General features: G+C 45.0%; 3 protein-coding genes across 4 annotated transcripts in view; 1 reads left to right on the top strand and 2 right to left on the bottom strand.

Annotated features, from left to right (window-relative positions):
* Positions 1-57800, top strand: part of TNK1 (tyrosine kinase non receptor 1) — a 59978-nt gene extending 2178 nt beyond the window's left edge. The window contains exons 2-14 of the mRNA XM_060779901.2: positions 22545-22717; positions 24224-24297; positions 25995-26201; positions 27781-27933; positions 31375-31643; positions 35024-35150; positions 39716-39862; positions 44018-44112; positions 46095-46301; positions 48057-48133; positions 49575-49936; positions 53460-53555; positions 55476-57800. Of these exons, the coding sequence (XP_060635884.2) occupies positions 22555-22717; positions 24224-24297; positions 25995-26201; positions 27781-27933; positions 31375-31643; positions 35024-35150; positions 39716-39862; positions 44018-44112; positions 46095-46301; positions 48057-48133; positions 49575-49936; positions 53460-53555; positions 55476-55598 (2100 nt within the window). The 5' untranslated portion in view covers positions 22545-22554 and the 3' untranslated portion in view covers positions 55599-57800. The remainder of the gene's footprint in view (positions 1-22544; positions 22718-24223; positions 24298-25994; positions 26202-27780; positions 27934-31374; positions 31644-35023; positions 35151-39715; positions 39863-44017; positions 44113-46094; positions 46302-48056; positions 48134-49574; positions 49937-53459; positions 53556-55475) is intronic.
* Positions 57801-65180: 7380 nt separating this feature from the next.
* Positions 65181-107775, bottom strand: PLSCR3 (phospholipid scramblase 3). Of its 2 annotated transcripts, XM_060779902.2 has the most exons (9): positions 107473-107775; positions 95440-95582; positions 94143-94246; positions 84903-85174; positions 79064-79106; positions 75560-75780; positions 73545-73706; positions 69022-69183; positions 65181-67377 (listed from the first exon to the last, which is right to left on the bottom strand). In XM_060779902.2, exons 3-9 carry the CDS (start codon positions 94153-94155, stop codon positions 67315-67317), a joined length of 936 nt encoding a protein of 311 aa, XP_060635885.2. In that variant the 5' UTR covers positions 94156-94246; positions 95440-95582; positions 107473-107775; the 3' UTR covers positions 65181-67314. The 2 variants fall into 2 exon arrangements, with proteins under 2 accessions (XP_060635885.2, XP_060635886.2); XM_060779903.2 differs by lacking the exon at positions 95440-95582.
* Positions 107776-115236: 7461 nt separating this feature from the next.
* On the bottom strand, positions 115237-126822 carry TMEM256 (transmembrane protein 256). The gene is made up of 4 exons (XM_067469683.1): positions 126569-126822; positions 124789-124826; positions 123119-123199; positions 115237-118456 (listed from the first exon to the last, which is right to left on the bottom strand). The coding sequence occupies exons 1-4, from the start codon at positions 126657-126659 to the stop codon at positions 118313-118315; spliced, it is 354 nt and encodes a 117-aa protein (XP_067325784.1). The 5' UTR covers positions 126660-126822; the 3' UTR covers positions 115237-118312.
* Between the last annotated feature and the right edge of the window lie 17357 nt (positions 126823-144179).

The raw sequence follows: 144179 nt of genomic DNA, 5'->3' as shown, positions 1-144179 counted from the left end.
CCACAGATATATCATAGAATCCTAGAATCAAAGAGTTGGAAGAGACCTCCTGGGCCATCCAGTCCAACCCCATTCTGCCAAGAAGCAGGAATATTGCATTCAAATCACCCCTGACAGATGGCCATCCAGCCTCTGCTTAAAAGCCTCCAAAGAATTGTAGTTTTGCAAGGTCTTGATCCTACCTCTGAGGATGCTTGCCATAGATGCAGGCGAAACGTCAGGAGAGAATGCCTCTAGACCATGGCCATATAGCCCAAAAAAACCTACAACAACCCAAGGTCTTGATCCTTTTTCCCCCAAATAGGGCTGGTGAATGGCCCTAACCAAACTACAAATCCCATGATTCCATAGCATTGAGCCATAGCAGTCAAAGTGGGATCAAACTGCATTAATTAATCTACAGTATAGATGCATTCTTAGCAAAACTACAAATCCCAGGACTCCTTTAATTAATCTACAGTATGAATACATCCTTAGCAAAACTACAAATCCCAGGATTCCTTTAATTACTCTACAGTATAGATGCATCCTTAGCAAAACTACAAATCCCAGGATTCCTTTAATTACTCTACAGTAGAGATACATCCTTAGCAAAACTACAAATCCCAGGATTTCTTTAATTAATCTACAGTATAGATGCGTCCTTAGCAAAACTACAAATCCCAGGATTCCTTTAATTAATCTACAGTAGGGATACATCCTTAGCAAAACTTCAAATCCCAGGATTCCTTTAATTAATCTACAGTAGAGATGCATCCTTAGCAAAACTACAAATCCCAGGATTCCTTTAATTACTCTACAGTATAGATGCATCCTTAGCAAAACTACAAATCCCAGGATTCCTTTAATTAATCTACAGTAGGGATACATCCTTAGCAAAACTTCAAATCCCAGGATTCCTTTAATTAATCTACAGTATAGATGCATCCTTAGCAAAACTACAAATCCCAGGATTCCTTTAATTAATCTACAGTATAGATGCATCCTTAGCAAAACTACAAATCTCAGGATTCCTTTAATTAATCTACAGTATAGATGCATCCTCGGCAAAACTACAAATCTCAGGATTCCTTTAATGAATCTACAGTATAGATGCATCCTTAGCAAAACTACAAATCCCAGGATTCCTTTAATTAAACTACAGTATAGATGCATCCTTAGCAAAACTACAAATCCCAGGATTCCTTTAATGAATCTACAGTATAGATGCATCCTTAGCAAAACTACAAATCCCAGGATTCCTTTAATTAATCTACAGTATGGATGCATCCTTAGCAAAACTACAAATCCCAGGATTCCTTTAATTAATCTACAGTATAGATGCATCCTTAGCAAAACTACAAATCCCAGGATTCCTTTAATGAATCTACAGTATAGATGCATCCTTAGCAAAACTACAAATCCCAGGATTCCTTTAATTAATCTACAGTATGGATGCATCCTTAGCAAAACTACAAATCCCAGGATTCCTTTAATGAATCTACAGTATAGATGCATCCTTAGCAAAACTACAAATCCCAGGATTCCTTTAATGAATCTACAGTATAGATGCATCCTTAGCAAAACTACAAATCCCAGGATTCCTTTAATGAATCTACAGTATGGATGCATCCTTAGCAAAACTACAAATCCCAGGATTCCTTTAATTAATCTACAGTATAGATGCATCCTTAGCAAAACTACAACTCCCAGGATTCCTTTAATTAATCTACAGTATAGATACATTCTTAGCAAAACTATAAATCCCAGGATTCCTTTAATGAATCTACAGTATAGATGCATCCTTAGCAGAACTAAAAATCCCAGGATTCCTTTAATTAATATACAGTATAGATACATCCTTAGTAAAACTACAAATACCAGGATTCCTTTAATTAATCTACTGTATAGATGCATCCTTAGCAAAACTACAAATCCCAGGATTGCTTTAATTAATCTACAGTATAGATACATCCTTAGCAAAACTACAAATCCCAGGATTCCTTTAATTAATCTACTGTATAGATGCATCCTTAGCAAAACTACAAATCCCAGGATTCCTTTAATTAATCTACTGTATAGATGCATCCTTAGCAAAACTACAAATCCCAGGATTCCTTTAATGAATCTACAGTATAGATGCATCCATAGCAAAACTACAAATCCCAGGATTCCTTTAATGAATCTACAGTATAGCTGCATCCTTAGCAAAACTACAAATCCCAGGATTCCTTTAATTAATCTACAGTATAGATGCATCCTTAGCAAAACTACAAATCCCAGGATTCCTTTAATTAATCTACAGTATAGATGCATCCTTAGCAAAACTACAAATCCCAGGATTCCTTTAATTAATCTACAGTATAGATGCATCCTTAGCAAAACTACAAATCCCAGGATTCCTTTAATTAATCTACAGTATAGATGCATCCTTAGCAAAACTACAAATCCCAGGATTCCTTTAATTAATCTACAGTATAGATGCATCCTTAGCAAAACTACAAATCCCAGGATTCCTTTAATTAATCTACAGTATAGATGCATCCTTAGCAAAACTACAAATCCCAGGATTCCTTTAATTAATCTACAGTATAGATGCATCCTTAGCAAAACTACAAATCCCAGGATTCCTTTAATTAATCTACAGTATAGATGCATCCTTAGCAAAACTACAAATCCCAGGAGTCCTTTAATTAATCTACTGTATAGATGCATCCTTAGCAAAACTACAAATCCCAGGATTGCGTTGCATGTACCTGTGGGATTAATTCTACCGTCTAGACGCATTCCTATGCATTTATTACATGTATTCCCTCCCTCTTATTGGCTTTGTTGTTTGATGGGTTTGTAAATATTTCCTTACAGAAGCCTTCCCTCCCTCCTTTCCCCACTTCTCCATTCCCTCCATCTTTCCCCTTTTCCTCTTCCAATTCCAAGGGCAGCTTTCTTCGTGCAGGATTCCTCTTGTTTTTCAAATGAGATTTACTCACCTCCTAACTCACTTCCTTCAGGGGGGTTAATTAATGCAGAAAATTAATGTCTTAGGTGCTTTGACGAAAGAGAGAGAGAGAGAGAGAGAGAAGGAAATGCCTGGGTTTTGCCCTTGACTTGCACGATTCCTCCCCTTTGACTCAGGAGGTGATGGTCAAGGTCACTCTTGGCTTCCTTAGGAATTGACCCATTCCATCCTTCCCTGTTGTTTTGATGCATGAGATGCCTTTCTTCATTCAGCGGAGGTGGTGAACAGGCCCATTTCGCAGGCGAGGAAAACTGAGGCAGAGAAACAGGTCAAACAGGGAGAATAATATTCATAATGCAAACCTGATTCCCAGGCTGGCCTTTGCAGCATGTTGGCTCTTGCAAAAAGCAAAACCTTGGGTATGCAAATGCAAAGGGATATGTGCATCTTGTGTATTTATTTGGCCTTGCCAATCATTTTAATGTATTTTAACTTTATATAGATATTATATACTAGCTGTACCTGCCAAGCATTGCTGTGGTCAACCTTCCCTCCCTCTTTCTCTCCTTCTTTTCTTCCCTCCCTCTTTCTCTCCTTCTTTTCTTCCCTCCCTCTTTCCTTCCTTCCTTTTTCTTCTTTCCTTCTCTCTTTCCTTCTCTACCTCTTTCCTTCCTTCCCCCCATTTCTTTTCCTCCCTCTTTCTCTCATTTCTTCTTTATCTACCTCTTTCCTTCCTTCACTTTTTGCTTCCATCCTTCCTTCTCTCTTTCCTTCTTTCCTTCTCTCCTTTCACTCCTTCCTTCGCTCCCTCTTTCCTTCCCTTTTTTCTTTCTTTCTCTCCTTTCTTTCTTCTCTACCTCTTTTCTTCCTTCCTTTGCTCTTTGCTTCCATGCTTCCTTCTCTCTTTCCTTCTTTCTTGCGCTATTTTTCTTTCTCTTCTTTCTTCCTTCTCTACGTCTTTCTTCCTTCTCTCTTTCCTGCTTTCTTGCGCTCTTTTTTCTTTTTCTCCTTTCTTCCTTCTCTATGTCTTTCTTCTTTCTCTCTTTCCTTGTTTCTTGCCCTCCCTCTTTCTCTCCTTCTTCCTTCCTTCCTCTCCTTTCTTCCTTCTCTACGTCTTTCCTTCCTTCTCTCTTTCCTTCTCTCTTTCTTTCTTTCTTTCTTCCTTCTCTACCTCTTTTCTTCCTTCTTTGCTCTTTACTTCCATGCTTCCTTCTCTGTTTCCTTCTTTCTTGTCCTCCCTCTTTCTCTCCTTCCTTCCTTCCTTCCTTCCTCTCCTTTCTTCCTTCTCTACGTCTTTCCTTCCTTCTCTCTTTCCTTCTTTCACTCCTTCCTTTGCTCCCTCTTTCCTTCCTTTCCTTTTTTCTTTCTTTCTCTCCTTCTTTCTCTACCTCTTTTCTTCCTTCCTTTGCTCTTTGCTTCCATGCTTCCTTTTCTTTCCTTCTTTCTTGCCCTCCCTCTCTCTCTCTCTCTCTCTCTCTTTCTTTCTCTCCTTTCTTCCTTCTCTATGTCTTTCTTCCTTTTCTCTTTCCATGTTTCTTGCCCTCCCTCTTTCTCTCCCCTTCCTTCCTTCCTTCCTTCCTTCCTTCCTTCCTTCCTTCCCTCCCTCCCTTTCTTCCTTCTCTACATCTTTCCTTCCTTCTCTCTTTCCTTTTCTTCCACTTCCTTTCTCTTTCTTTCTTTAATTCTTTCTTTCTTTCTTTCATTTTTCCTTTCTCTCCTTTCTTCCTTCTCTACGTCTTCCTTCCTTCTCTCTTTCCTTGTTTCTTGCCATCCCTCTTTCTCTCCTTCTTCCTTCCTTTCTTTCTCTCCTTTCTTCCTTCTCTACATCTATCTTCCTTCTCTCTTTCCTTCTTTCTTTCCCTTCCCCTTCCTTCCTTCCTTTCTTTCTCTCCTTTCTTCCTTCTCTACCTCTGGGCCCAAGTTTGCCCATGCCTGCTCTAGATGCCTCATTGGTGAGGTACAGTGTGATCTCTGGCTGCAGGATAAACTACAGCTCCCACCATGCTAGGTCAGTCCCCTCAAATCCCTACAGTAGGTTCAGTTGGTCATGGGAATTCTGTGTGCCAAGTCTGGTCCAGATCCATCATTGGTGGTGGTCACAGTGTCTCTGGATGTAAGTGAACTACAACTTCCAGAAATGAAGGTCAGTTCTCCCCAGACCCCTCCAGTATTTTCAGTTGGTTATGGTGGTTCTGTATGACAAGTTAGGTCCAGGGTCATTGGTGGTGGTGTCCAGAGTGCTCTTTGATTGAAGGTGAACTATAAATCCCTATACCTGTAATGGCCATAAATCAAGATGAATTCCCCCCAAACCCCTCCAGTATTTTCAGTTGGTCATGGGGATTCTGTGTGGCAAGTTAGGTCCAGGGCCATTGTTGGTGGGGTCAAGGGTGCTCTTTGATTGCAGCTGAACTATAAATCCCAGTACCTATAATGGTTATAAATCAAGGTGAATTCCCCCAAATCCCTCCAGTATTTTTTAGTTGATCATGGGGGTTCTGTGTGGCAAGTTACATCCAGGGCTATCGTAGGTGGGGTCCAGAGTGCTCTTTGATTGCAGGTGAACTATAAATCCCAGTACCTATAAAGGTAAATCCCCCCCCCCCAACCCCTCCAGTATTTTCAGTTGGTCATGGTGGTTCTGTGTGGCAAGTTAGGTCCAGGGCCATTGTTGGTGCGGTCCAGAGTGCTCTTTGATTGCAGGTGAACTATAAATCCCAGTATCTACAACGACTATAAATTAAGGTGAATCCCCAACCTCTCCAGTATTTTTCTTTGGTCGTGGGGGTTCTGTGTGCCAAATGTGGTCCAGGTCCATAGTCAGTGGGGGTCATAGTGCTCTGACTTGATGCAGGGTGAACTACAACTTCCAACATGTGGAATGAATCCCCCAAACTACTCCAATATGTTTAGTTGCTGCTCAGTTCTGCTCTGTTTGTTGTGCAGACAGAGATGAAAAAAGTAGGAAGCGTTAAGGGAGAGGCAGTGTGCGGGACCATGCAAATTCCACACCAATGGAGAGTCAGAAACACTGGGATGCCTGTGGTGGAGGAAACACGTAAAATCTAGGATGAATTGTTCACAAATGAAAGCATTCCTTGGGTTGTGGGCAGTATGGTGTTTGGGGAGGACATTGGCAGGGGTTGGGCTATATGTTCATGGCGCTCGCTTGTTATGACCTGAAATGTCATTGGAAGGAGGGCTTTTGGTGTCTCCTCAGCACCGTGGGTTACAGCTGTTTGTGGACGTGGGCACCCCAGCCACACACACACACACACACACACATATTTTCACTTTTATTATTATGGATATAGAAGATATAGATGGATATAAATCAGGCATGGGAAAACTTTCTAACTTGTGGGCCCTGTGATAGCACTCCATGCTAGGAGGAATGGCTTCCCGGTGACAGAAGGAAGGAAGGGAAAGAGAAAGGAAAGAGAGAAGGAAGGAAGGATGGAAGGAAAGGATGGAAGGAGAAAGAGAGAGAGAAGGAAGGGGGGATAAAGAGGGGATGAAGGAAAGACAAAAGGGAAGGACAGAAGGATGGAAGGGAGGAAGGAAAAAGAGAAAGAAGGATGGAAGGGAGGAAGAGAAGGATGGAAGGAAGGAGAAGGATAAAAGAGGGAAGGAGGGACGAAAGGGTGGAACGGAGGGATGGAAGGAGAAAGAGAGAGAGAAGGAAGGAGGGGATAAAGAGGGGATGAAGGAAAGACAAAAGGGAGGGACAGAAGGATGAAAGGGTGGAAGAGAAGGATGGAAGGGAGGAAGGAAGGAAAAAGAGAAGGAAGGATGGAAGGGAGGAAGAGAAGGATAAAAGAGGGAAGGAGGGATGAAAGGGTGGAAGGGAGGGATGGAAGGAGAAAGAGGGAGGGAAGGGAGAGAGGGAAGGAGAAGGAAGGAAAGACAAAAGGGAGGGAAGGATGAAGGGGTGGAAGGGATGGATAGAAGGGAGGGAGGAGAGAAGGAAGGATGGAAGGGAGGAAGAGAAGGATGAAAGGAAGGAGGATAAAAGAGGGAAGGAGGGACGAAAGGGTGGAAGGGAGGGATGAAAGGAGAAAGAGAGAGAGAAGGAAGGAGGGGATGAAGGAAAGACAAAAGGGAAGGATGAAAGGGTGGAAGGGAAGGATGGAAGGGAGGAAGGAAGGAAAAAGAGAAGGAAGGATGGAAGGGAAGAAGAGAAGGATGGAAGGGAGGAGAAGGATAAAAGAGGGAAGGAGGGATTGAAGGGTGGAAGGGAGGGATGGAAGGAAGGAGAAAGAGGGAGGGAAGGGAGGGAGGGAAGGAGGAGGGAAAGAGAAGGAAGGAAAGACAAAAGGGAGGGAAGGAGGGAAGGACGAACGGGTGAAAGTGAAAGGAGGGAGGGAGGGAGGAAGGGAGAGAGGAAAGAGAAGGAAGGAAGGGACTAGGAAGAAAGAGGGGAGGGAGGGAGGGAGGAGAGAAGGGAGGAAAGACAAAAGGGAAGGAAGGAAGGAAGGAAGGAAGGAAGGAAGGAAGGAAGGAAGGAAGGAGGGAGGGAGGGAGGGAGGGAGGGAGGGGAGGGAGGGAGGGAGGGAGGGAGGAAAGAAAGAGAAGGAAGGAAGGACGAAAGGGAATGAAGGGAGGGAGAAAGAGGAAAGGAAAGACAAAAGGAAAAGAAGGAAGGATAAAGATTGAGAGAGGGAAGAAAGGAAGGGTGGAAGTGAAGGAGAAAGAGGGAGGGAAGAAGGAAGGAAAGAGAGATGGAAGGAATGATAGGATGGTGAGAGAGAGGAAGGCCTGAGAAAAGGTGATGCATCTGACCCCTGGGCCTGGGTTTGCCCATACCTGATACAGATAGATATAGATATATAGATTATATACGGGTGTATTTTAATAATTCAAAATTGATAATTAATGCATTTCTATAATCAGGACCTTTTTATATTTTGCTTTTTGAAATGGCTTTCCATTCTATCGCATATTTATTTACATATTCAGTTTTTCTGTATACTTCTAGCATAGTTTTGTTTTATTTTAAAATTCACTTGCATTGGCCATTTATGACATCATGTGGCAGTGAGTTCCATAGGTGAACTATATGATCATGTCAAGATATGAATTCTGGCACAAGGGAAATAGACATGTTTATAAAAATTAGAATGGATTTCAAAACATGGAATGCTCACTTTTGTAATTTTGCATCGGGTTCTTGCATTACAGGTCAGACTAGATGACCTTAGGTGTCCCTCTTGGTCCTATTATATTTATAGTCTTTGGGAACAATAATAATAAATGTTATGTCGTCATAAAGCAATTGAAAACAGCGACCAAAGACAGAGACGTGGGGCTTATTGATGTCCTGCAGATGTTCAATTGTGCTCAAAAATTAAATCCGAACCACACCCCATCCATCCTTTTGTGCTCTCTGTTTGCAGAGAACTTGAATCAAGAGGAAAAACCTGAAAAATATTAATTAAGGAATAGATCCGGGGCCCTTTCGCAGTTTCTCCAAGGGAGAAATATACTCTTTGCAAAGCTTGGCAGGGCTGTTGTTGTTGTTGTTGTGGACTACAACTACCATCATGCCCAGACAGCATAGCCTGCATAAGAAACCATAACTGTATGATGTTGCTTGTTTCAATATGGGAAATAGGCAAATGATTCCCTTTTGCAAAAGCAGAGCTTGGCAGGATTAATTCTTTGGACAACAACGCCCATCATCCCCATGCAACCAAGCCCAGAGATGAGACCATAACTCTTGTCAGAAGGGAAAAATAACATATGCAATTATTTTTTTTTTGCAGTTTTGTATACCAGCTCCCAGCATTCCCCAAATGTAATTGTTGTTGTCGTTGTTGTTGTCGTTGTTGTTGTTTTTCCCACTTTCATCTCCTAAAGGACAACCAGAGTATGTTCCTCTTCACTTCCATTATAATGACTGAATTGCACTGCATTGTATGGTTTAGATGAGGCCTGGGCAAACTTTCCAACTTGGGGGCTCACATGCTAGCACTCCCTGCTAAGAGGACGGACTTCCCGGTGACAGAAGGAAGGAAGAGAAGGAGGAAGAAAAGAGAGAAGAGAGAGACAGAGATTGGGGGGAAAGGGGGAGAAAGGGAAGGAGGGAGGAAAGAGGGAAGGAAGGAAGGAGAAGGAGGGAGAGAAGAAGAAAAGAGGCAAGGAAGGGAGGATGAAAGGGTGGAAGGGAAGGGAAGGAAAGAGAGAAGGAAGGAAGGAAGGAAGGAAGGAAGGAAGGAAGGAAGGAGCAAGGAAGAGAAGAGTGGAAGGAAAGGCAAAAAGGGAAGAAGGAAGAAGAAAGAGGGAGAGAGTGAGGCAAGAGGGAAAGAAGGATGAAACGGAAGGAAGGATAAAAGGGTGGAAGGAAATGATGGAAGGAAGGAAGGGAAGGATAAAGAGAGAAGGAAAGAAAGACAAAGGGGAAGGAAGGAAGGAGAAAGAGAGAGAAAGGGAGTTAAAGAGGCAAGGAAGGAAGGATTAAAGGGTAGGAAGGAAGGGAAGGAGGAAGGATGAAAGGAAAAAGAGAAGGAAAGACAAAAGGGAAGGAAGAAAGAAGAAAGAGGGAGGGAGGAAAGAGGGAAGGAAGGAAGGACGAAGGAGAGGGAAGGAAGTACAAAAAGGGAGGAAGAGAATGATGGATGGATGGATGGATGGATGGATGGATGGATGGAAGGAAGGACGGAAGGAAGGGAAGGGAAGGGAAGGATAAAGAGAGAAGGAAGGAAAGACAAAAAGGAAGAAAGGAAGAAGAAAGAGGGAGAGAGGGAGGAAAGAGGGAAGGAAGGAAGGAAGGGAAGAAAGGAAGGATAAAAGGATGGAAGGAAAGGATGGAAGGAAGGGAAGGATAAGGAGAGAAGGAAGGAAAGACAAAAAGGAAGGAAGGAGAAAGAGGGAGAAAGAGAAGGAAGAATGTACGAAAAGGTGGACAGGAAAGAGAAACAGGAAGGGAAGCAGGAAGGCAAGAGAGATAGTGAGAGTTTGCCCATACCTGGTGTACATTCATATAATACAGTATAAAGCCCCATCTACACTGCCATATAATCTAGTTTTGGAAATCTTTAAACCGAATTATATGGCAGTGTAGACTCACATAACCCCATTTGAAGCAAATAGTTGGAATGATGCATTTGGAAACTGGATTGCATGGTCAGTGTAGATGGGACCTAACTTCATTGAACTGGATTAGATGCATGTACACACTGACCATGTAATGCAATTCAATCGGCATGATAAAGGCAGTGTAGACGGGGCCTCAGATGCAACCTGTGTAGTATTCTGGCCTCTCCCTAACATGCGTATTGACTTCTGTCTTGAGTATCTTGTCAATATTTGCTCTAGGTTTGGACTTTCCCCTCTGTGCCAAAGGGCCAGGTCACGGGCAGCATGTTTTGCATTCAGGGGATAACCGCTTGGTGCATCTCCACTGTTGAATACAATGCAGTTTAATACCACTTTCATTCTGAATGGGGTTGTAGTTTCACAAAGTCTTCCAGTGCGGGTGCCTTGCCAAACTGGCTCCATAACATTCAGCCATTCATGGCAGTGAAAGTGGAGTTAAACTGCATTCATTGGGAGTTGGAAGGGATCCCCAAAGGTCATCTAGACCACCCCCATTTTGATATTGAACCCAAGCAACATGGAGCTTGCCTTCTTTAAACAAGAAGGAATTGATTTGCCATTAATTGGAGTCGGAATGGATGACCCCAGAGGTCATCTAGACCATCCCCATTCTGCCACTGAACCCCAGCCGAGATGATCTTGACTTCTGTAAACAAAGAGAAGGCATTAAGCTTTCTCAATTAAGTAAGAAGGAATTAATTGTTCATTAATTGGAAGGGACCCTGAAGGTCATCTAGACCATTCCCATTCTGCCACTGAAGGCAAAGCAAGAGGATTTCCTTTCTCAAAAACAGGAAGGCGTTAATTCAAAATTAAGTTGAAAGGGTCATCAAATGTCATGCCCCGTTCTTTCATTGAAGCCATGCCAAGAGGATTCTGCCTTCTCTAAAGAAAACATGAACTGAACATTAACTAGTCAGAAGGGACTCTCAAAGGTCATCTAGACCAACCTGTTCTGCCACTAAATGCAAACCAAGAGGATTTTGCCTTCTGCAAATAGAGAAATGGCATTAATTGGAGTGGGAAGGGATTCAAAAGGTCATCTAGATCCACCCTGTTCAGCCATTGAACCCAAATCTCAAATCAGGATTTTGCCTTCTCAAATCAGGAAGAACCTCTCATAGGCCTTCAATACCGTCAATCACGGTATTCTTCTGGGACACCTCACAGTAACTGGCCTTGGAGGTACTGCCTTGCAGTGGCTCCAGTCCTTCCTTGAAGGTCTCTCCCAGAAGGTGTCGTTAGGGGACTCCTGCTTGGCCCCACAGCCATTGTACTGTGGGGTCCCACAGGGTTCAGTACTGTCCCCTTATTCAACATATACATGAAGCTGTTGGGGGAGATCATCTCAAGTTTTGGGGTACGGTGTCATCTGAACGCAGATGATGTCCAACTCTGTCACTCTTTTCCACCTGCTACTAAGGAGGCTGTCCAGGTCCTGAACCGGTGCTTGGCCGCTGTAATGGACTGGATGAGGGCAAACAAATTGAAACTTAATCCAGACAAGACAGAGGTCCTCCTGGTCAGTCGCAAGGCTAAACAGGGCATAGGGTTACAGCCTGGTTGGATGGGGTTACACTCCCCCTGAAGACACAGGTTCGCAGCTTGGGAGTGATCCTGGACGCATTGTTGAGCCTGGAACCCCAGGTCTCAGCGGTGACCGGGAGAGCTAAAACTTGTGCGCCAGCTGCGCCCGTACCTTGGGAAGTCTGACTTGGCCACAGTGGTCCACGCTCTGGTTACATCCCGTTTAGACTACTGCAACGCTCTCTACGTGGGGTTGCCTCTGAAGACTGCCCGGAAGCTGCAATTAGTCCAGCGCTCGGCAGCCAGGCTACTGACGGGAGCTGGGTACAGGGAGCGCACAACTCCCTTGCTGCACCAGCTCCACTGGCTGCCAATTAGCTTCTGAGCACAATTGAAAATGCTGGTTTTAACCTATAAATCCCTATATGGTTCCAGCCCAGTTTACCTGTCCAAACGTATTCTCCCCTATGAACCATCAAGGATGTTAAGATCTTCTGGAGAGGCCCTGCTCTTGGTCCCACCACCATCGCAAGCATGTTTGGTGGGAATGAGAGACAGGGCCTTCTCTGTGGTGGCCCCTCGGCTATGGAACTCTCTCCCGAGCGAGATTGGATCTGCCCCCTCCCACTTGTCCTTCAGGAGGCAAGTGAAATCCTGATTATGAAACGAAGCATTCCCAGAATAATGGCTGAGACTGGTTACAGACCAAAGTGAGCGGCCACATATGCGGACTGAGTTGAACATGATTTTACCTCAGCAATTTGGTATATATGTATTCTTTTAATCTTGTATTGTTCTATGATGTTTTAACTTGTATTAGTAGCATTGAATCCTTGCTGTAAGCCGGTCTGAGTCCCCCCTACGGAGGTGAGAAGATCGGGATATAAAAGTTTTAAATAAATAAATAAATAAATAAATAAATGGAGTTGGAAGTGACCCCTAAAGGTCACCTAGACCAACCCCATTAAACCCAAGCCAAGAAAATTCTGACCTCTCAATAAAAAAGCAAGGCATTAATTCAACATCAATTGAAATTGGAGGGGACCTTCAAAGATCATCTAGACAACCCCATTGTGGTAATGAACCCAAGCTGAGAGGATTTTGCCTTCTGTGAACAGAAAGGAGAGACTTCTAGGTAGAGAAGGAAATAATCCATGTATGTATTGCGTAAGGATGGGAAGAAAGGATGCTTTTCCAGTGGAATGACAATCCGCCTGCTCTGAAAGCCAAGGGCCAAAGCGTGGCAAAACCTCTTGCATTCCAAGCTGCCAAATGTACGATAATGTGGTCGGCGCCTCCTTGTCCCCAAGCCCTGCCAGGCTCGAGGGGCTTCTCCAGGGCTGGCCTTGCGGTGGAGGCGCATGGCAGGTATCGGTCTGGGTGAGGTCCAACCAGGAGGTTCATTAAACCCAGCTCCGGGCCCTTTCTCATCATGTGCCGGCCAGGTTTGCGCCACCCCTGCGAGGCCTGCTTGCCTTGACTGGGGAGCTGGGCAGAAATGAGTCACACAACAACAGTGGCGGCAGCATTGCAGAGTTGTCTTTTCTACGTTGTCCACCCAATTCTGTTCCTGTGTTGGACCCAAATTTTGGGGGTGTTTACATTGTAGAGTTGATGCAGTTTCGATCCCACTTGAACTGTTGTGGCTCAGTGCTGTGGAATCCTGGAAGTTGTAGTTGGGTGAAGCCCATCTACAACTGTATTCAGGGCTCTTTTCAAGATTGAAAAGGGTCCTCCAGCGGTCATGTAGTCCACCCTGCATTGGTGAAGGGTGGACTAGATGACCGCAGGAGGGCCTTTCTGAATCTTGCATTGTATTTCAATGGTCTATGAGTTCAGTTCCCTATCTGTTCTATTCAGGAGTATTTCCATGATGGATGTCCTGCATTGACGAAGGGTGGACTAGATGACCTCAGGAGAGCCCTTCTGAAACTTGCATTGTATTTCAATGACCTATGGTTTCAATCCCCTATCTGAACTTTCCAAGGCTTTTTTCATGATGGATTCCCTGCATTGGTGAAGGGTGGACTAGATGACCTCAGGAGAGCCCTTCTGAAATTTGCATTGTATTTCAATGGTCTATGGGTTCAATTCCCTATCTGTTCTATCCAGGACTATTTCCATGATGGATTCTCTGCATTGGTGAAGGGTGGACTTTATGACCTCAGGAGGAGGTTCAATCCCCTATGTGTACTATCCAAGGCTTTTTTCATGATGGATTCCCTGCATTGGTGAAGGGTGGACTATATGACCTCAAGAGGACCCTTCTGAATCTTGCATTGTATTTCAACGATCTATGTGTTCAATCCCCTATCTGTACGATCCAAGGCTTTTTTTTCATGACGGATTGACAAAGGGTGGACTATATGACCACAGGAGGACCCTTCTGAATGTTGCATTATATCCTAATGGTCTAAACCAGTGGTTCCCAACCTTTGGGCCTCCAGGTGTTTTGGACTTCAGCTCCCACAGTTCCTAACAGCTGGTAAATCGGCTGGGATTTCTGGGAGTTGAAGTCCAAAACCTGGAGGCCCAAAGGTTGGGAATCACTGGTTTAATCTCGAAAGGTTCAATCCCCTGTCTGTTCTATTCAGGACTATTTCAATGATGGATTTCTTGTCATTAGTGAAGGGTGGACTATATGACCTCAGGAGGGCCCTTCTAAATCTTGCTTTGTACTCCGAGGGTCTGTGGGTTCAATCCTATACAGTTGGATTAATGCCGTTTAATGTCACTTGAACTCCCATGGCTTTGAGTCTCCTTGTGGAGAGAAAAAGCAGGGTATAAATAAACACAATTGTTACTACTACTACTACTACTACTAGAAGTTAATGCTATGTCATTCTGGGGGTTGTATTTTGATGAGGCCCCTATCTGTTCTATCCAGGAGTCTTTTCACAATGCATTCCCTGCATTGGTGAAGGGTGGACTGTATGACCTCAGGAGGGCCCTTCTGAATCTTGCTTTGTACTCCAAGGGTCTGTGGATTCAATCCTATACAGTTGGATTAACACAGCTTAATGCCTCTTGAACTGCCATGGCTTTGAGACTCCTTGTGGGAAGAAAAAGCAAGATATAAATAAACATATAATTTTTTGAAACACAACAAGATGAGTCCACAGCAGACACTCCACTGGCTGTTGAATTGGATCACACGTCGGACATTTCCCAGGTGTCTAGGACTGTGTGGTGTATCGGCGAATAATGTGTGCAGATCCCAGTAAGGTGGCCGTCTGCAGTTCACAGATGGTAATCTTGTCAGCGCCAATTGTGTTTAAGTGCAGGCCAAGGTCTTTAGGCACTGCACCCAGTGTGCCGATAACTACTGGGACCCCCTTGACTGGCTTGTGCCAGAATCTTTGTAGTTCGATCTTTAAATCCTCATATTGTGTTAGCTTTTCCAGTTGTTTCTCATCAATCCTGCTGTCGCCTGGGATTGCAACATCGACAATCCATACTTTGTCGAAGGCTTTCATGGCTGGAATCACTCAGTTCTTGTGGGTTTTTTCAGGCTATATGGCCATGTTCTAGAGGCATTTCTCCTGACGTTTCGCCTCACAACCATGTCAGACTGCACAGAGAAGCCATTGAAATCCACAAACATGTGGACAATTTCAACAGAAAGGAAGAAACCATGAAAATGAACAAAATATGGCTACCAGTACTAAAAAATTCTAAAATTGCAACAGCAAAAACAGCAGAGAGAAAAACAGGCAGGGACATCTAATCACCTTTCAAGAAGAGTTTGCTCCAGGCACAGTCAGCCCATTGTATGCTAATCAAGGTGGTCAGTTGAAAGATTCACACCTAGCCCAACTTACAAAAGCCCTTTGTTTCACCCTGGTCATTCCACAGATATATAAACCCCTTTTTTCCCAGTTCTAGCAGACCTCACCTCTGAGGATGCTTGCCATAGATGCAGGCGAAACGTCAGGAGAAATGCCTCTAGAACATGGCTATATAGCCCGAAAAAACCCACAAGAACTGAATCCATACTTTGTTTTTTAATTGTGAGATCAGGAGTCTTGTGCTCCAAAACCCTGTCTGTCTGAATCTGGGTCCCAGAGAAGTTTGACATATTCATTCTCTAACTTTTTCCGGCTTGTGATCCCACCAGTTCTTTGTCTCCGGCAAATGGTATTTGTGGTACAAGTTCCAATGAATCATCTGAGCAACAGTGTTGTGCCTCTGCTTGTAGTCTGTCTGCGCAATCTTCTTGCAGCAGCTGAGGATGGGATCTATTGCTTTGTCTGCTTCCTTGCAGAGTCTACACTTGGGATCTGTTGTCGACTTTTCAATTCTGGCTTTGATGGCGTTATATTATTATTATTATTATTATTATTATTATTATTATTTTATCATAATATTATTAAAATTAATATAATTTATTATTATTATTATTTTATCATAATATTATTAAAATTAATATAATTTATTATTATTATTATTATTATTATTATTATTATTAGTAGTAGTAATAATAGTAACGGCTTGAATATATGGGATCCTGGGAGATGTAGTTTGGTGAAGCCCTCTATCTGTTCTGTCCAGGGATGTTTTCATGCTGGATTCCCTGCCATTGATGAAGGGTGGACTATATGACCTCAGGAGGGCCCTTCTGACAATTCCCAGAGGTCTATGGATCCATCTGTGCACATTACATTTGATGGTCAATTCATTAGACTCAAGTCATTATAGTAATGACCTCCAGGCTCTGTATTAATTAGGTCTATATGAAATATAAATGAATTATGAGCACATAAATGTATCTCTATACAGACGCCGGCTTTCTGAAATCAGATTTCCAAAACGCTTCTGGTCCCAAGCATTTTGGAAAAAACGGAGACACGACCTCTATCAGATTGAAATGCACCATTCCCTTATGACTCGAGGCCTGGAAACCCCTGGCCGTGTCTCTCCGAAATCCGCGTTGCTTTCTCATCTCTTGCTCACCCAAAGAAACTGGTTGATCTGGAATATTTTCTTTGGGCAGGAAAGTTAACTTCTCCCTCCTTCTGCCCTCCCTTTTTATTGGGTTTCTTAGCTTTGGATGCACATTAATCTGACTTTAGTGAAAGGTCAAGCAGAAGAGAGGCAGGTGCACTCATTATATATGTGGGACTACAGCTCCCATCATCCCCGTGTCACTAGCAACTGTGACACTAGCAACTAATGGAAAGCTTTTCTTCTTGCATTGGACCAGAATTTGACCTGACTGTAGTGATTAACATGCTTTTTGCAACATAAACAATTACTAAGTAAAACTAAAATTTCCCCTTATGTTAATTGTAATTGAGTCCAACTCTGGGAGGTGGTGCTCATCTCCATTTCTAAGCCAAAGAGCCAGCGTTATCCATAGACACCTCCAAGGTCACGTGGCCAGCATGACTGCGTGGAGCGCTTTTACCCTCCCACAGAAGCAGTACCTATTGATCTACTCACATCTGCATGTTTGCGAACTGCTAGGTTGGCAGGAGCTAGGGCTAACAGCTATTTAGAATACTATTAATGTCTGCATAACAAAATATGTTGCAATAGTTGCTACTTTTAAAGCTTTTCATATATTTTTTAAATTACTAGTTCAGGTAAACAGCGTTATTTGAAAAATTCAATTTTTTAATTGTACAAAATGCATAACGTTGTGGGAGGACTACAACTCACATCATGACAGGCTAAGTTGCAACTTTTGAAGCTTTAACAACAACAACAACAACAACAACAACAACAACAACAACAACAACAACAACATTATTATTATTATTAAACAAAGCTGCTACTTCTAATACTTATCAATAGCTTAGAACAGTGGTTCTCAACCTTCCTAATGCCGCGACCCCTTAATACAGTTCCTCATGTTGTGGTGACCCCCAACCATAACCCTAACATTATGAATCACCATGTAAATAATGATTTGCAGGATGTATTTTCATCCACTGGAGCAAATTTGGCACAAATACCCAGTATGCCCAAATTTGAATACTGGTGGGGTTGTCGGGGGGGGGGGGGGAGGAGGGGTTGATTTCGTCATTTGGGAGTTGTAGTTGCTGGGATTTATAGTTAATATGTAAACAAAGAGCATTCTGAACCCCACCAACAATGGAATTGAACCAAAGTTGGCACAGAGGACTCCCATGATCAACAGAAAATACTGGAAGGGTTTGGCGGGCATTGACCTTGAGTTTGGGAGTTGTAGTTCAACTACATCCAGAGAGCACTGTGGGCTCAAACAATGATGGATCTGGACCAAACTTGGTACGTATATTCAGTATGCCCAAATGTGAACACTGATGGGATTTGGGAACATAGACTTTGACATTTGGGAGTTGTAGATACTGGGATTGATAGTTCACCTACAATCAAGGAGCGTTCTGAACCCCACCAATGATAGAATTGGGACAAACTTCCCACACAGAACCCCCATGACCAACAGAAAATACTGTGTTTTCTGATGGTCTTTGGCGACCCCTCTGACACCCCTTCGCGACCCCCTCAGGGGTCCCGACCCCCAGGTTGAGAAACACTGGCTTAGAAGTTTACTTTCAAGAGTTATATTAGGATGTTATTAATTATCCCAGCCAGGCAACTTTGTTCCTTTTTCTGATGTTGCTTCCAAAATGCAACTTTAAAAATAATAGTTAAATGTATCTAGAAGATACTATGTGTTGCATCAGCAAAGCAAATGCATTCCGATTTTTTGTGTTTTTGGAAATGAGCGCTAATTAGAAGTCATTTGTTACACTACATTCCTCTGTTACTTTGGAAGCAGAATTCTTAAAATAGCATTGACATGTATCTAGATGGTATTAATTGTGCCAACAGGGAAGTAACATTCCAATTTATTACATTGCTTTCAGATTATTATTATTATTATTATTATTATTATTACTATTATTATTACCGTATTAAACTTATATTTGCACCTTGCTTTTTAAACCAAACTTAAAGCGGCTCACAGTCTTAAATAATCTAGAAAATATAAATATTTAAATAGGATTAAGTATTAAAATTGTAATGGATTATAATTATTGAAACAAGTAAAAACAAGTTTTGTTCCTGATGGCAAGGAAATAAACAATAGTGAGTGATGGATATATCGCATTATATACAGCTAGCTGTACCCGCCATGCGTTGCTGTGACCAACCTTCCCTCCCTCTTTCTGTCCTTCTTTCCTTCCCTCCTTCCCTTCCTTCCTTTCTTTTTCTTCTTTCCTTCTCTCCTTCCTTCTCTACCTCTTTCCTTCCTTCCCCTCCTTTTCTTTTCCTCCCTCTTTCGGTCATTTCTTCTTTCTCTACCTCTTTCCTTCCATCACTTTTTGCTTCCATCCTACCTTCTCTTCTTTCCTTCTCTCATTCTTTCACTCCTTCCTTCACTCCCTCTTTCCTTCCTTCCCGTTTTTCTTTCTTTCTCTCCATCCTCTACGTCTTTTCTTCCTTCCTTTGTTCTTTGCTTCCATGCTTCCTTCTCTCTTTCCTTCTTTCTTGCGCTCCCTCTTTCTCTCCTTTCTTTCTTTCTTTCTTTCTCTCCTTTGTTCCTTCTCTACATCTTTCTTACTTCTCTCTTTCCTTGTTTCTTGCCCCCCCTTTCCCTCCTCCTTCCTTCCTTCCTTCCTTCCTTCCTTCCTTCCCTTTCCTTTCCTTTCCTTTCCTTTCTTCCTTCTATATGTCTTTCTTTCTTTCTTTCTTTCTTTCTTTCTTTCTTCTCTACCTCTATTCTTCCTTCCTTTGTTCTTTGCTTCCATGCTTCCTTCTCTCTTTCCTTCTTGCGCTCCCTCTTTCTCTCCTTTCTTTCTTTCTTTCTTTCTTTCTTTCTTCTCTCCTTTGTTCCTTCTCTACATCTTTCTTACTTCTCTCTTTCCTTGTTTCTTGTCCTCCCTTTCTCTCCTTCTTCCCTCCTTCTTTCCTTCCTTCCTCTCCTTCCTTCTCTATGTCTTTCTTTCTTTCTTTCTTTCCTTTCTTTCTTCCTTCTCTACCTCTTTTCTTCCTTCCTTTGTTCTTTGCTTCCATGCTTCCTTCTCTCTTTCCTTCTTTCTTGTGCTCCATCTTTCTCTCCTTTCTTTCTTTCTTTGAAAGAAATGGGATTGTTCCTTCTCTACATCTTTCTTACTTCTCTTTCCTTGTTTCTTGTCCTCCCTTTCTCTCCTTCTTCCCTCCTTCCTTCCTTCCTTCCTTCCTCTCCTTCCTTCCTTCTCTATGTCTTTCTTTCTTTCTTTCTTTCTTTCCTTCCTTCCTTCTCTACCTCTTTTCTTCCTTCCTTTGTTCTTTGCTTCCATGCTTCCTTCTCTCTTTCCTTCTTTCTTGTGCTCCATCTTTCTCTCCTTTCTTTCTTTCTTTGAAAGAAATGGGATTGTTCCTTCTCTACATCTTTCTTACTTCTCTCTTTCCTTGTTTCTTGCCCTCCCTTTCTCTCCTTCTTCCTTCCTTCTTTCCTTCCTTCCTCTCTTTTCTTCCTTCTCTATGTCTTTCCTTCCTTCTTTCTTTCTTTCTTTCTTTCTCTCCTTCCTTCCTTCTCTACCTCTTTCCTTCCTTCCTTTGCTCTTTGCTTCCATACTTCCTTCTCTCTTTCCTTTTTTCTTGTCCTCCTCTTTCTCTCCTTCTTTCTTTCTTCCCTTCAAGCTGCATCAATCCTACAGTGTAGAAGCATGTTATATCAGTTGGGAGAAAGTGGAGTGTATTTCTGTTTACACAGAGAAGAGGGTGATGAGTGTATAGGAGGTTTCCAATAATGATGATGATGATTAATGCCATTTCTGATTTATGGATAGGAGGTTTCTAATAATAATACTGTAATAATAACAATAGGGGACATTTCATTTTTATGGATAGGAGATTTGGAATAGTAGTAGTATTAGTAATAGTAGTGGGTTATTGTAGGATTTTTCGGGCTACATGGCCATGGTCTAGACTACAGGCATTCTCTCCTGACATTTTTCCTGCATCTATGGCAAGCATCCTCAGAGGTAATGAGGTCTATTGGAACTAGGAAAAAGGGTTTATATATCTATGGAATGACCAGGGTGGGACAAAGGACTCTTGTCTGCTGGAGCCAGGTGTGAATGTTTCAACTGACCACCTTGATTAGCATATAATGGCCTGACAGTGCCTAGAGGAAACTTTTGTTGAGAGGTGATTAGATGTCCTTGTTTGTTTCCTCTCTGTTGTTTTGCTGGTGTAATTTTAGAGTTTTTTTAAATACTGGTAGCCAGATTTTGTTCATTTTCATGGTTTCCTCCTTTCTGTTGAAATTGTCCACATGCGTGTGTATTTCAATGGCTTCTCTGTGTGGTCTGACATGGTGGTTGCGAGAGTGGTCCAGCATTTCTGTGTTCTCAAACAAAATGCTGTGTCCAGGTTGTAGTAATAGTAGTAATCAACAACCAACATAGTGATCTTGTTTGCTGTGTACTAATCTTGTGTTCCACCTGAACATTAGTAAGAAGTTCCTGACTGTAAAAGCTGTTCAGCAGTGGAACTCTCTGCCCTAGAGTGTGGTTCCTTCTTTGGAAGCTTTTAAACAGAGGCTGGATGGCCATCTGTCGAGTGTGCTTTGAATGCAGTTTTCCTGCTTCTTGGGAGGGGGTTAGGCTGGATGACGCATGAGGTCTCTTCCAATTCTAGGATAATAATAATAATAATAATAATAATAATAATAATAATAATGTGGTGTTGAAGGCTTTCATGACCAGAGTCACTGGGTTGCTGTGAGTTTTCCAGGCTGTATGGCCATGTTCCAGAAGCATTCTCTCCTAATATTTCACCCACATCTATGGCAGGCATCCTCAGAAGTTGTGAGGTCTCTTGGAAACTAGGCAAGCGAGGTTTATATATCTTCCACCCTGGACATTCCACAGATACGAGTATGTAAATAACACTTGCCTACTTTCCAACAAACCTCACAACCTCTGAGGGTGCCTGCCATAAATGCAGGTGAAACGTCAGAAAAGAATGCTTCTAATAATAAACAACAACAACAGTATGTAACAACATTTGAAAAAAATCTGTTCCTGTATTGTCGAAGGCTTTCATGGCCGGAATCACTGGGTTTTTGTAGGTTTTTTCAGGCTATATGGACATGTTCTAGAGGCATTCTCTCCTGACGTTTCACCTGCATCTATGGCAAGCATCCTCACTACCTCTGAGGATGCTTGCCATAGATGCAGGTGAAATGTCAGGGGAGAATGCCTCTAGAACATGGCCATATAGCCTGAAAAAACCTACAACCCAATCTGTTCCTGGTTTGAAAATGTTATTTCCTGTTTAATTGTGTCTTCTTTCTTTTGAAAGTAGTTGTTCTACTCCAGAAACCTTGCTTTTGTAGTTGCCACAATAAGATATTCATTGCAAAACGATTGCAAAATCATAGAATCATAGAATCAAAGAGTTGGAAGAGACCTCCTGGGCCATCCAGTCCAACCCCATTCTGCCAAGAAGCAGGAATATTGCATTCAAATCACCCCTGACAGATGGCCACCCAGCCCCTGTTTAAAAGCTTCCAAAGTAGGAGCCTCCACCACACTCCGGGGCAGAGAGTTCCACTGCTGAACGGCTTTCACAGTCAGGAAGATCTTCCTCATGTTCAGATGGAATCTCCTCTCTTGTAGTTTGAAGCCATTGTTCCGCGTCCTAGTCTCCAAGGAAGCAGAAAACAAGCTTGCTCCCTCCTCCTCCCTCTGGCTTCCTCTCACATATTTATACATGGCTATCATATCTCTTCTCAGCCTTCTCTTCTTCAGGCTAAAAATGCCCAGCTCCTTAAGCCGCTCCTCATAGGGCTTGTTCTCTAGACCCTTGATCATTTTAGTCGCCCTCCTCTGGACACATTCTGCAGGGTGATGTCCCTCCTGCAAAGACAAGGTTTTGGCAGTTTAATAAACTTTCCCCATGTTTTTTTTATGATAGAACCAATTAGGAAATGACATTTATAACCCAGGAACAAAAATAGTGTTGCATAGTGTAATTTGCTTTGTTTTTTTCCTCCCTCCAGGAGTGCCAGGATGGCACCCGACGATGGCACCGAATGGCTTCTTCAGCTCTTAACCGAGATCCAACTGGAGCAGTTCTATAGCAGGATCCGAGATGAACTACATGTCACTCGTCCGGGACACTTTGACTACGTCAAGCCGTCCGACCTGGAACGTATTGGCATGGGGCGACCAGGTAAGGCACCTTCGGAAATGTCCCAATGGAGAAGGGCTTTCCGAAGCACTGGAGTTCCAAGGATATTATGTGCTAAAGTAGGCATGACCCAACTTCGACCCTCCAGGTGTTTTGGACTCCAACTCCCACAATTCCTAACAGCCTATCGGCTGTTAGGAATTGTGGGAGTTGAAGTCCAAAACACCTGGAGGGTCAAAGTTGGCCCATGCCTGCTTTAAACTATGTTGAATTGGTTGTGGGTTGTCGATGTTGCAATACCAGGCAACAGCAGGATTGACGAGAAGCAACTGGAAAAGCTTTCACAATATGAGGATTTAAAGATCAAACTGCAAAGACTCTGGCATGGGGATTCAGTGGTGATCGGCACACTGGGTGCAGTGCCTCTAGACCTTGGCCTGCACTTAAAAACAATCAAAATTGGTTCAGTGGTGATCGGCACACTGGGTGCAGTGCCTCTAGACCTTGGCCTGCACTTAAAAACAATCAAAATTGGTTCAGTGGTGATCGGCACACTGGGTGCAGTGCCTCTAGACCTTGGCCTGCACTTAAAAACAATCAGCGTTGACAAAATTGCCACGTTAGCTGCAAAAGGCCACCCTACTGGGATCTGCACACATTATTTGCTGATACGTCACACAGTCCTAGACACTTGGGAAGTTATTTATTTATTTATCTATCGTGTCAGGGGCAACCAGACCATTGTATTACATTTCTAACAGAACAAAACAAACAAACAGATAAAAAAACACGTTTGCAAGCTTGGTAGCTGATTAAATGTCCTTTGACCAGTATCTGGCCACTTGGAGTGCTTCTGGAGTTGCTGCAAGAAGGTCCTCCATGGTGCATGTAGCAGGGCTCAAGTTGCATTGCAGCAGGTGTTCTGTGGTTTGCTCTTCTCCATACTCGCATGTCGTGGACTCCACTTGGTAGCCCCATTTCTTGAGGTTGGCACTGCATCTCGTGGTGCCAGAGCGCAGTCTGTTCAGCGCCTTCCAAGTCGCCCAGTCTTCTGTGTGCCCAGGGGGGAGTCTCTCATTTGGGATCAGCCATAGATTGAAGTTCTGGGTTTGAGCCTGCCACTTTTGGACTCTCACTTGCTGAGGTGTTCCAGCGAGTGTCTCTGTAGATCTTAGAAAACTATTTCTTGACGTGCTGGCTGATACCCAAACAGGGGATGAGCTGGAGATGTCTCTGCCTTGGTCTTTTCACTATTGGCGGATGTCAGGTGGTGCAATACCAGCTAAACAGTATAATTTCTCCAGTGGTGTAGGGCGCAGACACCCCGTGATAATGTGACATGTCTCATTAAGAGCCACATCCACTGTTTTAGCATGGTGAGATGTGTTCCACACTGGGCATGCATACTCAGCGGCAGAGTAGCACAGCGCAAGGGCAGATGTCTTCACTGTGTGATGTGTGATTCAATACGAAAGTAAGCATAACAATCTTGTTTGCTGTGTGTGAATCTTGTTGTGTATCTAATAATAATAATATATTTTCTTGCAGGACAGAGACGGTTGGAGGATGCCTTAAAACGTAGGCGGCCCCAAGGCCAGCGCCCCATGTCCTGGGTCTATAAGGTATTTTTTCCTATCTCTTTTTGCAAAAGTATGTCCATCATAAAACTTATTTAGCTTTCCAGAACCCATTGCCATCTGGGGCCTTTTGGAAAATATAGCTTGAAAGAAGCTCACTTTTCTCTAACTTCTTTGATTTCTCATTCTATGTCCTCTGTTATAATAATAATAATAATAATAATAATAATAATAATAATAATAATCCTTTATTTATACTCCGCTACCGCCTCCCACAGGACTCAGTGTGGCTTACAAGAGACCGAGCCCAAAATACATCAGAACAAAAAACACAACCACAACAATACAATACAATAATAAATAACTCATGGCAAAGCAAAAACAAGAACAAAATATCACAATGCAATTTAAAAACCTGGCAGGGCCAAATGTAAAGATTTAAAAAATAAAAATAAATGCTGGATATGACCAAGTGAAAATGGATGGGGCCAATAGTCCAGAGGACAGGAGCAGAATTCAAAACGATCTTGACAGATTAAAGAGATGGGCCAAAACTAACAAAATGAAGTTCAACAGTGACAAATGCAAGATACTCCACTTTGGCAGAAAAAATGAAATGCAAAGATACAGAATGGGGGATGCCTGGCTCGAGAGCAGTACGTGAGAAAAAGATCTTGGAGTCCTCGTGGACAACAAGTTAAACATGAGCCAACAATGTGATGTGGTGGCAAAAAAAGCCAATGGGATGTTGGCCTGCATCAATAGGAGCATAGTGTCTAGATCTAAGGAAGTCATGCTACCCCTCTATTCTGCTTTGGTTAGACCACATCTGGGATATTGTGTCCAATTCTGGGCACCACAATTCAAGAGAGATATTGACAAGCTGGAATGTGTCCAGAGGAGGGCGACTAAAATGATCAAGGGTCTGGAGAACAAGCCCTATGAGGAGCGGCTTAGGGAACTGGGCATGTTTAGCCTGAAGAAGAGAAGGCTGAGAGGAGATATGATAGCCATGTATAAATATGTGAGAGGAAGCCACAGGGAGGAGGAGGGAGCAAGCTTGTTTTCTGCTTCCTTGGAGACTAGGACGCGGAACAATGGCTTCAAACTACAAGAGAGGAGATTCCATCTGAACATGAGGAAGAACTTCCTGACTGTGAGAGCCGTTCAGCAGTGGAACTCTCTGCCCCGGAGTGTGGTGGAGGCTCCTTCTTTGGAAGCTTTTAAGCAGAGGCTGGATGGCCATTTGTCAGGGGTGATTTGAATGCAATATTCCTGCTTCTTGGCAGAATGGGGTTGGACTGGATGGCCCACGAGGTCTCTTCCAACTCTTTGATTCTATGATTCTATGATTCTAAGTGGGTGTGCAGACAATTCTAACTCTCTCGTAAAGTGCATTTGGGACATATTGCTTGGGATTCCTTAATCTGGGAAGGCACACTGGAACATCCATGTTTTCAAGCTCCTTCTGAAGACTGCCAATATTGGGGCATGCCTGATGTCCTTGGAGAGGGAGTTCCAGAGTTGTGGGGCCACCACTGAGAAGGCCCTGTCCCTCGTCCCCACCAATCGCGCTTGCGATGCAGGTGGGATCGTGAGCAGGGCCTCTCCAGATGAACGAAGAGATCTAATGGAGCAAGGTGCTTTCTCCTCTTGCTGCCTGGCAGAATAGGGTTGGACTACATGTCCTCTAAGGGTCCCTTCCAACTCTGTGAATGCTTTCTTGTTCTCGTTTCCTGCAGATGTTCACCGGGGGACGGAGCCCAGAGCAGGAAGATGCCCCACATCCTGCCCCACCAGCAGCGGCTCCTTCGGTGCCCAGAGTGGATGCCGAGGCCTCCTTGAAATGCCTGATCAGCGAGTGGGACTTGCGGCTGCGCGAACGGCTGGGCGATGGATGTTTTGGGGTCGTGCACCGGGCCGAATGGACCGCCCCAGGAGGAGGCATTGTAAGTACTCCAGAGACTGTGATTCCCATTGTAGGGGTAAAAAGAAGAACAGCAAATGGTCCTCTCCATTTAGGATTCAATGGTTCCAACTTCCAGTCTTGTATTAATACTTGATCTAGTGGGGCTTCCACAACCTCCTCATCCCATACAGACATTGTTTTGGGGGCTCATCCGGGATATAGAGTCACGGTGGTCCACGCTCTGGTTACATCCCGAATAGATTACTGCAACGCACTCTACGTGGGGTTGCCTTTGAAGACTGTTCGGAGACTTCAACTAGTCCAACGGGCAGCAGCCAGATTACTCACCGGAGCACCATACAGGGAGCATACCCCCTCCCCCCTGCTGCGTCAGCTCCACTGGCTGCCTCCAAGCACAAGTCAAAGTGCTGGTCTTGGCCTATAAAACCCTATACGGCTCCGGCGCAGCTTACTTATCTGAACGTATCTCTCTCTACATTCCACCTCATAATTTAAGATCTACTGGGGAGGCCCTGCTCTCGGTCCCACCAGCGTCTCAAATGCGTCTGGTGGGTACGAGGGACAGGGCCTTCTCGGTGGTGACCCCCCCACAGCAAGATTAGATTGGTGTCCTCCCTCCTTGATTATCCTGAGTTGAATGATTATTGGGATGCATCTACCCTGTAGAACAGACATGGGCAAACTTTGGCCCTGCAAGCGTTTTGGACTTCAACTCCCACAATTCCTAACAGACTAAGGCCCTTTCCTTTTCCCCTTCAGCTGTGGGCAAAAGGAAAGGGCCTAAGGCTATTAGGAATTGTGGAAGTCCAAAACTTTGCCCAAGTTTGCCCATGCCTGCTGTAGAATGAATGCTTTCTGACAAAACTTGAACTGTCATGGCTCAATGCTATGGAATGCTGGGAGTTGTAGTTTCACTTTCCCTGCCAAAGAGTCCTTAAGCCTCACCAAACTGCATCTTCCACGATTTGATAGTATTGAGCCATGGGTGATGGAATAGAATAGAATAGGATTTTGATGTCATTGTACATCCTACAACAAGAGATTGGCTGCAGTTTGGCACCACCACAATGCAAGAAAATCTTTGGAGTTTTGCAAGGTCCTTTTGCAAGGTCTTCTCTGCCAAATAAGGCTGGTGCCTCACAAACTACAGATCCTAGGATTCCATTCAGTGGAGTGAACCATAGCTGTTGAAATGGGGTTAAACGGCATTCATTCGACAGTGCTGATGCACACTCGGCCATTGGAAGCATGCACACATATAGGATCTGTGCTTGAGCCCTTTCCTTCCCAAAATGCTGAACCTCCAGAACATGGGGGAAGGTGCCTTTTTTTTACTACAACTCCCACAATCCCCCAAACCAGTTATGCTGGGAGTGGGTATCCAAAAAAGAAGATCCATCCCCATGTCCAGAAGGATCACTAAAAATATCAGGCTCTGTTTCAGCTGCCCAAACTACCTATTCCTTGCCTAATGAAATACACTGGAGTGCATGTCCCCATAAGTTTGCCTCAAAGGCACGTAGATGTATGGTCGAGGTTTACTGCTGCAACCTTGCAATGGCACAAGAAGGCCCTGCCTGACATCTTTCCTTCCCCAGATCCCAGTCGCTGTGAAAACGCTCCGCTCTGACGTCTCCGCCGATCCAGGGGCCTTGATTGACTTCCTCAATGAAGTCAACGCCATGTGCTGCCTGCACCACCCCAACCTCATCCGCCTCCATGGGGTGGTCCTCACCCAGCCCCTCAAAATGGTAAGCCTTGAGTTCCTGGCAGAAGAGGGTGGACTGGATGACCTTTGGGGGACTCTTCTAACTCTAGAATTCTATGATATTCTATGAATTCTATGTATCTACCTGTCACATCTATGTCTAGATAGTCATCTGTTGCAAAGGATCAGATGGTGGCCTTTAGGAGTCCTTTCTATTTCTAGGATTCTATGATAGGTATATCATAGAATATAGTGTATATATCTATCTTATCTATGGCTGGACGATGTCTTCCTCCCTGGCAGAAGGGGATGGACTGAATGACCTTTGGGAATCTCTAGGATAGATATATCATAGAATATAGTGTATCTATCATTGTATCCATGACTGGATGGTCATCTGTTAGGAGGAATGAGATGATATCTTCCTCCCTGGCAGAAGGGGGTGGACTGCATGGCCTTTGGGAGTCCCACCTGACTCTAGGATTCTATGATAGATATATCATAGAATATAGTGTATCTATCTATTATATCTATGGCCAGATGATGTCTTCCTGTCTGGCAGAAGGGTGTGGACTGGATAGCTTTTGGGGGTCCCTTCTATCTGTAGAATGCTATCATAGATATATTATAGGCTATAGTGCATAATATCTATCATATCTATGACTGGATGGCATTCTGTTAGGAGAGATTAGACAGTGCCTTCCTGTCTGGCAGAAAGAGGTTGGACTGGATGACCTTTGGGGGTCCCATCCAACTCTGATTCTATGGACCAAGGGGTCAAAATTCAGATCATAGGGGTGCAAAGGCAGCCTCTCACAGGGGTAGCAGGTCTTTGAATCCCAGCAAGGTTGCTGGAGCAGTTGAAGATGGAGATGAATGCCTCTGCAAAAGGCAAGTGGGGACAGGTGAGGATGGGCAAACTTGGGCCTTCCAGGTGTGTTGGACTTCAACTCCCACAATTCCTAATAACTTGCAGTAATAGTGGGAGTCCAAAACACCTGAAAGGATTGCCAAAGCTTCACCATGCCTGAAGTAGACCCCCAAGTCAAACTGGAGGACATAAAGACTCCTAGAAATTGCACTTATCTAGGCAGTCATAGGTCTAGGGTGCATTTATACATCCTCCAGTGTAAAAATATCCTGATGGTAAGTTGTTTGACAGAGGAATACGCTTCCTGGGAGCTTGACCACTTGTGGGAGGAGGGCTTTGGTGGTGTCTTCCCTGCCGCACTTACAGCCACACAAGAAGCACTCAAAGTGGCCAGTGTCTGGTCAAAGGAATGTCAAGCTTTTAACTTAGTTTGTGGTTTTTGTATGCATTATAAATGTATTCTCAATTCACTTCTGACACAATAAATCTATATCTATATAAATAAAAATGTAATGTTCGTTTGTGGGATTAACAGAACTCAAAAACCACTGGACGAATTGACACCAAATTTGGACACAGGACACCTAACAACCCAATGTATGTCCTTCACTCAAAAAATGATTTTGTCATTTGGGAGTTGTAGTTGCTGGGATTTATAGTTCACCTACAATCAAAGAGCATTCTGAACCCCACCAACGATGGAATTGAACCAAACTTGGCACACAGTTCTCCCATGACCAACAGAAGATACTGGAAGGGTTTGGTGGGCAGTGTCCTTTGGTTTTGGAGTTGTAGTTCACCTACATCCAGATATCACTGTGGACTCGAACAATGATGGATCTGGACCAAACTCTACATGAATACTCAATATGCCCAGATGTGAACACTGGTGGAATTTGGAGAAAATAGGATCTTGACATTTGGAAGTTGTAGTTGCTGGGATTTGTAGTTCACTTACAATCACAGAGCATTCTGAACCCCACCAACGATAGAACTGGGCCAAACCTCCCACACAGAACCCCCATGACCACCAGAGTGGACCACAGCAACATGTGGCAGGGGACAGCTAATCTATCTATCTATCTATCTATCTATATAAGAGGAATGTTTGTTTGTGGGATTAACATAACTCCAAAACCACTGGACGAATTGACACCAAATTTGGACACAAGACACCTCTCAGGCCAGGGAGTGACCATCATTCATAAAAACACTGAAAAACACAGCAGATGGGACTTTAAAAGCCAAAAACAAACAAAAATTACATTACAACACATGCACAAAACTATATATATATATATATATATATATATATACACACACACACACACACACACACACACCCAAACACACATATATACACATATACACAAATATATAAACACACAAAACACATATACATAGACTGGGCCACAGCAATGTGTGGCAGGGGACAGCTTGTAAAATATAGATCTGTAAGGAGGTTGGACTAGATGGCCTTTAGGGATCCCTTGCAACTACAAGCAGCCCCCTCCCAAGTTGCAAGCAAGAGAGGTTCTGTAGGTTTGTTCTTAAGCTGAATTTGTTTGCAAAGGGAAGGATTAACATCCCTTGGCTTGATGTGGAAACAGGGATTAAATATAAAGCTTCAGTGGAGACTCCTCCCCTCCCACAATAACTCTTACAGGAGTGGATTTCCCTTCCAAGGGGAAGATTCCTCTCACTTCTTATTGTCTCAGCCCTGTTCTTAACTATAGATTAACTAAATCAGATGTTTGTAACTTGGGGACTGCCTGTATAGGATTCTAGGATTCCATGTTTGTAGTTTTTTTTAAGAGGGGCTGGATGTCCATCTGTTGGGAGGGCTTTGCTGGTGTCTTCCTGCCAGGCAGAATGGGGTTGGACTGGTTGACCTTTAGGGGTTCCTTCCAACTATAGGTTTCTAGCATTCAATCGTTGGAATTTTTAAAACAGAAGCCATCCATTTGGGGGGGGGGGGGCTTTGATGCTGCCCAGCAGAATAGGGTTTGACTAGATGGCCTTTAGGGGTCCCTTCCAACTGTAGGTTTCTAGGATTCAATATTTTGAGTTTTTCAAATTGACTGTATGGCCATCTGTCAGGAGGACTTCAATTGTGCCTTCCTGCCTAGCATAATGGTCTATTTGGGTGCCCCTTCCACCTCTAGGATAGCCTTTAAGGTTCCCTTCCAACTATAGGTTTCTACCATTCCATCTTTTTTATATAGGAGCGGATGGCCATCCATTGGGAAGGCTTTGATGGTGTTTTCCTGCCTGACAGAATAGGACTTGACTAGATGGCCTTTAGGGGTCTCTTCGAACTGTAGATTTCTAGGATTCAATGTTTGGAGTCTTTGTAAATGGGCTGGATGGCCATCTGTCAGAAGGACTTTGATTATGCCTTCCTGCCTAGCATAATGGGGTTGGACTGGATGGCCTTTGGGTACCCGTTCCAACTATAGGTTTCTAGCATTCCATCTTTTTTTTATACCGGAGCTGAATGACCATCCATTAGGAGGACTTGAATGGTGTCTGCTGAATGGGGTTGGACTGGATGGCCTTTGGGTGCCCCTTCCACCTCTAGGATTCTCTCATTCCACCCTTTTCCTCCCATAGGTAACAGAGCTGGCCCCGCTGGGCTCCCTCTACGACCGTCTCCGCCCGCCCTTCCCGCTCCACCGGCTCTGGAGCTACGCCTCTCAGGTGGCCAACGGCATGGCCTATTTGGAAGCCAAGCTCTTTGTCCACCGGGACTTGGCCGCCCGGAACATCCTCCTGGCCTCTGAAGAGCAGGCCAAGATCGGGGACTTTGGCCTGATGCGACCGCTGTCCAGCAAGAGTGACCGCTACATCATGTCGGCCCACCGGCGCATCCCCTTCGCCTGGTAGGAAGACATTATTGATCCCTTTGGGTGGTCTGAAACATCCCTTCCCAACAGTGTATTGCGTGTTGAACTCTTTCCAGGGGTGCATCTACACTGCAGTTTGAAACCGCTTTAACATCTGCGGCTCAATGCTGTGAAATCCTGGAAATTGTAGTATTATAAGATCCTCTTGAATAAAGTGTGCCAGTGCCTCACCAAAGTACAACTCCTAGGATGGAGCCAGGGCAGTTAAAGCGGTGTCAAACTGCATTAATTCAACAGTGTAGATGCACCGGATCTCAACATTAGATTTTTCAGTCTATTTGGAAAGTAATAGATTATCCTTCCTTGGAGGCCTTTAAACAGAGGTTGGAGTGGGATACTTCAGCACTGCTTTAGTTGAGTATTCTTGCATGGCAGAATGGGGTTGGACTAGATGACCCTTGGGCTGTCCTATGTATGTATGTATGTATGTATGTATGTATTATATATGTATAACATCTATTAATTATCTGTCTAGCTATTTCTCTCTCTATCTATCTATGTATTCTATCTATGTAATCTATCTATTATTTATCTATCTATATTTTGTCTGTCTGTCTATCTATCTATCTATTATGTATGTCTATCTATTATATCTATCTATTTATCTATTATATATGCATATTTACCTATCTATCTATTATATATGTATAGCTATCTATCTATTATATATGTCTGTCTATCTATTATATCTATCTATTATATATGTATAACATCTCTATTAACTATCTGTCTAGCTATTCTATCTATCTATCTATCTATCTATCTGTCTGTCTGTCTATCTATTATATATGTCTATCTATCTGTTATATATGTAAAACATCTCTATTAACTATCTGTCTAGCTATTCTATCTATCTATCTACCTATCTATTATATATGTCTGTCTATCTATCTATTATATATGTATAACATCTATTAACTATCTATCTATTATCTATCTGTCTGTCTGTCTGTCTATCTATCTATCTATCTATTATGTATGTCTATCTATTATATATGTATGTATATCTATCTATTATATATGCATATCTGTCTATCTATTATATTTATCTATTATATATGTATAACATCTCTATCTATTAACTCTGTCTAGCTATTCCATCTATCTATTTATCTATTATATATGTATGTATATCTATCTATTATACAGTATATGTCTATCTGTCTATCTATCTATCTATCTATTTATTATATCTATCTATATATCTATTATATATGTCTATCTATCTATATATCTATTATATATGTCTATCTATCTATTATGTATGTCTGTCATATCTATCTATCTATCTTTTATATCTATCTATATATCTATCTATTATATCTATCTATCTATTATATCTATCTATCTATTATATATGTCTGTCATATCTATCTATCTTTTATATCTATCTATCTATCTATCTATCTATATATATATATCTGTCTATTATATATGTCTATCTATCTATCTATTTATCTATTTATGGAGGTTGGACTGGATGACCCTTGGAGGTCCCCTTCCATGCCTTCACCTCTTACTTTTGCAAATAAATTATACGAAACCAGTTTATAACAAACCTGGGACTCTGCAAGATTCCTCCCACCAAGTTAATCCCTAAACAGATTATCCATAAGGTACCTGTCTATATCATTTAAGACCCTGGGGGAGAAAAGGGAAGACCAAGGCTTCCAAGGATAATCGTGGCTCTTTCTCCGGGTGGCTGATTGGGAAAGCGTTGTGGTCGCCTAGGATCAAGGCCCGCTTATCAAGAGATCCCAGTGATAAAGCTCTAGACTCCCTCTTGGCTCCTAAACCTGAGCCAGGCAGCAGCATTGAAGTCTATTTATGTCCCTAGTATACACAGGAGGTTTAGTTCACATTTGTTTCCAAGGTGACCGCATGGAGACTGTCACAAACTGGGGGAGGAAATGGGGACTCTCGCATTGCGGTTGTGTAACAAACGGTGATGCAAGAAGAAAATACACACACACACAGTGTGTGTGTGTGTGTAGCATTCCTTTGTACTCCTTCCAACCCTGTGTGTCTTATGCAAGAAGGCTCTCTGCACATGCTCAGAGGTGAAATACATACCACCCAACTGTCCCATCTTCCTGCTTGGCAGAAGGAGGGTTGGTCTGGATTACCTTTGGGAGTCCCTTCTATCTTTAGTGTTCTATGACAGATATATCATAGATAAAGTGTACCTATCTATCATATCTATGGCTGGATGACCACCTGTTGGGAGGGATTGGATGATGTCTTCCTGTCTGGCTGAAGGAGGGTGGACTGGATGACTTTTGGGGGTCCCTTCTGACGCTAGAATTATATAATAGATACATATCATAGAAATAGTGTATTTATCATCTCTATGGCTGGATGGCCATCTGTTGAGAGAGATCAGATGATATCTTCCTATCTGGCACAAGGGGATTGGACTGGATGTCCTTTGGTGGACTCTAGGATTCTATTTTTATATATATATATATATATATATATATATATATATATATAATAGAATAGAATATAGTGTCTCTATCTATCATATATCTATGGCTGGATGGCCATCTGTTGGGAGGGATCAGATGATATCTTCCTGTCTGGCAGAAAGAGGGTGGACTGGATGACCTTTGGGGGGTCCCTTCTGACTCTAGGATTCTATGATAGATTTATCATAGAATATAGTGCATCTGTCTATCATCTCTATGGCTGGATGGCCATCTGTTGGGAGGGATCAGATGATATCTTCCTATCTGGCACAAGGGGAATGGACTTGATGGCCTTTGGGGGTCCCTTCTGACTCTAGGATTCTATGATAGATATATCATAGAATATAGTGTATCTATCTATCACATCTATGGCTGGATGGCCATCTATTGGGAGGGATCAGATGATGTCTTCCTGCCTGGCAGATGAGGGTTGGACTGGATGACCTTTGGGGGTCCCTTCTGACTCTAGGACCCCTGAAGGTCATTCAGTCCAACCTTAATCTGCCAGGCAGGAAGACATCATCTGATCCCTCCCAACAGATGGCCGTCCAGTCATAGATGGGGGTCCCTTCTGACTCTATATGATAGATATATTATAGAATATAATGTATCTGTCATCTCTATGGATGGCCTTCTGTCAGGAGGACTTCGATTATGCCTTCCTGCCAAGCATAATGGGGTTGGACTGGATGGCCTTTGGGTGCCCCTTCCAACTATGGGTTTCTGGCATTCCATTGGGAGGAATGCTATTCTAGGGGGGTTGGGCTGGATGCCCTTTGGGGTGCCCTCCAATTATTTTATTTATTTATTTATTATCCTTGTATACTTATCGGCAACTCTTACGATTCTGTATGTTTTGTCTTCTCTTTTCTCCTCTTCCTCTGGAAGGTGTGCTCCGGAGAGCCTGCGCATGGGCGTCTTCACCAGCGCCTCGGACGTCTGGATGTTCGGCATCACTCTTTGGGAGATGTTTTCGTACTGCGAAGAGCCCTGGATGGGACTCTCGGGGAGACAGGTACGATTGCCATGCACCTGGTGGGAAATTTGCACGAGAGCATTGATTGCAGTGGCATTCTATGCACCAATTGTAGGCACATCACCATTCAGTGCTTTCATGCTGGCAACCTTGAATAACGCCTTTTGTCTGCACACAGGAAGTGCTTACCTAGGAGTCATTTCCCATGATCAAACCTGAGTCCTCTGCCCTACCTTTGGGGACAATTGGGCCTCATTTCCTCTCCCCAGGGACTCTTTTGACCCATTTTGGAAACAGGAAATGGCTTCTTCGCTGGAAAGAGAAGCCTAGAGTTGGTCTACACTGCAGATTTAATGCAGTTTGACCCCACTTGAACTGCCACAGATGCAATTTTCAGAGTTGTAGTTCGGTCAGGTGCCATGTAAAAGCAGAACTCCATAGCCTTCATCCAGGGCAGTTCAAGTAGGGTGAAACTGCATTCATTCCTCAGTGCAGATATACCTCAAATTGTCCCACAAGTAGCAAATGTGGGATGAAACCCTCTAAACTTTCACATTTTGAACCCTAAATAATTGCAACTTTGAGGAGGAGTCTCCAAAAACAGGAATTATTTGGAGTCTGGTGTAGAGGTGGATGGCCATCTGCTGGGAGGGATTGAATGATGTCTACACCAAAAGGGGGTTTGACTAGATAGCCCTTAAGGGGTCCCTTCCAACTATAGGGTTCTGTGATTTAATCTTTGGAGTTTTTTAAACACAAGGTCTAGATGGCCATCTGTCGGGAGGGCTTTGATGGCATCTTCCTACATGGAAGAAGAGGGCCAGACTGGATGTTCTTTGGGGTCCTTTTCAACTCCAATACAACCTAATGGAGGTTTTGAAGCAGAGGTTGGATGGCCATCTGCCGGGAGGGCTTTGATGATGCCTTCCCCAATTATAGGAGGTTGGTCTGGATGGCCTCTGGGGTCCTTTCCAACTCCAATACAACCTGAGTGAGGTTTGGAAGCAGAGGCAGGATGGCCATCTGTCGGGAGGGCTTTGATGGTGCCTTCCCGAATTATAGGACGTTGGTCTGGATGGCCTCTGGGGTGCTTTCCAACTTCAGTACAACCTGATGGAGGTTTTGAAGCAGAGGTTGGATGGCCATCTGCCGGGAGAGCTCTGATGGCACCTTCCCGAATTAGAGGAGATTGGTCTGAATGGCCCCTGGGGTGTTTTCCAATTCCAGTACAACCTGATGGAGGTTTGGAAGCAGAGGCTGGATGGCCATCTGTCAGGAGGGCTTTGATGGTGACTTCTCCAGTTATAGGAGGTTGGTCTGGATGGCCTCTGGGGTGCTTTCCATGTCCAATACAACCTGAGGGAGGTTTGGAAGCAGGGGCTGGATGGCCGTCTGTTGGGGAGGCTTTAATGGTGCCTTCCCCAATTATAGGAGGTTGGTCTGGATGGCCTCTGGGGTACTTTCCAACAATACAACATGATGGAGGTTTTGAAGCAGAGGCTGGATGGCCGTCTGTCGGGAAGGCTTTAATGGTACCTTCCCCAATTATAGGAGGTTGGTCTGGATGGCCTCTGGGGTCTCCTCCAACTCTATAATTCTATTTTTACATCTTCCTGGTCTGTTGTTAAATCCGCCGCTTCCAATGACTCAGAGCTCTAATGCCCCAGAAATGCGGTCCCTCCCCACCAAAAAATCCCTTCTGTGACCTGGATGGCCTGTTCCTCACGTTCCTGGGTACCTTGACCTAGATAATCCGGGTTCTAGACTCGCTCAGCTGTGAATTGGCACCATTGCTTTCCTTGTTCCACCTAGTGTGTCACTATTGTAAACAAAGGGACAGTCACGCTGGCCTGTGAGAGGGATTCAAGACCAGGCATGGTCCAACTTGGGCCCTCCCTCCAGGTGTTTTGGACTTCAACTCCCACCATTCCTAACAGCCGGTAGGCTGTTAGGAATGATGGGAGTTGGAGTCCAAAACACCTGGAGGGAGGGCCCAAGTTGGACCATGCCTGGTATAGATGCAGAGACTAAAGGGCGGCATTTGGAGGAGAATTTCCTTCCTTTTGCTCCTCAGCCTCTAGCTACGCCCCTGGCACGATCGCGCAGCACTATAATTTCCACTCTTATTCAAAATATTCTATACTACGTGACACTATATTTTGATCCACGTCCCTTGAAGGCGGCGGAAACCCGAGACGTACTCCTACAGCAGTTTAATCACTTTTTTTGTGAGTCACTCCACCAAATGTATGGTTCAAAGTACTTAATTGCAGCCTTCTTGAACCTGGTTGACGCATCTGAGGTTTCAAAACTGTGTCTCCTTGTACGGTATATATAGGAGTTATAGTTTCCCAAGGCCTCTGCCCATAAAGGCTGAAAACTTGCCAAACTGCAACTCTCGGGAATCCGCAGCACTGAACTATGGTGCCTTGCCAAACTACAGCCCCCACGATTCCATAGCATTGACTTTCATACCAAACTACACCTCCCAGGATTTCATACCATGGAGTTTCTTGCCAAACTACAACTCTCAGAATTCCATAGCATTGAACTATGGTGCCTTGCCAAACTACAGCTCCTAGGATTCCATAGCATTGACTTTCTTGCCAAACTACACCTCCCAGGATTCCATAGCATTGAACTCCCAGAATTTCATAGCATGGAGCTATGGTTTCTTGCCAAACTACACCTCCCAGGATTTCATACCATGGAGTTTCTCACCAAACTACAACTCTCAAAATGCCATAGCATTGAACTATGCTGCCTTGCCAAACTACAGCTCCCAGGATTCCAAAGCATTGACTTTCATACCAAACTACAACTCCCAGAATTCCATAGCATTGAACTATCGTGCCTTGCCAAACTACAGCTCCCAGGATTCCATAGCATTGACTTTCTTGCCAAACTACACCTCCCATGATTCCATAGCATTGAATTCCCAGAATTCCATAACATGGAGCTATGGTTTCTCGCCAAACTACAACTCCCAGGACTCCATAGCATGTAACTATAGTGCCTTACCACACCACAGAATTCCATAGCATGGAGTTTCTCACCAAACTTGAACTCCTAGGATCCATAGCATTGAGCAATGGTTCCTTGCCAAACTACAACTCCGAGGAATCTGTAGCATTGAGCAATGGTTCCTTGCCAAACTAAACTCCCAGGATTCCTTAGCATGGAGTTTCTCGCCAAACTACAATTTGCAGAATACTGTAGCATGGAGCCGGGGTTTCTTGCCAAACTACAATCTGTAGCACTGAACTGTGATGCCTTGCCAAACTACAACTCCCAGGATTCCATAGCATCGAATCAGGGCAGTTCATTCTGCAGCATAAGATGCTCTCCTAGAGAATTGAACTGTCTTCTGGTTTGCTCAGTCCATGTATTAAACTTCCTAATAAATAATAATAATAATAATAATAATAATAATAATAATAATCTACAATTCCCAGGAATCTGTAGCATTGAACTAAAGTGGCTTGCTGAAGTACAGCTCCCAGAATTCCATAGCATGAAGTCACCACTCCCAGGAATCTGTAGCATTGAACTATGGTGGCTTGTGAAACTACAACTCCCAGGAATCTGTAGCATTCAACTATGGTGCCTTGCTAAAATACAGCTCCCAGAATTCCATGGCATGATGTTACCACTCCCAGGAATCTGTAGCATTGAACTATGGTGCCCTGCCAAACTACAACTCCCAGGAATCTGTAGCATTGAACTATGGTGGCTTGTGAAACTACAACTCCCAGGAATCTGTAGCATTGAACTATGGTGTCTTGCTGAAGTACAGCTCCCAGAATTCCATGGCATGATGTTACCACTCCCGGGAATCTGTAGCATTGAACTATGGTGGCTTGTGAAACTACAACTCCCAGGAATCTGTAGCATTGAACTATGGTGCCCTGCCAAACTACAACTCCCAGGAATCTGTAGTATTGAACTATAGTGCCTTGCCGAAGTACCTCCTAGGATTCCTTACTGTGAAATTTCTCGTCAAATTACAACTCTCAGGAATCCATAGCATTGAGTCATGGCAGTTCATTTTGCAGCATAAGATGCTCTCTCCTCGTAAACTGGACTGTCTTCTGGTTTGCTCTGTCCATATATTGGGCATTCTAATAAATAATAATAGTGACGATAATAATAATAATAATAATAATAATAATAATAATAATAATAATACATGGTTCTGGCCCAACTTACCTTTCCGAACATATCTCCCCTTACAAACCACTGAGGACTTTAAGATCATCTAGGGAGGCCCTGATCTCGGTCCCGCCTTCGTCACAAGCACATTCGGTGGGGACGGGAGACAGAGCCTTCTCAGTGGTGGCCCCTTGGCTATGGAATGCCCTTCCTAGGGAGATCAGATCTGCTCCCTCCCTCTTGACGTTTCGGAGGCAAGTTAAAACGTGGCTATTCGAGCAAGCGTTTACAAATACAGAGTAGCTAATATAGGAAATCGAATGAGTCACCAATTGGCTGAGAAAGGCGGTATACATATACAGTAAATTAATTAATTAATTAATAAACATTGTTATAATTATTTATACATAATTTATTCGTTGCCCTCATCTTTCCCTTTCCTCTCCTCCCAGATTATGCTGAAGATCGACAGAGAAGGCGGGCGCCTGGAACGTCCGGCCGATTGTCCGAGGGCGATTTACGCTTTGGCCCTAAAATGCTGGGCCCACAATCCGGAGGAGAGACCCCACTTTCGGGAAATTGTCAACCTTTTGCAGGAGGTAAGAGAGAGAAGAATACTACTAACAATCAGTATTCCCCTTTGGACTACAACTCCCATCATGTAGGGGTGATGGGAGTTGTAGGGGCCCTCCCTCCAGGTGTTTTGGACTGCAACTCCCACCATTCCTAACAGCCTCAGGCCCCTTTCCTTTTCCCCCTCAGCCGCTTAAGCGTTATATCTATTTGTTGGGATATGAAGGTAGGCATCTTTTAGGTCTATCACTCTATCACAGTGTTTCTCAACCTGGGGGTCGGGACCCCTGAGGGGGTCGTTTGGGGGTGTCAAAGGGGTTGCCAAAGACTATCAGAAAACAGTATTTTCTGTTGATCATTGGGATTCTGTGGGGGAAGTTTGACCCAATTCTATTGTTGGTCGAGTTCAGAATGCTCTTTGATTGTAGGTGAACTATAAATCCCAACAACTGCAACTCCCAAATGTCAAGGTCTATTTTCCCCAGACTCCACCAGTGTTCACATTTGGGCATATTGAATATTCATGCCAAGTTTGGTCCAGATCCATCATTGCCTGAATCCACTGCACTCCTCTGGGTATAGGTGAACTACAACTCCCAAACTCAAGATCAATGTTCACAAAACCCTTCCAGTAGTTTTCTGTTGGTCATGGGAGTTCTGTGTGCCAAGTTCAGTTTAAATCCATCGCTGGTGGAGTTCAGAATGCTCTTTGTTTATAAGTGAACTATAAATCCCAGTACCTACAACTCCCAAATGACAAAATCAATCCTCCCCAACCCCACTAACATTCACATTTGGGCATATTGGGTATTTGTGCTCAATTTAGCCCAGTGAATGAAAATACATCCTGCATATCGGATATTTACATTACGATTTATAACAGTAGTAAAATGACAGGTGTCAAGTAGCAATATTATGGGTTGTTGTAGGTTTTTTCGGCCTATATGGCCATGGTCTAGAGGCATTCTCTCCTGACGTTTCGCCTGCATCTATGGCAAGCATCCTCAGAGGTAGTGAGGATGCTTGCCATAGATGCAGGCGAAACATCTGGAGAGAATGCCTCTAGACCATGGCCATATAGGCCGAAAAAACCTACAACAACCCAGTGATTCCGGCCATGAAAGCCTTCGACAATACAACAATATTATGGTTGGGGGTCACCACAACATATGGAACTGCATTAAGGGGTCACGGCATTGGCAAGGTTGAGAACCACTGCTATCATCTAGCTTAAGGGCTAAGGGGGAAAAGGAAGGGGCCTGAGGCTGTTAGGAATGGTGGGAGTTGGAGTCCAAAACACCCGGAGGACCTAAGTTGTCCCATTCCTAGTGTAGATGCAAAAGAGTGCTAATAATCTTCCTCATCATCTCAAACGATCCAATGTAAACAAGGTCTGGGTGCAAAAAAATGGAAGCAATTGAGTAGGCAGATCCGGCTTCTCCACTTCCCACCCCAAAGCCATGTTCCCCCCTATTTAATAAAGGGGGGGTGGGGGTGTTATAAAATATTCTCTTTTGAAACGAACAATAAAATATTTAAGACGAAGCGTTCCCTCCGATGCCTACGCTCCTCCTACATTATTTCTCAAAGTTATGTAATGGGTAAACTTTTTTTTTTTTTATGTAAGACTATACATAACCATTTCTGGTTATTGTTTCTCCATCCTTTTTTGAATGGGAAATGATTGCTTGGGACGACAATGGTTGGGGATTGTGGGAGCTGAAGTCCAAAGTCTCTGGAAGCCCTAATGCAGTGTTTCTCAACCTGGGGGATGTGAGGGGGTGTTAGAGAGGTCAACAAAGATAATAATAATAATAGGCAGAAAAAACGAAATGCAAAGATACACAATGGAAAGAAGTGACAAGTGGAGTGCCGCAGGGTTCCGTCCTGGGCCGAGTCCTGTTCAACATCTTTATTAATGACTTAGATGAAGGGTTAGAAGGCAGGATCATCAAGTTTGCAGACGACACCAAATTGGAAGGGAGAGCCAATACTCCAGAGGACAGAAGCAGGATTCAAAACGATCTTGACAGATTAGAGAGATGATGGGCCAAAACTAACAAAATGAAGTTCAACAGGGACAAATGCAAGATACTCCACTTTGGCAGGAAAAACGAAATGCAAAGATACAGAATGGGGGAATGCCTGGCTCAAGAGCAGGACGTGTGAAAAAGATCCTCGTGGACAACAAGTTAAACATGAGCCAACACTGTGATGTGGTGGCAAAAAAAGCCAATGGGATTTTGGCCTGCATCAATAGGAGCATAGTGTCTAGATCTAGGGAAGTCATGCTACCCCTCTATTCTGCTTTGGTTAGACCACAACAGGAATATTGTGTCCAATTCTGGGCACCACAATTCAAGAGAGATATTGACAAGCTGGAATGTGTCCAGAGGAGGGCGACTCAAATGATCTGGAGAACAAGCCCTATGAGGAGCGGCTTAAGGAGCTGGGCATGTTTAGCCTGAAGAAGAGAAGGCTGAGAGGAGACATGATAGCCATGTATAAGTATGTGAGGGGAAGCCACAGGGAGGAGGGAGCAAGCTTGTTTTCTGCTTCCCTGGAGACTAGGACGCAAGGGAGCAATGGCTTCAAACTACAAGAAAGGAGATTCCATCTGAACATGAGGAAGAACTTTCTGACTGAGAGCCGTTCAGCAGTGGAACTCTCTGCCCCGGAGTGTGGTGAAGGCTCCTTCTTTGGAGGCTTTTAAACAGGCTGGATGGTCATCTGTCAGGGGTGATTAGAATGCAATATTCCTGCTTCTTGGCAGAATGGGGTTGGACTGGATGGCCCAGGAGGTCTCTTCCAACTCTTTGATTCTATGGTTCTAATAATAATAATAATAATAAGAAGAAGAAGAAGAAGAAGAAGAAGAAGAAGAAGAAGGGCAGATTCAAAACATAAAAGGCAAACAACAACAATAATCAGAAATACAGTGTTTTCTGTTGCCCATAGGGGTTCTGTTTTGGGAAGTTTAGCCCAATTTTATTGTTGGTGGGGTTCACAATGCTCTTTGATTGTAGGTGAACTATAAATCCCAGCAACGACAACTTGCAAATGACAAGGTCTATTTTCCCCAAACTCCACCAGTGTTCACATTTGGGCATATTGAGTATTTGTCCAGATCCATCATTGTTTGAGTTCCATTGTCCAGATCCATCATTGTTTGAGTTCGCCTACATCCAGTGCTCTCTGGATGTAGGCGAACTACAACTCCAAAACTCAAGGTCAATGCCCACCAAACCCTCCCAGTTTTTTCTGTTGGTAATGGGTGTTCTGTGTGCCGAGATTGGCTCAATTCCATTTTTGGTGGAGTTCAGAATGCTCTTTGATTGTAGGTGAACTATAAATCCCAACAACAACAACTCGCAAATGTCAAGGTCTATTTTCTCCAAACTCCACCAGTGTTCACATTTGGGCTTATTGAGTATTTGTGCCCAGTTTGGTCCAGATCCATCATTGTTTGAGTACGTAGTGCTCTCTGGATGTAGACGAACTACAACTCCCAAACTCAAGGTCAATGCCCACCAAACCCTCTCAGTATTTTCTGTTGGTCATGGGCGTTCTGTGTGCCAAGATTGGCTCAATTCCATTGTTGATGGAGTTCAAAATGCTCTTTGATTTTAGGTGAACTATAAATCCCAGCAACTACAACTTGCAAATGTCAAGGTCTATTTTCCCTAAACTCCACCAGTGTTCACATTTGGGCATATTGAGTATTTGTGCCCAGTTTGGTCCAGATCCATCATTATTTGAGTCCGTAGTGCTCTCTGGATGTAGGCGAACTACAACTCCCAAACTCAAGGTCAATGCCCACCAAACCCTTCCAGTATTTTCTGTTGGTCATGGGTGTTCTACGTGCCATATTTGGTTCAATTCCATCGTTGGTGGAGTTCAGAATGCTCTTTGATTGTAGGTGAACTATAAATCCGAGCAACTACAACTCCTAAATGTCAATGTTGTGGTTGGACATTTAATAAGTGTATTAAAGGGGGCGAGACATTAGGAAGCTTGAAAAACCTTGGCCTAATGCAATAATCTCTGGTTGCATCTGTACTGCAGAATTGATGCAGTTTGGCCTCACTTGAAGCACGGTGGCTGAAGGCTAGGGAATCCTGGGAGCTGTAGTTTGGGGAGTAACTTTTGCATTCACCCTTTGCTGCCTGCCTTCTTTCCAGCTCCGTCCAAAGGAAGTCAAGGCTTTGCAGGAGTTGAATGAGCCCGGCTGGCTGCGGCTGGAGGCCAATGACGCCATCACGGTTATCGAAGGCAGGTGAGAGTGTGGATGATGGGACCTGTTTCCATCCCAGCCTTGCAAGCCCATCGCTAGCATAGTGTTTGTCTCTTTGCACCTTCTTTCCCTTGGCCTGGCTTCCCTTGCTTAGCTAATATCACCCTTAGTTATGTATTAACTCTTAGACTAGAAGAATATTGTAACATTCTATTCTAACATATATTACATTTGGGTTGCTGTGAGTTTTCCAGGCTGTCTGGTCATGTTCGAGAAGCATTCTCTCCTGACATTTTGCCTGCATGTAGACAATGTCAACAGAAAGAATGTCAACAGGTTTCAGTGTCAACAGGTTTCAATGGCTTCTCTGTGTAGTCTGACACAACAGCTAACACCTCCAAACAAAGGATTCCCCCAGGCAGGAAGCAGCCAGGCTTTGAAGCTGCAAGGCTATTCAATGCTAATCAAGCTGGCTACTTGCAACATTCAAAGTTTTGGTGCCATACTGTCGAAGGCTTTTATGGCTGGAATCACTGGGTTGTTGTGAGTTTTCCAGGCTCTCTGCCCATGTTCCAGAAGCATTCTCTTCTGACGTTTCGGCCACATCTATGGCAGGCATTCTCAGAGGTTGTGAGGTCTGTTGGTAATAAGGCAAGTGGGGGTTATATACCTGTCCAGGGAGGGAGAAAGAACTCTTGTTTGCTTGAGGCAAGTGTGAACGGTGCAATTGGCCAACAGGGAAAATCCAGACAGGAAACAATCCGGGTCAGCTAACACCTCCCAACAAAGGATTCCTCCAGGCAGGAAGCAGCCAGGCTTTGAAACTGCAAGGACATTTGATGCTAATCAAGGTGGCCAATTGCAACACTGACACCTCAAACAAACAAGAGTTTGTTCTCCTACACAATCTCTCAGGATGCCTGCAATGTGTGCGAAAGGTCAGGAGAGAATGCTTCTGGAACATGGCCAGACAGCCCAGAAAACTCACAGCAACCTAGTAATAACAAATTAATAGCAATAATATTTTCAATAACAACACTATGTGACAAAATGAGAAAAACAAAATTTGTGCCTGGTTTGAAAGTGTTGTTCCTGTTTAATTGTACTTTGAAAGTGGTTGTTATACTGTATTGTCGAAGGCTTTCATGGCCGGAGTCACTGAGTTGTAGGTTTTTCCGGGCTATATGGCCATGTTCTAGAGGAATTTTCTCCTGACGTTTCGCCTGCATCTATGGCAAGTATCGTCAGAGGTAGTGAGGTCTGTTGGAACTAGGAAAATGGGAAGTAGGAAAAAGATTCCCCCCAGGCACTTCCAAGCCATTAAATGTTCATCTAGGTGGTCAGTTGAAACATTCACACCTAGCTGCAGCAGACAAGAGTCCTTTGTCCCACCCTAGTCATTCCACATATATATAAACCAATTTTCCTAGTTCCAACAGACCTCACTACCTGTGAGGATGCTTGGCATAGATGCAGGTGAAACGTCAGGAGAAAATGCCTCCAAAATATGGCCATATAGCCCGGAAAAACCTACAACAACCCAGTTATTATACTCCAGAAACTTTGTTTTTTGTGTCACAAACTGTATCAAATAGCTTGAGACTGTATAAGATATTCACTATAGCAAAATGTGCTATAGCAAAATGTCCTTTCCGTCGAAACAAACTATTGGCAGCGTAATAAACATTTCCCATGCTTTTAATGATAGAACCAATTGGGAAATCACATTTATCCAATTGGGAAATCACTATCTATCTATTTATCTATCTATCTATCACCCAGAAACAAAAAGGTGTGATGTAATATAGTAATATTTCCCGTTTGTTGAATTTAAGTTTGTGTTTTTGGAATTTTAACAGTTCAGAGTAGTTCTCTGCCTTCCCGCTTTTTCAAAACGTCCCGGTTTCGCTTTCCCGCTCTCCTCCTTGGTCCTCAGCTTGCTTCAATTGCTGCAAATAAGATCTCAAAGTGCAAAAGGAGTACTTTTCCAATGCTCTTCCTCCTCTTTCCAATTCTGCTTCCAGTCCTGACTCGTCCACATGGAGAGGGCAGAACAAGCGGACCCTGAAAGTGGGCATCTTCCCATCATCCATTGTGGCAGCCGCGGAGGAAACAGCGCCCCCTGGTGGGGCTCCCCGGATCAGCCTCCCCATCCGGAGCTCCTTTGTCCACTTAGGCCACGGGGACATTGACCCTGAAAGGGCCTGGGGATCCCCCGAACGCATGGAGGAGTAAGTGCGCAACGTCCATCATAGCTTGACCAGAGAAATGCTGCAAAAAAAAAATAGCTAACACCGGCATGGGCAAACTTGAGCCCTCCCTCCAGGTGTTTTGGACCAACTCCTATCTGTCTATCACTTTTCTCTTTTTATCTATCTATCTATCTATCTATCTATCTATCTATCCACCCACTCACCCACTCACCCACCTACCTACCTACCTACCTACCTACCTTTCTCTCACACACACACCTTTTGCTCTCTTCTGTCTATCTATTACCTTTCTCTACTATCTATCCAGTTCTCTCTCTCTCTCTAATCTACCTACCTACCTTTCTTTCTCTCTATCTCTCTCTCTATCACCTTTCACTCTCATCTGTCTATCTATCTATCTACCCACCCATCTACCTACCTACCTACCTACCTTTCTCTCTCTCTCTATTACCTTTTGCTCTTATCTATCTATCTTATCTATCTTATCTATCTATCTATCTATCTATCTATCTATCTATCTATCTATCTATCATCTCTTACCTTTCTCTCTCTGCTATCTATCTATCCAGTTATCTCTCTCTCTCTATCATCTACCTACCTACCTACCTTTCTCTCTCTCTCTCTCTCTCTATCACCTTTCACCCTCCTCTATTGTCTGTCTGTCTGTCTGTCTGTCTATCTATCTATCTATCTATCTATCTATCTATCTATCTATCTATTGCCTTTCTTTCTCATCTATCTATATCTATCTATCTATCTATCTATCTATCTATCTATCTATCTATCACCTTTCTCTCCTATCTATCTATCTATCTATCTATCTATCTATCTATCTATATCACCTTTCTCTATCTATCTATCTATCTATCTATCTATCACCTTTCTCTATCTATCTATCTATCTATCTATCTATCTATCACCTTTCTCTTATCTATCTATCTATCTATCTATCTATCTATCTATCTATCACCTTTCTCTATCCATCCATCCATCCATCCATCCATCTATCTATCTATCTATCTATCTATCTATCTATCTATCTATCTATCTATCTATCTATCACCTCTATCTATCTATCTATCTATCTATCTATCTACCTACCTACACACCTACCTACCTACCTTTCTCTCTCTCTCTCTATTACCTTTTGCTCTCATCTATCTATCATCTATCTATCTATATCTATCTATCTATCATCTATCTATCTATCTATCTATCTATCTATCTATCTATCTATCTATCTATCTATCTATCTATCATCTATCACCTTTCTCTACTATCTATCCAGTTATCTCTCTCTCTCTATCATCTACCTACCTACCTTCTTCTCTCTCTATCACCTTTCTCTCTCTCTCTCTCTATCACCTTTTACTCTCATCTACCTACCTACCTACCCATCCTTCTTTCTCTCCCACTCTCTTTCATCTATTTTTCTATCTATCTGCAGGAATTCCACGGTACAGATGCAGCCAAAATCAGGGTTTTTTGTTAACTGAAGGCACCTCTGCATTGTCACATTGATGCCACTTGTCACTCTCTTAATTGCAATTGCTCAGTGCTGTGAGATCCTGGGAGCTGTGGCTTGGCAAGGCACCAGGATGGCTCTTAGGAATTGTGGGAGTTACAGTCCAAAACACCTGGAGAGCCCAAGCTTGCCCATACCTGGGCTAACAACATTCATCTTCCCATCCATGGAATAGATGAATAGATCATTAATTCCCATGCAATTTGGTCCATTAAAACAAATAATAATGTGAGTGTTTCCTACCCCAGGAAAAAAGGGAAGCCACGATCGGGAAACGCCAGCCCGCAGAACCCAACTAAAGGCCAGCAGTTGCTACAGTTGGCACGTAAGTAACAACTCCCTTTGGATATCAATTCCCATCATCCTCATCATTGATGGGAGTTGTAGTCACCAAGTTCATTTTGGGAGGAAAGTGAAAGGAAGCCAGTTGAGACATCCATTACCCCTTTTGCTACTGCCACATGCAGTTCTGGATTACAGCTATTATTATTATTATTATTATTATGTTTATGTTTATGTTTATTATGTTTATTATGTTTATGTTTATGTTTATTTATACCTCGCTAAACCAGTTGTGACATCTGTCATCCCATTACCACTGCTGTGCAATTCTGGACTATTATTATTATTATTATTATTATTATGTTTATTTATACCCCGCTAAGAAACTAAAAGTGGCATTTCGGTACAAGAAGGCTGTGGATGATGGGAGTTGTAGTCAACATCCCTGGCTGGAGCAGAAAAAGGGATAGGAAAGTTGTTCTGACTTGCTGTGCTCATGATTATGAACATTAATGTTCTGCTTTTATCTCAAGTTAAGTGTTCTGGACTACAGCTCCTATCATCCTAAAAAAGGGTTGTGGTTGATGGGATATGCAGTCAACATCCCTGACTGGAGTAGGGGTCAGGAGAAGAAAACTGTTTTGATCTGCTGTACCTGCTGCAGTATGGTCTATATAGTTCTGGACCACAACTCCCATCATTGCCAGGTAGAGTTTATGGGATATGTAGTCAGCATATCTGGAAAGAGCAAGGAGGAGGAGAGGAAGACTATTTTGATCATGCTGTCTTGCCTACCATTCTGGACTACAACTCCCATGAACTCTGTTTGGCAATGATGGGAGTTGTAGTCCAGAATGGTAAACTAGACAGCATGCAAGTACAGCAGATAAGAATAATTTTCCTCTCCTCCTCCTTGCACTTTCCAGAGATGCTGACTACATATCCCATCAACTCCCATCATCACCAAACAGAGTTGATGGGAGTTGTAGTTAGCATCCAAAAACATTTGGCAGATAAGAATAATTTTCCTCTCCTCCTCCTTGCTTTTTCCAGAGATGATGACTACATATCCCATCAACTCCCATCATCACCAAACAGAGTTGAAGGGAGTTGTAGTTAGCATCCAAAAACATTTGGCAGATAAGAATAATTTTCCTCTCCTCCTCCTTGCTCTTTCCAGAGATGCTGACTACATATCCCATCAACTCCCATCATCACCAAACAGAGTTGAAGGGAGTTGTAGTTAGCATGCAAAAACATTTGGGGGAAAGGAAGAGAAAGGAAAGCATTGGGACATCCTGCAATACTGTCTGCAATGCAATTTGGCCTGTGCCATTCTGGACTACAACTCCCACTATCCTCAAACCAGAGTGCTGTGGTTGATAGGAGAGGTAGTCCGCCTCCCTGCCTGAACCAGACTCATTTTTGGGTAGGAAGTAAAGGAAGCCAGCCTGTTTGAATTGTTTTGTATCTTTTCCCATCAGGTCTCTCCAAAAGCCTGGAGTCCATTTCGGATTTCAGCATCCTTCGCGCCAAGTCCAAGTTCCCTCCCTGCAAGGCCGAACGGCCCGGTGCCAACGCCCAGCGGCGTTTCAGTGACCTGCCACCCCCAATGCCGCCACCGCCGCCCCCGGAGCCCCATCGCCTGCCCAAACTGCCCCCACGCGTCCCCAACCCGGCCCTGCCCACCTGGGCGCTCCCCAAATCCGAGGCTCCAGGAACCCGAGAGAAAGAGGCGGCGAGGACCCAAAGACCGCCGCCGGTCAAAGGCGTGCTGGCCTTGCCCCCGGCTCCTTCCAGCGGGCAGAGGCCCACCCTGGGAGACATCGAGAAGAAGGTCAAGGAGGTAAGGATGCAACCCTTATGTTGGAGAGGGTTCCCAAAGGCCATCTAGTCCAACCCCATTCCGCTATGCAAGAATACACGACTTTTTGAAATTATCCCATCCAACCTAACATTTGGATGCTCCCTTCCAAGAGATTTCTCTGCTACCATTTCTCAGGCAGATAGAATTCTAGGAGCTTTGGATGGTGTCCCAAAAGGCCATCTAGTCCAACGCCATTCCGCTATGCAAGAATACACGACTTTTTGAAATTATCCCATCCAACCTAACGTTTGGAAGCTCCCTTCCTAGAGATTTCTCTGCTACCATTTCTCAGGCAGATAGAATTCTAGGAGATTTGGATGGTGTCCCAAAAGGCCATCTAGTCCAACCCCATTCCGACATGCAAGAATACACGACTTTTTGAAACTATCCCATCCAACCTAACGTTTGGAAGCTCCCTTCCAAGAGATTTCTCTGCTACCATTTCTCAGGCAGATAGAATTCTAGGAGCTTTGGAGGGTGTCCCAAAAGGCCATCTAGTCCAACCCCATTCCGACATGCAAGAATACACGACTTTTTGAAACTATCCCATCCAACCTAACGTTTGGAAGCTCCCTTTCAAGATATTTCTCTGCTACCATTTCTCAGGCAGATAGAATTCTAGGAGCTTTGGAGGGTGTCCCAAAAGGCCATCTAGTCCAACCCCATTCCGACATGCAAGAATACACGACTTTTTGAAACTATCCCATCCAACCTAACGTTTGGAAGCTCCCTTCCAAGAGATTTCTCTGCTACCATTTCTCAGGCAGATAGAATTCTAGGAGCTTTGGAGGGTGTCCCAAAAGGCCATCTAGTCCAACCCCATTCCGACATGCAAGAATACACGACTTTTTGAAACTATCCCATCCAACCTAACGTTTGGAAGCTCCCTTCCAAGAGATTTCTCTGCTACCATTTCTCAGGCAGATAGAATTCTAGGAGCTTTGGAGGGTGTCCCAAAAGGCCATCTAGTCCAACCCCATTCCGACATGCAAGAATACACGACTTTTTGAAACTATCCCATCCAACCTAACGTTTGGAAGCTCCCTTTCAAGATATTTCTCTGCTACCATTTCTCAGGCAGATAGAATTCTAGGAGCTTTGGAGGGTGTCCCAAAAGGCCATCTAGTCCAACCCCATTCCGACATGCAAGAATACACGACTTTTTGAAACTATCCCATCCAACCTAACGTTTGGAAGCTCCCTTCCAAGAGATTTCTCTGCTACCATTTCTCAGGCAGATAGAATTCTAGGAGCTTTGGAGGGTGTCCCAAAAGGCCATCTAGTCCAACCCCATTCCGACATGCAAGAATACACGACTTTTTGAAACTATCCCATCCAACCTAACGTTTGGAAGCTCCCTTTCAAGATATTTCTCTGCTACCATTTCTCAGGCAGATAGAATTCTAGGAGCTTTGGAGGGTGTCCCAAAAGGCCATCTAGTCCAACCCCATTCCGACATGCAAGAATACACGACTTTTTGAAACTATCCCATCCAACCTAATGTTTGGAAGCTCCCTTCCAAGAGATTTCTCTGCTACCATTTCTCAGGCAGGTACAATTCTAGGAGCTTTGGAGGGTGTCCCAAAAGGCCATCTAGTTCATCCCATTCCACCATTCAGAAAAACACAACTAAAGCATTCCTGAAAGAAGGTCATCCAAACTGAAGGTGGAGAGTCCACATTCCGCCTTCAGATAGGTCTTTACTATTATTAACAAGCTCTTCCCACTAATGTTTAGCTTGAATCTCTTTTCTTGCCATTTGGATCCATTGGTTCATCTCCTAGTTTCTGTGCAGCAGAACACATATTGATCTGTCTTCAATATGATATCGCTTTTATATAATTCAATCTGGTTCTCAAATCACCCCTCAATCTTGACTCTATGTGAGAGGAAGCCACAGGGAGGAGGAGGGAGCAAACTTGTTTTCTGATTCCATGGAGATTAGGACAAGGAACAATGGCTTCAAACTACAAGAGAGGAGATTCCATCTGAACACGAGGAAGAACTTCCTGACTGTGAGAGCCGTTCAGCAGTGGAACTCTCTGCCCCAGAGTGTGGTGGCGGCTCCTTTTTTGGAAGCTTTGACACAGAGGCTGGATGGCCATCTGTCAGGGGTGATTTGAATGCAATATTCCTGCTTCTTGGCAGAATGGGGTTGGACTGGATGGCCCAGGAGGTCTCTTCCAACTCTTTGATTCTATGATTCCATCATATCAAGATCTTTTTGGGTTGTTGTAGGTTTTTTCAGACTATATGACCATGTTCTAGAGGTATTCTCTCCTGACGTTTCACCTGCATCTATGACAAGTATCCTCAGAGGGTGTGAGGTCTCACAGCCTCTGAGGATGCTTGCCATAGATGCAGGCGAAACGTCAGGAGAGAATGCCTCTAGAACATGGCCATATAGCTCGAAAAAACCTTCAACAATCCAGTGATTCCAGCCATGAAAGTCTTCGACAATACAAGATCTTTTTGATTCAGTAGTTCTTTTGCAGAGAGGAATGAATACACTAATGGACCAGATCTCATATGATCTTGGAAGCTAAGCAGGGTCAGCCCTAGTTAAGCCTTGGAGGGGGGACCACTAATTAACCTCAGGTACCTTGACTGTATTTCATAGGAAAGAACTGGCCTAACCATCTCTGGCGCCCAAAATTAAAGTGGTCCCCACCAAATCAACAGGCAACTTGAAGCAGCAGAGCTACCACAATGCAGTTTTCACCCTCTGAGAAAGTACTAAATCCCATCTGATCTTGGAAGCTAAGCAGGGTCAGGCCTGGTTAGGAGTCGAATGGGAGAACGCCAGTTGACATAGAGCCGTACACATAAAAGGTCTTTGGGGACAGTTTCATAATGTGAAATATTGTTTATATTTTTTTAAAGCTTGCTTTTAACTGCTTATGTAGCTTAGAATCATAGGGCCATCCAGTCCAACCCCGTTCTGCCAAGAAGCAGGAATATTGCATCCAAAGCACCCCTTACAGATGGCCATCCAGCCTCTGTTCAAAAGCTTCCAAAGAAGGAGCCTCCGCCACACTCCAGGGCAGAGAGTTCCACGGCTGAACAGTTCTCACAGCTAGGAAGTTCTTCCTCATGTTCTCCTCTCTTGTAGTTTGAAGCCATTGTTCCGCATCCTAGTCTCCAGGGAAGCAGAAAACAAGCTTGCTCCCTCCTCCCTGTGACTTCATGTATTTATACATGGCTATCATATCTTCTCACATCCTTCTCTTCTTCAGGCTAAACATGCCCAGCTCCTTAAGCCACTCCTCATAGGGCTTGTTCTCCAGACCCTTGATCATTTGAGTCGCCCTCTTCTGGACACATTCCAGCTTGTCAATATCTCTCTTCAATTGTGGTGCCCAGAATTGGACACAATATTCCAGGTGTGGTCTAATCACACCTGGAATCTTGTGTCCAATTCTGTTTTTAATTTGTGTATAATATGCATTTTCAAGCAATATGTTTTCTTGTCTTGAATTATACTGACGTTTTGCCCACTTAGGTGGAAGAGCGGGTGCATGGGTCCACAACAGAGGAATGCCGCGAGGCCTTGAGGTTGCATGGCTGGGATGTCCAAAAAGCTGCCCAGATGCTCAAGGTACCAACTTTCGTATGGGACGGGTGAGGTCTATGTCTCTGATTCCAGCTCAGCATAGGATTCCAGAGTGCATCTACACTAAAGAACGCATGCGGTTTGACCCCACTTTGAACTGCCTTGGCTCCTTGACGTGGAATCCAAGGAGTTGTCATTTGACAAGTCCTTTTGCCTTCTCTACCAAAAAGGGCTGGGGACTCCAAAAACTACAACTCCATCTCAATTTATGGCTGTGCCAAGAGGAGGACGCCATTGACTTCACCAGTTTCTTTAATTCCTGGAAATTTGCTGATCATGCTTGTGGATTTCAGTGGCTTCTCTGTGTAGTCTGTGTAGCATGTGGACAATTTCAAGAGAAAGGAGGAAACCATGAAAATGAACAAAATCTGGCTACCACTATTCCAAAACTCTAAAATTACAACAGCACAACAACAGAGAGGAAACAAACAAGGACATCTAATCACCTCTCAACAAAAGATTGGTCCAGGCACTGCCAGGCAATCAAATGCTAATCAAGGTGGTCAGTTGAAACATTCACACCTAGCTCCAGCAGACAAGAGTCCTTTGTCCCACCCTGGTCATTCCACAGATATATAAACCCTTTTTCCTAGTTCCAACAGACCTCACTACCTCTGAGGATGCTTGCCATAGATGCAGGCAAAACGTCAGGAGAGAATGCCTCTAGAATATGGCCATATAGCCTGAAAAAACCTACAACAACCCATGAAATGCTAATCAAGGTGGTCAGTTGAAACATTCACACCTAGCTCCAGCAGACAAGAGTCCTTTGTCCCACCCTGGTCATTCCACAGATATATAAACCCTTTTTCCTAGTTCCAACAAACCTCACTACCTCTGAGGATGCTTGCCGTAGATGCAGGTGAAATGTCAGGAAAAGAAATGCCTTTTACATGGCTATATAGCCCGAAAAAACCTACAAGAACTCAATACAATAATTAATATAAATCACATAATAATAATAATAATAATAATAATAATAATAATAATAATACTTTATTTATACCCCGCCACCATCTCCCCAACGGACTTGGAGCAGCTTACATGAGACCAAGCCCAACAACACATCAATAAAACAAGAAAGCAATAAACGAAAACAATACAATTAATATAAAGCACATATATAATGATAATAATGAGGCTTTTAAACAGAGGCTGGATGGCCATCTGTCAGGGGTGCTTTGAATGCAATTTTCCTGCTTCTTGGCAGAATGGGGTTGGACAGGATGGCCCATGAGATCTCTTCCAACTCTTTGATTCTATGATTCTAAGAGACCAAGCTATAGAATTGATGCAGCTTGAACAACTCATGGCTCAATCTTGTGGAATCCTGGGATTTGTAGCTTGGGAAGGTTCCTGAATGTTAGGAAGTTTTGTGTACATGAGGAATAAGTTCCTGACTGGGTTGTTGTAGGTTTTTTCGGGCTATATGGCCATGGTCTAGAGGCATTCTCTCCTGACATTTCGCCTACATCTATGGCAAGCATCCTCAGAGGCAGTGAGGTCTGTTGAAACTAGGGTTTATATATCTGTGGAATGACCAGGGTGGGACAAGGGACTCTTGCCTGTTGGAGCTAGGTGTGAATATTTCCACTTTGATGGCCTGACAGTGCCTGGAGCAATCTTTTGTTGAGAGGTGATTATATGTCCTTGTTTGTTTCCTCTCTGTTGTTGTGCTGTTGTAATTTTAGAGATTTTTTTTTTAATACTGGTAGCCAGATTTTGTTCATTTTCATGGTTTCCTCCTTTCTGTTGAAATTGTCCACATGCTTCTTGTGTATTTCAATGGCTTCTCTGTGTTGTCTGTGTAGCATGTGGACAATTTCAACTATTCATTCTCTGGCGTAGATGCCTCTCCTGTCGTTTTCTATCCTGATTGACGGTGATGTTTCTCCTTTCTCGCAGGTGGACCAGCTCTTCCACTTGAGTTCCTTCTCACGTGAAGAGTGCCGGCGGATCCTCGAAAAGCACCGCTGGAACCTGGCCATGGCCTCCCGCTACGTCCTCAGCCGCGGCCTCCGAGCGTAACCCTCTGGAAACACGCCACAACGGTGCTGAATGTCCAAGTCTTCCAAGGAGAAGAGAGGTCCGGTTGTCCTCTTGGTGTGTGGATGGAGCCCAAGGCAAGCAGGGAGAGTATCTATATGTCCATCTCTTAGTACTGCAACATCCATAAGCGAACCATTCCTTGCTCAGTCCCAGAACTTTGCTTGACTCTGGCACCCAATTCAAGCGGAACCTTTGATCCACATTTGCCGCAGTTTGGTTGCAGGTACAAGACTGAAATGGACACCATCAAGAAGGAGAAATCTCCCATGATTGTTGTATTCCCTTTGGGAGGAATTAAAGTGGACCATGCAGTTTCCATCTCTAGACTTGCAAATATAGCCAGAACTCTCCAGGTGCGTCTACACTGTAGAATTAATGCAGTCTAACACTACTTTTCCTGCCATGGCTCAGTGTTATAGTTTGCTGAGGACCCAGCACTCTTTGATAGAGAAGACCAAACTTCAACTCCCAGGTTTCGGTAGCATCGAGCCATGGCAGTTACAGCAATGCAATACTGAACTCATTCGAGAGCAGGCCAGGTGTTTTGGACTCCAACTCCCACAATTCAACTCCCACATTCTAATCATAATATGAATTAAAGCAATGTATTAACTCAATCATGGGCCAACTTGGGCCCTCCAGGTGTTTTGGACTCCAGCTCCCACATCTATGGCAGGCATCCTCAGAGGTTGTGAGGTCTGTTAGAGACTAGGCAAGTGGGTTTTTATATATTCCTGTGGAATGAATTCCAGAGTGGGAGAAACTCTCGTCTGTGGGAGGCAAGTGTGAATTTTGCAGTTGGCCACCTTGATTAGCATTGAATGGACTTGCAGCTTCAAAGACAGGCTGATTGTTGCCCGGGGGAATCCTTTGTTGGGAGGTATTATCTGGCCCCCGGTGGCGCAGTGGGTTAAAGCACTGAGCTGCTGAGCTTGTTGATCGAAAGGTCACAGGTTCGATTCCGGGGAGCGGCGTGAGCTTCCGCTGTCAGCCCTAGCTTCTGCCAACCTAGCAGTTCGAAAACATGCAAATGTGAGTAGATCAATAGGTACCGCTCCGGCGGGAAGGTAACTGTGCTCCATGCAGTCATGCCGGCCACATGACCTTGGAGGTGTCTACGGACAACGCTGGCTCTTCGGCTTAGAAATGGAGATGAGCACCACACCCCAGAGTCAGACATGACTGGACTTAATGTCAGGGGACTACCTTTTTACCTTTACCTAGAGCTGGAAAAGACAGATACATTATCCTTTCTTAAAAATTGCTACTAAGTAGTTAAGAGACATCTCTTTTGTAAGGCAGGTGCCCTGGGTTCCAGTCCTTGGCACCACAGTTTTAGAGCTCGGGCACCACATCCAAGAGCCATTGCAAATCTGCATATATATAGACAGAGTGGACAGCTATCAGTGGTTAGGAATTGTGGGAGTTGAAGTCCAAAACACCTGGAGGGCCCAAGTTGGCCCATGCCTGCTCTATAGTGCAGCTGCACCCAGAGGATCTCAATGCCTCCATCTTTGGACCTGTGCACCAAACGAAGCCTTACTTTTCCATAAGGACCCTTCTTGTTGTATGTATAGAATCAGCTACAAGTCTTCTATCCTAGGTTTTATGGACCAAAGTTTTCCAGAAGCTTGCCATGCTTTTCCTCTGAGGCTGAGAGAGTGTGCTCATTTCCTTTTTGTAAACAAACAACAACACTGTTTGTTGGGATTTCGGTGCCTTCCAAGTCGTTTCTGACTTACCGTGACCTTAATACAGACTGATCATGGGGTTTTCTAGGGCTGAGAGTGTGTGACTCACCCAAAGCTACCCAATGGGTTCTTGTAGCCAGCCTGGGGTTCAAACCTGGGCTTCCTAGTTTCCTTTGCCAATTTTCTAACCAAGTCAATTTTGGGGATTTTCTTGGTGAGATTTCTCCTGGATTTCCGACCATGACGTTCCTCTGAAGCTGAGAATTTCCAAGTTTGCACTAGGATTGAAACCCTGACCCCTCTGAATGCGAATCCACACCCAGACCACTATTTTGTGCTAAGAGACTCGAAAGTCCCATTTCCACCCACCCACCCCTGGACTTTGTCCAAATGCAAATGTAAATCAGTTTCCTTTTGTAAATACAATGTAAATGGGTGAATAAATATGCTGTTCAGTAAAGGATTCCTAACTGCAAGTGTGCTCATTTTGGGGGGGGGGAAAAGAACACAGCTTCCTCTTTCTAAGGCCTGGGCAAACTTGGGCTCTCCAGGTGGACTCCAATTCCCACAATTCCTAACAGTCTCAGGCCCTTTCCTTTTCCTCGTCAGCCGCTTAAGCAGAGTGCTGGGCCCATAACCAATGTTAGGCTCTGTTGCCTGTGTGGAGTGCAAGGAAGCTTCTGCTACAGCAGGCCTGAGCCAACTTGGACCCTCCAGGTGTTTTGGACTCCAACTCCCAGAGTTCCTAACAGCCTCAGGACCTTTCCTTCTCCCCCTCAGCTGCTTAAGCTGAGTGCTGGGCCCATAACCAATGTTAGGCTCTGTTACCTGTGCAGAGTGCAAGGAAGCTTTCTCCACAGCAGGCCTGGGCAAGCTTGGGCCCTCCAGGTGTTTTGGATTCCAACTCCCAGAATTCCTAACAACCTCAAGCCCTTTCCTTTTCCTCCTTGGCTCTTAAGCAGAGTGCTGGGCCCATAACCAATGTTAGGCTCTGTTGCCTGTGCGGAGTGCAAGGAAGCTTTCTCTACAGCAGACCTGGGCAAGCTTGGGCTCTCCAGGTGTTTTGAACTACAACTCCCACAATTCCTAACAGTCTCAGGCCCTTTCCTTTTCCTCGTCAGCCGCTTAAGCAGAGTGCTGGGCCCATAACCAAAGTTAGGCTCTGTTGCCTGTGCGCAGTGCAAGGAAGCTTCTGCTACAGCAGGCCTGGGCCAACTTGGACCCTCCAGGTGTTTTGGACTCCAACTCCCACAATTCCTAACAGTCTCAGGCCCTTTCCTTTTCCTCGTCAGCCACTTAAGCAGAGTGCTGGGCCCATAACCAATGTTAGGCTCTGTTGCCTGTGCGCAGTGCAAGGAAGCTTCTGCTACAGCAGGCCTGAGCCAACTTGGACTCTTCAGGTGTTTTGGACTCCAACTCCCAGAGTTCCTAACAGCCTCAGGACCTTTCCTTCTCCCCCTCAGCTGCTTAAGCTGAGTGCTGGGCCCATAACCAACGTTAGGCTTTGTTACCTGTGCAGAGCGCAAGGAAGCTTTCTCTACAGCAGGCCTGGGCCAACTTGGACCCTCCAGGTGTTTTGGACTCCAATTCCCAGAGTTCCTAGCAGCCTCAGGCCCTTTCCTTTTCCTCCTCAACTACTTAAGCTGAGTGCTGGGCCCATAACCAATGTTAGGCTCTGTTGCTTGTGCAGAGTGCAAATAAGCTTTCTCTACAGCAGGCCTGGGCAAGCTTGGGCAATCCAGATGTTTTGGACTCCAACTCCCAGAATTCTTAACAACCTCAAGCCCTTTCCTTTTCCTCCTCGGCTCTTAAGCAGAGTGCTGGGCCCATAACCAACGTTAGGCTCTGTTGCCTGTGCAGAGTGCAAGGAAGCTTTCTCTACAGCAGACCTGGGCAAGCTTGGGCTCTCCAGGTGTTTTGGACTCCAACTCCCACAATTCCTAACAGCCTCAGGCCCTTTTCTCCCCCTCCCCTTAGCTGCTTAAGCTGAGTGCTGGGCCCATAACAAACTTTACGCTCTGTTACCTATGCCGAGTGCAAGATCACACCTGGAATATTGTGTCCAATTCTGGGCACCACAATTGAAGAGAGATATGGACAAGCTGGAATGTGTCCAGAGGAGGGTGACTAAAATGATCAAGGGTCTGGAGAACAAGCCCTATGAGGAGCGGCTTAAGGAGCTGGGCATGTTTTCCTGAAGAAGAGAAGGCTGAGAGGCGATATGATAGCCATGTATAAATATGTGAGAGGAAGCCACAGGGAGGAGGGAGCAAGCTTCCCTGGAGACTAGGACGCAATGGAACAATGGCTTCAAACTACAAGAGAGGAGATTCCATCTGAACATGAGGAAGAACTTCCTGACTGTGAGAGCCGTTCAGCAGTGGAACTCCCTGCCCCGGAGTGTGGTGGAGGCTCCTTCTTTGGAAGCTTTTAAACAGACGCTGGATGGCCATCTGTCAGGCGTGATTTGAATGCAATTCCTGCTTCTTGGCAGAATGGGGTTGGACTGGATGGCCCAGGAGGTCTCTTTCAACTCTTTGATTCTATGATTCTATGAAGCTTTCTCTACAGCAGGCCTGGGCAAGCTTTGGCCCTCCAGATGTTTTGGACTCCAACTACCATAATTCCTAACAGCCTCAGGTTTAAGTGGCTGAGGGGGGAAAGGAAAGGACCTGAGGCTGTTAGAAATTGTGGGAGTTTGAGTCCAAAACACCTGGAGGGCCAAGTTGGTCCATGTCTGCTCTATCTCCTGGTTGTTTGATTTCAAGTTTCCAACGGTTTGGGGAGGCCGAGAGAGTGTGACTCACCCAATGGGTTTCCAAGCCCAAACTCGGTCACTCCAACTTAGGTCTCTAGCTGTAATCCAACACTTAGACCACTATCTTGCACATTTTGCCCTGCTGTCAAACTCAAAGAATATGATAGGAATGGAAGGAATGTTTGTTTTTGTCTAATTTCTCGCCAAAATAATGGGTTGCCCAATGTTTGGAAAACCCCAGCGAGGAGGAGGAGGAATGCAAAGCAGCAGTGGGAGGCTTTGCCCTTTTGCAAGACCTTCCAGGAATGATGCCAAGCAGAAACTGTACACAAGACTTCAACGCAAAGACTATTTCCCTTTTCTTTTTTTGGCTCTGTGTGCAAAAAGAAAAACACAAAGTGCCCCGTCATGCCTATATTCTTGGATTCGAAAAACTTATTTTGCAGGCATTGCAATGCATGAATAGTGCTCCAGAAAAGCACTGAAATGGGTTGTTGTAGGCTTTTTAGGGCTACATGGCCATGTTCTAGAGGCATTTTCTCCTGACGTTTTGCCTGCATCTATGGCAAGCATTCTCAAAGGTAGTGAGGTCACTACCTCTAAGAATGCTCACTACCTCTGAGGATGCTTGCCTAGATGCAGGCGAAATGTCAGGAGAGAATGCCTCTAGAATAGTGTTTCTCAACCTGGGGATCGGGACCCCTGGGAGGGTCGCAAGGGGGTGTCAAAGGGGTTACCAAAGACCATCCGAAAATGCAGTATTATCTGTTGGTCATGGGGGTTCTGTGTTGGAAGTTTAGCCCAATTCTGTCCTTGGTGGGGTTCAGAATGCTCTTTGATTTAGGTGAACTATACATCCCCACAACTAAAACTCCCTAATGTCAAAGTCTATTTTCCCCCAAACTTCACATTTGGGCATATTGAGTATCACTGCCAAGTTTGGTCCAGATCCATCATTGTTTGAGTCTACAGTGCTCTCTGGATGTAGGTGAACTACAACTCCATAACTCAAAGTCGATGCCCACCAAACTGTTCCACTATTTTCTGTTGGTCATGGGCCAACATGTGCCAAGTTTGGTTCAATTCCATTGTTGGAGTTCAGAAAGCTCTTTGATGCTCTTTAATTGTAGGTGAACTATAAATCCCAGCAACTACTACTCCCAAATGACAAAATCAATTCCCCCCAACCCCACCAGTATTCAAACTTGGGCATATCAGGTATTTGTACCAAACTTGGTCCAGTGAACACATCTTGCATATCCGATACTCATATTACAATTCATAACAGTGGCAAAATTGCAGTTATGAAGTAGCAATGAAAATAATTTTCTGGTTGGGGGTCACCACAACATGAGGAACTGTATTTAGGGGTCACGGCATTCGGAAGGTTGAGAAACACTGCTCTAGAACATGGCCATATAGCCCTAAAAAACCTACAACAACCCAGTGATTCCGGCCATGAAAGCCTTCGACAATACCTCATAGCCTCTGAGGATGCCTGCCATAGATGTGGGCAAAACATCAGGAGGTAATGCTTCTGGAACATGGCCATAGAGCCTGGAAAACTCATAGCAACCCAGTGATTCCGGCCATGACAATACAAGCACTGAAATCTTCACAGCTCAAGTATTGGGGTGTGGGTGCAAAGCCGAAGCAAAATTTGGCACCGACACTTCCCAGGACCCACATTGTTTGGGGCCTCCCTAGAGCCAGTGTTGGTGGAGGAAAAAGATAAAAAGAAAGTGCTGCCATTAGGATAGAGGAATCATAGAATCATAGAATCAAAGAGTTGGAAGAGACCTCATGGGCCATCCAGTCCAACCCCATTCTGCCAAGAAGCAGGAATATTGCATTCAAATCACCCCTGACAGATGGCCATCCAGCCTCTGTTTAAAAGCTTCCAAAGAAGGAGCCTCCACCACACTCCGGGGCAGAGAGTTCCATTGCTGAACGGCTCTCACAGTCAGGAAGATCTTCCTCATGTTCAGATGGAATCTCCTCTCTTGTAGTTTGAAGCCATTGTTCCGCTGCGTCCTAGTCTCCAGGGAAGCAGAAAACAAGCTTGCTCCCTCCTCCCTGTGGCTTCCTCTCACATATTTATACATGAGAGGGAATGGAGACGATTCAGACCAATGTGCTCTTCTGTTCAGGGGCACAGAGATCTCACTTCTCTTCCTTCTCAAGATCTTCATATCAGCCATTGGAAGAGTGGTGTTTCCAAAGCAAATGCCACAACCCAGGCTTTGCTGCATCAGCTGTAGCATCAGAGGTCAACGCAAGCAGCAGGCAAGTGGCAGGACTTGATACATGCATGGGAGAACTCCACATCCCATCCATGTTTACGTTGCCTCCCTGGAGTCCATTGGGTTATTGTAGGTTTGGTTCATCAAGTGCTCTGCTCTGGCTGACTTCTCTGATGAAGCTGATGAGGAAACACAACCTACAAACTATCTACAGACCCACCAAGAAAATCCAACCAATGCTCCGTTCAGCAAAGGACAAGAGGGATCCTCTCACCTCTGCAGGAGTCTACCATTGTATACCATGCAGCTGTGGAGAAGTCTCCAGAGGGACCACCCAACGCAGCAGCATTGCCCAGACATGAATCAAGGAACATGAAAGGCATTGCAAACTAATCCAACCAGAGAAATCAGCCATAGCAGAGCACCCGATGAACCAACCTGGACACAGTATATTATTTGAGAACACAGAAATGCTGGACCACTCTCACAACCACCATGCCAGACTACACAGAGAAGCCACTGAAATCCACAAGAAGCAATTTCAACAGAAAGGAGGAAACCATGAAAATGAACAAAATCTGGCTATCAGCATTTAAAAACTCAAACAATCAGGGACATCTAATCACCTCTCAACAAAAGATTGCTCCAGGCACTGCCAGGCTATCAAATGCTAATCAAGGTGGTCAGTTGTAACATTCACGCCTAGCTCCAGCAGACAAGAGACCTTTGTCCCACCCTGGTCTTTCCACAGATATATAAATCCATTTTCCTAGTTCCAACAGACCTCACTACCTCTGAGGATGCTTGCCATAGTAGATGCAGGCGAAATGTCAGGAGAGAATGCCTCTAGAACATGGCCATATAGCCCGAAAAAACCTACAACTCACCAAATACTATTGCCTTCTGTGGGAACCATTGAGAACTTGCTTCACATCAAAGCAGTAAAGTAGTGGTTCCCAACCTGTGGTTCATGGACCACCAGTGGTCTGCAAGAACTAAATTATGGTCCATGGACTCACCATTACACCGTTGTACTGAGAACAAGTAGTCTCACGAAACCATTAAATATGGTTTTCTGTAGGCAAGCAGATGGAACCTACTAGATGTCATATGTTCTGTATCAGAAACTAGAGCTGATGTGGTCTATCCAATGCAGTTTTCTGAATCAGCACCCCAAATAACCAAGCCAAATCTAAAGTTGACCAAAAACTGATTAGTAACCTTTTTGAGACTGGGTTGTTGTAGGTTTTTTCGGGCTATATGGCCATGTTCTAGAGGCATTCTCTCCTGATGTTTCGCCTGCATCTATGGCAAGCATCCTCAGAGGTAGTGAGGTCTGAGGATGCTTGTCATAGATGCAGGTGAAACGTCAGGAGAGAATGCCTCTAGAACATGGCCATATAGCCCGAAAAAACCTACAACAACCCAGTGATTCTGGCCATGAAAGCCTTCGACACTACTTTTTGAGACTACTGTTGGAGAGCGGTCACTGGCCAAAGTGGTCCTTGGTCCAAAAAAGGTTGGGAACCACTGCAGTAAAGGGTCCACCTTAAAGACAAGGGCAAACAGACTGAGAGATAACTCTTATCCTAGAGCTGTAGCCATACTGAACTCCATGGCTTTGCACTGATGTGGCATAGGGGGCTGTGCGATGGTGGTTGAAGTGTGGAGGAATGGGTGTGTTGTTTTTGCGATGTGTGCTGGGAAAGGCATTCCATTTCGTTGCACAATGTCCAATGACAATAAAGTTATTTCATTCTATTCTATTCATCTTGTGCCAAAGACAAACATAACTATCCTAAATCTGAATATACTCTGAACCACCTGATAAGGAAGTGGAGGTTTTGAAATTTTTTTGTCATGTCAGGAGCGACTTGAGAAACTGCAAGTCGCTTCTGGTGCGAGGGAGTTGGCTGTCTGCAAGGACGTTGCACAGGGGACATTGCCCAGATGTTTTGATGTTTGACCATCCTTGTGGGAGGCTGCTGAAGGAGTTTATCCAAATGGACAAAGAAAGACTATTTAGCGGCGAATAAGGCATGCAGATCCCAGTAAGGTGGCCTTTTACAGCTGGCAGATGGTAATCTTGTCAGCGCCGATTGTGTTTAAGTACAGGCCAAGGTCTTGAGGCACTGCACCCAGTGTGCCAATCACCACTGGGACCACCTTTATTGGTTTGTGCCAGAGTCTTTGCAGATCAAGTTTTAAATCCTCATATCATATCATCTTTTCCAGTTCTTTCTCTTCAATCCTACTGTCACCTGGGATTGCGACATTGACAATCCATCACCATCATCATCATCATCATCATCATCATCATCATCATTTTACTGACACAAAAACACAGTATGACACAGCAAATGAGTTATATATGCTGGATTTCGTATCACAAAATCATAAGTCGAACACTTCCCAAGCGTTTAGGACTATTATTATTATGTATATTATTATTGTATATCAGTATTATTTAAAACACAACAAGATTAATACACAGCAAACAAGATTGCTTTGCTGGCTGTTGTATTGGCTCACATGTCAGACACTTCCCAAGTGTCTAGGACTGTGTGATGTATTGGTGAATAATGTGTGCAGATCCCAATAGGGTAGCCTTTTACAGCTGAGAGATGGTAATCTTGTCAGCACCGATTGTGTTTAAGTGCAGGCCAAGGTCTTGAGGCACTGTACCCAGTGTGCCGATCACCACTGGGACCATCTTGACTGGCTTGTGCCAGAGTCTTTGCAGTTCGATCTTTAAATCCTTATATCATGTAAGCTTTTCCAGTATATTATCATCATCATCATCATCATCATCATCATCATCATCATCATCATCATCCAAAGGAACACAAACTTTGAGGAACACCAGAGGGCTAGATAACATTTTATTCTTTGGTTTTACCTGCAATGGAGGGACATACAATCTCTTGCACCCTTTGAGGGCATCCCACCCTCCTTGCAGCTGTAGGACCCACCAAGTCCGTAAACAGAAGGCACGGTCAAGAGACGAAGACACACCCAAGCAGGAAGTCCTGCTCTCTGTGGACAACAGGCTGGCCCTTTCCTTTTCAGATCTGGAGTCCAGTTTCTTCTTACGTCCCTGGCTTCATTCTCGTGAATTTCCCACCTGGTTTGAATCAGCCAGGGATTCTTTTGGCCAGAGCAGGACAATAGGAACTGGTTGAACTACATCACCCAGCATCCTTCCCCACAGTTAGTGGCTGATGGGAGTTGGAGTCTAGTAACCTGACCGACTGTCCATTCCTCTTGGTTTCTGGCCAATTTGGGAGAGGCGTTTGCAAAGTCGGCAAGCCGTCTTCTTGGATGCTCCTCCCAAAGGTATTAAATGTAAACACTTAAATATATATAGATAGATAAATATATATAAAGAGAGAGATATAAGAGTTATAAAATACACAGAAGTAGTAAATATTAACCATTTCTTTGGTGTGTGATAAGGACACTGTTGATATCCCATAGCAAAAAATGGGATGGTTCCCCCCACCCCCAGTATTCAAGGCAAACATGGCATCGTAACCAGTGTAGTTTGTGCCCCACAGAAGCTGGCCAAACGGCCCCTTTGAACTATGTCTCCTGGAATCCCCCAGCCAGCACTATGCATGAACAACCCCAATGCTTTCCTCTTTGCTTGTTTGCACAGTTGCCCCCCAAAAAAGTCCACCATAGTTTCACCAGATTGCATCTACACTGAACCTCTGGTATTCAAGGCAAACATGGCATTGTAACCAGTGTAGTTTGTGCTGGCTAAACGGCCCCTTTGAACTATGTCTCCCGGAATCCCCCAGCCAGCGCCATGCATGAACAACCCCAATGCCTTTCCTCTTTGCTTGTTTACACAGTTGCCCCCCCCCCCAAAGTTTTATTTGGGTGCATCTACATTGCAGAATGAAAGCAACATGACCCCACTCGAATTGCCATGGCTCAACCCTCTAGAATACTAGGAGTTGTAGTTTTCTCAAGGACTTCCGTACTCTCTGCCATAGAGTACCAGTACTTCAATGAACTACAGATCCCATGATTTGATAGCATTGAGCCATGGCAGTGTTGGAGCCCACCAGAAGCTGACCAAAGGGCCCCTTTATTTGAACTACATCTCCCAAAATCCCCCAGCCAGTGCCATGCATGAACAACCCCAATGCCTTTCCTCTTTGCTTGTTTGCACAGTTGCCCCCCAAAAAAGTCCACCATAGTTTTATTGGGGTGCATCTACATTGCAGAATGAAAGCAACATGACCCCACTCGAACTGCCATGGCTCAACCTTATGGAATACTGGGAGTTGTAGTTTTCTCAAGGACTTCCGTACTCTCTGCCAAAGAGTACCAGTACTTCAATGAACTACAGATCCCATGATTTGATAGCTTTGAGCCATGGCAGTGCTGGAGCCCACCAGAAGCTGACCAAAGGACCCCTTTATTTGAACTACGTCTCCCAGAATCCCCCAGCCATGCATGAACAACCCCAATGCCTTTCCTCTTTGCTTGTTTGCACAGTTGCCCCCCAAAAAAGTCCCCCATAGTTTTATTGGGGTGCATCTACATTGCAAAATGAAAGCTATGCGACTCCACTCCTATACGCCTGCGAAACGTGGACTGTCTACAGAAGTCATGCTCAAATCCTGGAACTGCGATAGCTCAATCCTATGGAATCCTGGGAGTTGTGGTTTTCTCAAGGCTTTCCGCTCTATGACCCCATTCGAACTGCCATGGCTCAACCCTCCGGAATCCTGGGAGTTGTAGTTTTCTCAAGGCGGAACACCCAAAAGTACCGGTACTTCACCGAACTACAAATCCCACAATTCCATAGCATTGAGCCATGGTGGGGTTGAACTGCTCTTGTGTGATATATAGATGCACCCGCAGACATACTCTCACCCTTTGCTCCCATGCATACATACACACATACAGGTATCCTATATAATCCCCTTTCGTCCCAAGCAGGAAAAGAGTCCTTTGAGAACGGAAGGAAACTCGCATCCCGGGCAGCTCTATCCAGTGACCACCGTATGGCTTTGCCCGGTGGTTCCTGTCTGTTCAAAGAAGATAAAATCCTGCAAAAGAAGGAAAAAAACAGGAGAAAGAAGGGGTTAAATTCAGCGCAATTCACCCTGGGTGCATCTACAGCAGGCATGGGCCAACTTATGATACTGTGAGCCATCGCCTCCTCCTGAGAAAAATGTATAATCTCACAAAGGACGACCACCCCACCCGCCTCATAGGAAACCTGCTACAAAACAGGAGCTTTTTTGTTGAGTTCAGGGCCAGAGAAGCAGATGGCGGACACAGAAGAACAGCCTGCCTCAGGGGAGCGTGCTTGCTCCATCCATGTTCAACATCTACACAAATGACCAGCCACTGCCAGAAGGGACGGAGAGCTTCATCTATGCTGATGATCGTGCCATCACCGCTCAAGCAGGGAGCTTTGAGATGGTAGAACAGAAGCTCTCCAAAGCTCTAGGTGCTCTTACTGCCTATGACAGGGAAAACCAGCTGATCCCTAATCCATCTAAAACACAGACATGTGCTTTTCATCTCAAGAACAGACAAGCATCCCAAGCTCTGAGGATCACCTGGGAAGGAATCCCACGGGAGCATTGCAGCACACCCAAATACCTGGGAGTCACCCTGGACCGTGCTCTGACCTACAAGAAGCACTGCCTGAACATCAAGCAAAAAGTGGGTGCTAGAAACAATATCCTACAAAAGCTGACTGGCACAACCTGGGGATCACAACCAGACACAGTGAAGACATCTGCCCTTGCGCTATGCTACTCTGCTGCTGAGTATGCATGCCCAGTGTGGAACACATCTCACCATGCAAAAACAGTAGATGTGGCTCTTAATGAGACATGCTGCATTATCACAGGGTGTCTGCGCCCTACACCACTGGAGAAATTACACTGTTTAGCCGGTATTGCACCACCTGACATCCGCCGGGAAGGAGCAACAAATAGCGAAAGGACCAAGTGACATCTCCGGCCCACCACCTGTCTGGGTATCAGCCAGCACGTCAATGACTTAAATCAAGAGATAGTTTTCTAAGATCTACAGAGACACTCGCTGGAACACCTCAGCAAGCGAGAGTCCAAAAGTGGCAGGCTCAAACACAGAACCTCAACCAATGGCTGAGACCAAATGAGAGACTCCCTCCTGGGCACACAGAAGACGGGGCAACTTGGAAGGCGCTGAACAGACTGTTCTCTGGCACCACGAGATGCAGAGTCAGCCTCAAGAAATGGGGCCACAAAGTGGACTCCACGACATGTGAGTGCGGAGAAGAGCAAACCACTGACCACCTGCTGCAATGCAAACTGAGCCCTGCCACATGCACAAGGGAGGACCTTCTTGAGGCAACACCAGAGGCACTCCAAGGGGCCAGACTGGTCCAAGGACATTTAATCAACTTCCAAGCTTGCAAACTCTGTTTTGTCTGTTTGTTAAAAATTTGTTAAAAATATAATACAATTGCCTGGTTGGTACTGACACGATAAATAAATGGGCCAACTTCGGCCCTCCAGGTGTTTTGGACTACAACTCCCACAATTCCTAGCAGCCAATAGGCTGCTAGGAATTGTGGGAGTTGAAGTCCAAAACACCTGGAGGGCCGAAGTTGGCCCATGCCTGCTGTAGATGCACCCCTTGTGAGGTCTTGAAAGGCATTTTGGGGTGGGGGGGGGGTGGATGGGCAGACTCACAATGAGGAAACAGGCTCCCAAAAGGACCGCCTTCATCTTCACATCGAGATCCATAGGGAACTGGATGCCGAAGTTGTCCGTGTCGGTGAAGACCTCTTGGAGGAGGCCGCTCCAATGCTTGCTGATGCGCCCAATGCCGCGGGATTCGTCCACCGTTTTCACCTGGAAGGAAGCAAGCAGGAAAATATTGCAAATTCCACATTGTTTTTATGAGTGATGGTTTTTTCGGGCTATATGGCCATGTTCTAGAGGCATTTTCTCCTGACGTTTTGCCTGCATCTATGGCAAGCATCCTCAGAGGCTGTGAGATAGAGAATCTCCATGAACATGTGGAGACCACCTTTTGAAAACCACTAGTCAAGAAAAGGCAGAGACCTCACTACCTCTGAGGATGCTTGCCATAGATCAGTGTTTCTCAACCTGGGGGTCGGGACCCCTGGAGGGGTCGCCAGGAGGTGCCAGAGGGGTCACCAAAGCCCATCAGAAAACAAAGTATTTTCTGTTGGTCACGGGGGTTCTGTGTGGGAGGTTTGGCCCAATTCTATCATTGGTGGGGTTCAGAATGCTTTTTGATTGTAGGTGAACTATAAATCCCAGAAAATACAACTCCCAAATGTCAAGGCCTATTTTCCCCACACTCCACCAGTGTTCATATTTAACATACTGAGTATTCATGCCAAGTTTGGTCCAGATGCATCATTGTTTGAGTCCATAGTGCTCTCTGTAAGTGAACTACAACTCCCAAACTCAAGGTCAATGCCCACCAAACCCTTCCAGTGTTTTCTGTTGGTTGTGGGCATTCTGTGTGCCAAGTTTGGTTCAATTCCATCGTTGGTGGAGTTCGGAATACTCTTTGATTGTAGGTGAACCATAAATCCCATAAAACTACAACTCCCCAATTATGTTTCATAACAGGAGCAAAATTACAGTTATGAAGTAGCAAAAGAATGTTGTGGTTGGGGGTCACCACAACATGAGGATCTGTATTAAGGGGTCACGGCATTAGGAAGGTTGAGAAACACTGCCATAGATGCAGGTGAAATGTCAGGAGAAAATGCCTCTAGACCATGGCCATACAGCCCGAAAAAACCTACAACAACCCAAGCACCTTGGTGTCTCTACGGATGTCCTAGGCCTCAAACACTCTCTGCTTCTCATATGCTTCTGCGAAGGTGTTTAGAGTGGCTTGTAGGTCATCTTCTGAATGCGCACAGACAACATTGTCATTCGCATATTGGAGTTCTATAACAGATGTTGTTGTGACTTAGGTTTCTAGTTCCAATAGAAAAGAGGGATGGGGCTTGATACTGATTCGGGGCACAGGTTGCAACCTCAGTGGTGGTGAATCTCCCAAAGGGAAAGGGGGGGGGGGCAGAATAATGGCCTTGAGTCCTCAAGAATGCATCACTTTTGCTCCGGCTCAGTGCTGTGGAATCCTAGGAGTTGCAGTGTGACAAGGCCTCAACAACATCTAACTAAACTAGACCTTAGAAAACTGCAACTTTCAGGATTCCAAGCATTGAGCCATTGCAATTCAAGCGGCCCCAAACGGCATTCACACTCTTACATAAAGGTTTGCCCCTTGCATAACTTTGAGAAATAATGTAGGAGGAGCGGAGGCGCAGGAACCCGTCGTCATAAATATTTTATTGTTCATTTCGAAAGTGAATGTTCCACTGGAGAAACAGGGGAGTACATCTACATGGGGGGCTCTCCACCAGGTTAGAGCTGTTCAGCAGTGGAACCCTCTGCTGCAGAGTGTGGTGGAAGCTCCTTCTTTGGAGGCTTTGAAGCAGAGGCTGGATGGCCATCTGTCGGGGGTGTTTTAAATGCGATTTTCCTGCTTCTTGGCAGAATGGATTCTAAGGTGCCAGCCTTCTTGGACAGAGGAGGCTAAAAGCCTTGGAGAGCTACAAGTCCCAAGCTTTCATCACATTGAGTCAAGGCAGTGGTGTCAAACTGCATCCACTCCGCAGTCTAGACCAGTGGTTCTTGACTGCGGCTCCCAGAAATCCCAGCCAAAACATCTGGGGACCCACAGGTTGAGAACCACTGGTCTAGACTGTGGAATGGATGCAGTTTGACACCACTGCCTTGACTCAATGTGATGGAAGCTTGGGACTTGTAGCTCTCCAAGGCCTTCTGCCTCCTCTGTCCAAGAGGACTGGCACCTTAGAATCCTAGAGTTGGAAGTGACCTCATGGACCATCCAGTCCAACCCCATTCTGCCAAGAAGCAGGAAAATAGCACTCAAAGCACCCCTGACAGATGGCCATCCAACCTCTGTTTAAAAGCCTCCAAAGAAGGAGCCTCCACCACACTCCTAGACAGAGAGTTCCACTGCTGAACAGCTCTCACAGTTAGGAAGTTATTCCTCATGTACACAAACCTTCCTAACATTCAGGAACCTTCCCAAGCTACAAATCCCAAGATTCCACAATATTATTATTATTATTACTACTATTATTATTATTTTGAGCCATGGGTAGTTCAAGTTGCATCAATTCTACACTGTAAATTGCAGCATTAGTCTCTTAGAATCATAGAATCCAAGAGTTCGAAGAGACTTCATGGGCCATCCAGTCCAACCCCATTCTGCCAAGAAGCAGGAATATTGCATTCAAATCACCCCCGACAGATGGCCATCCAGCCTCTGCTTCAAAGCCTCCAAAAAAGGAGCCTCCACCACACTCCTAGACAGAGAATTCCACTGCTGAACGGCTCTCACAGTCAGGAAGTTATTCCACATGTACACAAACCTTCCTAACATTCAGGCACCTTCCCAAGCTACAAATCCCAGGATTGCACAAGATTGAGCCATGAATTGTTCAAGATGCATCAATTCTACAGATTGGTCCTAGAGTTGGAAGAGACCTCATGGGCCATTCAGTCCAACCCCATTCTGCCAAGAAGCAGGAAAATCACGTTCAAAACACCCCCGACAGATGGCCATCCAGCCTCTGCTTCAAAGCCTCCAAAGAAGGACCTTCCACCACATTCTGCCGCAGAGGGTTCCACTGCTGAACAGCTCTAACAGTCAGGAAGTTGTCGAAGGCTTTCATGGCCAGAATTACTGGGTTGTTGTAGGTTTTTTCGGGATATATGGCCATGTTCTAGAGGCATTCTCTCCTGACGTTTCGCCTGCATCTATGGCAAGCATCCTCAGAGGTAGTGAGGTCTGTTGGAACTAGGAAAATGGGTTTGTATATCTGTGGAATGACCAGGGTGGGACAAAGGACTCTTGTCTGTTGGAGCTAGGTGTGAATGTTTCAACTGATCACCTTGATCAGCATTTGATTGCCTGGCAGTGCCTGGAGCAAACTTTTGTTGAGAGGTGATTAGATGTCCTTGTTTGTTTCCTCTCTGTTGTTGTGCTGTTGTAATTTTAGAGTTTTTAAATACTGGTAGCCAAACTTTGTTCATTTTCATGTTTTCCTCCTTTCTGTTGAAATGGTCCGCATGCTTCATGTGTATTTCATTGGCTTCTCTGTGTTGCCTGACGTGATGGTTGTGAGAGTGGTCCAGCATTCCTGTGTTCTCAAATAATATGTTGTGTCCAGGTTGGTTCATCAGGTGCTCTGCTATGGCTGACTTCTCTGGCTGAAGTAGTCTAAAACTCTAAAATTACAACAGCACAACAACAGAGAGGAAACAAACAAGGACATCTAATCACCTCTCAACAAAAGATTGCTCCAGGCACTGTCAGGCCATCAAAGTGGAAATAGTCACACCTAGCTCCAACAGGCAAGAGTCCCTTGTCCCACCCTGGTCATTCCACAGACATATAAACCCTTCTTCCTAGTTTCAACAGACGTCACTGCCTCTGAGGATGCTTGCCATAGATGCAGACGAAATGTCAGGAGAGAATGCCTCAGACCATGGCCATATAGCCCGAAAAAACCTACAACAACCCAGTCAGGAACTTATTCCTCATGTACACAAACCTTCCTAACATTCAGGAACCTTCCCAAGCTACAAATCCCAGGATTCCACAAGATTGAGCCATGAGTCGTTCAAGCTGCATCAATTCTATAGCTTGGTCTCTTAGAATCCTAGAATCCTAGAGTTGGAAGAGACCTCCTGGGCCATCCAGTCCAACCCCATTCTGCCAAGAAGCAGGAATATTGCATTCAAAGCACCCCTGACAGATGGCCATCCAGCCTCTGTTTAAAAGCCTCCAAAGAAGGAGCCTCCACCACACTCCTAGACAGAGTGCTGAACAGCTCTCACAGTTAGGAAGTTATTCTTCATGTACACAAACCTTCCTAACATTCAGGAACCTTCCCAAGCTACAAATCCCATGATCCCACAAGATTGAGCCATGAATTGTTCAAGCTGCATCAATTCTACAGATTGGTCTCTTAGAATCCTAGAGTTGGAAGAGACCTCATGGGCCATCCAGTCCAACCCCTTTCTGCCAAGAAGTAGGAAAATCGCATTCAAAGCACCCCCATCAGATGGCCATCCAGCCTCTGCTTGATATAAATCATCAATCACTATCAATATAACGAAAACAACCGCACCTCGAAGTTGACGTCTCCCCCGCAGCTGAAGACGAAGGTGGGGCCCACCACCCGCAGCATGGTTTCCTTCTCGACATTCTGGACGGAGAATTTGGGCTGCAAAGCGTGCCACGTCTGCTCCACAAAGCCAATGGTGTTGCCCGGGGGGCACTGCACTTCCATCTGGGGGGCAAAGGGGATCGTCATATATAATAATATACAGCAATATATAATAATATATAATTGTCTTATATATAATAACACTTAATGTATATCCCATTCCATCTCCCCAAGGGGACTCCGGGTAGATCACATGACGTGGACACATCAAACATTCAATGTCGTTTTGGACAGACGGGACAGAAACAGACAGAAAGGACGTATGTTGTGTTGACGTTTCTGGAGGTTGTGCTCGAATCCAGCCACAAGGGGGTGCTGTTGCTCCATCATAGAATCCTAGAGTTGGAAGAGACCTCATGGGCCATCCAGTCCAACCCCATTCTGCCAAGAAGCAGGAAAATCACATTCAAAGCACCCCCGACAGATGGCCACCCAGCCTCTGTTCAAAAGCTTCCAAAGAAGGAGCCTCCGCCACACTCCGTGGCAGAGAGTTCCACTGCTGAACAGCTCTCACAGTCAGGAAGTTCTTCCTAATGTTTACGAACCTTCCTAACATTCAGGAACCTTCCCAAGCTACAAATCCCACGATTCCACAAGATTGAGCCATGAGTCGTTCAAGTTGCAGCAATTCTACAGTTTGGTCTCTTAGAATCATAGAGGTGGAAGAGACTTCATGGGCCACCCAGTCCAACCCCTTTCTGCCAAGATGCACGAAAATTGCATTCAAAGCACCCCTGACAGATGGCCATCCAGCCTCTGTTCCAAAGCCTCCAAAGAAGGGGCCTCCACCACACTCTGCAGCAGAGAGTTCCACTGCTGAACAGCTCTCAGAGTCAGAAAGTTCTTCCTAATGTTGATAGAGATCATTATCTGATTTCATAGAATCCTAGAGTTGGAAGAGACTCGTGGGCCCTCCAGTACAACCCCATTCTGCCAAGAAGCAGGAATACCGCATTCAAAGCACTCCCGACAGATGGCCGTCCAGCCTCTTTTTAAAAGCTTCCAAAGAAGGAGCCTCCACCACACTCGGGGGCAGAGAGTTCCACTGCTGAACAGCTATGCTTTTCAATACAGCTGTCATTTTTTAAAACTATGAGGACTAGAAACATGACTGTTAAGAGGACAAAGGAAAGTGCCACCCTCTATGACGAAGAGCCATCAGGACCTCCTCCTTCCGTTTGGTCAGGCATTTTCCAGTCTTTTTCTTTTATGCTACCTAATTTCCCCAGTGGTACAGTGGGTTAAACCACTGAGCTGCTGAACTTACTGACTGAAAGGTTGCAGGTTCGAATCTAGGGAATGGGGTGAGCTCCCGCTGTTAGCCCCAGCTTCTGCCAACCTAGCAGTTCGAAAACATGCACATGTGAGTAGATCAATACGTACCGTTCCGGCGAGAAGGTAACTGCACTCCATGCCGTCATGCCGGCACATGACCTTGGAGGTGTCTACGGACAACGCCAGCTCTTTGGCTTAGAAATGGAGATGAGCACCTCCTCCAGAGTCAGACACGACAGGCCTTAATGTCAGGGGGAAACTTTTTACCTAATTTCTCTACTTACAGCTCTAAGCTGTTTTTGAACGGTTTAGGTAAACAGTGAGCTGGGCTAACAGTCGGGAGCTCACGCCAACCCGGGGCTTCGAACTGGCAACCTTTTGGTTGGTAGATCTTATGGGTGATTTACCAGCTGTGCTAAAGCCTGGCCCTGCAATCCAATCTTGAGACACCCACCTTCCTGTAAGGCACTTCCCTTTGTCCTCTAAATGGTCAAGTTTCTAGTCCTCATAGTTCGATAAGAACAACCCCCTTGTTTGAATTGCAATTCCATCCAACTAAGTCCAAGTCTTTGGGAGAGGAATTCCCTAACGACTGGCGACCCTGGTTTGGGGATGCTGGGGTTTGTAGTCCACGGGCTCACCTGCTGCAGGCAGCAAGGGCACCAGCAACTGGAGCATTTCAGTGGCCGGATCACACGCATGACCTCGCAGCCAGAAGGGTCGTCGATCCGCAGGGAGAAGCGGCGCAAGGAGCCGCAGAGGTTGCGTGTCAGCCAGTCGTTCTGCTCCTCGCAATGGAACACCGGGTGGCCCATGTTGTTGCGCACCTCGTACTTGTTGTTGCGCTCAAAGCCGATGAAAGCTACACGAGGGAAAGGACAACAAAGAAAGAGAACATGGCTGCTTTAATAGAGATAACAATGGCTACTTTTATATAGATAATATTATTATTTATTAAATAATAATAGATGTTATTATTAGATAAATATACTGTATATACTCGAGTATAAGCCTATTTTTTTCAGCCCCCTTTTTAGGGTGAAAAAGCCCCCCTCGGCTTATATTTGAATTAAAGTTATTTATTATTTTATTCTGTTATTATTATTATTATTATTATTATTATTTTATTACATGTATTATTTTACTCTATTATTACATGTATTATTTTACTATATTTAATATTGTTATTATTACATTTTTTATTTTATTGTTGTTATTACATTTATTATTTTATTCTATTTATTATTGTTTTATTACATTTATTATTTTACTCTATTTATTATTATTAAATTTATTATTTTACTCTATTTAATATAGTTATCATTACATGTATTATTTTACTCTATTATTACATTTATTATTTTACTCTATTTAATATAGTTATCATTACATGTATTATTTTACTCTATTTAATTTTTATTTTTTTATTTTTTATTTATAACTTTATTTGTACCCCGCTAGCATCTCCCAAGGGACTCGATGCGGCTTACAGCAGGCCGAAGCCACAGAACAACAATACAGCAAAACAATACAAAGCAAATTAAAACAGTTAAGCAAGTAAACAAAACAGTAACAATACATCAGACAATAATTAAAACTGGGACGGCCAGAGTAGTGGGTACAGGATTAAAAGTGCTGAAATTGTGGGAGGAATATAGGGTTATAATATAAGTGCAATGTGCGGTGTGCAGTGATCTTGGTTCTACTAAAGTGCATCTGGGACTTGGTGTTGAGGTTCCTAATCTGAAAAGGCACTTCGGAACAGCCAGGTTTTCAAATTCTTCCTGAAGATTGCCAGTGTGGGGGCCTGTCTAAGATCTTTCGAGAGGGCATTCCAAAGTCGGGGGGCCACTACAGAAAAGGCTCTGTCTTGCGTCCCCACCAAGCGCGCTTGCGACACAGGCGGGATCACGAGCAGGGCCTCTCCAGATGACCGGAGTGAGCGTGTAGGCTCATGGATGGAGATGCGGTCACGCAGGTAGGGTGGTCCCGAACCGTTCAGGGCTTTGTAGGTGAGCACCTGCACCTTAAATTGGGCTCGGAAGATAAATGGCAGCCAGTGGAGCTCCTTAAACAGGAGGGTTGACCTCTCTCTGTAATGAGCCCCGGTTAACATCCTGGCTGCTGCCCATTGGACCAGTTGGAATTTCCGAGCCGTTTTCAAGGGCAGCCCTATGTAGAGCGCATTGCAGTAATCCAGTCTAGAGGTGACCAAGGCATGAACCACCCCAGCCAGATCAGCCTTCGCGAGGTACAGGCGCAGCTGGCGCACAAGTCTCAGTTGTGCAAAAGCTCTCCCGGACACCACAGACGCCTGAGCCTCAAGCGTAAGCGATGAGTCCAAGAGGACTCCCAAGCTGCGGACCTGTGGCTTCAGGGGGAGTGCAACCCCATCCAACACAGGCAGCCACCCTATACCCCGATCAGGTTTGCGATCGACCAGGAGGACCTCTGTCTTGTCGGGATTGATCTTCAGCTTGTTCCTCCTCATCCAGATAGACACAGCGGCCAGGCACTCGTCCAGCACTCGAGAGGCCTCCTTGGAATTAGGTGGAAAGGAGTAATAGAGTTGTGTGTCATCTGCATAGAGGTGGCACCCAACTCCAAAACTCCGGATGACCTCTCCCAGCGGTTTCATGTAGATGTTAAAGAGCATGGGAGACAGGACAGAGCCTTGCGGGACCCCACAGGTCAAAGGCCAGGGATCCGAGCAGGCGTCTCCCAGCTTCACCAGCTGGGTTCGTCCCTCCAGGAAGGACCGAAGCCACGACAGAACCGTGCCCCCGAGACCCATCCCAGCGAGACGACCCAGAAGGATACCATGATCGATGGTATCGAAAGCCGCTGAGATGTCCAAGAGAACCAACAGAGTTACACTCCCCCTGTCCAGTTCTCTACGGAGGTCATCCATCAAGGCGACCAAGGCTGTCTCGGTGCCATGACCAGGCCTGAAACCAGACTGTGACTAATAATAATATTGTTATTATTACATTTTTATTTTATTTATTGTTGCTGTTATTACATTTATTATTTTATTCTACTCATTATTGTTTTTATTACATGTATTATTTTACTCTATTTATTATTATTATTATATTTATTATTTAACTCAATTTAATATTGTTATTATTATATTTATTATTTTACTCTATAATTACATGTATTATTTTACTCTATTTAATATTGTTATTATTACATTTTATTTTATTTATTGTTGTTGTTATTACATTTATTATTTTATTCTATTTATTATTGTTTTATTACATTTATTATTTTACCCTATTTATTATTATTTTTAGTACATTTATTATTTTATTCTTTATTATTATTTGAAACACAACAAGATGAGTCCACAGCAAACAAGGTCACTCTGCTGGCTGAACACACATCGGACACTTCCCAAGTGTCTAGGACTGTGTGATGAATCGATGAATAATGCGTGCAGATTTGAGTAGGGTGGCCTTTTGCTGCTGACGGGTGGTAATTTTGTCAGCGCCGATTGTGTTTAAGTGCAGGCCAAGGTCTTGAGGCACTGCACCCAGTGTGCCAATCACCACTGGGACCAAATAGGAACTGTAGAGGAGAGTCTACTGAACAAGCCAGTACCTGCCTCATACCAGTACTGCCATCTGTTGAGGAGTTACGAAGGGGGAGGCATTACTTTTCATTCAACCCTCGTACAGTCTGCACTGGATGAGTTTAGAGCTGCAAGATCCCCATGAAAGTGGGGCAACCTCAAAATAAAAGAATGCTAATTTCCCTTTAACAGGAATAACACCTCTCTGGGAATTTCTAGGTCCTCCAGCGTGGTTCCATGGTCAACTTATACTCGATTTGATTAAAAGGGTGTCTAATAGAATCTGTATGTCAGGCATGGGCAAACCTTGGCCCTCCAGGTGTTTTGGACTACAACTCCCACAATTCCTAACAGTCAGTAGGCTGTTAGGAATTGTGGGAGTTGTAGTCCAAAAGTTTGCCTATGCCTGACCTAGTTCCTTTAGTACAATTCTATGAAGGGTTTTGGATTTCAGATCAGGGATGCTCAACCTGCATTTGAGATGGAGAAAAGTCTCATTTTTCCCCCAAATGTTCTCTGAAAACAATCGTACGGAAAGGGATTTGTGATTTCTCTCATTCATCCTCACCTTCCACTGCATCCGATTTCTGGTTTATCAAAATGTGGTCGATCTGCAGAAACAAACACAGAAAAGCATGAGTAAATGCGTAAACAGAGATCAATGCATGTCAATGCTGCAAAATCAAGGCGTAGGTGTGTTTAAAAGGAAAACAATCCTTTTATTGAAGATAATTAAAAAGCAGTAAGGTTAAAAATCCACTTTAAAGAAATAGGTAAATTCAATTAGGTAGGAAGATAAGCAGGAATAAAGTAGTCCAGGGTGATAGTCCAGCAAAGTCCATAAAAACAAAGTCAAAAATTCCCAAATAAAATGCAAAAAGTCAGGAAACATGAACCCAAGGCATGAATATAGAACATAAAATCCAAGAATCAAAACCATGAAACAAAGGCACTTAAGCATGAAACTAACAAAATGAAGTTCAACAGTGACAAATGCAAGATACTCCACTTTGGCAGAAAAAACGAAATGCAAAGATACAGAATGGGGGACAATGCCTGGCTCGAGAGCAGTACGTGTGAAAAAGATCTTGGAGTCTTCGTGGACAACAAGTTAAACATGAGCCAACAATGTGATGTGGCGGCAAAAAAAGCCAATGGGATTTTGGCCTGCATCAAGAGGAGCATAGTGTCTAGATCTAAGGAAGTAATGCTACCCCTCTATTCTGCTTTGGTTAGACCACACCTGGAATATTGTGTCCAATTCTGGGCACCACAATTCAAGAGAGATATTGACAAGCTGGAATGTGTCCAGAGGAGGGCGACTAAAATGATCAAGGGTCTGGAGAACAAGCCCTATGAGGAGTGGCTTAAGGAGCTGGGCATGTTTAGCCTGAAGAAGAGAAGCCTGAGAGGAGGCATGATGAGGGCCATGTATAAATATGTGAGAGGAAGCCACAGGGAGGAGGGAGCAAGCTTGTTTTCTGCTTCCTTGGAGACTAGGACGCGGAACAATGGCTTCAAACTACAAGAGAGGAGATTCCATCTGAACATGAGGAAGAACTTCCTGACTGTGAGAGCCGTTCAGCAGTGGAACTCTCTGCCCCGGAGTGTGGTGGAGGCTCCTTCTTTGGAAGCTTTTAAGCAGAGGCTGGATGGCCATCTGTCAGGGGTGATTTGAATGCAATATTCCTGCTTCTTGGCAGGGGGTTGGACTGGATGGCCCATGAGGTCTCTTCCAACTCTTTGATTCTATGATTCTATGAATTTCCCAGGCAAAACTTCCATGAAAAAGAACGAGATCTTGACTTGATTCCAAATGATGCTTCATCTGACTACATATCCTATACTTCGGACTTTTATCTCCTCGTTAGCTATGTCTCTAGCATTCTCGTTTTAACTGAGAATTTCTTATCTTTTTCTCTTGGAGCCTGGCAGACCACCAAAGCCACTGTTCGGCTCTCCTGTTTTGACTTATCTCCTCCCGTCTATCTATTTGCTCATTAATTTCTGCAGCTGGGCCAGGTGCTGGGCAGTTTTCATGTTCCCTATCATGGGAACTCTCTGGTAACAATTCAGAGAGCACACCATCATCCCCACATCCCTCGGGGACATTCTCATGGGAAACTACACTTTGAATAGGGATCTCTTGGTCATTCTGCACATCAATATCACTGACCAAACCATTGCCATCTTGAAACTCATCTTGAAACTCATTGACATCACTTCCCACATCCAAAGCACCCTGATCCTGGAACACAATCACAGGCTGAGCTCCAACAACCACCCTGATTAGCACTGAATGGCCTCACAACTTCAAAGCCTGGCTGCTTCCTGCCTGCGGGAATCCTTTCTTGGGAGGTATTAGCTGGCCATGATTCCAAAAGAATTCCTGACAGGAAACTACCAGGGCTAGCCAACACCTCCCAAAAAATCATTCCCCAAGGCAGGAAGAAGCCAGGCTTTGAAGCTGCAAGGCCATTCAATGCTAATGAAGGTGGGTTGTTGTAGGTCTTTCGGGCTGTATGGCCACATTCTAGAAGCATTGTCTCCTGACATTTCGCCTGCATCTGTGGCAAGCAACCTCACAACCTCTGAGGATGCTTGTCATAGATGCAGGGGCAACATCAGGAGAGAATGCTGCCTATGAAAGCCTTCGACAATACACTAATCAAGGTGGCCAATTGAAACGTTCACACTTGCCTCAAAACAGACAAGAGTTCTTTCTCCCACCCAGGACATCATTCCACAGATATATAAACCCCACTTGCATAGTTTCCAACAGACCTCACAACCTTTGAGGATGCCAGCTATAGATGTGGAAGAGAATGCTTCTGGAACATGGCCATACAGCCCAGAAAACTCACAGCAACCCAGTTTGATTCCACTTTTACTGCTATGGGTTTATTCTGTGAAATGTTGGGAGTTGTACTTTGGTGAAGCCAAGGATGATGGGGAGTGCAATCCAACACAAACAATAGGATTTGGAATACACTATGTAACCTAGTACTATCTAGCTCAGTCCTTACTAACCCATGACCTTCAGGTTGCATAGGACTACACCTTCCATCATCCTTACTTACTTAGGCAATCCCTCGTTGTCCGAGTAGGATAGTCTTCCAAGATCGTTGTACTGGCAGTGGGTCCATAGCTGACTGTGGAGCCCTATTCTTGACCTGCATGCTCTCCTGCAGTGAGGGCATTGGTTTCCAGGTGGAAGGCAGTCCCGGTCAGGGTTGACTTGACATACCTTCCTCTTGGCACATTTCTCTCTTTCACCCTCCATTCTTCAAATGCTTCTTCAAATTCTGCAGCACTGCTGGTCACAGCTGACCTCCAGCTGGAGCGGTCAAGGGCTTCCCAGTTCTCAGTGTCAATGCCAGAGTTTTTTAAGGTTGGCTTTAGTCCCATCTTTCAATCTCTTTTCCTGTCCACCAACATTCCATTTTCCGTTCTTGAATTTGGAGTAGAGCAACTACTTTGGGAGACGGTGGTCAGGCATCTGGACAATGTGGCCGGTCCAGTGGAGTTGATGACGGAGGAGCATCGCTTCAATGCTGGTGGTCTTTGCTTCTTCCAGCACGCTGACATTTGTCCGCTTGTCTTCCCAGGAGATTTGCAGGATTTTTCAGAGACAACGCTGATGGAATCGTTCCAGGAGTTGCATGTGACATCTGTAGACAGTCCACATTTCACAGGCATATAGCAGGGTTGGGAGGACAATAGCTTTATAAAGAAGAATCTTGTATCCCTATGGACGTACCGGTGCTCAAACACTCTCTGCTTCATTCGGAAAAATGCTGCACTCGCAGAGCTCAGGCGGTGTTGCATTTCCATCTCAATGTAGGAGCCCCTGGTGGCACAGTGGATTAAACCCCTGTGCCGGCAGGACTGAAGACCGACAGGTCGCAGGTTCGAATCCGGGGAGAGGCGGATGAGCTCCCTCTATCAGCTGCAGCTCCTCGTGCGGGGACATGAGAGAAGCCTCCCACAAGGATGATAAAAACATCAAATCATCCAGGCGTCCCCTGGGCAACGTCTTTGCAGATGGCCAATTCTCTCACACCAGGAGTCAATCCTGACACAAAAAAAAAATCTCAATGTTGACGTCTGTAGACAGTCCACGTCTCGCAGGCGTATAGCAGGGTTGGGAAGACAATAGCTTTATAAACAAGTACCTTGCATCCCTACGGATGTCCCGGTTTTCAAACACTCTCTGCTTCATTCGGAAAAATGCTGCGCTCACAGAGCTCAGGCGGTGTTGTACAACACCGTCCCATCATCCACAGCCGACTAGCTAGGGGTGATGGGGAATATAGTCCAACCCAACCAATTTTATTGCTAGCAACTCTCAGAGGTAAAGAGGCAAAGAATCTGATTTCCTTTTGCATGGAAGATGTAAAGAGCTGTAGAACGGATGCAGTTTGACACTTCTTAAACTGACACGAACCTATGCTATGAAAGACTGGGAGTTGTAGCTTGTTAAGGCACCAGCAGTCTTTGTCAGAGAACATGAAAAGACATTGTAAAAGTAGAACTCCAATTATTCCTTAGCATTGAGCCCCTTAAAGTGTCCACCTAAAAATTAGGAAGAACGAATAATAAGCGGGTACCATGGGAGTTTACTCCTTTACAGGTTTTTAATCAGACGCTGGGTGGATATCTTTGGGGCATGCTTTAATTGTGCCTTCCTGTCTGGCAGAACAGGGTCAGACCACATGACCTCTGGGTTGTCCCTTTCAACTCTGTAATTCCACCCTTCTCCATGATGAAGCAGTTTCTCTCTGGGTGCAATGAACCCAGCTAATAACACACTTGCCCCTGAGGAAATTCCTTATCAAATAACATACATTTGACTGCAAATTGACTCGAAGCCATGATTATGGACGATAAATCTTGCGCCTTTTAATGCTGACATGGCAAAGTTTTGGGTTAGGGCCATAAAAGTGTGCTTAGAGTGAAGCCAAGACGGAAACTACAAATCAAGACACTTCTAGAGCAAGCATGGGCCAAGTTGGGCCCTCCAGATGTTGTGGACTTCAACTCCCACAACTCCTAACAGCTGGTAGGCTGTTAGGAATTGTGAGGGTTGAAGTCCACAACATCTGGAGGGCCCAACTTGGCCCAAGCCTGCACTATAGTCTATTGATGCAGCCTTACACACATCTTACAGGTAAAACCAGGTGATTCCTAATCAATCTAAACCACAGACATGTGCTTTTCATTTTAAGAACAGACAAGCATCTCAAGCACTGATGATTTCCTGGGAAGGAAGGAATGCATGCTGGTTGCACGCTGCAAGTCACTTCTGGTGTGAGAGAATCAGCCATCTACAAAGACGTTGCCCAAGGGACGACCAAATGTACTGCGATCCGGCGAGGAGTCTTCTCCCAATGCAAAGTGTGCTTGCTCCATCAATGTTTCACATGTATACAAATGACCAGTAACTGCCAGAAAGCACAGAGAGTTTCATCTATGCTGATGATAGTGACATCACCACTCAAGCAGGGAGCTTTGAAAGGGTTGAACAGAAGCTCTCTGAAACTTGAGGTGCTCTTACTGCCTATATATATATATATATATATCCTTCAATGTTTAACATTTACACAAATGCCAGAAAGCACAGAGAGTTTCATCTATGCTGATGATCATGCCATCACCGCTCAAGCAGGGCGCTTTGAAAAGGTTGAACTGAAGCTCTTTGAAGCTTGAGGTGCTCTTACTGCTTATACACAAACACACACACACACACACACATCCTTAAATGTTTTACATTTACACAAATGACCAGCCACTGCCAGAAAGTACAGAGAGTTTCATCTATGCTGATGATAGTGCCATCACCCCTCAAGCAGGGAACTTTGAAAGGGTTGAACAGAAGCTCTCTGAAGCTTGAGGTGCTCTTACTGCCCCTCTCTCTCTCTCTCTCTCTCTCTCTCTCTCTCTCTCTATATATATATATATATATATCCTTCAATATTTAACATTTATACAAATGACCAGCTACTGCCAGAAAGCACAAACACAATGGTTGATACCAAATGAGAGACTCCCTCCTGGACACACAGAAAACTGGGTAATTTGGAAGGCACTGAACAGACTGCATTTTGGCACCATGAGATGCAGAGCCAACTTTAAGAAATGGGGCCACGAAGTAGAGTCCACAACATGCGAGTGTGAAGAACAGAAAACCACTGACCACCTGCTGCAATGCACCCTGAGCCCTGCCACATGCACAAGGGAGGACCTTCTTGCGGCAACACCAGAGGCACTCCAAGTGGCCAGATACTGGTCAAAGGACATTTAATATAACTGCCAAGTTTTTAAACTTTGTGTTTTTTTAACCTACATTACAAATGTACCTTTGGTTTGCTCCTGATACAATAAATAAATACCCACGTCTTCCTTACCTGTGCCAGGTGTTCCAAACCTCGAGGGATGCTGGAGGCCACAGGAACGTAGGGGATGATGGCGTGAGGGTCCGGCCCGGACTGTTGCTGTGGGGGGTGAGGAGGCGGGGCGTGTTGGTGATACCCCCGGGGAGGAGGCGGGGGTGCCGTGATCTGCGCTTGGACAGGGCTGGTGGGGGGAAAGACGAAGCCAGGGCTGGGAGCGGACGGCATCATGTGGGACGGGTACGGAGGGGACGCAAGGGGGTGTCCTGGCTGGGGAATGGGGTATCCTATTTAGGCATAGAAGGAGAGAAAGAAAAAAAGAAAGAAAACAGAAGTTGTTAAGAACGTTTGCATCCTATATTCTAAAAAATGTTACTGTGCCTTTAAGAAGACAATGCAAGACTAGAGCCCCTATTCTAAAGCATCTGTTACTGTGCCTTTTAAGAAGCAGATGCAAGACTAGACCCCCCTATTCTAAAAAGTTGGTACTGTACCTTTAAGAAGTGAATGCAAGATTCTCTTCTAAAAATGATTACTGTGCCTTTAAGAAGTGAATGCAACTGCCTCTTATTCTAAAAAATGGTTACCGTGCCTTTAAGAAGAGATTGCAATACTAACCCCCCCCCCCATTCTAAAAAGTTGGTACTGTACCTTTAAGAAGTGAATGCAAGATTCTTTTCTAAAAATGATTACTGTGCCTTTAAGAAGTGAATGCAAGACTGCCTCTTATTCTAAAAATGGTTACCGTGCCTTTAAGAAGAGATTGCAAGACTAGACCCCCCCCCCCATTCTAAAAAGTTGGTACTGTACCTTTAAGAAGTGAATGCAAGATTATTTTCTAAAAATAACTACTGTGCCTTTAAAAAGTGAATGCAAAACTGGACCCCCTATTCTTAAAATCACACACAAAAGCACTATTACTGCACCTTTAAGAAGTGAATGCAATTACTGTGCCTTTAAGAAGAGATTGCAAGACTGCCCCTTGTTCTAAAAATGGTTACTGTGCCTTTAAGAAAAGGTTGCAAGACTGGACCCACTATTCTTAAAAACTGTTACTCTACCTTTGTTATCAAGTAATTTAGATTGGCTGTAGATAGTGAGATCCAAGCCATTGTGGGTTTCGCCTTGGTGAGAAAAAGAAGCCAGTATTCCAGAATAAATCTCACCAAGTTGAAGAGAAAGCCACCGAGGTTTGATTTCATTCCAGCTGGAAGTGATGAAGATTGCAGTATTCTGCCAACAAATCGACATAACCCACTGGGCAGAGAAATACAATATTTATAGAGCTGTCAGATTCAAACTTCCCACGCCCGCCTCCTGGGCCAGCTTTCTGCTGATTGGTTGTGATGTCAGCAAACCAGGAGGAGATCCAATGGGGTCCTGGTCCTGCTTTTGGCGCTCAGCCAATGAGGTGGAAGGGAGGCGGGCAACAGGGAAACAATGAAGAAATGGTTCTTGTGGGTTTTTTCGGGCTATAGGGCCATGTTCTAGAGGCATTTCTCCTGACGTTTCGCCTGCATCTATGGCAAGCATCCTCAGAGGTAGTGAGGTCTGTTGGAATTAGGACAATGGGTCCTAATTAGGATCCCTCTTGTCCCTTGCTGAACACAACATACAAACAATCTACAAACCCACCAAGAAAATCCAACAAATGCTACATTCAGCAAAGGACAAGAGGGATCCTCTCACCTCTGCAGGAGTCTCCCATATACCATGCAGCTGTGGACAAGTCTCCAGAGGGACCACCAAACGCAGCAGCATTGCCCAAACACGCATCAAGGAACATGAAAGGCACTGCAGACTAATCCAACCAGAGAAGTCAGCCATAGCAGAGCACCCGATGAACCAGCCTGGGCACAGCATATTATTTGAGAACACAGAAGTGCTGGACCACACCAACAACCCCCATGTCAGACTACACAGAGAAGCCATTGAAATCCACAAGCATGTGGACAATTTCAACAGAAAGGAAGAGACCATGAAAATGAACAAAATCTGGCTACCAGTATTAAAAAAAAACTCTAAAATCACAACAGCAAAACAGCAGAGAGGAAACAACCAGGCACAGATTAACACCTCTCAACAAAAGATTTTCCCAGGCTCAGACAGGCCTTCAAATGCTAATGAAGGTGGTCAGTTGAAACATTCACACCTAGCTCCAGCAGGGAAGAGCTCTTTGCCCCACCCCAGCCATTCCACAAATATATAAACCCATTGTCCTATTTCCAACAGACCTCACTACCTCTGGGGATGCTTACCATAGATGCAGGCGAAACGTCAGGAGAAATGCCTCTAAAATATGGCCCTATAGCCCGAAAAAACCCACAAGAACCTAGTAATTCCAGCCATGAAAGCCTTCGACAATACAATGAAGAAATGCCCAGATGACTGGATTAAGAATGGCTGGTGTTTGCCAAGTGACCAAGCGATAGCTTCAGGCTCTCAAGCCTGGTCTGTGTTATTGTTTTGTCCCTTGAATTAACATTTTTGTCTGGCCCCGAGTGGTCAGGTCCTTTTGTCTTACTATCCTGCGATATGGAGTTCACTAATGATGCAGAGGTTGGTTTCGGAGATCAGGATGTGGCACAGAAAGAAGGCAGTGACAAATCCCTGGTTCCTCGCAGATGGGGAAATGTCCTTTATGTTTGGTGATCCAGTATGTCCATAGATTCTTATTCTGGATGGCCTGGCTATCAGCCCTCCGAGGTCCAGGCAAGTAGAGTCATTTACTTATTGTCCATGCAAATGGATCTGGTTGAGTCCTTTGTTACGGGATTATCGGCTCAGGAAGTTTGGAAACTCCAAGAGCCATGAGTTGCTGGTTCATGAAAAGGTTGCTTTCCTTCATATTTTGTTATATAGCCATACATACACATAGGGAATGAGGAATGTGGCAAGGGGGCATACACAGAGTTCCTAGGAAAAGGGGGGATCATGCAGGGTCTAAGGGGAAGTCACGTCAGCCCCCCAAAGTCCATAAAAGTTCATAAAGTTTGGCAAGAGTTTATAAAAGTTCCTATAAGAGTTCATGGGGGGGGGTGCATGGAAGTTCAGGGGAGCACTGAGTAGTCGAAGCCTGGTGTCCAGCCTGGTGTCCTTGGCAAAACTATGAATTCACTGATTTTGAACTATCTTTTACAGAGACCTGGGTGGGGGGGGGGGGGTCAAATCCATCCACACCTTTAAGGACTCAATGAAAGATAATTTTCTAAAAATGATTACTATGCCTTTAAGAAGTTAACCCACTAATATAAAACAAAAAACCCCACTGTTACTATGCCTTTAAGAAGGGATTGCAAGACTGTTCCCTCTATTATAAAACTATTGCTGTCCCTTTAAGAACAGACTGCAAAACTGGACCTCCTGTTCTAAAAAAATCTGTTACTGTGCCTTTAAGAAGTGAATGCAATTACTGTGCCTTTAAGAAGAGACTGCAAGACTGTGCCCTCTATTCTAAAATGATTGCTCTCCCTTTAAGAACAGACTGCAATACTGGACCTCCTGTTCTAAAAAAACACCTGTTACTGTGCCTTTAAGAAGAGATTGCAAGACTGCCCCTTATTCTAAAAATGGCTACTGTGCCTTTAAGAAGAGTTAGCAGGATTGGACCCCCTGTTCTAAAACAACTGTTACTGTACCTTTAAGAAGTGAATGCAAGGTTCTTTTCTAAAACAATTACTGCGCCTTTAAGAAGTGAATGCAAGACTGTTCCCTCTATTCTAAAAACAAAACAAAACAAAAACACTGTTACTATGCCTTTAAGAAGTGAATGCAATTACTGTGCCTTTAAGAAGAGATTGCAAGACTGCGCCCTCTATTCTAAAATTATTGCTGTCCCTTTAAGAACAGAGTTCAAGACTAGACCCAACCCCCCCCCCATTCTAAAAAATAGTTACTGTACCTTTAAGAAGTGAATGCAAGACTGGACCCCCTATTCTAAAAAAAAAAAAGATACTGTGCCTTTAAGAAGTGAATGCAATTACTGTGCCTTTAAGAAGAGAGTGCAAGACTGTGCCCTCTATTCTAAAATCATTGCTGTCCCTTTAAGAACAGACTTCAAGACTAGCCCCCCCTTCTAAAAAATAGTTACTGTACCTTTAAGAAGTGAATGCAATACTGTGCCCTCTCCTCTAAAAAAATGATTACTATGCCTTTAAGAACTTACTGCAAGACGGGCCTATTCTTTTAAATAAACTGTTACTGTATGCTGTATAAACTGTTAATGAATGCAAGACTGTGTCTCTTATTTGAAAGAGGGGCTACTGTACCTTTAAGAAGAGACTGCAAGACTGTATCATGTATTCTAAAAATGGTTACTGTACCTTTAGGACAAGGATGCAAGACTATTCTAGTCTAAAAAAGTGTTACTGTACCTTTAAGAAGAGACTGCAAGACTGTATCATGTATTCTAAAAATGGTTACTGTACCTTTAGGACAAGGATGCAAGACTATTCTAGTCTAAAAAAGTGTTACTGTACCTTTAAGAAGAGACTGCAAGACTGTATCATGTATTCTAAAAATGGTTACTGTACCTTTAGGACAAGGATGCAAGACTAGTCTAACAAAAAGTGTTACTGTACCTTTAAGAAGAGAAGCTTTCCAGAGATGGATGGATCACAAGTGCCAGGGAAGCACTAGGGGACCAAGATGTAAGAGGAACTGCTCTCTGCACATGCTCAGGAGCACACCCTTCCAATGTTAGCTAAACCAGGGTGTATTTGCTTCAATGCCCATGGGGTTTTCAGGGTTGCCAGACCTTCAAAAGGTGTGACTAAGCGTCCCTTCGATGCCCTAACTGGCCCAACTGCATTCCAAAGCCTTGCCCTGCCGTCTGAGGCCCGGCGGGGTTGGCATGGTTTGGGAAAGAAGAGCACAATTTGGAGCTTTGCAAGGGAGGAAATATTAGACAACATTGTTCAGAGCTTGGAAACATTCCTTTTTGGAGATGACAACACCCAGAATCCCCGAGCCAGCGTTGCTGGCTCGGGGATTCTGGGTGTTGTCATCTCCAAAAAGGAATGTTTCTGAAGTTGAACATGACCCTGTCCCCAATAAAAGATAGTAACTTATAGTTTTGCTAAGGACAAAACTAAGGACTAGGACGCAGAACAATGGCTTCAAACTACAAGAGAGGAGATTCCATCTGAACATGAGGAAGAACTTCCTGACTGTGAGAACTGTTCAGCAGTGGAACTCTCTGCTCCGGAGTGTGGTGGAGGCTCCTTCTTTGGAAGCTTTTAAACAGAGGCTGGATGGCCATCTGTCAGGGGTGCTTTGAATACAATATTCCTGCTTCTTGGCAGAATGGGGTTGGACTGGATGATGGCCCGTGAGGTCTCTTCCAGCTCTTTGATTCTAGGATTCTATGATGCTATGATCCCCGTGTATCTGACCTTTTCCTGACACTTTTGTCCAATTCCCCTTTATTGAAAAATGTATAAAAATACAAGGCAGTCACCCCTGCATGACCCTGGAAAGAAGGAAATCTCCAGTTGAAAAAGACCCTTATCAAAAGACACTATTTGCATGGACAATAACAAAGAATCGTGACCTCTGGCCTCGGAGTTGGCCCCCCAAAGGAAGCGGTCACTTGGCATTTATGATCATATCTCAATAGGACAAAGGAAGCCTTTGGAAAGCCACACTTCGTCCTAATCTGTTTCTGATTCAACTTTTATCCACTGAAACCACAGCCAAGATTCCCTCCTTGTTCCTGTCTCTCAGCACTGGAAGACCCGTCGCAAACTAGCCTCCTGCAGGAGCAAAGTGTGCGAGCATGTCCTTGACATCATGAGACTCCACCTCTCTCTCCGCCCCTTTCTCCGTGCCAGAGTGGTTTTTCCTTTGCTAGGGCAGCATTGCCAGCGTATTCTCTCAGTTGAATTCTGCCAACTGAGAGAGTACGCTGGCAATGCTGCCCTAGAAAAGGAAAAACCACTCTGGCACGGAGAAAGAGCGGAGAAAGGGGCGGAGAGAGAGGCGCAGTCTCATGACGTCAAGGACGTGCTCGCACAGTTTGCTCCCACAGAAGGCTAGTTTGCAGCGGCTCTAAAAATCCGGATTACGTTTATTGCAGCCACTCAATGACAATAGGAATGGCTGGCTTGCAGGCTCCAGGACTCGCTCGCTGCTTGGACATTTCCTACCTCCATAATCCTCTCAAGAATCCATTGTTTCCCTCTTGTCCAGGGGCAGCTCAACCCATTACACAAAGTAAGCATTTGCAATATAGTTGATTTTGACCAGGGGCGCTCTTGAGGCGCTCTTGGGGGAAAATAGACCTTGACATATGCGAGTTGTAGTTACTGGGATGTATAGTTCACCTATAATCAAAGAGCATTCTGAACTCCACCAGTGATGGAATTGAACCAAATATGGCACACAGAACTCCCACGACGAACAGAAAATAAATATCAGTGATTGGTTGGAGGGGGGGGGGGCAAAATACTGTTTGCTTACCGTCGAAAATTACCGCCTCAGCTCTCGTCCCACCTCTCTCTCTCCTGATTCGTCAGGATGCTGAGGCGGCAGAAGCCCAGTGATTGGCCCAGATGCTCAGGAGGAGGCCAAGCCTCCTCCCAGCTGTAGAACGCCAGCCAATCATCGTCGAGCCGCAGAGGGGTGGAGAATGGGAGATTCAAACCTGGCAGCTCTGTTTTATGCATAAAAAGGCCTTTATTTTTGTACACTGTATGCTTAGCTTGGAGAAATATTGCTGCTCTGAATCGCAATAAAATCATCTCGGTGGCGCTTCCTTCAACTTTGGTGAGATTTCTTTTGGGAACTTAGGAAAAACCTTTTAAATTGGGCTTCTCTTTGCTCAACTATTGTAGCGAGCCCTCTTTGGTGGGTCTCTCCTACAGGGCCAGACCCTTTTAAATTCAGACATTATTTCATTTCCCCTTTCTTTCCCCCCCTTTCTTTCCTTTTTGTTGTCATTCCATGTCTCTAACTCTATCTTGTTCTGGATTCAGAGCTGTTTGCATTCCAGGAAGCCAAAAATCACAAAAGGCTTGGCCTGGCAGAAGGAAAAAATCAGGCGCTCTTTCAAGATGGCCAAACACACACTTTTTATTATAATTGGTGGTGAAATTAATGCTCTTTGACACTACTTTTCACAGCTGTGGAACCCTGGGAGTTGTGAGCTTTTTTTCTAAGTATCTTGAGGGTTGGGGCCTTGCTAAACTATAACTCCCGGTATGCCTTAGTTGCACCCCAAGAGGGCAAGGGGAAATCAAAGCAGAGGCCTCCCAGATACGGTGTTGTTGTTGTTGTTGGGAAAAACAGTACAATATACGAGGGTTGAATGAAAAGTAATGCCTCCACCTTCGTAATTCCTCAACAGATGGCAGTACTGGTATGTGGCAGGTACTGCCTTGTCAATTCACAGCACAGATCTTGAAAAGCTACAACTCCCATCATTTCATAGCACAGATCCTGAAAAACTACAACTCCTGTCATTTCATGGCACTGTCCTTATAAAACTACAATTCTCATCATTGCATGGCACAGATTTTGTAAAACTGCAGCTCTCATCACTGCACGGCACAGACCTTATAAAGCTACAACTCCCTTCATTTCACAGCACTGATTTTGTGTCCAAAGACATGCTTTTAGTCTACGGGGCACTGCAAGGTGGACTACAGAAGACGCTGACCACGGAATGGCTGGAGGACTGACCCATTTACTTTGAAGTGTTATCTTTGGGAAACCTTGGGTGAGGCACAATCTCTCAGCCCCAGGGTCACCGACAAACTCAGGAATGGGTTCAAGGCAGTCAACAGCCTCGAGTACAATCATTAAATACAGGGTTAGTCAAAATGAATAGGCCAATAAGAAAATTAATTTTAGACGAATGTATGTTTATTGTAACCAAACTACAGCTACGTATCGACAGATAAATTATCAAAGTTTTGTCTCACCTTCAGAGATGTTCGATATGGGCGCCCTGTGTGACACGGCAGACGTCCAAGCGATAGTCCAGTTCATTCCACATCCGTTGCAGCACATCCGATGTAATGGCATCGAATGCAGCACATATGCGCTGTTTTAAGTCGTCCAAGGTCAGCGGTAATGGAGGTCGGAACACAGTGTCTTTCACATACCCCCAGAGAGAAAAGTCGCATGGTGTGAGGTCGGGGGACCTGGGGGGCCACAGGAGGAATGGAAGATCAGTCACTCCAGCACGGCCAATCCAACGTCTGGGAAGGTGTTCGTTGAGGTACTCGCGTACACTGTTGTGCCAATGCGGAGGGGCACCGTCCTGTTGGAATACGAAATCGGGCACTTTCTCTTCTAACTGTGGCATCAACCATTCAGACAACATGTCAGCGTACACTATGCCTGTTACGGTTTTCTCCGCGAAAAAGAATGGGCCAAACACGTGACGGTTGGTTATTGCACAGAAAACGTTTACCTTCGGCAAATCCCTTACATGTTCCAATACGGCATGAGGATTTTCAGATCCCCAAAAGCGGAGATTATGCCTATTGACCTTCCCGCACAGGTGAAACGTTGCCTCGTCACTGAAGACCAGTCTGTTGGCAAAGCCTTCCTCCTCTAGTCTTCGCTGCATTGATTCGCAAAAATCGTGTCGTTTCGAATAGTCACCTTTTTTCAAAGCCTGCACCATTTGCAATTTATACGGCTTGAACTGCAAACGTTTGCGTAACATGCGCCACACAGTTTTTTGCGGAACGTTCAATTCCATGGCAACACGATTTGTCGACTTCTGGGGACTTCGTTGAAAGGATGCACGAATGGATTCCACTGTGTCTTCGGAGACACGCGGTCGTCCTGTGGTTTTACCCTTGCATAAGCAGCCCGTCTCCTCAAATTGCTTTACCCACCTCACAATGGAATGTCAATGAGGTGGTTCCTTGCCATACTTGGCTCGAAATTCTCGCTGGACCGTAATTACTGACATTGTTTTAGCAAATGTCATCACACAAAACGCCTTCTCTTTGCCTGATTCCGCCATTTTGAAAACAGCGACTCCTAGCGACGCCTAGCGGCATTAACGTACATGTGTGTTGCTCAAAAAAAACTTTGATAGTTTATCTGTCGCTACGTAGCTGTGGTTTGGTTACAGTAAACATACCTTCGGCTACAATTAATTTTCTTATTGGCCTATTCATTTTGACTAACCCTGTATATGCCTTAGGTCTGTCTGGCTTTGGAAGGAAGTAGAGTCGCTTGGCTTTGTTCTTTTGATAGGGGTCAAATAGGATAAAAATACAAAATTAGAACTCAGACCTGGTGCAGCCATGTTGCGTCTGTCTTCGGCAAGAAGAAGGCCTTCTCTGTCCAAATCGGGGGATTCTGTTCCTGATCAATATGATCTATTCATCTGTGAATTGCTGCAAAAAATAATCAGGAAAAATGTTATCCTTTGGGATCTGCTCCTATCACAGTGTTTATTGGCAAATCGATATACAATAAAATATTAATTAGGAGGCCTGGAACCTACGAGGGTTGAATGAAAAGTAATGCCTCTACCTTCGTTACTTAGGTTTGGATGGGAATATTTCAATAAATCAAACACAGAAATAATCCTTAGAACAGTGGTTCTCAACCTGGACATTATTCAACACATAAACAATCTGGGCCAGATAACACCTCCCAACAAAGTATTCCCCCAGGCAGCAATCAGCGTGTCTTTGAAGCTGCAAGGCCATTCAGTGCTAATCAAGGTGGCTGATTGCAACATCCACACTTGCCTCCAACAGATAAGAGTAGGATTATTGTGAGTTTTCCGGGCTGTCTGGCCATGTTCCAGAGGCATTCTCTCCTGACATTTCACCTGCATCTATGACAGGCATCCTCAGAGGTTGTGAGGTCTGTTGGAAACATTAATTCTACTGTCTAGATGCCCTCTTGGATGCCTTTGGAACTCTAAATGTATCTGCTTTGCTGCATGAGAGAAAGAGGAAGGAAAAAGAGGGCAGGAATTATTATTATTATTATTATTAGATACACAGCAAGATTAGTACACAGCAAACAAGATCACTCTGCTGACTTTTGTACTGGATCACATGTCAGACACTTCCCTTTTGAAGCTGACAGATGGTCATTTTGTCAGCACCAATTGTGTTTATTTATTTATTTATTTACCATATTTATATACTGCCTTTCTCAGCCCAGAGGCAGCTTTAAGTGCAGGCCAAGGTCTTGAGGCACGGCACCTAGTGTGGCAATCACCACTGGGACCACCTTGACTGGCTTGTGCCAGAGTCTTTGATCCTGATTTAACTGCCATGGCTCCATGCTATGGAATCATAGAAGTTGGAGTTTGTTGAGGGACCAACACTCTTTAGCAGACAAGAGTAAATACCTTGTCAATCTACAGCTCCCAGGATCCCACATGCTAGTTCAAGTGGTGCCACATTGCATTCATTCTAATCTACAAGGTAGATGGACTCCTTGGTGCAGAGATTTCAGACGTCAGTGGCACCTCTAGCACAGAACATGGGCTTGTTTTGGAAACACACAGACACACATGTTATAGTCTAGATTGCAAAAATTATGCAGGAAATGAATGCGCAAACTCTACCTCCGCGAGACAAATCCCAGCCGTGGAAAACCAGCTGATCTCTGGATCCGGCGGTTCAGAAATAGGCCTCCTTCCCTGGATCCCACGTGATCCCTTTGAAACTGGATCCACTCTGGGCGGCCCTCGCCAAGTCCCCTTGGAAGCTGGTGGGCAACACAGGAATGCAAAATAAGAGAGAGAGGGGGGGGGCATCAAAACAAAATATAGGCTCCCCAATGAATGCGACCAACCGCAAAGGCTGTAAAAAGAGACCCAGGAGCCCTGAACCCTCGACTGCCAAGGCTGCAGCCCTGCTTTGTAATTATCCCTACCTCTGTAATTTAGAAAAACTAAAATTGTCATTGGAAAGACTGCAGATCCCAGGATCCACACACTGATAGGAGGTCCCAGTTTCAGTCTCAAAACTGGACTTTTCATTCCATCTTTTTGGGAATATAATGCCAATCCCAGAATTTGCAATGCCTTGGCCATGCTGGCTGGGGATGCTGGGTCTTGTAGTTTCCAAAATAGAGGTGTTTGTTCCCTATTTGGAGGACCGCCAAGCCTTGGCCATGCAGGCTAGGGATGCTGGGTGTTGTAATTTCCAAAATAGGGGTGTTTGTTCCCTATTTGGAGGAAGACTCCACATAGCAGCAAGAAGTGGGGATGCTGAGTGTTTCAGTCTTTAAAATGGCCACTGCCATTCCTTCTTTGAGGAAAGACTACAAATCCCAGAATCCATGCATCAGCAGGAGGTTCTGGACCATACTAAGAGGGGATGTTGGATGGTGGTTTTTCGTTCCCTCTTTGGAGGAAGACTGTAAATCCCAGTATCCTTTCACTAGCAAGCCTGAGCTATGCTAGTTGGGGATGATAGGAGTTGTAGTGTCAAATATGGTTAGTTTCCGTTCTCTCTTTGGAGGAAGACTGCAAAACCCTGTATCCTTGCACTAGTTTATCTGGATTATGCTAGTTGGGGGTGATGGGTGTTGTAGTCTCAAGCTGGAGCTGTTCATTTCCTCTTTGGATGCTGGGCACTTTAGTTACAAAAATGATTGGTTTTTGTTCCCTCTTTGGAGGAAGACTGCAAATCACAGTATCCTTGCACAAGTAGGTCTGGGCTATGCTAGTTGGGGTTGATGGGTGTTGTAGTCTCAAATGTGGTTGGTTTTCATTTCCTCTTTGGAGAAAGACTGCAAATCTCTGTATCCTTGCACTAGTTTATCTGGATTATGCTAGTCGGGGATGATGGGTATTGTAGTCTCAAATATTGTAGGTTTTTGTTCCCTCTTTGGAGGAAGACTGCCACTCCCAGAATCTATCATTTAGCAGGTGGTCTGAGCCATTTGAACTAGGGATGTTGGGAATTGTAGACTCCAAAAGTGGGGTTTCTATTCTCTTTCACTGTGCTCCAGACACTCACTTTCTTAAATAGGCTAAACCTTTGGTTTCTGAAAACAATGTCGACTTTTATCTTCCTTTCTGCAACAGAACAAATAAAGAAATGCTGGTTTTGAATGTAAAAAAACCACATGATAACCACGTTTGGAAAAAAGTGGGGTTTGGCAGCCACCCAAGATCTTGGCAGAGGCGCAACCGAGGCAGGCAACACCCAGCTTCGGGGTCAAAAATATCGCTTTTGGGTGGTGCAGCTCAAGGAACGCAAAGGGAGGGTCTTGTCTTCCCAAAACATGCAAAAATCTCCTTTCTGGACTCCAACTCCCAGTATTCCCAATGACACTAGCCTTCAGCTGCATGCAAGCAAACCAGAGCTCAGGAAAACCCTTCCTGGGAATGACAACTCCCATCATCCCCCACCAATATGGCTATGAGGTTAAATATACACCAGGCACGGGCAAACTTGGGCCCTCCAGGGGTTTTGGACTTCAACTCCCACAATTCCTAACAGCCGGTAGGCTGTTAGGAATTGTGGGAGTTGAAGTCCAAAACCCCTGGAGGGCCCAAGTTTGCCCATGCCTGGGGTAAACACAACCCAAGCAGAACTTCTTGGACTACAAAGCCCAGAATCCTGCCTGGCTGCAGACAATAGGGCCACTTGTGCTGCATATAATAAACAAACACCATAGCTTGGAACATAACTACTTCAGGACTATTTTAGCCAGAGGATGCTGGGATTTGTAGTCCAAAAATCTCCTCCCATCCCAATGTGCAAACTCTCCCAAACACATATGTATACGTTTTCTGCGTGGGAGCAGCTCGATCTTTCTGTACAAAGCTGGGAAAAAGTTTTCCCAAAACTCAAAGCAGTCTGGCAGGACTTGCATGATTCGCCTTTTATTTTCCATTCTCTCATTTATTGTTTGCTTGCAGCGATGTTCTGCGAGGGAAACAAAACAAAACTCTATACATCCAAGAAAATGGATGTTTCATGGTTTCAGAATCTCAGCATTCTCTGGAATTGTAAATCCCATCATCCACCCTGGCCTCTATACCAGGGATGAGCTTGCAGCACTGCCTAGTTTGGAAGAAGTCAACAATGCCATCAGTCAACAACAACAAAAAAATACTATACATCCAATAAAAGGGATGTTTCATGGTTTCAGAATCTCAGCATTCTCTGGAATTGTAGATCCCATCATCCACCCTGGCCTTTATACCAGGGATGAGCTTGTAGCACTGCCTAGTTTGTAAGAAGTCGCAATGCCATCAGCCAACAATAACAACAAAATAACAAAGCCAGTGGACCTGATGGGATCCCTGCTGAAGTCTATAGCCCTAAATTCCTCCCTTGCCCTGAATTCTAAACATGGGTGCACCCACGCTAGGGAATTAATGCAGTTTAATACCACTTTAGCCCAATGCTCTGGAATCCTTGGAGTTATAGTTTTGCAAGGTCTTCAGCCCCCTATATCCAAGAGTGCAATAGAGAGCGAATACAATGGACTGGTTTGATTTTTGAGACCTAAGTTCGAATCCGTGTCATGGAAGCCTGGGACAAAGTCACACTGTCTCAACCTCAGATGAACAAGTCTTGCAAGAACCCTGGGAGTCATAGTTTTTGCAAAGTCTTCAGCCTCCTCTGTCCAAACGTGCAAACAACAACTCCCAGGAATTGATAGCACTTAGCCATTGCAGCAAAAGCAGCATCAAACAGCATTCATTCCCCAGTACAGATGCATCCATGGAAGCCAAAGACCTTGCAAAACTCCAAATCCCAGGTGGCATTCATTCCCCAATATAGATGTATCCAGGGAAGTCAAAAGACCTTGCAAAACTCCAAATCCCAGGCGGCATTCATTCCCCAGTATAGAAGCATCTAGGGAAGGCAAAAGACCTTGCAAAACTCCAAATCCCAGACGGCATTAATTCCCCAGTAGAGATGCACCTAGGGAAGGCAAAAGACCTTGCAAAACTCCAAATCCCAGGCGGCATTCATTCCCCAGTATAGATGCACCTAGGGAAGGCAAAAAACCTTGCAAAACTCCAAATCCCAGGCGGCATTCATTTCCCAGTACAGACGCATCTTGGGATGGCAAAAAACCTTGCAAAACTCCAAATCCCAGGTGGCATTCATTCCCCAGTATAGATGCACCCAGGGATGGCAAAAGACCTTGCAAAACTCAAAATCCCAGGATGTCATAGCAGTGAATCATTGCAGGAAAAGTGGTGTCGAACTGCATGCATTCTGCAGTGCAGACACAACTTCATTGCAGCAATCTTAGATGCAGGTTAAGTCCGGAAGGATGTGGAAAGTCACGAAGGAAACCAAGACTGAGTGAAATGATTGAGCTATAATAGAGAGCTAATATGACGGGCCGCTTTGATTCTTGAGACCTGAGTTCGAATCCCTGCCATGGAAGTTTTGGACAAAGTCACAGCATCGAAGTCTCAAAGGAACAAGTCTTGTGAGAATCCTGGGAGTGATTGTTAGGTAAGGTACCAGTACTCTTGTCAAACTACAACTCCCAGGATTCCATAGCCTAGAGCAGTGGTTCTCAACCTTTCTAATGCCATGACCCCTTTATACAGTTCCTTATGTTGGGGGAAGATTGATTTTGTAATTTGGGAGTTGTCATTGCTGGGATTTATAGTTCACCTATAATCAAAGAGCATTCTGAACTCCACCAGCGATGGATTTAACCAAACTTGGCACACAGAGCTCCCATGACGAACAGAAAACACTGGAAGGGTTTGGTGGGCATTGTCCTTGAGTTTGGGAGTTGTAGTTCACCTATATCCAGAGGAGCACTGTGGATTCATGCAATGATGGATCTGGACCAAACTTGGCACGGATACTCAATATGCCCAAATGTGAACACTGGTGGAGTTTGGGGGAAATAGACCTTGACATTTGGGAGTTGTAGTTGCTGGGATTTAAAGTTTACCTACAATTAAAGAGCCTTTTGAACCCCACCAACGATAGAATTGGTCCGAACTTCCCACCTATAATCAAGGAGCATTCTGAACTCCACCAGCGATGGATTTAACCAAACTTGGCACACAGAGCTCCCATGACCAACAGAAAACACTGGAAGGGTTTGGTGGGCATTGACCTTGAGTTTGGGAGTTGTAGTTCACCTATATCCAGAAGAGCACTGTGGATTCATGCAATGATGGATCTGGACCAAACTTGGCATGAATACTCAATATGCCCAAATGTGAACACTAGTGAATTTGGAGGAAAATAGACCTTGGCATTTGAGAGTTGTAGGTACTGGGATTTATAGTTCACCTACAATCAAAGAGCATTCTGAACTGATGGAATTCAGCAAAACTTGGCACACAAAATCCCAATGACCAACAGAAAATACTATGTATTGTTGAAGGCTTTCATGGCCGGAATCACTGGGTTGTTGTAGGTTTTTTCGGGCTATATGGCCATGGTCTAGAGGCATTCTCTCCTGATGTTTCGCCTGCATCTATGGCAAGCATCCTCAGAGGTAGTGAGGTCTGTTGGAACCAGGAAAATGGGTTTATATATCTGTGGAATGACCAGGGTGGGACAAAGGACTCTTGTCTGCTGGAGCTAGGTGTGAATGTTTCAACTTATCACCTTGATTAGCATATAATGGCCTGGCAGAGCCTCAAGCAAACTATGAAAACGAACAAAATCTGGCTAACAGTATTAAAAAACTCTAAAATTACAACAGCACAACAACAGAGAGGAAACAAACAAGGACGTCTAATCACCTCTCAATAAAAGTTTGCTCCAGGCACTGTCAGGCCATTATATGCTAATCAAGGTGGTCGGTTGAAACATTCACACCTAGCTCCAGCAGACAAGAGTCCTTTGTCCCACCCTGGTCATTCCACAGATATATAAACCCATTTTCCTACTTCCAACAGTCCTCACTACCTCTGAGGATGCTTGCCATAGATGCAGGCGAAACGTCAGGAGAGAATGCCTCCAGAACATGGCCATATAGCCCGAAAAAACTTACAACAACCCAAAAAATACTATGTTTTCTGATGGTCTTTGGTGACCTCCTTGACACCCCCTCATGACCTCCTCAGGGGTCCCGACCCCCAAGTTGAGAAACACTGGCCTAGAGCCAGGGCATTTGAAGTGGGGTCAAACTGCATTCATTCTAGAGTGTAGCTGCAACCTTGCCTTTCTTCTCCACACTCCTAATAATGCCAATGCTACAAAGCCCTCCAGCTAGCCAGAGGATGAGGAAAAGAAAGGGCTGAGTAAGCATAAGAAGACTTTGCAAAAGAGCCGCTTTGACGGGGCATTTGCTAATCAGGGCAGGCCTGAAGAAAAGTAAATATAACATTATTAGCAAGCACAAACAGGAAGTACAGGGTCTGACAATCCGAGCATTCCTAATGATGATGAAGAATTTGGGAGTTTCACAAAAACTTTGGCTTGCAAAGCAACAACAAGGGACCGGCTGCCAACGTAGGGTGCATCTACACCATAGAAGTAATGCAGTTTAATAACTATGGCTGAATGCTATAGAATCCTGGGAGCTGTAGTTTTGCAAGGTCTTTAGCTTTCTCTGGGTGCATCTTGTAGAATGAAGGCAGTTTGACACTACTTTCAACTGCCATGGATCAATGCTATGGAACCCTGGGAGGTGTAGTTTTGGAAGGTATTTCGCTTTCTCTGAGTGAACTTTGTAGAAAGAAGGCAGTTTGACACCACTTTCAACTGCCTTGGATCAATGTTTTGGAATCCTGGGAGTTGTAGTTCTGCAAGGTATTTAGCTTTCTCTTGGTGCATCTTGTAGAATGAAGGGAGTTTGACACCACTTTCAACTGCCATGGCTCAATGCTATGGAATCGTGGAAGGTGTAGTTTTGCAAGGTATTTAGGTTTCTCTGGGTGCATCTTGTACAATGAAGGCAGTTTGACACCACTTTCAACTGCCATGGATCAATGTTATGAAGTCCTAGGAGTTGTAGTTTTGCAAGGTCTTTAGCTTTCTCTGGGTGCATCTTGTAGAATGAAGGCAGTTTGACACCACTTTCAACTGCCATGGATCAATGCTATGGAATCCTGGGAGTTGTAGTTTTGGAAGGTATTTCGCTTTCTCTGGGTGCATCTTGTAGAATGAAGGCAGTTTGACACCACTTTTAACTGCCATGGATCAATTCTATGGAATCCTGGGAGTTGTAGTTTTGGAAGGTCTTTAGCTTTCTCTGGGTGCATCCTGTAAAATGAAGGCAGTTTGACACCACTTTCAACTGCCATGGATCAATGCTATGGAATCCTGGGAGTTGTAGTTTTGCAAGGTATTTCACTTTCTCTGGGTGAACTTTGTAGAATGAAGGCGGTTTGACACCACTTTCAACTGCCATGGATCAATGCTATGGAACCCTGGGAGTTGTAGTTTTGCAAGGTCTTTCGCTTTCTCTGGGTGCACCTTGTAGAATGAAGGCAGTTTGACACCACTTTCAACTGCCATGGATCAATGCTATGGAATCCTGGGAGTTGTAGTTTTGCAAGGTATTTCGCTTTCTCTGGGTGCATCTTGTAGAATGAAGACAGTGTGACACCACTTTCAACTGCCATGGATCAGTGCTATGGAATCCTGGGAGTTGTAGTTTTGGAAGGTCTTTAGCTTTCTCTGGGTGCATCCTGTAAAATGAAGGCAGTTTGGCACCACTTTCAACTGCCATGGATCAATGTTATGAAGTCCTAGGAGTTGTAGTTTTGCAAGGTCTTTAGCTTTCTCTGGGTACATCTTGTAGAATGAAGGCAGTTTGACACCACTTTCAACTGCCATTGATCAATGCTATGGAATCCTGGGAGTCGTAGTTTGGTGAGGCCACAGCAATATTTGGCAGAAAAGGCAAAACACCTGTTTAAATTCCCAGGATTCCAGAGCAATTTAAATTATATTGAATTGAATTAATTCTATAGTGCAGATGCACCCTTAGATTGATTATTTCTTTGCCTATACAAGAATGCATCTACACTGGGGAATTAACTCAGTTTGACTGCACTTTAACTGTCATGTCTTCATGCCATGGAATCATGGGAGATATAGTTTTACAAGGCATTTGAGACTTAAAAGCCCCTGCAGGAAATCCACACCTAAAGCACTCGAGGAGGGTGCATCTATACTGGAGAATGAATGCAGTTTGACCCCACTTTAATTGCCATGGCTCAAAGTTATGGAATAATAACAGTAATAACACTAATACGGACAAATACTTCCTGTTTCGAAAGTGTTATTACCTGTTTAATTGTGCCGTCCTTGCATAGAAAGTAGTGGTTCTACTTCAGAAACTTAGGGCCCTTCAAGGCAGGCCCTATATTCCAGAATCTGACCCCAGGTTTTCTGCTTTAAACCGGATTATATGAGTCTTCACTGCCAGATAATCTGGGATAAACAGAAAACTTGGAATCACATCTTGGAATATAGGGCCTGTCTGGTAGAGCACTTAGATTTTGTGGCTGCAGCAAACTAGGCTAAATTGGTTGAGACTCGAATAATAGAATCCTAAAATTGGAAGAGACCTGGTGGGCTGTCCAGTCCAACCCCATTCTGTCAAGAAGCAGGAAAATCACATTCAAAGCACTCCTGACAGATGGCCATCCAGGCTCAGTTTCAAAGCTTCCAAAGAAGGAGCCTCCATCTATTGTCTAGCTAGCTATCATAACATGTTTATCTATCTATCTCTGGAAGATGCTGCATGTCATCTCCTTACAAGTCACAACCTTTTCCATGGATGTTATCGCTTCCATATCGCAATGCATCTGCATTTGTCCAATTAATGCAGTCTGATACCACTTTAACTGCACTGGCTCCATGCTATGGCATCATAGAATCAAAGAGTTGGAAGAGACCTCATGGGCCATCCAGTCCAACCCCATTCTGTCAAGAAGCAGGAAAATCACATTCAAAGCACTCCTGACAGATGGCCATCCAGGCTCAGTTTCAAAGCCTCCAAAGAAGGAGCCTCCACCACACTCCGGGGCAGAGAGTTCCACTGCTGAACAGCTCTCTCAGGAAGTTCTTCCTCATGTTCAGGTGGAATCTCCTTTCTTTCCTGTAGTTTGAAGCCATGCCTCCATTGCGTCCTAGTCTCCAGGGCAGCAGAAAACAAGCCTGCTTCCTCCTCCCTATGACTTCCCCTCACATCTTGATACATGGCCCTCATCATGTCTCCCAGTGGGTTAAACCCTTGTGCCAGCAGGACTGAAGACCGACAGGTTGGAGGTTTGAATCTAGGGAGAGCGTGGATGAGCTCCCTCTGTCAGCTCCAGCTCCCCATGCAGGGACATGAGAGAAGCCTCCCACAAGGATGGTAAAACATTAAAATATCTGGGTGTCCCCTGGGCAACGTCCTTGCAGGTGGCCAATTCTCTCACACCAGGAGCAACTTGCAGTTTCTCAAGTAGCTTCTGACACACACACACACACACAAAAAATCATGTCTCCCCTCAGACTTCTCTTTTGAGGCTAAACATGCCCAGCTCTTTAAGCTGCTCCTAGAATCAACGAATCAGAGTTGGAAGAGACCTCATGGGTCATCCAGTCCAACCCCATTCTGCCAAGAAGCAGGAATATTGCATTCAAATCACCCCTGACAGATGGCCATCCAGCCTCTGTTTAAAAGCTTCCAAAGAAGGAGCCTCCAACACACTCCGGGGCAGAGAGTTCCACTGCTGAACGGCTCTCACAGTCAGGAAGTTCTTCCTCGTGTTCAGATGCAATCTCCTTTCTTGTAGTTTGAAGCCATTGTTCCTTTGCATCCTAGTCTCCAGGGAAACAGAAAACAAGCTTGCTCCCTCCTCCTCCCTGTGGCTTCCTCTCACGTATTTATACATGGCTATCATATCTCCTCTCAGCCTTCTCTTCTTCAGGCTAAACATGCCCAGTTCTTTAAGCCACTCCTCATAGGGCTTGTTTTCCAGACCCTTGATCACTTTAGTCGCCCTCCTCTGGACACATCCCAGCTTGTCGATATTTCTCTTGAATTGTGGTGCCCAGAACTGGACACAATATTCCAGGTGTGGTCTAACCAAAGAGGAATAGAGCATGGGGAGCATGACTTTCCTGGATCTAGACACTAGGCTCCTCTTGATGCAGGCCAAAATCCCATTGGCTTTTTTTGCCGCCACATCACATTCCTGACTCATGTTTAACTTGTGGTCCACGAGGACTCCAAGATCTTTTTCACACGTACTGCTCGTCCCCCATTCTGTCTCTTTGTATTTCGTTTCGTAACAACAACAACAACAACAACAACAACAACACTAATACTAACAATAACAGGCCAGAATGGGCAATGAGGGAGGATTGGAAAGGGAAGGAAGAGGTGCAAGGCTTAAGGTGGGTGAAGGAAAGGAGTCCTATACAGCCTTTTTTGCACTCTGATGCAACTGGGTGGAATCTGGGAGTTGGAGTCCAAAAAGTGTGGCTTTCCCCAAACTCGGGAGGAGGAGTTAATCTCTCCCAGCTGTGCTGGAATACAAACAACCCAAATGCAAACCAGTTCTTGGGGCCCAGGGCTCTTTCCTCTCCGCCCACACAGGACTAACTGGCCTAGCAGCCCCTGAGTCTGGCTTTGGGGTGCCCCTCACTCACCCCAAAACCCAACACGCAGGGGGCACTTTTGCCTCTCCACATTTCCCATAGAAAACCTCCCTAAACATCTCTAATACTTATTGGCATGGAAGGATTTGGGGGGAGAGAGAAGAGAGAGCTCTGGAGACATTGACATTTCGGGGACTACAAACCCCAGAATCCTCCCCTTGGAGGGTTGCAGTCCCAAAAACGAACCTTCCTTGGCTTTGTTTTCAAATTGACCTACTATGATTTTTAACCAGGTTAGGAGAGAGGAAAAGCTCTGGAACAATGGATATTTTGTGGGACTACATAGCCCAGAATCCCTTAACTGCTGGTAAGGAAGCATAATGGGAGTACTAGTCCCATATAAATAAATCAACTTTCCTTTACTTTCCTTGCAAGGATCTAAACAGGTCTAAGAGACAGAAAAGCCCTGAAACAAGTAAGAGATATAATCGGGACTACAAACCCCAGAATCTCTGGTACGGAAGTATTATGGGAGTTCTAGTCCCAAAGAATTAAACTTTCCTTGCCTTTTAAAAAAAGAAACAGGATCTAAATAGGAGACAGAAAAGCCCTGGAATAAGTGATACCTTTGGGACTACAAATCCCAGAATCCCCAAAATAAATAACAAAAATAAAGCTTTTCTTTCCTGACCTTTATTTAAAAAATAGATCTGAAAGAATAAATTTTTGGGACTACAAATCACCTACTGGTAAGAACGCATCATGGGACTTATAGTCCAAAAATAAACCTTTTCCTCTCCTAATATTGGTCTGATAGGAATGAAGCAAAAGTATGGAGGAGAAAAGCTCTGAAGACAGAAAAGCCCTGGAATAAGTAATAATTTTGGGATTACAAATCCCAAAATTCCCCCAACATTAATTACTAAAATAAAGTTTTTTTCTTCCCTGACGTTTTTAAAAATAGCTCTGGAATAATAGATATTTTAGGACTACAAATCCTATAATTCTCCACCTGCTGGAAAGGACGCATCATGGGACTTGTAGTCCAAAAATAAACCTTTTCCCCCTCCTAATATTGGTTGGATAGGATTGAAGCAAAGGTATGGAGGAGAAAAGCACTGAAAACAGAAAAGCCCTGAAATAAGTATTATCGTTGGAACTACAAATCCCAAAATTCCCCCAACATTAATTACAAAAATAATTTTTTTTTGCTTCCCTGGACCTTTTAAAAAAATAGATCTAGTATAATAGATTTTTTTTGGAGGGGGGGGGACTACAAATTCCAAAATTCCCCCAACATTAATTACAAAAATAAAGTTTTTTCTTCCCTGGCCCTTTTTAAAAAATAGATCTAGAATACTATAATAGATTTTTTTGGGGGGGACGGGACTACAAATCCCAAAATTCCCCCAACATTAATTACAAAAATAAAGTTTTTCCTTCCCTGATGTTTTTTTTTAAATAGGTCTGGAATAATAGATATTTTAGGACTAAAAAAATCCCATAATTCCCCACCTGCTGGAAAGGATGCATCATGGGACTTGTAGTCCAAAAATAAACCTTTTCCCCTCCTAATATTGGTCTGCTAGGATTGAAGCAAAGGTATGGAGGAGGAGAACCCCGAAAACAGAAAAGCCCTGGAATAAGTATTATCGTTGGGACTACAAATCCCAAAATTCCCCACCTGCTGGTAAGGACGCATCATGGGACCTGTAGTCCAAAACTAAAACTTTTCCCCTCCTAATAGTGGTCTGATAGGAAAGCTATGGAGGAGAAAAGCTCTGGAGACAGAAAAGCCCTGGAATAACTAATATCGTTGGGACTACAAATCCCAAAATTCCCCACCTGCTGGTAAGGACGCATCATGGGACTTGTAGTCCAATTTTTTTCCTTTCCTAATATATTCTGACAGGAATGAAGCAAAGCTATGGAGGAGAAAAGCTCTGGAGATCCATCTATCTATGGACTACAAAACCCAGAATCCCCAGAAACACAATGGCCAAGCAAAGAGAATGGCCTTCCAAAGGATGCCCGGGAAAGAAGAATCAAAGGCAGTCAATCCGTAGGAAGAGAAAGCAAAGCCGGGATGATCTCGCATTTACCTTTGGAGCCTCCGAAGTGAAGAAAGGAAGGAGAAAGGGAGGGATGGAGGGATGAATGGATGGAGGAGCCGCCCTTCTCTTCCTCTCCTCCTCTTCCTGAGGCTGCAGCAGCTCCGGATCGGGGCCACTCCCGTGGAGAATGGACACGGGACGGCCGGAAAGAGCGCTTGCACGTGTGAACGCGCCGCCCCTTGACACGCAAGTCTTTGTTCTGCAGCAGAGGCGGAGGAGAGGCGGGCAGGAAGGGGATGATCCACACAAGGGGAGGGGAGGGCTCGTTTGCAGGGGATACTGGGAGTTAGAGTCCTAGCCAACTTCAGCTTTCCCTCCAGGTGTTTTGGACTACAACTCCCACAATTCCTAACAGCCGGTAGGCTGTTAGGAATTGTGGGAGTTGGAGTCCAAAACACCTGGAGGGAAAGCTGAAGTTGGCCCATGCATAGGTAATCTATTATTTTCCCCATATTATTATATTTCACCCCCCAGAAGTTCCTCCCAATCAGGGATACTGGGACATGCGATTCAACTTCAGCCTCTGCCAGTAAATCCTACACTATGATTGTGAACTCCATCTCCCAGAAGCCTTTGCCGCCGCCTCCAATGGCGAGGCATGCTGGGAGTCGTAGGCAGCCGCTTCTGGGCGAGTCCCCTTTGTTTACTCTGCGGGGGAGGAAAGGGAAGCTGCCAAATTTAAAGGGACAGGCAGCCCTTAATTCCCAGATATGGGGAGGGGGTTGTCTATCTTCCTAACACGTGTGCGTGGGAATGCTACTTAAGAGTCCCAATTTATTGTAAGTAAAGTTTATTGATTAGCCCACTGACCCTATCAACAGTAAAGGACAAAAACAAGAAAATACACAAATAGATACTAATCATAGAATCATAGAATCATACAATCAAAGAGTTGGAAGAGACCTCATGGGCCATCCAGTCCAACCCCCTGCCAAGAAGCAGGAATATTGCATTCAAATCACCCCTGACAGATGGCCATCCAGCCTCTGCTTAAAAGCTTCCAAAGAAGGAGCCTCCACCACACTCCGGGGCAGAGAGTTCCACTGCTGAACGGCTCTCACAGTCAGGAAGTTCTTCCTCATGTTCAGATGGAATCTCCTCTCTTGTAGTTTGAAGCCATTGTTCCGCGTCCTAGTCTCCAGGGAAGCAGAAAACAAGCGTGCTCCCTCCTCCTCCCTGTGGCTTCCTCTCACATATTTATACATGGCTATCATATCTCCTCTCAGCCTTCTCTTCTTCAGGCTAAACATGCCCAGCTCTTTAAGCCGCTCCTCATAGGGCTTGTTCTCCAGACCCTTGATCTGCTCCCTCCTCCCTGTGGCTTCCTCTTACATATTTATACACGGCTATCATGTATCCTCTCAGCCTTCTCTTCTTCAGGCTAAACATGCCCAGCTCTTTAAGCCGCTCCTCATAGGGTTTGTTCTCCAGACCCTTGATCTGCTCCCTCCTCCCTGTGGCTTCCTCTCACATATTTATACATGGCTATCATATCTCCTCTCATCCTTCTCTTCTTCAGGCTAAACATGCCCAGCTCTTTAAGCCGCTCCTCATAGGGCTTGTTCTCCAGACCCTTGATCATTTGAGTCATGGCTATCATATCTCCTCTCATCCTTCTCTTCTTCAGGCTAAACATGCCCAGCTCTTTAAGCCGCTCCTCATAGGGCTTGTTCTCCAGACCCTTGATCTGCTCCCTCCTCCCTGTGGCTTCCTCTCACATATTTATACATGGCTATCATATCTCCTCTCATCCTTCTCTTCTTCAGGCTAAACATGCCCAGCTCTTTAAGCCGCTCCTCATAGGGCTTGTTCTCCAGACCCTTGATCATTTGAGTCACCCTCCTCTGGACACATTCCAGCTTGTCAATATCTCTCTTGAATTGTGGTGCCCAGAATTGGACACAATATTCCAGGTGTGGTCTAACCAAAGCGGAATAGAGCATGGGGAGCAGGACTTCCCTAGATCTAGACACTAGGCTCCTATTGATGCAGGCCAACATCCCATTGGCTTTTTTTTGCCACCACATCACATTGTTGGCTCATGTTTGCTCATGTTTAAATATGGGGAGGGGGTTGTCTATCTTCCTGACACATGTACATGGGAATGCTGCTTAAGAGTCCCAATTTATTGTGAGTAAGCGAAGTTTATTGATTAGCCCACTGACCCTATCAACAGTAAAGGACAAAAGCAAGAAAATACACAAATAGATACTAATCACTGTCCTAAAACTCCTGTCATAGTCGACAAACATTAAACACACAATTAAAACTTGCCAATTCGTTGTGGAAAAAGTCAGATACAGATCTGGGCGATTCCCACAATCGGGCTATTATTATTATTATTATTATTATTATTATTATTATTATTATTGCAGACAGGTGTCCAAACACACGTGTAAAATATTGGTGGATTCACACGAGATACATAGCCTCCATGGAGAGAAAAAGTGAGACATAAATAAACACATAGTAACAATAAGAATAAATATAATATAATAGTAATTTTGCATTGTTGTGTAAACCGCTTTGAGTTGCCTAAGGGCTGAGAAAAGCGGTATAGAAATAAAGTAAATAAATAAATTATAGTAATATAATAGTATATTATATTATAATAATGCATTCTAATACTAGTAAAAGATACATAGCTGCTTTGAGTCTCCTTGGGGAGAGAAAAAGGGTATACACAAACATAATAATAATTCCATGCAGTCATGCCGGCCACATGACCTTGGAGGAGTCTACGGACAACGCCGACTCTTCGGCTTAGAAATGGAGATGAGCACCACACACCAGAGTCAGACATGACTGGACTTAACGTCAGGGGACTACCTTTACCTTTTTAATAATAATAATAATGGTGGTCAGTAGAAACATTCACACCTAGCACCAACAGACAAGAGTCCTTTGTCCCATCCTGGTCATTCGACAGATCTATAAACCCATTTTATATATAGCTTCCAAGCACAATTCAAAGTGCTGGTTTTGACCTACAAAGCCCTAAACAACTCTGGCCCTGTTTACTTGTCCAAACGTATTCTCCCCTATGAACCATCAAGATTATTAAGATCGTCTGGAGAAGCCCTGCTCTCGGTCCCACCGGCCTCACAAGCGCGTCTGGTGGGGACGAGGGACAGGACCTTCTCAGTGGTGGCCCCGCGACTCTGGAACTCTCTCCCACCGGAGATCAGAACCACCCCTTCTATCCTGACATTTAGGAAACAGGTGAAGACGTGGTTATGGAGACAGGCTTTCGATGAGTGAGACAACACCCTAAGATATGGATGGAAGATGACGTATAACTGATTTTAGTATGACGGCTGACCATTGAGGTTGAATATATTTGTTGTTTTAATGTGTTATTGTAATATGAACTATGTTGTTTTACCGACTGTATGTGATTTTATGGTTGGAAACCGGTCTGAGTCCCTCAAAAGAGGTGAGAAGGTTGGTATATAAAACTTTGAAATAAGTAATAATAATAATAATAATTATTATTTTGCAGACAGGTGTCCAAACACACGTGTAAAATATTGGTGGATTCACACGAGATACATAGCCTCCATGGAGAGAGAAAGTGAGACATAAATAAACATAATAACAATAACAATAAATATAATATAATAGTAATATTATATTATATTATATTATATTATATTATAATAATGCATTCTAATACTAGTAAAAGATATATAGCTGCTTTGAGTCCCCTTGGGGAGAGAAAAAGGGTATACACAAACATAATAATAATAATAATAATAATAATAATAATAATAATAATAATGGTGGTCAGTAGAAACATTCACACCTAGCTCCAACAGACAAGAGTCCTTTGTCCCACCCTGGTCATTCCACAGATATATAAACCCTTTTTCTAGTTCCAACAGACCTCTCTACCTCTGAGGATGCTTGCCATAGATGCAGGTGAAACGTCAGGAGAGAATGCCTCTAGAACATGGCAATATAGCCCAAAAAAACCTACAACAACCCAGTTATTCCGGCCATGAAAGCCTTCGACAATACAACAACAACAACAACAATATAAAGGTAAAGGTTTTCCCCTGACATGAAGTCCAGTCGTGTCCAACTCTGGGATGTGGTGCTCATCTCCATTTCTAAGCCAAAGAGCCGGCGTTGTCCATAGACACCACCAAGGTCATGTGGTCAGCATGACTGCATGGAGCACCGTTACCTTCCCGCCAGAGCGGTACCTATTGATCTACTCACATTTGCATGTTTTCAAACTGCTAGGTTGGCAGAAGCTGGGGCTAACAGCGGAAGCTCACGCCACTTCCCGGATTTGAACCTGCAACTTTTTGATCAACAAGCTCAGCAGCGCTTTAACCCACTGCGCCACTGGGGGCTCCCAATTATATATATGTATATATATATATATATATATGTATGTATGTATGTATGTATTATATATATATAATTGGGAGCTCCCAGTGGCACAGTGGGTTAAAGCGCTGCTCAGCTTGTTGATCAAAAAGTGGCTTAATATATGTGTGTGTGTATACATACACACACACACACACACACACACGTGCACGCACACACATATATGTATATGTGCAAATGTGTATATATGTACCGGTGGTGCAGGGGTTAAACCACTGAGCTGCTGAGCTTGCTAACCAAAAGGTTGCAGTTTCGAATCCGGGGAGCAGGGTGAACTCCCACAGTTAGCCCCAGCTTCTGCCAACCTAGCAGTTCGAAAACATGCAAATGTGAGTAGATCAAAAAGTACCGCACTGGAAGGAAGGTAACAGCGTTCAATGCAGTCATGCTGACCACATGACGTTGGGGGTGTCCACAGACAACACTGACTCCCATCCAAATCCCAACCAGGGATGACCCTGCTTAACAACCAAGCCCAGACCAAAAATGATTTATTCTGAGCATAATTATGGGGGACACACACATTTATACCAATTCAAGTGGGGTCAAACTCCATTCATTCTCCAGTGTAAATGCTCCGAGATTCTACAATTTACGGTCTATTTTGGACTGAGGTTTTATGGTGTTTTTTTAATCGTCCCATTATCTCTTCTCGTTATTTCGTGGGGCTTTTCCGCCTCTCTTGCTTTTACGGCAGATGTGTCATTTTTATGACCGCTCTGGGCACTTTTATGGGAACGCAGCATATAAAAGTATTCTTTGCCACCCTAAAATGCTAATAACAATAATACTAAAAACCATCATGTTGATCTCAAGTCAGTTGAAGAAACACAGAAAATGCACTTGTTGTTCAAGAAACTGGAACCGAAAAGGACGAATGCTATGGAGGCTTCGGGATCCTGTTTTCCAGAGTTGGGAAAAGCTACTTTCTTTGGATGACGACTCCCTGGATTCTTCCATCTCATTGGGTGACAAGCCAAACAATTACTAATGTCCAGTCAATGTCCAATCAAAAAACCCAAGATTATGGCAACAAGAATGATTGACAATTGGGAATTAGAGGGGAAAAACGTGGAGGCCGGGACAGACTTTGTATTTCTAGGTGCAAAGATGACTGCAGACGCAGACCGCAGCCAGGAAATCAGGAGACGCTTCCTTCTTGGGAGGAGAGCAATGTCCAGTCTCGATAAAATAGTAAAGAGTAGAGACATCAGACTGGCAACGAAGATCCGCATAGTGAAAGCAATGGTATTCCCCATAGTCAACTATGGATGTGAGAGCTGGATCTTAGGGAAGGCTGAGTGAAGGAAGAGAGAGGCTTTTGAGCTGTGGTGCTGGAGGAAAGTTCTGAGAGTGCCTTGGACTGCGAGAAGATCCAACCAGTCCATCCTCCAGGAAATAAAGCCTGACTGCTCATTGGAGGGAAGGATAGTAGAGACAAAGTGGAAGTCCTTTGGCCACATCATGAGGAGACAGCAAAGCCTAGAGAAGACAATGATGCTGTGGAAAATGGAAGAAAAAAGGAAGAGGAGCTGACCAAGGGCAAGATGGATGGATGGCATCCTTGAAGTGACTGGACTGACCTTGAAGGAGCTGGGGGTGGTGACGGCCGACAGGGAGCTCTGGCCTGGGCTGGTCCATGAGGTCACGAAGAGTCGGAAACGACTGAACGAATGAACAACAACAACAAAATTAATGTCCAGGTTTATGGTGAGGATTCCCCATCAGATGATGGAGTCAAGAACTAGCATCGTCCATTCCAACGTGGTCAGACTTTGGTGCAAACAGCTCCAATTCCAGGGTGACCGCACTCTGCTATTGAGGAACACATCATCCAGCAAGTGGAGGTCAACAGTTTGGAAAATGGCCACATAACCATTCTCCACCTACCCCAAAATGTCACAATGAGTGTGGGGTCCATGAAAAAAATCACCCAAGACCATCTTCCCATGCATAAGGTATCTACTCGCTGGGTCCCTGGCTGCTCACACCTGTCCAAAAGCAGGAATGAGTCAGATGCTCTCAGGCTCTCTTGACAATGATGTGTCATGGAAACCAGGAGGACTTTATCAACAGGATGAAAGCTGGGTCCATCACTCTGATCCTGAGACTCAAGTCCAGTCAATGCAATGCAATGGAAGCATCCTGATTCTCCACCTCCAAAGAAGGCATGGGTCAAACTCTTGGCAGGCAAGGTCATGTTCACAGGATTTTGGGACCTGCACAGAATAGGAAGGATGGATTTCCTAGCAAAGGGCACCATGATCTCTGGGGCAGACTAGGCTTTACTGCTGCGGGCATTGCGGGAGGTCATCCAAACCAAGAGACAATGTGGCATGCTCACCAAAGGTGTCCAACTTCTACAAGACCAGGCACCAGTTCACAACTCACATGTTGTTGCCCAAATGGAAGAAGCATGCTCCCGTGGCTTTGAAATTTGACCACATTCCCCTTATTCACCCAACCTCGCACCATTGGACTTCCAGCTCTTTCCAAAAAAGGAAGTTATTTTTGAAGGGCAGGCTTTTCTCAGATGACGAGACTCTGATTTCCAAAATCACAACGTGCTTTTGGAGCATCCCGTTGACTTCTACAAGCGAGGTGTTTAGAGGATTGTTGTAGGTTTTTTCGGGCTATATGGCCATGCTCTAGAGGCATTATCTCCTGATGTTTCGCCTGCATATATGGCAAGCATTCTCAGAGGTAATGAGGTCTGTTGGAACTAGGAAAAAGGGTTGATATATCTGTGGAATGACCAGGGTGGGACAAAGGACTCTTGTCTGCTGGAGCTAGGTGTGACTGTTTCCACTGACCACCTTGATTAGCATTTGATGGCCTGGCAGTGCCTGGAGCAATCTTTTGTTGAGAGGTGATTAGATGTCCTTGTTTGTTTCCTCTCTGTTGTTTTGCTGTTGTAATTTTAGAGTTTTTTAATACTGGTAGCCAGGTTTTGTTCATTTTCATGGTTTCCTCCATTCTGTTGAGATTGTCCACATGCTTGTGGATTTCAATGGCTTCTCTGTGTAGTCTGCTCTTGATGAACACACCATCCAGCAAGTGGAGGTCACCAGCTTGGTGGTTAGAGTTGCTTCAAAAGAGGGGAGATGGGTGTGTCCCTAGTGACCTCCACTTGCTAGGTGGCACCGATGGAGAGAAGAAGGACTCAGAACTGGGCCAAGTTTCATTGCTCTCCTCCCACAGGAAGTGGGTCTGGGGAAATCATTCAGGAACGCACCCCGTAGCCTTGAGCCAAAACAGTGAAAGTGGTACCAAACAGCATCCATTTGACAGTGAGATGCCTCCATCTTTTCCCTAACATTTCATAAGATGCCTCCACACAGAAACACTCAAGCGTTGAAGAAATCTGGTTTATTTATTAAATTTCAATTCTGATTTATTTATTTATCATGTCAGTATCAACCAGACAATTGAAGACATTGATTTTCCCCCCAAAGTGATTGTAAACTTATAGTTTGCAAAAATCAGTTTGCTTTGCTTTGATGTGATTTTTTCACCCCCTTCCCAGTCTTTGTGTATTAAGAAATATTTTATTTATTTAATCTTTAAAAAAATAAAGTAAAACAGGGATAAGTAAGTTTCATTGTTTAGAGATGAGAGCCAGGGGAGAAATAGAGGCAAGGGGGGAAAACACCCCCAAATCAATCTCTGATCAGGGCGAATAGGCTGCACACAAGGAGCACAAATCTGAATTCTCATCGATTTTGGAGAAAGATTGAGAAATTTTTGCATTCTCTTCTCACATTCTCTCCAAACATTTAACTCAAGGAAAATATCAGTGGTGTTGGTGGTGTTAAGTTAAAAGACATTTTCACAAAAACACTAGATTTTGTGCAAATGTATGCCTTTTATATATAAAAATGTGTGTAAAAATATGCATCTTGCACAACCCAAATGGTGTGCATGTGTGACTGCCTCCTATGGAATTGTGGGATATGTAGTTTGGGTTGAAGCACCACAGTTTTGTGGCAGAGTTCTAAGTGCCCTTCCCAGGATGCGGCAAGTTAAAGTGGACTTGCTCTACAATTGCAAAATTACACTATGTAACCACATTTGAAAGTGGTCCGAAAGTGTTATTTCCTGTTTAATTGTGCACTCCCTGCTTTGAAAGGAGTTGTTCTACTCCAAGAACTTCATTTTTGTGGCTGTCACAAACTATGTTGTATTAATGTATTGTTGAAGGCTTTCATGACCGGAATCACTGGGTTGTTGTAGGTTTTTTCGGGCTGTATGGCCATGGTCTACTAGAGGCATTCTCTCCTGACGTTTCGCCTGCATCTATGGCAAGCATCCTCACTACCTCTGAGGATGCTTGCCATAAATGCAGGCGAAATGTCAGGAGAGAATGCCTCTAGACCATGGCCATACAGCCCGAAAAAACCTACAACAATCTATGTTGTATTAGTTGAAACTCATAGAATCATGGAGTTGGAAGAGACCTCATGGGTCAACCAGTCCAACCCCATTCTGCCAAGAAGCAAGAATATTGCATTCAAAGCGCCCCTGACAGATGGCCATCCAGCCTCTGTTTAAAAGCTTCCAAAGAAGGAGCCTCCACCACACTCCGGGGCAGAGAGTTCCACTGCGGAACGGCTCTCACAGTCAGGAAGTTCTTCCTCATGTTCAGATGGAATCTCCTCTCTTGTAGTTTGAAGCCATTGTTCCGCATCCTAGTCTATGTAACTCTATGAGATACTCACTGAAAAATTGTAGCAAAATGTGCAGTAGGATGTCCCTCCAGCAAAAACAAAGCTTTTGCAGTTTAATAAAGATTTCCCATGTTTTTTTTATGATCGAACCCATAAGGAATGACATTTATATCCCAGGAACAAAAATCATCTTGTATTGAACAGTGACAGATCCAGACTGCGGAATGCTGGGATATGTAGTTTGGGATGGGGTATCCCCCTTGTGGCCAGTAGTCCTAAATGACTCTCTCCAATCAACAAATCCCAGGAGGCCATAGGATCCTGCCTTGGCTGTTGAAGGACACAATGAACTGGGCAATTTTCACAACACTTTAAACAGTCGAATAAACTTGGGATTTGTAGTTTTATGAGTGGTTCTGATTGCTTTTTTGCAAAGTACACATCCCAGGAATTAACAGAAGCCAGCCACTGAAGTTAAATCACAATAATTTTACAAAGGGTGCCTTAGAACAGGCATGGGCAAACTTTGGCCCTCTGGGTGTTTTGGACTCCAACTCCCACCATTCCTAACAGCCTCAGGACCCTTCCTTTTCCCCCTCAGCCACTTAAACTGGGTGCTGGGCGCATAACCAACGTTAGGGTCTGTTGCCTGTGTGGAGTGCAAGGAGGCTTTTCCTACAGCAGGCCTGGGCAAACTTTGGCCCTCCAGGTGTTTTGGACTCCAACTCCCATCTTTCCTAACAGCATCAGGCCCTTTCCTTTCCCCCCTCAGCCACTTAAAGCCAGTTTTAGACCAAAGAAGGAGGGAATTTCCTGGCCTTGGCTCAAGCCAGAGAAGCCAGTTTTAAAGCCAGAGAAGGAGGGAATTTCCTGGCCTCGGCTCAAGCCAGAGAAACCAGTTTTAAAGCCAGAGAAGCCAGTTTTAAACCAGAGAAGGAGGTTATTTCCTGGCCCAAGCTCGCCAGAGAAGCCAGTTTTAAACCAGAGAAGCCAGTTTCAAACCAGAGAAAGAGGGAATTTCCTGGCCTCGGCTCAAGCCAGAGAAGCCAGTTTCAAACCAGAGAAGGAGGGAATTTCCTGGCCTCGGCTCAAGCCAGAGAAGCCAGTTTCAAACCAGAGAAGGAGGGAATTTCCTGGCCTCGGCTCAAGCCAGAGAAGCCAGTTTTAAACCAGAGAAGGAGGGAATTTCCTGGCCTCGACTCAAGCCAGAGAAGCCAGTTTCAAACCAGAGAAGGAGGGAATTTCCTGGCCTCGACTCAAGCCAGAGAAGCCAGTTTCAAACCAGAGAAGGAGGGAATTTCCTGGCCTCGACTCAAGCCAGAGAAGCCAGTTTCAAACCAGAGAAGGACAGAATTTCCTGGCCTTGGCTCAAGCCAGAGAAGCCAGTTTCAAACCAGAGAAGGAGGGAATTTCCTGGCCTTGGCTCAAGCCAGAGAAGTCAGTTTCAAACCAGAGAAGGAGGGAATTTCCTTGCCTCGGCTCAAGCCAGAGAAGTCAGCTTCAAACCAGAGAAGGAGGGAATTTCCTGGCCTTGGCTCAAGCCGGAGAAGCCAGTTGTAAAGCCAGAGAAGCCAGTTTTAAACCAGAGAAGGGGGGAATTTCCTGGCCTTGGCTCAAGCCAGAGAAGCCAGTTTTAAAGTCCAAAACACCTGGAGGGCCCAAGTTTGCCCAGGCCTGCCTTAGAGGAACTCAAAGGAGATCCCCAGGCCCATGCTAGAAGGGAAAAGGGGCTCAATTGGGATTTGTAGTGCAGGTGGAGAGGGTCAGGGAACCATGGCGAGCCAGCCGAGGATGAGGAAGCCCCCTCCGTACGGAGCTGCTTTGGTGAAGGTCGGGTCTCCGGTCAAAGCGTGGTAATAGAAGGACCCACAAAACATCCCCATCCCTAAGGACAGGATGCTCCCAGCCTGGAAGACAAGGGAAACGTGGAAATTGAGAGCATGAACACGATAATAATAATAATAATAATAATAATAATAATAATAATCCTAAATAAACAATGTAAGGCCTGAAAATACCCTATTTAATCTAATGCTCACCTTTATTATTTTGCTAACTTGCCAAAATCAGGGTGCTTAATGAAGCAAAAGGGAAAAGTGCGTTCAGGAGCTGCATCTGGAGCTCCTATTTGAAGGATGTCACCTCTCCTTAAATGGCCAGGGCTCAATGCTATGGGGTGGAGCGCCCAGTGGCGTAATGAGTTAAACCCTTGTGCCAGGGGGACTGCAGACTGGCAGCTTGGGGGTTCGAATCCTGGGAGTTCCAGCTCCCCATTCGGGGACATGAGAGAAGCCTCCCACAAGGATGGTAAAACATCAACAAATATCCAGGCAATGTCCCCTGGGCAGCATCCTTGCAGACAGCCAATTCTCTCACACCAGAAGCGACTTACAGTTTCTTAAGTCACTCCTGACATGACAAAAAAAATATTTGGGAGTTGTAGTTTACTGGGATTTATAATTCACGTACATAGGTGGCACCTAATTTTCCTACTTTACAGATGCAACTGGCTTTCGGGTTGCAAAGGTCGACAACAAGCTACACAATTGGTTGGAAGCTCACTCCGACCTGGGCTGACTTCGAACTCATGACCTTTCGGTCAGAAGTGAACTTAATGCAGCTGACATTCAGCCAGCTGCGCCACAGTCCCGGTGCATATTTGTGTGTGCTTGCATATATATGTATGTGTGTCTGTATGTTTGTGTGCATGTGTATATGTATATACGGTTTATTTTGGGGTAGTTTAAAGTCCATTCTGCTATTTTTGTGTGTGTGTTTTAGGGGTGATGGACACATGTAGAACTATTAGGGGTATTGTGTCAAAATTTCATGTCAATCCATCCAGTGGTTTCTGAGTTATGTTTCTTCCACAAACGAACATTACATTTATATATATATAGATACACACACATATATACATATATACACACATGCACATGAAGACAAAATAACAGCCACTAAAATATACCGGTCCTGCTCTGGGAAAAGAGTTGAAATATAGCCTGCCGCAGAGATATTGACATCCCATTAAAATTCACAATTAAGGAGCCTTAAAAGGCACCGATGAAAACGACCAGATACTTCTCCTCCGCATTACAAGAAATAATGCCACCGTATCAGTGATGGAGGGCCTATAATCTCCCGCTAATTACAGCCCTATATCTGGCAAGGTTTGGTCGGAGCGGAAATATACAGCGCAAGTTATTCCCGCTGGGGATACGGAGGCAGCGGAACAAGAGGAAGGCATGGCCCGGCTCCAGGCTCTCTCCATTAAGGCTCCTTAATTGTGGAGGAAAGGATGAAAATGACAATCTAGACCAGGTATGGGCAAACTTGGACCCACCTGGTGTTTTGGACTCCAACTCCCACCATTCCTAACAGCTTCAGGCCCTTTCCTTTCCCCCCTCAGCTGCTTAAGCTGGTGGAGGGTTGGGGAGGATTGATTTTGTCATTTGGGAGTTGTAGCTTCTGGGATTTATAGTTCACCTACAATCAAGGAGAATTCTGAACTCCACCAACAATGGAATTGAACCAAACTTGGCACACAGAACTCCCATGACCAACAGATAATACTGGAAGGGTTTGGTGGGCATTGACCTTGAGTTTTGGAGTTGTAGTTCACCTATATCCAGAGAGCACTGTGGCTTCAAGCAATGATGGATCTGGACCAAACTTGGCATGCACACTCAATATGCCCAAATGCAAACACTGGTGGAGTTTGGGGAAAATAGACCTTGACATTTGGTAGTTGTAGGTACTGGGATTTATAGTTCACCTACAATCAAAGAGTATTCTGAACTCCACCAACAATGGAATTGAACCAAACTTGGCACACAGAACTCCCATGACCAACAGATAATACTGGAAGGGTCTGGTGGGCATTGACCTTGAGTTTTGGAGTTGTAGTTCACCTATATCCAGAGAGCACTGTGGCTTCAAGCAATGATGGATCTGGACCAAACTTGGCATGCACACTCAATATGCCCAAATGCAAACACTGGTGGAGTTTGGGGAAAATAGACTATGACATTTGGTAGTTGTAGATGCTGGGATTTATAGTTCACCTACAATCAAAGAGTATTCTGAACTCCACCAACAATGGAATTGAACCAAACTTGGCACAGAGAACTCCACAAGCAATAGAAAATACTGGAAGGGTTTGGTGGACATCGACCTTGAGTTTTGGAGTTGTAGTTCACCTCCATCCAGAGAGCACTGTGGGTTCACGCAATGATGGATCTGGACCAAACTTGGCACGAATACTCAATATGCCCAAATGTGAACACTGGTGGAGTTTGGGGAAAATAGACCTTGGCATTTGTGAGTTGCAGTTGCGGGGATTTATAGTTCATCTACAATCAGAGGAAATTCTGAACCTCATCAACAATAGATTTGGGCCAAACGTCCCACACAGAACCCTCATTACCAATAGAGAATACTGTGTTTTCTGATGGTCTTTGGTTACCCCTCTGACATCCCCTCATGACCCCATGAGGGGTCCCAACCCCCAGGTTGAGAAACGCTGATCTAGATGAATGAGAAACCAGCTCCTGGCATCTTTCACCATTTTCTATGCTGGCTAGGGGATGCTGGGACTTGCAGTTAACCAAAGCTTCTGGAAATAAAAAGCTCCTTGTCATCTGTCTACCTGAATTTTATTTTTAGCATCAATTAACACTGGAAGGGTGGAGGAATGCAAATTCAAAGCATTGAGTGATGGCAGGGAAAGTGGTGTCAAGCATCATTCATTCCACAAGGGAGATGCACCTTAAGATGTACCTGTGACGCCATTTAAAAAAAAAATCTATTATTGTGAATGGAGATGTGGTTCAAAGCTGCTCTGAGTGAGAGAAGGCTATAAACATCATCATCATAAACACAGAGTTTGAAGAAACCACGTGGGTCATCCAGTCCAACACCCTGCCATGCAGGGAAAGCACAATCAAAGCCCTACCAACAGATGATCATGCAGCAATAATAATAATAATAATAATAATAATAATAACAATAACAATAATAATAACAATAATAATGTGTTGTCGAAGGCTTTCATGGCCAGAATCCACTGCATTGCTGTGAGTTTTCTGGGCTGTCTGGCCATGTTCCAGAAGCATTCTCTCCTGACATTTCGTCCACATCTATGGCAGGCATTCTCAGAGGCTGTGAGGTCTGTTGGAAACTAGGCAAGTCAGGTTTATATATATCCCTGTGGAATGAATTCCAGGGTGGGAGAAACTCTCATCTGTTGGGGGCAAGTGTGAATTTTGCAGTTGGCCACCTTGATTAGCATTGAATGGACTTGCAGCTTCAAAGACACGCTGATTGCTGCCTGAGGGAATCCTTTGTTGGGAGGTATTCACTGGCCCAGGTTGTTTATATGTGGAATAACGTCCAGGGTCAGAGAAAGAACTCTTGTCACTTGGAGGCAAGTGGGAATGTTGCAGTTGATGAGCATTCAACGGCCTTACAGCTGCAAAGCCTGGCTGCTTCCTTCCTGGGGGAAGAGTTCTTTCTCCCAGCCTAGACATTATTCCACATATTGGAGGGAGATGTGAAGGCTGCCATTGGCCACCTTGATGAGCATTCAATAGCCTTGCAGCTTCAAGGCCTGGCTGCTCCCTGCCTGGGGAAGTTCTTTCTCTCACCCTAGACATTATTCCACAGCTATATACATTGGAGGAAGGTGTGAATGTTGCCATTGGCCACCTTGATTAGCACTGAATGACCTTGCAGCTTCAAAGCCTGGCTGCTTCCTGCCTAGGGGAAGAGTTCTTTCTCCCACCCTAGACATTATTCCACATATATATGTTGGAGGTAGGTGTGAATGTTGCAACTGGCCACCTTGATTAGCATTCAATGGCCTTGCAGCTTCAAAGCCTGGCTGCTCCTTGCCTGTGGGAATTCTGTCTCCCACCCTAGACATTCCACAGATATATATTTTGGAGGCAGGTGTGAATGTTGCAATAGACCACTTTGATTAGCATTGAATGGCCTTACAGCTTCAAGGTCTGGCTACTTACTGCCTGTTTATATACCTGTGGAATAATATCCAGGGTGGGAGAAAGAACTCTTGTCTGTTGGGGGCAAAGGTGAATGTTGCCATTGGCCACCTTGATTAGCACTGAATAGCCTTGCAGCTTCAAGGTCTGGCTGCTTCCTGCCTGGGGGAAGAGTTATTTCTCCCAGCCTAGGCATTATTCCACAGACAGATAGACAGATAGAGAGAGAGAGAGAGAGAGAGAGAGAGAGAGAGAGAGGCAGGTGTGAATGTTGCCATTGGCCACCTTGATTAGCAATGAATGGCCTTGCAGCTTCAAAGCTTGGCTGCTTCCTGCCTGGTGGAAGAGTTCTTTCTCCCACCCTGGACATAATTCCAGATATATAAACCCCACTTGCCTAGTTTCCAACAGATCTCACAACCTTTGAGGATGCCTGCCATAGATGTGGCGAAATGTCAGAAGAGAATGCTTCTGGAACATAGCCAGACAGCCCGGAAAACTCACAACAACCCAATAATAATATGGCCAACTTTCCCCTCCAAACCCAGTTTCCCAGCCCTATGCACTCACCATCATGGGATACCGGCAATGGGGGACGGCCAACAGCGCCAGGCTGTGCAAGAAGTGATACTTGTTTGCGGTTTCATAGAGCTGGAAAAGACAGAAACATTATCCTTTTTGAAAAATTGCCACTAAGTAGTTAAGTTAAGTTCTTGGTGGGATGGGCATACCAAGCCACCTTGACTGAGGAATCTGGACAAGGACCAAGGAGCCACAGTCAGAACTGACCACGGAACAGGAGACGGGTTCAAGATTGGGAAAGGCGTCCGGCAAGGCTGCATCCTCTCACCCAACCTTTTCAACTTGTATGCAGAACACATCATGCGAGGATGTGCGGGGCTTGAGGAATGCAAAGCTGGGGTGAAAATGGCTGGAAGGAACATTAACAACCTCAGATATGCAGATGACACCACTCTGATGGCCGAAAGCGAGGAGGAGCGGAGGAGCCTTCTAATCAAGGTGAAAGAAGAAAGCGCAAAAGCCGGGTTGCAGATAAACGTCAAAAAAACCAAGATTATGGCAACAAGAATGATTGACAACTGGGAAATAGAGGGAGAAAACGTGGAGGCCGTGACAGGGTTTGTATTTCTAGGCGCAAAGATGAGTGCAGATGCAGACTGTGGCCAGGAAATCAGAAGACGCTTCCTTCTTGGGAGGAGAGCAATGTCCAGTCTCGATGAAATAGTCAAGAGTAGAGACATCAGACTGGCAACAAAGATCCATTGCCTAGTCAAAGCCATGGTCTTCCCTGTAGTCACCTACGGAGGTGAGAGCTGGACCTTAGGGAAGGCTGAGTGAAGGGAGATCGATGCTTTTGAGCTGTGGTGTTGGAGGAAAGTGCTGAGAGTGCCTTGGACTGCGAGAAGATCCAACCAGTCCATCCTCCAGGAAATAAAGCCCGACTGCTCGTTGGAGGGAAGGAGACTAGAGACAAAGTTGAAGCCCTTTGGCCACATCATGAGGAGACAGCAAAGCCTAGAGAAGACAATGATGCTGGGGAAAGTGGAAGGCAAAAGGAAGAGGGGCCGACCAAGGGCAAGATGGATGGGTGGCATCCTTGAAGGGACTGGACTGACCTTCAAGGAGCTGGGGGTGGTGACGGCCGACAGGGAGCTCTGGCATGGGCTGGTCCATGAGGGCACAAAGAGTTGGAGACGACTGAATGAATGAACAACAGAAAATATCTCATTGACACTGGAAGCTAAGCCGGACCAGGCCTGGTTAGGATTTGGAGCTGGGGGTGGTGACAGCCGACAGGGAACTCTGGCGTGGGCTGGTTCATGAGGTCACAAAGAGTTGGAGCCGACTGAACAAATGAACAAGTTAAGAGACATCTCTTTCGCAAGGCAGGCACCCTGGGTTCCAATCCTTGTCACCACTATTTTAGAGCTCGAGAACCACATCCAAGAGCCATTGCAAATCTGCATATATATAGACAGAGTGGACAGCTATCAGTAGTTAGGAATTGTGGGAGTTGAAGTCCAAAACACCTGGAGGGAGGGCCAACGTTTGCCATGCCTGCTGCAAGTAAAGAAATGGCTTTAGGGCATCCCCAGTGCTACCATTTCCTTTCCAAAACAGGAAACAAGACCATTTCCCCTCTCAGCTCTGAGTTCAAACCTGTTCAGCTGGAGAAACTGGAAATAGAATTGCAAAAATAAAGGAAGGGATCCTCTTACCTCTTTCAAGTAATCATCTCGGTCACTCCTTCGCAAACCTAAACAAGAAGAAAAAGAGATATGAATCTGTGTTCTCAAAGGCTTTCAGGGCAGGAATCACTGGGTTGCTGTGCGTTTTCCAGGCTGTCTGGCCATGCTCCAGAAGCATTCTCTCCTGACATTTTGCCCAAATCTATAGCAGGCATCCTCAGAGGTTGTGAGGTCTGTTGGAAACTAAGTAAATGAAGTTTATATATTCCTGTGGAATGACGTCTAGGGTGAAAGAAAGAACTCTTGTCTGCTTGAGTGGGAATGTTGCAATTGGCCATTTTGATTTGCATTGAATGGCCTTGCAGCTTCAAGCCTGGCTGATTGTTGCCTGGGGGGATCCTTGGTTGGGAGGTGTTAGCTGGCCCTGATTGTTTCATGTAAGGAATTCCCCTGCTTTTTGGATGTTCCTCTATTTACTGTCCTGGTTTTAGAGGGATTGTTTAAATACTGGGAGCCCTATTTTGTTCATTTTCATTGTTTCCTCCTTTCTGTTCTCCAAACAAGCCCTATGAGGAGTGGCTTAAAGAGCTGGGCATGTTTAGCCTGAAGAAGAGAAGGCTGAGAGGAGATATGATAGCCATGTATAAATATGTAAGGGGAAGACACAGGGAGGAGGGAGTGAGCTTGTTTTCTGTTTCCTTGGAGACTAGGATGCAAGGGAACAATGGCTTCAAACTACAAGAGAGGAGATTCCATCTGAACATGAGGAAGAACTTCCTGACTGTGAGAGCTGTTCAGCAGTGGAACTCTCTGCCCCAGAGTGTGGTGGAGGCTCCTTCTTTGGAAGCTTTGAAACAGAGGCTGGATGGCCATCTGTTGGGGGTGCTTTGAATGCGATTTTCCAGCTTCTTGGCAGAATGGGATTGGACTGGATGGCCCACAAGCTCTCTCCCAACTTCTATTATTCTATGATTCTAGGTGTTTTGGACTGCAACTCCCAGCATTCCTGACAGCCTCAGGCCCCTTCCTTTTCCCCCTCAGCCGCTTAAGCGGCTGAGGGGGAAAAGGAAAGGGCCTGAGGCTGTCAGGAATGCTGGGAGTTGCAGTCCAAAACACCTGGAGGGCCCAAGTTGGCCCAGGCCTGGTCTACACTGTAAGATGAATGCAGTTTGACTCCTTTTAGGCCCATTTAGAACAGTGTAGATCCATCCTTAATTTGCCATAGCTCAATGCTATGGAATCCAGCCTTAATGCTATGGAACCTTGGGAGTTGTAGTTTCCAAGGTCTTTGGCCTCCTTTTCCCTGTCTCGCCATACTCCAACTCCCAGGCATTGTGTCAAACTGCATTAATGCTACATAGTAGCTGCATTATTATTATTATTATTATTATTATTATTATTATTATTATTATGTCTATTAGGGGTTGACACTTTGCAGGGAGGCAAAGGATAGGATTTCCACTGAGTTGTAGCACCCAGCCTTAATCTGCCCCAGCTCAATGCTATGGAATTCAGCCTTAATGCTATGGGACCTTGGGAGTTGTAGTTTCCAAGGTCTTTGGCCTTCTTTTCCCTGTCTCGCCATACTACAACTCCCAGGAATTGTGTCAAACTGCATTAATGCTACAGAGTAGCTGCATTATTATTATTATTATTGTTATTCTTATTATTATATCTATTAGGGGTTGACACTTTGCAGGGAGGCAAAGGATAGGATTTCCACTGAGTTGTAGCACTTAAAGAGGTATCAAACCGCATTAATTCCACAGTGCAGATGCACCCGTGCCTTCTCTGCGTTGGCCCCGCTCACCGTGTGCTCCATAGGCGGCGGCTCCGACCGCAGCCCCGCCGCTTAAGGCTCCCAGCCGCCGGAAAAACACTCCCGAGACCCCTGCGACCATTCTCGGCTCCGGCTTGAATGAACCACCAGGCGCTCCTTAGCCCGCAGCGCGTCTTAGCCAATCAGCGCCCGCGGCGGTTGCTTAATATGCAGACTCCGCCTTTTAGAACGGAGCCTTGGAGCCTATCAGCGCCGTTCCCAGTTCTGAGTTCTATACCTCCCTCCCTGCTCCGTTAGAGCGCCGCCGAGTGACCAATCAGCGCTCCCGTTAGCTCTTTAACATGCAGTCCCCGCCCTACGGTGGCGCTTCTCAGCCAATGAGCGCCTCCCTCTTGCAGCAATAGCTTATTTTTCTTCCTCATCGGCGGCCAATGGCGACGCGAGAGAGCAAGGATTGGAGCTTGTGAGCCGTCCAATCAGAAACATTCCTCTCGTCCCGCCTCTTGTCAATTCTTTGGCTCCGCCTCAGTTAGCAGAGAAGGAAACCGATTGGTGGAGGAGGAAGCCAATCATGGTATGGCAGCCAATCAAATTGAGCTCCAGCTGCAAAGTTAAAAATACACCAAACGCGCGCCTATTTTCAGATCAATACGGCCGAAGCGTGGGCAAAATTGGCTCTGCCGTTCTCCCCTGAGGTGTGAGGATTTCAGCTGGCCACCTGGATTAGCATGTAATGGCCTAGCAGTTTCAAAGTCTGGCTTCTTACTGCCTGGGGAACCCTTTGTTGGGAGGTGATTAGCTGGCCCTGTATTAAATCAGTATTAATCAGGTTACCAGTTAGGCTTGGTTGATCAAAAAAATAAAAAAAGGTTCAAAACTCTTTTCGGATGTAGGGTGCACTGATGGTTCGATTCTAAAGTCAATTCTGATTTTTACAGAAAAAAATTGTTTCGGATGTTGACGGTTTGATTCTAAAGGCAATTCTGATTTTTGCAGAAAAAAATGTTCAAAATTTCCGAGACTTCCGAATACTTTTGTTAATGGTTTGAAAGTGTTATTTCCTGTTTCATTGGGTGGTCTTTACTTCGAAAGTAGTTGTTTTGCTCCAGAAGTGGAGAAAGCAAGTGGAGGAAATTCCTTCCTTCTCTGATTTCAAACTGGCTTCTCTGGCTTTAAAACTGGCTTCTCTGGCTTGAGCCGAGGCCAGGAAATTCCCTCCTTCTCTGGTTTAAAACCGGCTTCTCTGGCTTTAAAAGTGGCTTCTCTGGCTTGAGCCAAGGCCAGGAAATTCCCTCCTTCTCTGGTTTAAAACTGGCTTCTCTGGCTTGAGCCGAGGCCAGGAAATTCCCTCCTTCTCTGGTTTAAAACCGGCTTCTCTGGCTTTAAAAGTGGCTTCTCTGGCTTGAGCCAAGGCCAGGAAATTCCCTCCTTCTCTGGTTTAAAACTGGCTTCTCTGGCTTGAGCCAAGGCCAGGAAATTCCCTCCTTCTCTGGTTTAAAACCGGCTTCTCTGGCTTTAAAAGTGGCTTCTCTGGCTTGAGCCGAGGCCAGGAAATTCCCTCCTTCTCTGGTTTAAAACTGGCTTCTCTGGCTTTAAAAGTGGCTTCTCTGGCTTGAGCCAAGGCCAGGAAATTCCTTTCTTTTCTGGCTTTAAAACTGGCTTCTCTGGCTTTAAAACTAGCTTCTCCGGCTTGAGTTCAGGCCAGGAAATTCCCTCCTTCTCTGGTTTAAATCTGGTTTCTCCAGCTTAAAAACTGGCTTCCTGGCTCGAGCTGAGGCCAGGAAATTCCCCCTTCTTTGGCTTTAAAACTGGCTTCAAAACCGGCTTCTCTGGCTTGAGCTGAGGCCAGGAAATTCCCTCCTTCTCTGGTTTGAAACTGGCTTCTCTGGCTTGAGCTGAGGCCAGGAAAGTCCCTCCTCTGGTTTGAAACTGGCTTCTCTGGCTTGAGCTGAGGCCAGGAAAGTCCCTCCTTCTCTGGTTTGAAACTGGCTTCTCTGGCTTGAGCTGAGGCCAGGAATGTCCCTCCTTCTCTGGTTTGAAACTGGCTTCTCTGGCTTGAGCTGAGGCCAGGAAAGTCCCTCCTTCTCTGGTTTGAAACTGGCTTCTCTGGCTTGAGCTGAGGCCAGGAAAGTCCCTCCTTCTCTGGTTTGAAACTGGCTTCTCTGGCTTGAGCTGAGGCCAGGAAATTCCCTCCTTCTCTGGTTTGAAACTGGCTTCTCTGGCTTCAGCTGAGGCCAGGAAAGTCCCTCCTTCTCTGGTTTAAAACTGGCTTCTCTGGCTGGAGCCGAGGCCAGGAAAGTCCCTCCTTCTCTGGTTTGAAACTGGCTTCTCTGGCTTGAGCTGAGGCCAGGAAATTCCCTCCTTCTCTGGTTTGAAACTGGCTTCTCTGGCTTCAGCTGAGGCCAGGAAAGTCCCTCCTTCTCTGGTTTAAAACTGGCTTCTCTGGCTTGAGCTGAGGCCAGGAAAGTCCCTCCTTCTCTGGTTTGAAACTGGCTTCTCTGGCTTGAGCTGAGGCCAGGAAAGTCCCTCCTTCTCTGGTTTAAAACTGGCTTCTCTGGCTTGAGCTGAGGCCAGGAAAGTCCCTCCTTCTCTGGTTTGAAACTGGCTTCTCTGGCTTGAGCTGAGGCCAGGAAAGTCCCTCCTTCTCTGGTTTAAAACTGGCTTCTCTGGCTTGAGCTGAGGCCAGGAAAGTCCCTCCTTCTCTGGCTTTAAAACTGGATTCTCTGGCTTTAAAACTGGCTTCTCTGGCTTCAGCTGAGGCCAGGAAAGTCCCTCCTTCTCTGGTTTAAAACTGGCTTCTCTGGCTGGAGCCGAGGCCAGGAAAGTCCCTCCTTCTCTGGTTTGAAACTGGCTTCTCTGGCTTGAGCTGAGGCCAGGAAATTCCCTCCTTCTCTGGTTTGAAACTGGCTTCTCTGGCTTCAGCTGAGGCCAGGAAAGTCCCTCCTTCTCTGGTTTAAAACTGGCTTCTCTGGCTTGAGCTGAGGCCAGGAAAGTCCCTCCTTCTCTGGTTTGAAACTGGCTTCTCTGGCTTGAGCTGAGGCCAGGAAAGTCCCTCCTTCTCTGGTTTAAAACTGGCTTCTCTGGCTTGAGCTGAGGCCAGGAAAGTCCCTCCTTCTCTGGTTTGAAACTGGCTTCTCTGGCTTGAGCTGAGGCCAGGAAAGTCCCTCCTTCTCTGGTTTAAAACTGGCTTCTCTGGCTTGAGCTGAGGCCAGGAAAGTCCCTCCTTCTCTGGCTTTAAAACTGGATTCTCTGGCTTTAAAACTGGCTTCTCTGGCTTGAGCCGAGGCCAGGAAATTCCTTCCTTCTCTGGCTTTAAAACTGGCTTCTCTGGCTTGAGCCGAGGCTAGGAAATTCCTTCCTTCTCTGGTTTAAAACTGGCTTCTCTGGCTTTAAAAAAGTGGAATCATTTCTGACTCACTTCATGAGTCGTAACAAAAATGGCAGGAAAAATCTTCGGAAGGGCAAAGGGACTTCCGGTTTTCTTAAAAACTTTGATTTCGCTTCAAAAAGATATTTTTTCTGACTTTATTCCGAATAACGAAGATTCCGACGGTACCTAACCATCCTTACTACCAGTATTTTTAAAAAAACTCTAAAATACCCTCCCAGGATATTATTTTTAATTATGCCTCTAAGAAACCCCAAAGCTCATTCTCTCTTGTAATAATAATAATAATAATAATAATAATACTTTCACCTTTCTCTTCCCCTGGATCAATGGTTTCCATAACATATATTATTTCTGCATCCTAAAAGAATATCTAACAAAACCTAGAACCACCTTGTCCCATTTCCTTCATTAATTATTATTCCCTGCCAGGATGTTTTTGTATGCAACTTACAAAGCTGCACTTCCAGACATGTCCACCAGTGGGCAGTACAAAATTACTTTCTAATACAAACATGGGAAATTGCAATTGGGGAATTAGTGTTGTAGTTTTTAGAGCAGGCCTAAGCAAACTTGGGCCCTCCAGGTGTTTTGGACTCCAACTCCCACAATTCCTAACAGCCGGTAGGCTGTTAGGAATTGTGGGAGTTGAAGTCCAAAACACCTGGAGGGCCCAAGTTTGCCCAGGCCAGTTTAAGCGCTTTTATCACTGTAGCATTGCTACTTCATAACTGTAATTTTGCTACTGTTATGAATCGTAATGTAAATATCTGATATGCAGGATGTATTTTCATTCACTGGACCAAATTCGGCACAAATACCTAATACACCCACATCTGAATACTGGTCGGGTTGGGCGGGGGATTGATTTTGTCATTTGGGAGTTGTAGTTGCTGGGATGTATAGTTCACCTACAATCAAAGAGCATTCTGAACTCCACCAATGATGGAATTGAAACTTGGCACACGGAGCTCCCATGACCAACAGAAAGTACTGGAAGGGTTCGGTGGGCATTGACCTTGAGTTTTGAAGTTGTAGTTCACCTCCATCCTGGGAGCACTGTGGACTCAAACAATGATGGATCTGGACCAGACTTGGCATGAATACTCAATATGCCCAAATGTGAACACCAGTGGAGTTTGGGGAAAACAGACCTTGACATTTGGGACTTGTAGTTGCTGGGATATATAGTTCGCCTACAATCAAAGAGCATTCTGAACTTCATCAACAATAGAGTTGAATCAAACTTGGCACAGAGAACTCCCACGACCAACAGAAAGTACTGGAAGGGTTTGGTGGGCATTGACCTTGGGTTTTGGAGTTATAGTTCACCTACATCCAGAGGGCACTGTGGACTCAAACAATGATGGATCTGAACCAAACTTGGCACGGATCCTCAATATGCCCAAATGTGAACACCAATGGAGTTTGGGGGAAATAGACGTTGACATTTGGGAGTTGTAGTTGCTGGAATGTATAGTTCTCCTACAATCAAAGAGCATTCTGGGCCCCACCAAAGATATAATTGAGCCAGACTTCCCACACAGAACCCCCATGACCAACAGAAAATACTGTGTTTCCTGGTGGTCTTTGGTGACCCCCCTCACCACCCCCAGGTTGAGAAACACTGGCATAGAAAGAGGGTCAGACTAGATGACCTCTGGAAGTCCCACAGAGTTCTATGATTCACAATTGCTTCTGCTTCCTTATTAAAACAAAAGGAATGCAATTGGCAATTGGTCTCCTTTTCGACTGTCAAGCAGTTTTTAATTAATTAACATAACCAATCAATCTAACTGGCTCGCCAATGAAAGGGCAAGAGCAAAGGTCTGGGACCTGGGCCCTCCTGCCTTGTAAGCAAAGCCCATTGGCAGACCTCAGCCGCAAACAGAGCAGGCGGGTGGGTGGATTCGCCTTTGCAGGGTTTTATTCGTCGGCTTTTAACATCTAGGGCAATGCGAGATTGCAGGTCCCATCAGCCCCTTTCCTTGAAGAACTGGAGAGGAGACACTCTGGGGTAAGCTGGCCAATAACACCTCCAGGGCAGGGGTTTGGTCCCTTTCTTATTACTATGATGACGATTAACTTTGTGTTGACAAAGGCTTTCATGGCTGGAATCACTGGGTTGCTGTGAGTTTTCCAGTCTGTCTGGCCATGTTCCAGAAGCATTCTCTCCTGACCTTTTGCCCACATCTATGGCAGGCATCCCCAGAGGTTGTGAGGTCTGTTGGAAACTAGCCAAGTGAGTGGGTTGTTGTAGGTTTTTCCGGGCTATATGGCCATGTTCTAGAGGCATTTTCTCCTGACGTTTCGCCTGCATCTATGGCAAGCATCCTCAGAGGTAGTGAGGTCTGTTGGAACTAAGGAAAAAGGGTTTATATATCTGTGGAATGACCAGGGTGGGAAAAGGACTCTTGTCTGTTGGAGCGAGATGTGAATGTTTCAACTGACCACATTGATTAGCATTTGATGGCCTGGCAGTGCCTGGGGCAAACTTTTGTTGAGAGGTGATTAGATGTCCCTGATTGTTTACTCTCTGTTGTTTTGCTGTTGTGATTTTAGAGTTTTTTAATATTGGTAGCCAGGTTTTGTTCATTTTCATGGTTTCCTCCTTTGTCCCACCCTGGTCATTCCACAGATACATAAACCCTTTTTCCTTAGTTCCAACAGACCTCACTACCTCTGAGGATGCTTGCCATAGATGCAGGCGAAACGTCAGGAGAAAATGCCTCTAGAACATGGCCATATAGCCCGAAAAAACCTACAACAACCCAGTGATTCCGGCCATGAAAGCCTTCGACAATACATTAGGCAAGTGAGGTTTATATCTCTGTGGAATAATGTCCAGGGTGGGAGAAAAAACTCTTCCCCCAGACAGGAAGCAGCCAGGCCTTGAAGGTGTTGTCAGAAGCTGGGGCTGACAGCAGGAGCTCGCCCTGCTCCCCGGATTCAAACTGCCAGCCTTTTGGTCAGCAAATCCAGCAGCTTAGCGGTTTAACCCACTGACCTTCCCGCAGAAGTGGTACCTATTGGTTTAGTCACATTTTGCATGTTTTCAAACTGCTAATGTTGTCAGAAGCTGGGGCTGACAGCAGGAGCTCGCCCTGCTCCCTGGATTCAAACCGCCAACCTTTTGGTCAGCAAGTCCAGCAGCTCAGTGGTTTAACCTGCTGCGCCACCATGGGGCGTAGACTCCTATTGCTGCAGGGCAAAATCCCATTGGCTTTTTGAGCTGCCGTAAGACATTCCAGGCTCATGTTCACCTTCCCAAAGGTGTAGAACGAATGCAGGTTGACATACCGTCCGTTGCCATGGCTCATTGCAAGGGAATCCTGGGAGCCGTAGCTTTACATGACTTTTGTGCCTTATCTGCCCACTACAACTCCCAGGATGTCATAGCATTGAGCCACAGCAGTGAAAGAGATGCCTGGCTGTGTTAATTCTACAGAGCAGATACACCCTGTCTTTCATGGACGCCCCTCTGTGGGTCCAGGCTGCAGAATTGACACAAATCTCTACCCAAACAACCCAGAAGTCACACACCATCCCGGCTTACGAGAGCACAGCAAGTCCCGCTGTCTGAGGGAGATGGGCTGCTGGGGGAATTATAGCCATTGAGTTGGAAGGGACAACAGAGGTCATCAGGTCCAACCCCCTGCAGTGCAGAGAGAGAGAGAGGCAGACACAGATGATTGATAGATGTATGAGATACACACACACACAATATTGTTATTGTGTGGCTTCACGTCATGTCTGACTAATGGCAGCCCTGGCCAAGGTTTTCTCAGCAGGATTTGTTCAGAGCAGGGTGTGTGTGTGTCTGCTTTTGCCTTCCTCTGAGGCTGAGAGAATGTGACTTGCCTAAGCTCACCCAGTGGACTTCCATGGCTAAGCAGATATTCCAACCCTGGACTCTAGAGTTGTAGTCTAATACTCAAACTACTAAACTACTGTCTTGTCTGTCCGTCCATCATCAACCTGTCAATCATCTGTCTGGCTGCCTGTCAATCATCTATCTGTCAATCATCTATCTGTCAATCATCTGTCTGGCTGCCTGTCAATCATCTGTCTGTCAAGGTTTTCTCAGCAGGATTTGTTCAGAGCGGGGTGTGTGTGTGTGTGTCTGCTTTTGCCTTCCTCTGAGGCTGAGAGAATGTGACTTGCCTAAACTAACCCATGGACTTCCATGGCTAAGTAGATATTCCAACCCTGGACTCTAGAGTTGTAGTCTAATACTCAAACTACTATACCACTGTCTGTCTCTCTGTCAATCATCTATCTGTCAATCATCTGTCTGGCTGCCTGTCAATCATCTGTCTGTCAATCATCTGTCTGTCAACCATTTGTCTGGCTCCCTGTCAATCATCTATCTGTCAATCATCTGCTTATCTATCAATCATCTGCTTATCTGTCAATCATCTGTCTGGCTGCCTGTCAATCATCTGTCTGTCAATCATATAATAATAATAATAATAATAATAATAATAATAATCTTTATTTGTAGCCCGCCACCATCTCCCCAAAGGGGACTCAGAGCGGCTCTCATGGGGCCAAGCCCAAACAAAAATTACAATATAACAATACAAATTCGAATCTAATAAACAATATCACATCAAAGCATATAAAACAATATACACAAAACATAAGAACTAAGCATAATCATCTGTCTGTCAACCATCTGTCTGGCTCCCTGTCAATCATCTGTCTGTCAATCATCTATCTGTCAATCAATTGTTTATCTGTCAATCATCTGCTTATCTGTCAGTCAGGAGCCCCCGGTGGTGCAGTGGGTTAAAGCCCTGTGCCAGCAGGACTGAAGACCAACAGGCCACAGGTTCAAATCCGGGGAGAGACGGATGAGCTCCTTCTATCAGCTCCAGCTCCTCATGCGGGGACATGAGAGACACCTCCCACAAGGATGATAAAACATCAAAAATAATCCGGGCAGTGTCCCCTGGGCAACGTCCTTGCAGATGGCCAATTCTTTCACACCAGAAGTGACTTGCAGTTTCTCAAGTCGCTTCTGACACAACAAAAAAAATAAAAATAAATCTGTCAGTCATCTATCTATCAATCTGTCTGTCAATAATCTATCTGTCTATCTGTCTGTCTATCTTCCAATCTGTCTGTCTATCAATAATCTATCTGTCTATCTGTCTGTCTATCTGCCAATCTGTCTGTCTGTCAGTCATCTATCTGTCAGTCATCTGTCTGTATGTCAACCATCTGTCTATCTATCTCAGTGTTTCTCAACCTTCCTAATGCCGTGACTCCTTAATGCAGTTTCTCCTGTTGTGGTGACCTCGAACCATAACATTATTTTCGTTGCTATTTCATAACTGGAATTTTGCTGCTGTTATGAAGCGTCATGTCAATAGCTGAGATGTAGGATGTATTTTCATCCACTGGATCAAATTTGGTACAAATACCCGATATGCCCAAATTTGAATACCCGTGTAGTTTGGGGGGAGGGTGGGGGGTTGATTTTGTCATCTGGGAGTTGTATTTGCTGGGATTTATAGTTCACCTACAATCAAAGAGCATTCTGGACTCCACCAACCATGGAACTGAAGCAAACTTGGCACTGCGAAGACCAAGAGAAAAGGGTTTGGTGGACATTGACCTTGAGTCCTGGAGTTGTGCTTCACCATGCTGTGGATTAAAACAATGAAGGATCTGGACCAAACTTTGCATGAATACTCAATATGGCCAAATGTGAACACTGGTAGAGTTTGGGGGAAATAGACCATGACATTTGGGAGATGCTGGGATTTATAGTTTAGCTACAATCAGAGAGCATTCTGAACCCCACCAACGATAGAATTGGGCTAAACTTCCCGCACAGAACACTCATGCCTTGAAGGGACTCATTGGCGTGAACCTCCTTCCAGCCTCACATGCTCGCCCTTGTCCGCACATGTGCACCACACTGCCATGCGCCAAGCACACCTTTTCTCTCTTCCCTGCTTGGAGTCTCAGAAACAGCCCACCTCTTGGCTGAGAGGCAGGCCAATCAATGATGGATCTGGACCTCACTTGGCACGAATACTCACATGTGAACCCTGGTAGAGTTTGGGGAAAATAGGCCTTAGCGTTTGGGAGTTGTAGTTGCCGGGATTTATAGTTAACCCACAATCAAAGAGCACTCTGAACCCAGTCCACAATGGATCTGCACCAACGGATGGATCTGCACCAGTCCACAATGGATCTGCACCAACACAGCCAACATTGAATTCTGGTGGGGTTGGGGTGGCTGTTTTTGAATTCTGGGAGTTGTAGTTCATCAACACCAAAAAGGATAAGAAGGACAGGCAGAGAGATCTTCAGCAGACAGACAGACAACTAAACTATAAATCCTTTGATCTTTGACCAGGATCTGGCCCCTTGGAGTGCCTCTGGTGTTGCCGCAAGGAGGTCCCCCATTGTGCATGAAGCAGGGCTCAGGTTGCATTGCAGCAGGTGGTCAGTGGTTTGCTCCTCTCCACACTCGCATGTCGAGGATTCCACTTTGTAGCCCCATTTCTGAAGGTTGGCTCTGCATCTCGTGGTGCCAGAGCGCAGTCTGTTCAGTGCCTTCCAAGTCGCCCAGTCTTCTGTGTGCCCAGGAGGGAGTCTTTCATTTGGTGTCAGTCATTGGTTGAGGTGCTGGGTTTGAGTCTGCCACTTTTGGACTCTCGCTTGCTGAGGTGTTCCAGCGAGTGTCTCTGTAGATCTTAGAAAACTATGTCTTGATTTAAGTCGTTGACGTGCTGGCTGATACCCAAACAAGGGTTGAGCTGAAGATGTCTCTGCCTTGGTCCTTTCACTATTGGCTGCTACTTCCTGGCAGATGCCAGGTGGTGCAATACCGGCTAAGCAGTGTAATTTCTCCAGTGGTGTAGGGCGCAGACATCCCGTGATAATGCGGCATGTCTCATTAAGAGCCGCATGCACTGTTTTAGCGAGGTGAGATGTGTTCCACACTGGGCATGCGTACTCAGCAGCGGAGTAGCACAGCGCAAGGACAGATGTCTTCACTGTGTCTGGTTGTGATCCCCAAGTTGTGCCAGTCAGCGTTCGTATGGTATTGTTTCTAGCACCCATTTTTTGCTTGATAGTCTAGCAGTGCTTCTTGTAAGTCAGAGCATGGTCCAGAGTGACTCCCAGGTATTTGGGTGTGCTGCGATGCTCCAGTGGGATTCCTTCCCAAGTCATCCTCGGAGCTCAAGATGCTTGTCTGTTCTTAAGATGAAAAGCATGTGTGTACATTTTAGATAGAGGACGAATCAGCTTTTTTTTTTCTCTAATAGACAGTAAGAGCACTTAAAGTTTCAGAGAGCTTCTGTTCAACTATTTCAAAGCTCCCTGCTTGGGCGGTGATGGCACGATCATAAGCATAGATGAAACTTTCTATGCTTTCTGGCAGTAGCTGCTCTTTGGGGAAATGTTAAACATTGAAGGATATATATAGGCAGTAAGAGTACCTCAGAGGAAAGTGCTGAGAGTGCCTTGGACTGCAAGAAGATCCAACCAGTCCATCCTCCAGGAAATAAAGCCCGACTGCTCACTGGAGGGAAGGAGACTAGAGACAAAGTTGAAGTACTTTGGCCACATCATGAGGAGACAGGAAAGCCTAGAGAAGGGAATGATGCTGGGGAAAGTGGTAGGCAAAAGGAAGAGGGGCCGACCAAGGGCAAGATGGCTAGATGGCATCCTTGAAGTGACTGGACTGACCTTGAAGGAGCTGGGGGTGGTGATGGCCGACAGGGAGCTCTGGCGTGGGCTGGTCCATGAGGTTACAGAGAGTCGGAGACGACTGAACGAATGAACAACAAGAGTACCTCAAGCTTCAGAGAACTGGGGAAAATGGAAGGTAAAAGGAAGAGCAAGATGGATAGATGGCATCCTTGAAGGGACTGTACTGACCTTGAAGGAGCTGGGGGTGGTGACCGCCGACAGGGAGCTCTGGCGTGGGCTGATCCATGAGGTCAGGAAGAGTCGGAGACGACTGATTGAATGAACAACGAGAGTACCTCAAGCTTCAGAGAACTTCAAAGTTTGAGAGGTGATGGCATGATCGTCAGCGTAGTTGAAACTCTCTGTGCTTTCTGACAGTAATTGGTTATTTGTGTAAATGTTAAATATTGAAGGATAGCATCCACTTTTCGATCTGTTGTCCCTCATCCAGACCGTTACAGCGGCCAAGCACCGCTTCAGGACTTGAACAGCCTCCTTAGTAGCAGGTGGGAAGGAGTGACAGAGTTGGGCGTCATCTGCATACAGATGACACTGCACCCCGAAACTCCGGATGGCCCAACTTTGCCCATACCTGATCTATGCACATAAACACGCATATTGAACAGTTTGGTCGCAACTTTTAAATGACCCAGATATTTTTGTGATGGGTATTTGTGGACTTCCAGCCATTTCAGGTCTCCTGCTTACGTTTACGGGACTTCACACTCCTCACCTCCTCTCTTCCCACTGGCAGGAAACAACCTTTTTTCTATTTAGCCAGGCTTTTGGCATTTATCGAGCCACTGCAGAAGAGCCCTGAGCGTGGCTTGTACGTGTCTGTGCTGTTTGCTCTACTCAGATTTCCATGTTTTCACTGCTTTGGGGACTATTTTAAGAGCGCACTTACTTTTGCTGTCGAATTAATGCAGTCCGACCCCAGTTTAACTGCCCTGAGTCCATGCGATGGAATGCCGAGATTTGCAATTTTGCAAAAGGGTTTCGCCTTCTCTGCCAAAGAGGGCCATGAGTTGTATCATTGGCCTGCATCAAGAGGAGCATAGTGTCTAGATCTAGGGAAGTAATGCTACCCCTCTATTCTGCTTTGGTTAGACCACATCTATTCAACATCTTTATTATTGACTTAGATGAAGGGTTAGAAGGCAGGATCATCAAGTTTGCAGACGACACCAAATTGGGAGGGAGAGCCAAGACTCCAGAGGACAGGAGCAGGATTCAAAACCATCTTGACAGATTAGAGAGATGGGCCAAAACTAACAAAATGAAGTTCAACAGTGACAAATGCAAGAGACTCCACTTTGGCAGAAAAAATGAAATGCAAAGATACAGAATGGGGGACAATGCCTGGCTCGAGAGCAGTACGTGTGAAAAAGATCTTGGAGTCCTCGTGGACAACAAGTTAAACATGAGCCAACAATGTAATGTGGCGGCAAAAAAAGCCAATGGGATTTTGGCCTCCATCAATAGGAGCATAGTGTCTAGATCTAAGGAAGCCATGCTACCCCTCTATTCTGCTTTGGTTAGACCACACCTGGAATATTGTGTCCAATTCTGGGCACCACAATTCAAGAGAGATATTGACAAGCTGGAATGTGTCCAGAGGAGAGCGACTAAAATGATCAAGGGTCTGGAGAACAAGCCCTATGAGGAGCGGCTTAGGGAACTGGGCATGTTTAGCCTGAAGAAGAGAAGGCTGAGAGGAGATATGATAGCCATGTATAAATATGTGAGAGGAAGCAACAGGGAGGAGGGAGCAAGCTTCCTTTCTGCTTCCTTGGAGACTAGGACGCGGAACAATGGCTTCAAACTACAAGAGAGGAGATTCCGTCTGAACATGAGGAAGAACTTCCTGACTGTGAGAGCTGTTCAGCAGTGGAACTCTCTGCCCCGGAGTGTAGTGGAGGCTCCTTCTTTGGAAGCTTTTAAACAGGGGCTGGATGGCCATCTGTCAGGGGTGATTTGAATGCAATATTCCTGCTTCTTGACAGAAAGGGGTTGGACTGGATGGCCCATGAGGTCTCTTCCAACTCTTTGATTCTATGATTCTAGGATTCTATGATGCCGTAGCATGGAGCCAGTGCAGTTAAAGTGGTATCAGACTGCATTAATTGGACAAATGCAGATGCATTGCGATATGGAAGCAGTAACATCCGTGGAAAAGGTTGTGACTTGTAAGAAGATGACATGCAGCATCTTCCAGAGATAGATAGATAAATATGTTATGATAGCTAGCTAGACAATAGATAGATAAATGATAGAGAGAGGTGATCAAAAATGCCTAGACAGAATGACAGACAGAGAGGAGACGGATTGATACATAGACAGATAGAGGGAAATAGAGACAAATGATAGCTATTTAGCTGGATCGTAGATGGATAAATGATAGATAATAGCTACCTCGGTAATTGATAATCATACAGGTATAGATATGCGGTGGATGAAAGATGATGATTGGCTAGCTAGCAAATTAATAGCTAGTAATACAGATAGCTCGCGAGATATCAGACATAGATAGAATGCGATAGAGACACAGAGAGATGGATAATAGATGAGGGACTATATAGATGATACCTAGATGGGAAAAAAGTTATATAGAGAACAGAAAATACATTATTTATTTATAGATATAGGACATAGATCAACATTTCTCAACCTGGGGATTGGGATCCCTGGGAGTGTCACAAGGAGGTGTCAGAAAGGTTGCCAAAGACCATCAGAAAACACAGTATTTTCTGTTGGTCATGAGGGTTCTGTGTGCCAAGTTTGGTTCAATTCCATCATTGGTGGAGTTCAGAATGCTCTTTGACTGTAGGTGAACTATAAATCCCAGCAACTACAAATCCTAAATGTCAATGTCTGTTTTTCCCAAACTCCACCAGTGTTCACAATTGGGCATGTTGAGTGTTCATGCCGAGTTTGGTCAAGATCCATCATTGTCTGAACCCACAGTGCTCTCTGGATGTAGGTGAACTACAACTCCCAAACTCAAGGTCAATGCCCACCAAACCCTTCCAGTATTTTCTGTTGGTCGTCGGAGATCTGTGTGGGAAATCTGGCCCAATTCCATCTTTGGTGTTCAAAATGCTCTTTGATTGTAGGTGAACTATAAATCCCAGCAACTACAAATCCTAAATGTCAAGGTCTATTTCCCCCAAATTCCAGCAGTGTTCACATTTGGGCATATTGAGTATTCGTGCCAAGTTTGGTCTGGATCAGTCATTGTTTGAGTCCACAGTGCTCTCTGGAATGTAGGTGAACTACAACTCCAAAACCCAAGGATAATGGCCACCAAACCCTTCCAGTATTTTCTGTTGGTCATGGGAGTTCTGTGTGCCAAGTTTGGTTAAATTCCATCATTGGTGGAGTTCAGAATGCTCTTTGATTGTAGATGAACTATTTGTTGTTGTTGTTCATTTGTTCAGTCGTCTCCGACTCTTCGTGACCTCATGGACCAGTCCACGCCAGAGCTCCCTGTCGGCCGTCACCACCCCCAGCTCCTTCAAGGTCAGTCCAGTCACTTCAAGGATGCCATCCATCCATCTTGTCCTTGGTCGGCCCCTCTTCCTTTTGCCTTCCACTTTCCCCAGCATAATTGTCTTCTCTAGGCTTTCCTGTCTCCTCATGATGTGGCCAAAGGACTTCCACTTTGTCTCTCGTCTCCTTCCCTCCAATGAGCAGCCGGGCTTTCTTTCCTGGAGGATGGACTGGTTGGATCTTCTCGCAGTCCAAGGCACTCTCAGCACTTTCCTCCAACACCACAGCTCAAAAGCATCTCTCTTCCTTCGCTCAGCCTTCCCGAAGGTCCAGCTCTCACATCCGTAGGTGACTACAGGGAAGACCATGGCTTGGACTAGGCAATGGATCTTGGTTGCCAGTCTGATGTCTCTACTCTTGACTATTTTATCAAGACTGGACATTGCTCTCCTCCCAAGAAGGAAGCGTCTTCTGATTTCCTGGCCACAGTCTGCATCTGCAGTAATCTTTGCGCCTAGAAATACAAACCCTGTCACGGCCTCCACATTTTCTCCCTCTATTTTCCAGTTGTCAATCATTCTTGTTGCCATAATCTTGGTTTTTTTGACGTTTAGCTGCAACCCGGCTTTTGCGCTTTCTTCTTTCACCTTGATGAGAAGGCTCCTCAGCTCCTCCTCGCTTTCGGCCATCAGAGTGGTGTCATCTGCATATCTGAGGTTGTTAATGTTTCTTCCAGCAATTTTCACCCCAGCCTTGCATTCCTCAAGCCCCGCACATCCTCGCATGATGTGCTCTGCATACAAATTAAAAAGGTTGGGTGAGAGGATGCAGCCTTGCCGGACGCCTTTCCCAATCTGGAACCCGTCTGTTCCTCCGTGGTCAGTTCTGACTGTTGCCACTTGGTCCTTGTCCAGATTCCTCAGGAGAGAGGGAAGGGGGCTTGGGATGCCCATCCCACCAAGAACTTGCCACAATTTATGAAGATCCACACAGTCAAAGGCTTTAGAAGAGTCAATGAAGCAGAAGTAGATGTTTTTCTGAAACTCCCTGCCTTTCTCCCAGCATTTACAAATCCCAAATGTCAATGTCTGTTTTCCCCAAACTCCACCAATGTTCACATTTGGGCATATTGAGTATTCATGCCAAGAGTGCCATCATTGTTTGAGTCCACAGTGCTCTCTGGATGTAGGTAAACTGCAACTCCCAAACTCAAGGTCAATGCCCACCAAACCCTTCCAGTATTTTCTGATGGTCATGGGAGGTCCATGTGCCAAGTTTGGTTCAATTCCATCATTGGTGGTTCAGAATGCCAGCAACTACAACTCCCAAATGACAAAATCAATCCCTTCCTCAACCTCACCAGTATTCAAATATGGGTATTTGTGCCAAATTTGGTCCAGTATTGAAAATACATTCTGCATATCAAATATTTATATGACGAGTCATTGCAGGAGCAAAATTGTTATGGAGTAGCAACGAAAATAATGTTATGGTTGTGGGTCACCACAACAGGAGGAACTGTATTAAAGGGTTGCGGAATTAGGAAGGTTGAGAACAACTGACAGAGATAGATAAGTAGATCGATAGGTTAGAGAGATGATAGGTAATCAATGGATAGATTATAGATCAGGCATGGGCAAAGTTGGGCCCTCTCTCCAGGTGTTTCGAACTTCAACTTCCACTATTCTTAACAGCCTGGTGTAGACACAACACTGTATGCAGCTTGACCAACAGAGGCTGGGTGGCTCTCTGTTGGGAGGGCTTTGGATTCTTCTGCCTGGCAGAATGGGGTTGGACTGGATGACCTTTGGGGATCTCTTCTAGGATTCTATCTGACACTGGGAGGATGTCTGTTTCTCCCTCCCTCCTCTTGCGTTCCTTGCATCGGAGCATCACTCCTTTTTTTCCCCTGCCTGTCCCACTTCTCGTGGCCCGGAGGCCCAGCAATGTATGTGTGCGTGTGCGTGTGCGCTTGTGCGTGCGTGTATAAAATTAGCAGCTGCTTCCCACATCTCCCATGCTCTCCTCCATCTGCACAGCTGTTACCTCGTTCTCCCTCTCCCTCCGACCCCAGATCCCCAGCCTTCTGCCCCCTCCCCATACCCTTCACACCTCGCAAGGTTGTTGTGTGTACTCTTGATCATAATCTCCTGGGAGGGAACCAAATGGCACAAAATCCCACCTTGGGTGGCTTCAAAGGGGGAAAACTTCAGCAAATGCAGTATTTATTTATCGTGTCAGGAGCAAACCAAACAGTTTTTAACAAACAAACAAAACGCAAAGTTTGCAAGCTTGGTAGTTGATTAGATGTCCTTTGACCAGTATCTGGCCCCTTGGAGTGCCTCTGGTGTTGCCGCAAGAAGGTCCTCCATTGTGCCTGTGGCAGGGCTCAGGTTGCATTGCAGCAGGTGGTCAGTGGTTTGCTCTTCTCCACACTCACATGTCAAGGATTCCACTTTGTGGCCCCATTTCTTGAGGTTGGCTTTGCATCTTGTGGTGCCGAGCGCAATCTGTTCAATGCCTTCCAAGTCGCCTAGTTTTCCGTGTGCCCAGGAGAGAGTCTCTCATTTGGTATCAGCCATTGATTGAGATTCTGGGTTTGAGCCTGCCACTTTTGGACTCTCGCTTGCTGAGGTGTTCCAGCGAGTCTCTCTGTAGATCTTAGAAACCTATTTCTAGATTTAAGTCGTTGACGTGCTGGCTGATACCCAAGCAAGGGATGAGCTGGAGATGTCTTGGTCCTTTCACTGTTGGCTGCTACTTCCTGGCTGATGTCAGGTAGTGCAATACTGGCTAAACAGTGTAGTTTCTCCAGTGGTGTAGGGCGCAGACACCCCGTGATAATGCAGCCTGTCTCATTAAGAGCCACATCCACTGTTTTAGTGTGGTGAGATGTGTTCCACACTGGGCAGGCATACTCAGCAGCAGAAGGGCAGATGTCTTCACTGTGTCTGGTTGTGATCCCCAGGTTGTGCCAGTCAGCTTTCATATGATATTGTTTCTAGCACCCACTTTTTGCTTGATGTTCAGGCAGTGCTTCTTGTA

The sequence above is a fragment of the Anolis sagrei genome, chromosome 6 (genome assembly GCF_037176765.1).
Source record: "Anolis sagrei isolate rAnoSag1 chromosome 6, rAnoSag1.mat, whole genome shotgun sequence".
Taxonomy (NCBI): domain Eukaryota; kingdom Metazoa; phylum Chordata; class Lepidosauria; order Squamata; family Dactyloidae; genus Anolis; species Anolis sagrei.
This window is presented reverse-complemented; position numbering and strand designations above follow the sequence as displayed.

Bases quoted from the DNA above. Each gene is read 5' to 3' on its own strand.
- PLSCR3 (XM_060779902.2), bottom strand. The intron at 73,707-75,559 runs GTGAGCCCGTGG...TTTGCCCCCCAG, and splicing joins GCCCTTGCTGCCTGCAGCAG to ATGGAAGTGCAGTGCCCCCC. The intron at 67,378-69,021 runs GTGAGTCTGCCC...CTTCTTTTGCAG, and splicing joins TGGGAGCCTGTTTCCTCATT to GATTTTATCTTCTTTGAACA.
- TMEM256 (XM_067469683.1), bottom strand. From the start codon at position 126,659: ATGGTCGCAGGGGTCTCGGGAGTGTTTTTCCGGCGGCTGGGAGCCTTA. The intron at 123,200-124,788 runs GTAAGAGGATCC...TGTCTTTTCCAG, and splicing joins GAGATGATTACTTGAAAGAG to CTCTATGAAACCGCAAACAA. The intron at 118,457-123,118 runs GTGAGTGCATAG...CTTGTCTTCCAG, and splicing joins ATTGCCGGTATCCCATGATG to GCTGGGAGCATCCTGTCCTT.